Source organism: Larimichthys crocea, chromosome I, assembly GCF_000972845.2.
Source record: "Larimichthys crocea isolate SSNF chromosome I, L_crocea_2.0, whole genome shotgun sequence".
NCBI classification, from domain to species: domain Eukaryota; kingdom Metazoa; phylum Chordata; class Actinopteri; family Sciaenidae; genus Larimichthys; species Larimichthys crocea.
This window is the reverse complement of record NC_040011.1, coordinates 4715464-4823436: the sequence shown is the minus strand read 5'-3', so window position 1 is coordinate 4823436 and position 107973 is coordinate 4715464. Positions and strand designations below refer to the sequence as shown.

Genomic DNA, 107973 nt, shown 5'->3' with positions numbered 1-107973 from the left:
GAGGGGAGAGAACGATCAGTGAAAAAATAAAACGGATTCGACTACCGTTGCCCTTTAATGCCATACTACAGACATAATTATACCCTCAAAACGTAGGAAAATTCGAGGTGATAACACTGTTGAAGCTGTCACTTTTATAGTTTTGACCCCGTACACACTAATTGACCGACTACTCCCTTCTGTATCTCAGTGGGACAGACAGCATGCAGCACCTGTGCCTAATTACTCTGGCCTGCAGCTCACCCTGGTTGCTTGGCAACCTCAAGCCTGCCTTTGACTAACTTTATTGAAGTCTCTGTATGATATCAGACTATCAAGACTACATTTTTAATGTCGGCCATTTTATCCTTGTCTCTCGCAGACACAAACACAGACACATAGAGAGACAGACAGACAGGGCAGACACACAAGCACACACACAGAGACAGACAAGACAAAGACAACATGCACACACGCACACACACACACACACGACAAATGTCTTTCAAAATAAGAGTTCCTTCAAAATAAAAGACTTTGTAAAACTCTCATTAACAGACACAGACAAGACAAAACAATGGCAATGATGACACAGCGTGTTGTATAAATACTGAATTTGCTGAGCAGTGTCAGTAATAATGTATGGGGGCTATGTTAATTGCAGAAGCCAGCAGGCAGAAGCCGAGCGGCGGCCATTTTAGCAGTTATTGGCTCTTAATTTGAACTTGAGACAGCAGAGCACCTAGCGCGTCAGTGCTAGCTGTAAAGACCTGCTATTTGTTAACATTAGCGACCAATGTTAAAATTAGTGGCTAATTAACATTAGCCACTAGGAATTAAATACATGTTAATCTTAACATGCTAATGCTAACATGTTAATGTTAATTGCTAGTGCATCAGCGTTAACATGCTAATGTTAACATGCTAATTGTAACATGTTAATGCTAACATGTTAATGTTAATTGCTAGCGCATCAGCGTTAACATGTTAATGTTAACATGCTAATGTTAACAGGCTAATGATAACATGCTATACTAAATGCTAGCGCGTTAGCGGATCAGCGTTAACATGCTAATGTTAATTAGCATTGGGCACTAAGAAATAAATTCATGTTAATGTTAATATGCTAATGTTATCATGCTAATGTTAACATGCTAATGGTAATTGCTAGCGCGTAAGCTAGCTATTTGAGGTGTGCTTTTTGAATACAGACCCCCGGCAACAGCCCACTCGTCACTCTCAAAATTTCTGCAGGAATTTTCTAGTACTGAATTTGCAGAGCAGTGTCAGTAATAATGTATGGGGGCGACGGGGCCAGAGTCAGGCACACTCAAAATTTCTTTAGAAATGTTCTAGTTGAATAAAGACATGCTGTGCAGACTTGTACTAAAACTATCTGGATATGTATAAAAAAAGAAAAGCCATGAAAAGATGAGTGAGATTTTACAAAGTATACAGCAGGAGATAATTGCACATTTAGGTTTGTTTTTGTTCATCATTCCAGTGCCAGTTACCGTTTATCAGTACTGTATACTGTGAGACAATATGATTTATAACTTGTGATAATAAATGAGTTGTAACTACCACAGGTGTAACTACTAATCGTAAACTAGCAACTATATTCTCACTGGTGTAAGCCCTCTGGCCAACTCCTATCCATCCTCTGGAGACTGACAATCAATCAAAATGATTAATGACAACCAACCGCATCAGCATGTTCAGTACTAAAGCCCTGGGACTATCACATTTTGTCAACAGAATAACATTGTCATTTATGATCACAAAGGTCTATAGCACTCTGCTGAGTTTTTGATGTTAAATGTCTAGTCTTAAATAGGCTCAGCTGGTTGTTTCTACATCAATATATTCATATCTGTTCCTTCTCTTCCAGCCTTAGTGGTCAAGATTTGTGAAAAGTAGGCCTCATGGATGATCAAGAAAAATGAAGGTAAAGCAGAAATGTATTTTATTTTTGTCTTTTATGTGCTAGCAGTACAGTGTCTAGTCCTCTTGTGAATTGCTCATTTTGATTTTTAATTTTTTTCCCCGTAGTAATCCCTACGTTTGCAAAGAAGGAACCAATGCTGTAATGGCAGATCAAGGCGAAATGAAGGTAAATAATAACTGAAATAATTCATATTTTAGGGTAAGATGATACCATACTATAATCCATTAAGCCAGCAGCTACAATAAGATATTTTACCTTAGATACAAATGCACTTAAAGGTCCAGTGAGTAATATTTAGAAGGATTTATTGGCAGAAATTGAATATAGAAAGAATTGTTTTTTTAATTTTTATTTATTTTTTGGGCCTTTTATTTCTACAAAGAGAGTCAAGCGTCTGTCACTGGCGACTTTGAATTGACCGTATTACAAGGAGGGAGATACACAAACAATCCCCGTCCATCTATTTGTTTTGTACTGTTTAGGCAGAGATTTCCATTGCTTCATGCTTCAACTGTTTCAACCATTCAACCGTGTGATGATGCAGCAGGCTAACAATAGATATTCACTAGAAAATTTCTAAAGAAATTTTAAGTGTGCCTGACTCTGGTCCTGTTGTGCCCATACATTATTATTGACGCTGCAGTAGCACAGAGACTTAACTTTGGGGGTGTTCTGTCTGTGTGTGAGTGACTGCTGAGAGACACAGAAAATCTCAAAATGAACCTCCTCAAACTAATGGCCACTAAGGCCAAAATGTAGGTGGTACCTAAAAGCCAAAATAACGTGAGCATCCTCATCTTGTCGACCATGTGAATACTGAATTTCAGTGGCTAAAGTTAAAAAATGTGACCCGGGAAGAAAGAGAAAGAACAGGTGCCCCATGGTCATTTGGGAAATATCTCCTCTCCAATTTACAGAGGCGTAGATGGGGCTGTCGGTAGGTGATCCTGGCGCATCAGTGCATCTCCCACCAACTAAACTATAAGTCTGTTAGCTTCAGCAGTGATATCACTGCATAGCCCACAAATTTTCCTACATTTCTATGTGTAAATTATTTCTGTGGGAGGAGTAGCATAAGAATAATAAGTATAGGGAATAGTAAGTAGTGTGCCTTATAAATAATCTATTGTCTGTTTGAGAATCTAAAGAAAGAACTGAGCAGAAGAGAGGTCATGTTATAATCACAGAGTTGATAAGCAGACAAAGTTGGCTAACATAGTGCTTTTAGTGGGGAAGTTGTATACTTCCACAACCGGCACACCAATTGCAATAATGATCTCATGAATATTTGATACAATAAATACATAGGATTATAATTTAAAAGAATCAACATCATGCTGTATAATACTTGAAGCTAGCAATTGTCTATAAACTCATGTTTACTGAGGTAATAAATCAAGTGAGAAGTAGGCTTATTTCCCCATTAGACATTACACCAGGACCATATTTGGCACATTTGACTTTATCCAGTTCAAGTTCTTTTTACAGCCAATGATGCTGCCTCCTGCTGGTTATTAGGAAGAATGAAGGTTTAAGCCACTTCAGCATTAGCTTCTCTTCACAGACTTGGAAACTATGTTGGAAACAAACAGCCCACAATGTTGCACTTACAAATTTCTACAGTAGCCTAGAATGGACAAACCAAACAAGCAACAAAGACTGGCTCTAGATAGGACCTTTTAACTTTTTAGTGACTTTCTTGACCACCGTAGGTTCTGCTACATCAGAATCAGAATCACTTTATCAGTTCACTTTGCTCTCCTTTGTACATACAGGACACACACACACACACGCACGCACGCACGCACGCACGCACACACACACACGCACACACACACACACACACCGAGTAAATGACTGATGATAGTGCAATGTTGCAGGTGATGGAATAAATATGGTTTCTACTACATGCCTGGAGGTAAGGTGAGGGTGAGGCAAGCAGGATTCAGTTGCAGCCTCACCAATAATGCCACCAAATCCTTCACACTGGACCTTATAAAGATGAAGTTATTAAACACAATTTTTTAAAAACCATTTCAAGTTGTGTGTGTGCAGTAATTCAAGTTGAAAATTAGGGAGAAAATAACAGCACTCTTTGTTTTAGAATCAGGAGGAGGAGCTGCCACCTGACATCAAGGACTGGAGTAAAGATCAAGTGAAGGAATGGGCTCTCAAGTTGGATGGTGTGGATGACCACATTGCAGAAATACTGTTTCAGCAGGACATTAATGGGCCTAGTCTTTTGCTTTTAGAGATAGAAGACTTCAGAGGTATGGGTGTGACCTTTGGACCAGCAAAACTTATCAAACATGCCAGAGATGAGAAAGTGAAATTTAAGAAAGAGGAACCAACAAGCTCTACAAATCAACCTGTATGCCGCAAGCCGTATCCATTTTGTAGGTATCATGATACATATAGATACATGGAGAACAGCATTCTTGATATTACAGAATCTGGTGCCTCAGACCTAATTGAACCCTGCCACGAGTATAAAGCTTTCATCAATACAACAGATGAAACAAAAATGAGCAAGTTCACTGCGGAGGTTATTCGATTTGCAGCTGCCTGCATGAACAGCCGCACCAATGGCACCATACATTTTGGAATAGGGGACACGCCAGACTTCATCCATGGTGAAGTGTTGGGAGTGGCTGTTGGGGACAAAGAGGCTTATGCAAAAGAACTAAAATCTGCCATTGATAGTCATTTTGAGCATAAACACAAACAGGCTGCTCAGATCTGCATCAAACCGCCTCGATTTGTTGAGGTTCTAAAAAAGATTATGACATCAACTGACAAATGTGTGATAGAAGTGGACATAGTTCCTGACTCTTCGATCTGTGAAGAAAACGTTTACCACACTTTAAACACAAAGAAAAACAAGAAAAAAAACAAAGGTCAAGAAGAAACTGAAACCCAACCATTGAAACAATTCTTTGTCCGAGATGGCGGTAGCACCAGGGATCTCCTTAAACTGACCACATCAGCCAAACCTATGGAAGAGTACAATCAGTTTGTTGAGTGTATGGCAAAGCGATCACAACTCCGAAAACAAGCTGAAGAGAAGCACCTCAGTGTTATAAAAAGCAGCACTCAAGGCTCTAGATTAAGTGAGATGATAACTGGTGGTTCACTTTCTTTAGATAAGTCACACTTTGAGCAGTATGTGATAGTAACTAACAAATCACATGCAATCCAATTTGAATCACTAGGATTTCTTGTGGAACTTAATCCCACAGCTGTTTTAGATTTTGATCCAGAATCAGCTACACACGGATTAGAGCATAACTTCGAACAGCAGAGTACAGTGAGTGTCCATTTACCAGCAAACTATAAAATCACAGAAGGAGTTGAGGACATTGCAAATAAGTTGAAATTAACCCGAAACACCAGCTGGGTATTCTGCAATGGAGGTATCAAGGATGAGACACCCTCAGACATAGATGAGTGGTTGATGGACAAGGGAGCCTCCGTTCGAGATGTGATTTCCTTCTTGTGTCGTAAAGATGTGCTTCCAAATAAGAGATTCCTTGTCATTTTCTTACTTTTGTCAAGAGTGAGTGAGAAGATGGACCCTCTTGTTGAGACTTTCAGTACATTCTGGCAAGAGCTTAAAGGCACAAAGCAAATCCTATGTATATGTGACAATGAAAATGCATTTACCTCCTGGAGGGACCTGATCATCGCTCGGTGCGGAATTGACATCTCTAGTAGATGCATATATGAGCTCAGTTTTGCTGAAGTCAATGGGACTGTTCTTAGTCTTCTGTCAAAAAACCGCAAATCGAGCCGTTTCTTACCCTGTCGTGGAAAAGGCAAAATCCTTCTTGAAAAGAAAGTGGAGCGTAGCTGGAACACCTTGGAGGTTCTGTGCGTGAACCAATGTGAAGGGGGAAATGAGGATAAAATTGTCATAGAGGAGAACTTCTACAAAGGAGGAAAAGTGTCATGGTGGAATTTCTATATCTCAGAGCAGCCTGGATCCACAGCATTTATCGAACGAGACAAGTTTGACTTCATCATGAATACAGTCATACCAGATTTGTGCTCCCTGAGAAAAGCCTGTGTGTTGTTTAATCTTATGCATGTACCTGGATGTGGTGGGACAACTTTGGCCATGCATACTTTATGGGCTCTCCGGGACAGATTCCGTTGTGCTGTCCTCAGAGACAGTACCACAGACTTTGCTGAAGTAGCTGATCAAGTTGTCAAACTCTTAAAGCATGACAATGAGGAGCACTTACCACGTGTCCCTGTTTTGCTGATGATTGATGACTTTGATGACAAGGAAAAAGTATTTGACTTGCAGCAGCTCATTGAAACAGAATGTGCAAAGAAAGACATTCAGTCTAAGTCTGCACAGGTTATTCTCCTGAACTGTATGAGGTCAGAGTCCCATGAAGAGAATGAAGCAACTGGAGACACAGTATTCATTGGAAATAAGCTCTCTGAGAAGGAGCAGAAGCTATTTGAGGAAAAATACGTAGAAATAGAGAAAACCCACAAGAATTTTCAAACGTTCTATGGATTCATGATCATGAAGAAGAACTTTGACTCAAAGTATATTGAGGGTGTGGCCCGCAACACCCTGAAGAGCTTCAATATGAATCAGAAACATGCACAACTTCTGGCTGTTTTAGTTCTGCTGCATGTGTACTGCAAGGATGCCTCTCTCTCCGTCTCACTTTGTGAGGAATTTCTTGATCTGCAACCAAAACCATTTTGTGGAAACATCAAAGTTGAAGAAGAATTTGGGAAATTTTCCACTTTAATTACCAGCTGCACCGTTGAGAGTAAGGTAGTATTCAAAGCTGTGAAAATGATCCATTCAAGTATTGCAAAGCATTGCTTGCAGGAACTTGAAACAACACACAATGTGAGCAAAGCTGATATTGCTGATCTTCTGCTGACCACAAACAAGCTTTATGAGAGCACACAAGGCAAAGACAAACTCCTGCAAAATGTTCACCACATTTTGGTGAAGAGATATCATTCAGAGAAGGAGGACTCGAAGTTCTCTCCACTCATTCAAGATATTATGAGTCAAACCCCAGGCATGGAAGAGATGGTTCTACAGAATGCATCAAAAATATTTGAAAAGGATGCAGCTGTCTCTCAATTACTAGCTAGGTACTATTACCTAAAAAAGAAAGATTTCTCAGAAGCAAAAGTTTGGGCAAAGAGAGCAAGAGATCTTTCCAAAGACAGCTCATATATGGCAGACACATCAGCACAGGTTATCAAACACGAGCTAAAGAATGCCCTTGAAAACTGCAAGGAAGGGCTTATTAGTCCTGAACAATTGAAGACTTATCTCCAAATGGCGCAGTCAGCAATAGTCTCTTTCAAGGAAGCTCAGAGTCTTGCAAAGAAGGAGTCAATGCAGCGATTACAAATCAAGACAGACAACTGCCCTTTAAATACATCAGGGTGCCTGGGAGAAATTCAGGTCGGAGTACTTGTCATTGAAGTAATGGCAAAGACCCCTGTATTTTCTGATGACAATGTCCGCCATGACATAATGAGTCAGGTTCTCTCTGGAAACCTTAAACTTCAGAATGCTGAGGAACGTGATCCACGGAAGAACAAACACAGACAGTACTACATGATTCTCAGACAGTTTGAGGATGTACTTTACGACCTCAAATACAGGATGAAGAAGAACTTTGATTTCCTTGATGATTTCTACGTGAACTTGGGCTCCAGATTTGGAGTGAAAGACAGTCGTGACGAAGTAGCCCAACATGAGCTTTTCAGATGTTTCCGGGAGTATGCAAAGCTTTTCTGCAAGACAGATTCTGCAGCTCTTTTGAAGAATAAAGCCATGCAAAACATGTTGAAACTACACCAAGCAAGACAATACCTGGAGATGAGAAAAGCTGATACCTATTCTGGGATTCTGAGTTGTCTCTCAAATGGCATCTCACCTGAAAATATGGAGAAGATTGTTCGATATTATAGTTGCATTTGTGAAACTGGTCATAAGCCATCTGTGAATGAGAGAATCAACTTCATCTATGTCAATGTTGTGTTGAGTTGTATCAAATTAGAATCAGTACACATTAAGCCATACCACAAACTAATGGATCACCTTTGCCAAGTTCTTTGCGAGCCAATCTCATCAAGTGGCAATTTGCCACTGCTCTTCATTGCAGTTGTGCTGTTGTGGCCACAGCAGTCTGTCTCCAGACCAGAATATCAAAGTCTGAAGAAGTACGTCTCACAGATGAGGACCTTTTATCACACAATGATGAAGGAAGTGTACAATGGCAAGTGGCCGATTGTCCATTTCTTCCTAGGGAAGAAGCAGGGATATGAACGACTGGTACCCTCTGGGAAAATCAAAAACTGCATCACAGATGGGCAGTTTTTCTCCATGTGGGACAATGGAAAAATCTGGAAAGAGAAGAAGGTGGAGGAGCTTCTTTGCAGGGTCACTGGCAAGGTTAAGGGTGACTTGATACTGGCAGATACTTGTATCCCAAATGTGAAGGTCGAAGTCACTCCAGTGTTTCGAAGTCAGCTTAGTGGGCATGGCCAGGAGTCAAATGTGTCATTCATTATCGGTTTCTCAATGAAAGGCCCTCTTGCACTCGACATTAACTAAACCAGGGATGTCCAAAATATGGCCCGGGGGCCAATCACGGACCGTGGTCAGATTTCATGCGGGCCAAAGCTTCATTTTTATAATACATGGTTTATGGCCTGCCTAGGATTTTCAGATACTGTATGGCTGCAAGATTAGGCTTTTTTTGGTTGACATAAGAAGTATTTTAACCTCTAAGAACATAGCTGCTGGTGTTCTATATCTGTAGACAGATCTGTGACACAAAATATTACTTTCTCAATAATCTTGTTAAAGACAAGAGCAAGAGTGATACGTTGTACACTTAAATGTTAACAGACTTTGCATTACTCATGTTTAAATGTCATGTCATGTTTAAAATGAACATAATTTTGAGATTTGTATCAACTTCCATACAATTTATTCTTTGTTATCTGACTCCAGATGTGAAAGAAAGGAAGAACTGTTTTTTAGATTTGTTCACGTCTGATTGGCTTAGATATGGTTATTTTCATTTTTTAAATGTTTGTATTAGCCCCTGGGCATCTTCACATTGTCAAATCTGGACCTATGTAAAAAATGAGATGAAAGCAGTCTGTTCCAACACACTTAATTTTTTCAGCTACTCATTGTGTATCTATTTGTTTTATTCATCTTTGTATTTTGTAAAGGGACTGAGGTGCTTGGAATTAATTGTAATGCTGTGTTACATTTTTGTGTATCTTTTGCTGCACAGATAACATTAGTGATACCATTGTTTTGTAAAGGAATGCTAATGTCTAGTATAACCTTAAACTCAAACCTCTTGTCTCAATATTTTAAAATATGTACTGTAGCTAATAAGTCATTGTAAATATGATCTTTAAGGATAAAAATTGAAATATTTTTTTCTTAATGAAATTATTTGTGATTTGAAATGTAATACAACTATTACCTTTTGTCATGTTCTGCACTGACCGAATACATTTAATAATGTTGTTCCATAATAAATAATGTAAATGATCTGCATCTTACATTTTAAAATACATCTTTAGTAGTACTTTCTCAAACATGTATGAAATTGTTTTGTTTTGAATGGTTTTACATATCTTCAATTCTGCTGGATCCATTATTGATATAACTTTGAATGATGTTTGGCTTATGTAAAATGTCTTATTTGTAATAACAAGTCATTTATTTTTACATATTAAAAATTGAATTGATTTTCTTTTTTTTTTCTTTTTTTTCTTTTTTTTGTTGTTTGTTCTGATCCTGATTGTGTTCCTACTGATCTGATGTTTGAAATACAATAGTTTTCACCTTTTGTCATTACATTTTAGATGACCTTCTTGTTGCATTCCATGAAAAATTATGATGTATATTGAGATTCACAATACCTTTCTAATAAAGATGTACTGTACCATTATTCTGTAAGAATTTCTTTTTTTTTTTTTAAAGAAATTTGACATGGTATAGTTACTAATATACTTAATTACTTATTTATAATTAATGATACTTTTACACACTGTACTGCAGTTACTTTGTCCACTTAACAATGTTCTTACTTGTATTACACATTGGAGGGCGCCATAAGCTCAAAAATGACTCTTTGATTACACATTACACAGGGTCTGTAATTACTCATAATATAATTTAAGAGATACAATATTTAGTTGTGTTTTGTACTCCAGTGTGCCAGACAAGGTAATTTTACATTTCAGAAAAAAATCATGTTAAAGCAAATTTGAATTTGGATTTCATGCCATTACACACTCATTTTATGAAACATATTACTGCACTGAAAGTGAACAAAATAGGGAACCAGTTTTTTTTTTATTTGTATATTTGCATGTATGACAAATGACCATTATATGATGATTCTTGTTATTTACAGGCCTAAGGCCAAGATGCAAAAAACAGTTCAGAAGGTGATGTGCAGTGTTAGAAACTACTCGTTAAGGGAGCTTGATATCTAAAGAGGGGGGGTGATGGTATGCCATTGTGGCAAATGATAGACAATTGCAGGGTCACCAAACAGAAGAACTACATGAATGAAGTACAGTTGAAGAGGTTTCAATGATCAACAGAGCAATGCTGCCCCCTTCTCTGTTTCTCAATTAACTTTGTATTGTATATAGACTTGCACACACCAGCTCCTGCAGGTACTGCAGATACTGTGTTACCATGTGGGTCATTACGATTAGGGAGGGGTGGATCCTGTTACTAAATATGTATGTTTTTGCTTCTGGCCTGTCTAAGTGCAGGTTCTCAGCCTTAGGAGACACACTTTTGTCTGAAGATGGTTCAACGGTGAGAGTAAGTGACAAACATCTATTGTAGATTGTATTTCTAAATTTGAGGAGAAATGGCATAAAAACACCAAAATCATAACATCTCTTCAGTTTTAATCGTGAAAAGATCACATTGAATGCCATAATATACATCACAGGACATTATTTTTAAGGCAGTGCTGATATGTTTACACCTGCAAGCAGTAGTCAACCAAGTATCTCTGTTATTTCATTGAGTTATTACATTGAGTAGGTTTAGAAAATGGTAGTTGATGGAATAAGTGCTCAGATCTAGTCTCAATTTTATGCTGATGCTTTTATATGACCTACATAAACACTTTAACGTTGCAGCTGGTAATTGTGGGGCAGTTTTTATTTTTTTATTATTTTTTTATATACCATATTTACAGCCGGGTATCCTGTGAATTGTAGCATTGTATTATTATAGCTACATAAAATGGAAATGCTTAAGTACAAGTGCCTTGTACTTAAATACAGTACGTAAGTGAATGTACTTAGTTACTTCCCACCACTGCAAAATGGCAAATAAGCTAATTTTGTCATTAGTATGCAGTGTTTTTGTCGCGTCGGTCAAGATGGATTGAGTCAGATGTTAGCCCTATGTGGCACATGGCTGAAAGGAATCTTCAGAGGGTCATCTTTAAGGGGTCAAAGGTCATTGTGCTGATGAAGTGTGTCCCAGCTAGAGCATATTGTCATGAAAAGGTGCTGTGGATACCAAACATAGTTGTAGATTCAGGAGAAGATGGGGATACGTGTCTCTTTCCTGTGTTACTGTGATTTGCTGCCATGCACATAAAAGTGAAACCTACACCTTTTGGCATCAACAAGGTCCAAATGAATAAAAACATAATGCGTTTGCTCATCACTGTAAGGGAAAAACTGGGCTACTACATCTTTAAAATATGCAGGTTGGAAAGTGAAACCAAGCATGTTACTGTGTCATCCTGCTGTATCTCTTCATTAGAGAACATCATTGAAGAACATGTAAAAGAAAGAAGAAAAAAAGAAAAATTGGGAATCTAAATCTTGTCAGTTTGTAGATTACAGTGAAATTAGCATATGATGTAGGATTGCACTCCAATAACTTTCAGACTCATGATGGACAGTTTTAAAAAGTGGGATCAAAATCAATGCAGCAGAACTAGATCTATCGTCTTTTTTTCTTCTTCCTTGGAGCTTACATTACTCACAATTCAACTCAACCACTGACAGTTAAGGATGGAGGTCAAGGACAGAGAACTCTACACCACCACCTTCTTTACATTTTTTAAATTGTAGTCTTCAGCTCAAACTGATGCAGACTCAAGTGACATCTATCAGACTTCACACAGTTTCCTTTGGAAACTTTTTTTTAGATATGCAGTCCGCCCCAGGACACATAACAAAAAGGTGAAGTGATTGAGTTGTAATACACAGAAGCGTATTGCTGCCATAGCAAAAAAAAAGAAAAGAAAAACAGGAAGTCTGTTATTAATATACAAAATATTTTCCTGTTATTACAACATAAAAACGTAAAATAAGAAACCTGTTAACAATATACTGTTTATCTTCTTTTTCATTATATGATTATATAATTATAAATTCAATGTCAATATAATGTGTGAAACTTATTTTGTATGACATATAACATGACTAACATCTTGTTATAACAATAAATGTTTCATGTTATAACATGATACTGATCTGATTTTCTTTTCTCTGGTATGGCAGCAATGCCTTGCCATAACAATACTCCAGGTTGACATCTTATCAGTAAATTGCTTAATAAAGGAATCCAGAGGAGGAGTGACAAGTTTTTAATTCAGTAGCAATCCTCCAATTAAAAAGTAGCCAAAGACATATATATTTGTTTCCGCTGAGCTTCGATGTTGCTCCAGTGACTTGTTCCTTCATTAACGGGAACAAACACACAAACTGTGTTTTGAGTTAATCCCACATTCAAGGGCCATGTTTCCAAAAAAACAGCACACTAGCACACCAAGTGTGTATTAATCCACCAGTGAAAGTAGTCCCCAGCAAATGCACTATCTTCTCCTGTTCATCTACCTTAGGAACAAATGGGTTTGGAGCAGAGTACCACAGAGACATTTGGAAAGTTTCATGGAATTTATTGATAGTAACATAAATATCAAGTATTGTCGGCCTTAGTTGTACATGAAAGAATGGTTGCATAGTCATTAATAATTTATACTGAGGCTGATTTTCATATCACGGTGAGATTAGAATTAGAGTAATCAACAATATGCAGATAGTTCTATCAGGTACATATTATTCATATGGTAAATGCACTTTTAGAAAGAGTTTTGAACTTAAACATAAGCTTAGGTGAAGCTTCAGTCAAGATATATTTTCAGTTGTACATAAAAATTGTACTCTGTACAAAATGTGGCCTGTGTGTGCGTCAGAGTGGTTTTGACATTGCTTCCTCCCCTGTAGAGAGCGTATCAGAGCTGTGTAACACTGATCTCAGCTCACAGTCAAGTCTGACTAAGCCCTTTGTTGCGGGAAAAGAAATAAAAATTCTCTCTCTGCCTCTTTCTTTGGCAGCCCGATGAAGTTTTTTTTTTATTTTTGACGAACTGAAAAGCACGTGTGTTCCTGCAGTGGTCAGCGGGGATGAAAATGATCCTGATCATCTTGCGCCATTCTGCCATAAAGTGCAGCTGCTGTACACCCCACATTACCACATCTGTGAAAAGCTGAGCTGGCTGAAAATTGGAAGAAAAACTCAGGGTCAGCTATGCCATCAGAGAGTTTGCCTTCACAAATGTTGTTCCCACTGCAATAATGCATCCCATTCATGATACATTATAGCTGTAATTGAGAGCTGGGTTTAGAGGATTGGAATAAACATTTATATGACTTTGGAAAAAAATTAATTTGTTCATTTTCATGAATCATGTCACGTTCTTTCAGCTAATCACAGATTTTAATATCTGGACCTGTAGGACAGTTTCCCACAACCCCTTGAGTGGTGGTTCTCATTGAGCCTAAAATACACGACCCTGTTGACCTTCCTCCCCAAAAGTCCTCTACCACCCAACCCAACCTCCCAGCTCTGTCTGCTAGCTTTGAATTATAACCTTTGCACACAGGCGGGAGTACAATGTGACGATTGTGATTGTATTTTAATTCTGATGGCAAGTGAAAAAAGATAGCTTCCTCTGAGAATGGGCTAGATTTATGGGCCCTGTCCTGGCTGCCGGCCCCACATCCTCTCTGATCTGCTTTTACTCCGACGACCCCTCGACCCTTGGGGGTCATTAGAGAGCCCCCGAATGGTCCGGTTGGCTGCCAGCCCATCTCACACTGCTTGTTTTCCAATCAAATCACTATATTTAACGGGGACACGAGCCCAGGGCCAAGTCCAAACAGACATCTGTTTGAAATTGTTCCTCGCAATTATTTCACACAGAAGTTCTCCCTCTACACCCCCGTACGCACTCCTCGCCCCACTTTGGTCTTTTGTTTGTTGTTGTTTGTTTTCAGCAAATCCTCCCCCTCTGGACTGCTAATGGACAGAACTGAGAGGGGGAAGTGGTGGTAGTGGTGGGGTTGGGAAGTGTGGTCGTGGCGAGGGTCTGGCTCCTGGAACCGCTGTCACAGAGATACGCAGCCAGAGGAGAATAGGAAAACCAGCAAGGGCTTTTTGATTGAGCACAAAGCAGGTTTTTCACTCTGAACACAGGGAACAGCTTTTACAATCAGAGCCCCTGTACTGCTGCCAGCTCACATGACGTCTCCATCAAGACTGTCAGTCAGTGGCTTTCATACCCTGGTGACAGCATGAATTTATCAATAGTCCTAATCTGACAGAGTAAAATACACTTATTATTATAAATATTGGTTAGATGGGTTTAACTTTTTGGGAAAGAATAATAAGAATGCCAACGCCAAGTTTTTATATTTTAGATTTGTCACTGCAGGGAACTAAAATGTCTAGTGCATTTTCTAGAAAATTAAGTCCAAAATATTGTTTGTGTGTGTGTGTGCATGTGCACTTATCATCATTAAGCAACCGTTCATTTTTCCCCCAGCATAACTGCCTAAAAGCCTTCCCTCCTCTGAGACATTGTTCAAACAGTGGACTTAGAGGAAAAGGTCAGACCGAGATCTTCCTATCATCCACTTATAAGGCTGCTTTGTGGCTGAAGATCAACATGAGGTCACGTTTAATGTTTAAAAAGACTAAGAATCTACAGCCATGCAGCTCTGTGAGGCTATACAATACTGATGTTTAGCAGGTATATTGTTTGACATTCTAACTATCCTTGTATTAGTGTGTTATGCATCCTGCATGCACAAAGTACAGCTGAGGATGATGTGGATGTTTTTTAATTGGTTTTGAAATCTGACTCCTTGTTGAAGAGTTAAAGGTCCAGTGTGTAGCCTGTACCGGGGAGGTGCTTGGGTCAATGTGGTCCGAAGAAAATGTGAGTAAGCCAAACCAAAGGAACTGCCCATACTCCCTGTAGTCTTTACCCAGAACATTTTTCTTTGCCACAAAACAGATGTATCTTTAACTTTTGAACACATTGTGGAATATTAAAGAATTTTTTGTGTAGTGAGTAGTAACATCTAGTGGAGAGGGTGCAGATTACAACCAACTGAATACTACTGGCCTCACCCTCTCCTTCCATGGAGCGTGTAGAAGAAACTACATGCCATTTCATGGTAATCAGTCCGATTGTTGTTGAGATATTTCACTCAAAACCAAAGCTATCATGTTAGAAACGTTATGGGAGCTCCAAAGTCAATAAGTTTCATCCTCTTGGATGAATGTCTCCATAGATGGAAATCCATCTAATAGTTGAGATATTTCAGTCTGGAAAGACAAACATTGCCAGAGTCAGACAAACCGATATTTGTTAAAGTTGTGTGCTGTCACTTCCTGTGATAGCTCCAAAGTCTGACTCTTTATTTTTAACAAAAGTAAAAGCTTCTTTCTGGCTGGCAAGATGTGAAAAACCACATATGTGTTGACATAAATAGCAAAACGAAGGTAGTGAGACCAGGGTGGGAAAATGTTTTCATCAAAATGTTGTACTTTAAAAATCAATGTTTCACTCATGTTTTTCCCAGCCATTGAATTGAATAGACCCTCACAGTTCTGGTGTGGCTGTCTGATACAGTATATAATAGTAAAGTAAATGCTTACACTTTACACATGCAGTATTAAAATAAATTTTAATGTCCGGTTTCCTGGATCTATATTGATTATGCATAAGTGCAGAACCATGCATTAATGAGTCCTACTCAAATCACTGTACTCTGATCTTCATTTGAGTCTCTTGAGGGCTCTGAATAGCTGCAGAGATGAATGGCATTTAGCAGGAGTATTTTGTTGTCAGTCAAAATGATGCTCTTAGTCACCCCCACCCATGTAGCCAAAGATTAGATGTGTGATAATGCATTGTCACCTAAAATGGAACGTTTTGACACTTTGGAGTGCTAAAAGCAGAGATATCTAGCACTGTACCTGAGTTAGACTAAAAGCCAAGTAGTGAGTGGTTTTCCTTTGGCCATTTGGTAAAGATGCAACTGAGGACAAAAACCCATGCATGGTAGTCATCCTACATCCTACATATGTTTTTTTAGTTGATGTAATGATTGAATATTCGGTGGCGTGAAGTTTTACATTAGTTGTATCAACATACATACAGTGTTAGTAACAGGATACTCATGTACAGGTGATGGGTACAATAATGTTGCCATGCTGTATGTGCATAAAAATTTAAATCAGCAACAGAAAGGCATCACATTGTTAGACTTTCAGATAATCCCTCACAGAATTTCAATTCAAAATTAATACTTTATTTGCAGTGTGGAACATAACAAAGAAAAATTGTGAGTGTAATGCTATAACAGGAGACAAATGGATTAAACTGTCAGACTGTTGCATGTGGACCAGCTAGTGTATTAATGTCATTATATTGGATTACTGTTGAATCTGATTCCAAGACTGTGGCAGAAGGAGGGAACCTCCAGTGTCCCCCATAATGCCAAGAAGGAGTTTAATGTTTTATTTATATATATTATTATATATAATAGTTTAGCATGTTTAAAAATGAAAAGGAAAAAAAGAAATAAAGCTCTGATATTAATAAATAGTTCTCAAAAGAATCAAACAAAAAGATCCAGACCAATACTCAGCCTCAAACAGCTGGGCACTGTAGATTTCTTTTAGCAAATGTTCCAGTACAACAGCATTTGATGGGGACTGTTTTCAGTTGGAGATTAAAACACTTCTAGTGCTCTAGTGAGTATTTACACCAACACGACATTGTGAGATTAAGTCAAAATAAACGGTGTGTTCATGGTAATGAAGGCATATATGTGACTCACTGTGACCATTTCCCCAACAATGGAGCTCTGTTGCACAGAAGTAAGATATATCATGTTTTGGCTACACACACAAAACTTTGTCTTAGTTTATACATGAATGCATTGATTGTTTTTTGTCTTTTCGTGGAATTTGTTTCCAGTAAGAAAAATGTAATACATTGACAGCCTTATCAACAAACACAATCAACACAATTCATTGACTAGACGGAGGACACTGACTGATGATGACTTCATGTCAAAACGCCTGTTTCTAATCTGCTGACACATGCATCACTTTTAGATGTAGTTTAACCCCAGTATTTTTGAAATGATACAAGAAGATGACAGAGAATGAGAGAAGCAGCAGTTCCTCAAAATAGACATCAACATCCCACGTGTTGGCAGTATGTCCAGGATATATGCAACACTTGTTCCTTCCTTCTAACAGTGCCACAGTGGTTTACCATTCTACACAGACCTGCTGTGTGAGCTAAAAGAGGAACTTTTTTTGGCAAGTGGATCATTGTGCATTGTATGGAAGGAAACAATCTGTGTTTTGTCTGGGCTGATTTTTTTTTTTTTTGTTGCTGCATCAGTCCCCCTTTTCCTGCCTTCAACCCTGGGGAAAAGGAGGTTGAATATATGATACTTGTGAGATGGTCAGACCTTGTGTTAAACTCAAGTCACCAGCTGGGACTCTTACAGCAGTTAAAACTAACTGACCCCAGAGCCTTATGTGCTATGGTTGGCCTCTCTAAAATGCCTTATGACACTAACATCCACTGATTTATGATAGTATGAAGACCATCTCAGTGCTGAGCTCTTTTAAGGGATTCCAGGCCTATGCACTTAAGGACAACAAACATGCTAAAATATCTGTTTGCAAGGTTGTACAGGTAAATTGTACTTGAGAGGGCTCCTTTTTGAAGCCCAGTCATTCCACTCTCTCTCAGCTGTATTTAGCTATTCAAACTGTAGTTCTAGTTGGCATTTCCACTACATAATTACAGTGTTGTGGATGTGAAAATACTAGTCCATCCACAACAGCTTTTATGTAGCAACATCAGCTACAGCCCAGGTCTCCCAACCCCTAAACAAGGTCAAGAGTTCAGGTTTAGGGTGGGAAACCTCCTTTGGCCTATTAGTGTTTGTTCCAGAAGAAGAAAAATGCTACGATGAGAGGGTTTTCACAGTGCCGGCGAGGTGCTTGGGTCAATGTGGTCCGAAGAAAATGTGAGTAAGCCAAACCGAAGGAACTGCCCATACCTCCCTTTACCCAGAACATTTTTCTTTGCCACAAAACAGATGTATCTTTAACTTTTTAATGCGTTGTGGAATATTAAAGACTTTTTAGTGTTTTATTCCCATGGCATGGTTTCCAGTGAAGTGAAATGTGAATGTACAATTAATGACTTGTGAGTACTGTTACACCATTCATTTCAAAGGGAAAGTGCAGTGGGTGAGAGAGATGAGTGGGTGTACATTCTTCGTGCCAGTTACAACAGGAAAAGGAAAAGTCGAAAAAGCATAAAAGAGGAGCTGACCAAGACGAGGTCATCCACTCCCTACTCTAACTCACATAAGCCTTTAATCAGAAGATCCCCCAGACTTCAATCAAACGATGGCTTTTCTCAACGGCCTACTCATGACGACACTCTCAGAGCATCTGACCTCCAGTCTGACTGGCAAAAGAGGATAGCCTAAGAGAGGTCATGATCTGGGTTAGAGACTGACCCTGGACCCCTACACCCCCAAGGAAGGCCACAATGCTGGCCTTCATCACAGACATCCCCTAGGCTCTGTGCGAGTTGATCATAATTCTTGCACTTCCAGAGTTTAGCAGGGCACGTTCTGCCCTTGGGCCAGCAGCAGCAGGATGGGCCAAAGCTCTGTTGGAGCTGTAGGTAACCCTGACTCCGACACGGGTCACGTCCCTCTGATCTCAGTAGGCACAGAGCTCAATGCAGGAAGCCTTTGATGAGAAACTGAGCCAGGCCTGGGGAGAAAGGCACAACAGCCCCAGCTAGTGAATCGCTTTATTATGATGACCCGACCTCAAAGGCCAAAGAGCAAAATGTGACACACTCCGATACTTCTTCAAATACCCTCAAATACATTCGGGACTAATTTCAAACAGAGTTCTGGACCATTTTATTACAGTTTCACAAAAGCAATACATTCGTAGCAGCAACAGCAAAAATCACAAATTCAGATTTATGGATTTAGCAGTGGCCTAAGTGGTGATCAACTTATTATTAGACAAGATATAGATGCTGGTAAGAAACTGAATGATTTCCACAAGAGGAACGGTTTGAGAAGTGCATGTAACCGTTTGTCTAATCAAACAATGAACTACTGTTCACACAGGGAACTGGTGAACTGCAAAGTAACTAAATTCTCCCTGGAGGAAAGAAGGGTAGGAAAGAAGACTTAGGGGACCTGATTGATGTGGGTAACTAAAAAAAACAAATGAATGACTGAAGATACAAAAAAAAAGATTAAATAAGTAAACAAGAAATAAAATAAAAAATTCTCTCTATACTAACTCTAACTCTGAAGTAAATAAAGTTATTACAATTCATCCTTCAGTGAACATGAATGACTAATCTACTGGGTCTTACCTAAAGATAGAACATCAGCAAAGCAGTTAGGATTCATCCTCTGGGAACCATGAATGTCTGTACAGAAATGTGCCACTCTATCCAGTAGATGTTAAGATATTTCACTGGATATGGGAAAACTGTACCACGCTTCATGGCAATCTATCCAGTATATGTTGAGACATTTCACTACAACCAAAGGTGTCAATCTGAGGGTGGGGCTTGAGGAAAAGGGGTCAGTAGGATCCAACTAACATCCCTAGGGTCATGTTAGCATAGCTAAAGTCAGACAAATAAGCAAGGGATCAAAACAGAGCTCCACTACATGTCTGCAGTACTGAGGAGGTAATATTGCACAACAGTGTAATATTACTACTTTTTCAAGAACTTGACTTCCAGGACTGTTAGATTTAAAATCAATTTAGATTTAGATCAGTGCAGATTCTCTGGTGTTGTGCATTTTAAAGCTATGAGCTATGAGCGCTTCACTGTATATCTATTTTCAAGCTTTACAGTTTGCATCTGTTCCATTGTGGGTCAGCTGAGGATAGCAATCTTTCATTCACTTGACCCTCTGCCCCACTGATGTGTGTTGTTTTGTCTGGTAGCAGTCACAGCGTAGGGTGCGAATGTCACCATCCAACAGCTGACTTCCTCCTTCTTCCTTCTTCTTAACAGGCAGCAGCACTTTTTAGAGCCTTACGGTGAGACAGGGACAGCTGAGCCGTCAGGAAGGGGATTCCACAGATAGACATCGAACACTGCCCCTTCCTCTCCTTACTACATCTCTCAGATTGTGGATTACAACAAGACTTAAACGACTGTGCAGCTTTGAATGGGAAGTAGGGACAATTGCAGCTGCATATTTTTTAAAAATCTCAAAGTAGGTTTGACGAGGTCAGATTATGGTCACCAGTAAATGAAAAATAAATCAACTTTTGATATGTGTAGTATAACCTCCTGTACACGCAAGCACCAAACAGCAGAACGTCAAAGTGAGTCATTTTTTTAAAATCTTGCTGTGCAGGTCTGCCTCCAAGTGGCAAAAGTTTAAGGCAGCTTAAAAGTAAGATTGCATAACTTGTTTACTGTAAAATAACAGATCATAAATGATACGATAAATCATTTTGATGCTACACTGATTTGTAAATCAGGTCAATGGTAAATGGTGCCTGGCTGCTGCACATCAACCCTCCGTGATTTCATGAGGTTTCCTGATGGACAGTAAAACAAACTGTTGCAAACTTTAGCTGCTGTTAGCTAATGTTAGCTCAATTTGTTAGCTAGGTTGCCCGGACTGTGAGCTCAGAGCACCGGGGGATACAATGCAGCCACTGGAGCTGATAGCGGTAGACGATACTTGAGATCCCACCAGAAGTGCCACAGATCCCACCTTTCAATCAGCTCATTTCCCTCACCTGGTTTTCCCGGCCCATCTCCTCACCTGCAGTCCATTTGCTCATTAGCCCTCAGCATATATATATATCTCCACTTCCACTTCATCCCTGCCAGATTGTCTTGCGTTGTTTTTGCCAAGCTCTCCAGCGATTCCAGTTTTGTCTTTTTCTGTTTTGTCTCGTTCTGCACTTCGGATACCTGCCTGCCCCTTGTCATATTTGTTTGCCTTTTTGATCTCCTGGTTTTGACCCTGCCTGTACCTTGGACTGACTAAACTGATTTTTCCCTTAAACTTGTCTGCCTCTGAGTCGTGCTTTTGGGTTCTCCTTGCCAGTACCAGCTCCGTGACAGTTTCAAAAGCATCCCAGAAGCGGCTCTTGGTTGACATGTAAAAAAGCACATCGCAGATTGAGATGGCAAGAAATAAGACACAGAAGCGGCATAGAGACTGATCAATTTTCAAAATAAAACTGCACAGACTCCCGATTGCAAACAAAGACGGAAAAAAATATATAATGTAACTATGTAGCAGTGAATTAAGAGAACAGGCAAAACTGTGTCACAGAAGCAACGTCACAGAACTATGCTTGGTGGAATCAAGATGTAAGATCAGGTGTCTTGAACAGAATCTGTCAGAACTTTACAATCTAAATTTTGTGCCAAGGAAACAGGTTTATTTTTCTTTTTACCTTTTTACACATGGATGCCCGTCTTCAGTATGAAGCTGTGTGCTTCAGAGCACACCATCTTTCCTCATCTGTGTGCTTTGTCTAATCATCCATTTCTGCCTCACTAACCTCTTGTTCTCCTCTCTGGTGAGACTCCTTACCCTGGGGCTATTTTTCTCCCATCCTCTCTCTAAGAGAATAAGGAATTCCAGTGGCAAAAGCAATCAGTGGGATCCACTTCTAACCAGTCCTCAGCTGAATCTGCTGTCAAATTAAAAGTGATTTGCTCTCCTTCTTTTAACACTGCATCTTTTCTTATAACCCCTTCCCCCTGCTTTAGTCTCTCTCCTGCTTCACACACCTCTTACTATCTTTACTCTCTTCAACTTCTCAGTTTTTCTCTCTTTATCATCCTCTGCTTTTTTCGCACTACCCTTTATCCTCGCCCTTCTTTTCTGTTTTATGTTGCTCTCAGACCCGTTTCTTTAGGGCCGGCTTGCCACTGTTCATTTTGGACAACATGCCATCTAAGTTTAGAAACTGCCCTGTATGCGTTTTGTGCGTATGGAGTATCCTTTTTCACCTGGGTTTTCAGCTTAGAGCTGGTTTCTTCTCCTTTTGCTCTAGTATGCAGAGTGAAGAATCATGAATAAAAAGCACAGCTACTGAAAGTAACACATTATATTTTCATTAGCAGAGCATCAAGGAAGATATACAAATGTATGCAGAGAAGAGACAGGGCTTCAAAGCAAAGCAAACATTGCTTCTCTATTATTGAAACATATGCATTGCAGTTATAATAGAGCAATCTAAAGGAACCTGACTCAATGACAAGAGAAAGTAGTGTGCAAAAGATCGGTTTAATTTAAAACCATGTCAATGATGTGTTATATCTCTGTTAAAGCAACTGTAAACTGACACTGAACTGTGAAAGCTGAACCAAGACATAGCTCTGCAAAAGGTACTTACAACAGACCTTTTGGGGGGTATTCATTTATCCTATAAAAAATGGTTTGGATAATCTTTCTGATGCTGCTTTTTTGCACCCTGCAAATACTGATTCTAAGGACCTGTCAACAAAGCCTGAAATTAACAAAGGCATGACTAAGAAAATAAGATGCTTAATTTCAGTGACCCTGACATTAAATGTCATTATAAGAAATAAAGACGTGTGGCAGTTTAAACAAAAATGAAAAGGATAAGTGACACAACCTCATTGACGCTGTGATTGATCAAAGTTCTGGACACTGAACTCCAGATGAAATATAAAGAGATTCATGAAAAACTTGCGTTTTTTCAAAACCGTTTCCATCTTCAGATAGTGATTTAAATAAATCACTGAAATCAAGACACAGAACTCCAAAAGAAATGCTAAAATTCCTTTGTCATCATAATGTAAATAATGTTATATATATGTGAAGAGGGGTGGAACACCAGAAGGGTCAATTGTGTAGGCACATTGGAAGTGCAGTATAAGTATCATGTTTTCATTAATATCTGATGCTGAGAATTAGCTTTGTAAGTGTGCACCTTTCATACGTCTGGCTGATGGAGTAAGTGCACTGGCGTTTGCCCTTGAGAACATGCCAAAAATGATTTCACTTGTAGCATACTAGGCCTACTTTCATGTGGCCTCCAGGGACCCCAGACCATGTTATATCAAAGATGACACAGCACAGGGATTTAAACAGAAAAAAAAGGAGATAGTTTATTTGAAATGTACAAAAGCTATATACACACACTCACACAAACCCACACACACTGAGCATAGTAAAAGTGAATGGTAGCATACACACAAACATTTTTAAAGGCTACTTAGAAATTCAGCAAACATAATAAAACTGAGAATTTTCAGGGCTAGTTCGCCATTCCTGTCCAAAACAAGATTCATTATCAAAGTCTGTGTCCCTTCCTGGACTCTCTGCAGTTCATCCAGAGCCCAAGGGAAATATGGGGTGTAGCGAGGAGGGGTTGGTATGAATGTGTTAATTAGGATTGGATCTCTACTGAGAACACACAGAGGTACTTGTATATTCTTTTAGAGAATGCTCCTTATCAGCACAGGGGTTCATGTGCACTGATAGACTAACACAGAGGCATATCCTTGTCCTTTTCAATCATTTGCCCTTGTGAGATGGAACCATGGAGAGTTAATGCCTCTGATCCAGAGGGCAAAGAAGGAAATCTGATTTTACAGTGCCATCCCCAAGAGCTCAGACCATGATCAAAAAGCACTTAATATCTGTGGATCATAATGTTGTACAACCATATGTTTAAACTAGGGCTGTCAAATTCTTGAATTTGGAAATTACAATTAGCCAAACATTTCTGGTTGAACAGCATTAATTTCATATTAAAGTATGAAAGTTTTATTGTCTCTAATGAAGAAATTGTTTTCTTAGATTCACAATAACCTTAATGACATAAAGGGGTCATTGAAAGAAGTACAAAACAAGTTATGCACAAGATAAGCTGCTACAATAGCAGTTCTTTTCTTAGTCCTTTTGCTGCAAGGTAGTTGAAGTAAGTGCATACACTGTATAAACTGCAATAGCAGTTAATGTTTTTGTCATAACAGGCATGTATCATTTTTTACATGCGTCATTTGTTGTTCAACCTCAGTGCTTTAAGCACCTGCATGTTTGGCAGTTTTGTCTCTCCTTCTAAGCTATGTGTCCATTAGACAAAATTAAAGTATCATTCTTTTTGAATTAATAGTAATATACGTTACTGTATCTTTGACAGCCCTAGTTTAAGCATCAAACATCTTCTATAGCATAACTTAAAGCAAGTACCATACAGTATAATCTATACACATAAAGGTCTTCATGAGAAAATATTATTTACATTTCTTGTTCATGTCCTCGTAACTGTTTTAATGTCCAACTCTGACACTTAACCTCAATGTCCTCCGCAAGATACTATGTGAAATGCTTTCAGTGCAGGGTTATTACACCAGCAAATACTGAATGGCAATTGTGTGTAGATGCATTTATATACCCTGGACTATCATATATTTGTAGGTAAAATGTATGGCTTTTTAACAAAAAATGATAGAAAATTGTCCTTGCCCCTAGCTATTTTTACTATAAATCTTTTAAAGTAACATATTATAATCTGAAGCAAATATTACAAGATAAGCGTATCCCTATGGACAATTAAGAAAAACATGTATGAAATAGCCAGTTTTGCATTGTTGAATCAGTGCTTTCTTGTATAGTCCGTATATTCCTGATGTAGAAATGATTAAGACTGGAAGGATGCTAAGATGTTTGATTGCTCTCAGCTTATCAAATTGAGGAACTTGCTTTCTTCAGCCAAAGCTGTGAGCATAGAGTTCATGTCACCAATGGCCATGTTGCCAATCCCTGCCGGTACAGATGCAAGGGTGACAGAGTTGCGGGGGGTGGTGAGACGTGAGGAATTCTGGGACAGACTCTGTAGAAGGCCAGGACTCAGAGTGCCCGACATTAGGCTGGAGTGGTCCCCATCATCTAGCATCGTGTCAAAGTCAATTTGTGCGTGCTCCGTACCACCAGATCCACCAGTGGAAGAATCCACCGTACTGCTGGAGACCAGATTGACTCCTGGTGAGGCCATGTTGGCTGCAGCAGTGGTGTTGCTGGCAGGAGCCTGGCTGGCACAGGGGGACATGGGGGTCTCAAAGTTTACAGAATTTGGCTCAAACATATGAATCTGTCCTGTGTAGAACACAGCAGAGTTTGGATTTTCAGAGTTGCTGTTGTGGGTTGCTGACCCACTGGGCCTCTTTGGACTTGCCTCCGAGGTGTCAGTACCACAAATGGGGCTCAAATCAGATGACTTGGGTATTCGGCTCGGTTGCATCATGATAGATCCTGTGTGTTGTCTGGCAATCAACTTGGGTTCTGTAGGAGGCCTGGGTTGTAACATTCCTCTGCCTCCATTATGAATGTTGTGCTGCTGCTGCTGCTGCTGAGAAACAACACTGTAATTTTGCTGTGGATCCACTTGGTTCACATGAGAATACCCATCAGCCTGTGTCCTTGCTCTGTAACTCTGCAGTTCAGGATCTGCCATACTGTTCCGGGTAGGTCTCACACTAGTGCTCCCAGATATAGAATTTGGGACTGCCTCTTGGCCAAATCCTTGCTGAGGACTCATTTGATCTCCAAAGTTCACATTGTTGCATTGCCTCTGTTGCTGCTGCTGCTGGTGGGAGATGTTCATCAGCCTCTGGCTGTTGTGATTCACGTACCCCTGCACAGACATATTTTGACTCATAGGCACTACCTGCTGGTTGCTTCCCAGGCCCTGACCTTGTCCCTGCAAGGAACCAAAATTGTGCCTCTGCTGAACAACAGCTAGATTCCCTCTGAGAGGGTGCTGCTGTTGTTTGGAGAGCTTAGTTGTGGTGTCCACAGTTCCTGAGCTCACCTCATTCCACTGCACTGGCATGTTGTTCTTGTTCCTGTTGTCTGATGCTGGTGAGAAGGGCTGCTGGGAACCACCGGGACCCATCTGGCAGGATTGCATGTCCTGACCAGACTGAGTCATTGTGGCATCCACCATAGCCATCCTCCTCTGTGTATAAAATGATGCTGGTGGGGCCATGCCTGTTTGGTAGGCCTGAGTCTGATTGCTGGAATGGTAGTCCACTTGTGCCTGATTATGACCTGAGGGGCCAGAATTCTGGGACCTGAGGTACTGCACCACATCATCTGGAAGCACCATATCTTCATCCCCAGTCTGCTCTGCCCCAGTCATCATTCCATCTACTGCCATGTTCTCCATGGCTACATTCTCAGAAATGCTAGGTGGTCTGGGGGCAAATGGGTAGCGTTGCAGGCTGCCATCAGAGCGAGTGTATCCCTGCATAGCTAGTGCCTGGTGGCGTTCAGCTGATGGACCATTCATGGGGTTCATATTGTTCATGCTGTTATAGCGCTGAACTCTTGGAAAGGAGAGAGGGTCCAGTGTAGGACGACGCACTGGGTCACTGGCACGGCGTGGAAGGTTGGTGGGTACCTCATGAGGCATCATGCTCTGTGTGCCATATCCTATATCACTGCATCGCCGAGGCACAGTACCAGAGGGAGGCTGATGGAATGGGTGTGATGAACCTTCCTGGGAGTCATTATAGAGTGCCATGCGGGTCCTCAGGCTCATTCGATCCATATTGGGGAGAGGAGTAGGTGGAGCTCCACCAATGGCAGCAGCGTACTTTGCCTTGAGTCGATAATGCTGAGCTGGTGTCAGACTAAGGAGGCTTGGGAGACCACCTCCACCTCCTCCACTCACACCTCCTCCTCCACAATGGCTGGCCTCGCTGGAGCGGCGAGACAGATCAGTGGAGATTGGGTCATAGGAGTCAGCAGAACTGATATTGTTGTGCCGGTTAGCACCAAACTGGGATGCCTCACTGGACCGGCGGCTGGAATAGCAAGGTGAAATACCGGAGGAGCGCCGACTCATGGTGTAGGCTGAGCTGATAGTGCTGGTGGTGCTGTCACGGCGCTCATTTAGCTGGTTCAGCAGTGTTACTTCACATGAAGACAGGTCACCTATGCGTTGGCTGGGGTACGAACTGCTTAGATTACTCATCACATTGGAGCTTTCCAGCAGGGAACCTGGCAGATGAAAGGAACATTATTATAATGTTACCAACTAATTTACAATTATTTAAATGTACAATTATTTACTGTTATAGAATGAGAAATACAGTATGTGGCTGTTTTGGCTATTGGACTCACATAATTGAGTCATCTTGCAGTGTCATCGCCCAGTAAAGGACTTGGCCTTAAAAAATGACAGCAAACAGATCTCCTCAAACTTTCACACTTACCGACTGCAGGTATGGGAGGCAGCTTCATGCTGTTACGTTGGCCCTGCAGTGGCTGTGGTGCAGAGTTGACCCAAGGGCAGGCGTCCCTCACTGTCTTCAGCCTTTCCTTCTTGATGTTTTCCAGCTTGATGGTGACGCCGCCACCATGACTCACAGCTTTCCTCAACTGAAGCCCCATCCCAGCCTGCTGTCCCGCAGCAGGAACAGTGGAGTCAACCATGGGGCACTCATCCTGTGCACTGAGGTCCCCGAAGCTGCCCCCGCTGTGCATGGCCATTTCTACCCCACTGTCGTTGTTGTTGGCGCTGCTTAGAGGTGATGGCTCGCTGCTACATGACGAGTGGCCACCAGGACTGGACTGATATGTCTGGAGGAGGACAGCAAGAAAGAACTTAATGTAAGTGTAATTAATTAAACTATAAAAGCTTTATTATAAATGATTGTAGATGTTCAATTACTCACTATTAAATGGATATTCTGCCAAACTGGCAAAAAATAGTGGGAAGAATAAGTGAAATTTCAAAATGAAATAAATAAATAAAAGCTATGGTCTCATGCTAAGTTCAGAGAACTATATTATGTATTCCTCAATATTAAATAATTACCACAGTTAAAAAATTCTGATTGTAATGGTGTTTTGTAATAACTAATGTAGGTCTATAGTTCCATAATCTCATTAATTATAGATGAGTCTGATTTATTTACAACAAGAAAACAAGTAGATAATAGATGAGTTCTGTGAGCAACAATCCAGCACAGTGGCAACAGTAATTTAAACTGGCCGAAAATGAACTAAAGTCTTGATCACAGTTTGATGCTGGCACTATTTGTTCAGCACACGCACATGCCCCAGCCTTTAAATATTAATGTGACAATGACTTTTATCATCAGCCGACCACAGAGGCTACTGCCAGTGATATTGTGGACAGAAAAATTCAGCTAAATGATAATGTGTGTGTGCGTGTGTCTCCATGCATGTGTATGTGTGTTTCACATATACAGAGGAAAATGTCCTGAATTTGTGAAAATGGATAATCATGCAAAAAGCATATTTTACATCATGCAAGAATGCAACGATGTAGCGTGAAACACGAGGACACATTTGCACATCTCCCATGCTGAGTTGCGAGAAGACGCAGAGACAGTTTGAGTGCTCACCTCAGTGAAGTCTGTCCATTAGGAAGGTTAACTTGAGAGAAGCAAGTTCAAGCAACAACCAGAAAGGTAAGTTAGGAAGGACGCAGGCAATACCAGCAGTGAGCATTGAACCTCAGAGCAATGTTAGTAAAGTGGAAAATAGGAAGAAAATTAGTGTGTCCTTCTCTTTGTTGTTTCCCAAACATACAAAGCCATGCAACTGTATTAACTTCATCTATTAACAGGTGGCCCTGATAATTTAAATTGCTGAAAGTGGTGCATTTTCTTTAAGATGCAGTTAATCAAACCCCCAATTTTTTATGAATTATAAAAAAGATTTGTGTTTGGAATGACTTTTTTTAGTTTATGTAATCAGGACCCACCATAGAATTCTCAGTCTTGATAGATTTGACTTGTAGGCAGTCCTCCACTCCTCTAGAGTTGCTGTTGGCCTCAATCTTGCCGTCCACACCTCTTGCGCTGAGCTTGGAATTCGCCTCATTCTCCCCGTTGCCTTTGGGTGGCTGCAGCCTCGGAGGTGCATCGCTCCGTTGTTTCTTGGTGACGTGGGCTTCGGGGCCGTGGACCGTCTTAACATGCTTCCTGAGAGAGCTGGGGTCTGTGTAGCGTTTGGTACAGCCTGGGATCTTACACACATATGGTTTCTGCCAAGAAGAGGGAAAGTCATCAATGTTTTGGTTACTACAGCATACAGATCTTTTCTGTGAATTCCTTGTCTGTGTCTGTGATAGTGCCCCCATAGTTTTCCATATTTTGACCAATTCAGTATCCATCTATGTAAATTGAGACTTTATTTTGACAGAGCCAATCAGGGACGGACTGGCAATCTGGCATACCATGCATTTGCCCGGTGGGCCGACGTGGTTTTTGGGCCGACAAGTCCCGATATATATATATATTTAACGAGTAGATTACACACCCCAAACACACTCTTGGGCTTAGCTATGGGAAATGGACCAATGGACCCACAACATGGGGGGGTTGTTGTGGTCTGCTCTGGTCCAAAATGCCAGGGCCGATTTTTTTGTCCCAGTCCGCCCATGGAGCCAATGGAATCTTGCATAAAGCAGTACAAGAAACAAACACAAACACATCTTTCCCTGCACCTTAGCTTATTGAAGGAACAAACATTCACCAGAGAAAAGTACGCTGCTACAGGCTACAGTACAGGCTAGATAGTTAATTAGCTGCTGAGCTGCAGAACATTAAACAGCATGTAAAACACATAGGCTCTAATGCAAGTTTGCTTTCTTTGTTGTAAGATTCACATTTGTCATCAAATCACTTGCCACAAGTGCCACAAATATGCTGTCCTTGCATGAGGCCCATTGTAATGATTACATTTCACACTAAACACTGAGCTGATGGTGGCTCAAATGCATGAAACCCAGTTGAGTGTTAGTCAGCTGATTGATGTGTGTGCATGAACATACCTCATTAGAATGTGTGCGGTTCTGGTGCTTGGCCCGGTCTGAGGCATTGGAGAAGGCCTTGTTGCAGCCTTCATGTTCACAAACATACGGCTTCTCACCGGTGTGGGACCTCAGGTGTGTCTTGAGGTTCTCCAGGCGAGAATAAGCCTTTGCGCAGCCCTCAAACTGCAGAGAGACAGACAGAAAGATAGAAAGACCGCCTGAGTTGCTGTGTTGTTGACAGCTGGGTAGAAAAAAGAGCAACAACAACAACAAAAAAAACTTTGTGTGTTTCAGTTTTCAAATGTAATCTACTCTTGGACTCGTGCCCACCTACTGTGGTGTGCCACACAAAAGCAAAGCAGTGCTACACTGGTAAAAAGGGCTTTTATGCAAAACATCTGAACTAAGTGTGAGGTGTGGTGGAGTTCTTTGTCTGGTTTGCTTTGTTGAGACAAAGAGAAGTCTGTGTTTAGCCTTTGTATTCACTTATACTGTACAAGCTGTAATTTAGTATTCCTTCTGAGCAGTCATTGTGAATGTAATTGACTTTGAAATTAAAAGAGAATCAAATTAGACTAGCTCAGGAATTGGATACAGAAGTCCGAAGATTCTCCCTTAAAAGACAAGACTAAAGAGGAGTTAGAGTTTATGAGAAGATGCATGTGGGATTTGTGCAGAGAACATACAGCATGGTCTTAATAAGGACCCAAGGCCCCCTTCTTGTCTGCAGATTTCAATTACACATCCCCGCTGTCAATCAGCTTTCTTAACTATCTATTTCACAAGTCATCTGTTTTAATGCATTCACAAGAGCCTGTGAGCTAGCTTTGAAGCCAAGCGAACAGGCCCTCGATTTGATCTCCACGAAAATGAAGGCTGGAGCAAATGAAGGCTCCAATAAAACCCCCGTGATTTATCATCATGAAAAACATCGCTGGTGCTGAGCACAAAGGAGATCACATGGACATTTTTAAATAATTTTCTTCTGAGGCAAAGGGAAGTATTGTAGGGTAGAGACTGCATGGCTGCTAATGTGGCTAGGTAACATCCAAGTTCCAGTAGTTGGTTAACCAGTTAATACTTGTGGGTGTTTTTTCAAACAGTTCTGCATAACTTGGGTCTTTAGTGCCACCCTGAGACCTTAAAAATAGGGAGGATTTAAAAAACAAAACAAGAGCTCTCAGCATCCTCCCCCAGAATAATTTGAGTTTCAGAGACTTTGTTTTTTGTTTCCTGTATTCTGGTGACTTTTCAAGAAGAATGAAATGAAAATAATGAAATACACTGACAAATAATAAAAAAAAACAAAAAACAGAATGAACCTTTTGAGTTTTCAAGGTTGGCAAGTATGACCTAATTACTTCAGCACTAATTACCCCAGCACTTATAAAACACAGATTATGCTATAATATAACAAGAACAAACACATTTTTTATTTAGAAATCAGAAAGTTGTTGCTATGGTATATAAATAATACGTTATGTCAGTTTGGGCTCTGATATTGAAAAAAAAAAAAAAAAAACCTGGTGGTGTAGCGAAATGGACAGACATAGTTCCTCAGCTTCATGGAAAAGCAAAACTAAATTGGTTGGTCAGTTAACCAGCTAGTTGCTAACAGTTTAATTCATATGGTTCTTACTGTGCATTTATGCGGCTTCTCCCCCGTGTGACGCCTCATGTGGACCACCAGCATGTACTGAGCCTTGAAGGGCTTCTGCTCCCGCGAACACTCATCCCATCGACACACAAACTCCTTCTTCTCACCGTGGATGTGGTCGTTGTTGATGTGCTGAGGAGACATTTCAATTCAAGTCAATCAACATGCATTATAACATACGTCTGTGATAGAGACAACGAGATAAATGCTGAAATGGTAACTAGACCCAAATGTCTGCGTGTGTGTGTGTGTTTGTGTGCGTGTGTGTGTGTGTCAGCAAATTCTTGTCTTTTTCCCACCAGAAGATTCTCTCTCTTTCAAGTGTCTACACACACACACACACACACACACACACTGAGGGGTCATTCATTATGGTTGACAGTACTTCTGTCAACAGAAGACCAAAACTATAAAAGCGCTGTGTTTTTTCAGGTTGTGTGTTTGTTACTTTCTCAAGGAAGAGGAACTTCCTCAGATCTCGGTAAAAGTGATCAGGAAGTATATTTATCTTCCATTCTTCTTGGGTTTGATGCATCAGGAAATCAGTTTCCTGTGTGATGCTCAAACTTAAAACATACATTTTGTATTAGCTCATCTTGTATTTTCAGACAAGTTAAATTGCAAACTTTAAAGTGAAATCTCAGGGGATTCTCTTTTAATTCATCCGTCTACACTGCAAAATTATAGATCTTAGTGTATTTCAAGCATGTATTCAATCTTGGAGGAATTCATTATGTTTAAAGACACAACACATACACACACAAATGTGCGCACACATACAATGTTTCTGAACAGACACACTTAAACTCTCTCATCCTGTGCACCACATGCAAATATCCACACACCCAGAGGAACCACTTCATTTCCTCAGGACATCCAGGCCCACAATGCTCTACTTATGTGGCCACTTCTCCACCAGCAGAAAAGCTCAGTGGTTGACGATTCTGCTGGGATCTATTTTGGGTGACGGAGGAGGAATGGAAACAAGTGGAGGCCTCTATTTTCAGGTTACACACTACAGTGAATCCATAATTTGGGGGCTCTTGAAACAGGATTACTTCGGTTAAGCAAAAGCCAGAAAAAAACCCACAGGTGTGTGTTTTTCTGCTGATATTAAGATAAAACCTAGATGTGCTGAGGGAGATGCTGTCAAGCGTTTTGGCTATTACACTTCTGTATTTCAGGTTGTTGTTTTTTTTATAAACTTGATATAAAGCAGAGACCTTTAAAAACCCACTCAGTCCTGTGAGGATTTAGGAATTTGTTGGCCTCACATTGTCCATCCACACCCGACATCAAACCACCAATCCTCTGCTAGCCTACTCACTAATCCTGGCAAGCTCTTACAGAGTCTGTGGCTTGGGAGCTGGAGTAAGAGCAAAAGTTCTTAAAGGTAACTCTGCTCCTGACATGAAGCAGCCCATCGAAACCTCGTTCACCACCACCTCCAATGAGTCGCTGGCTATGTGGACTTGACAAATGCCGCTTCTACAGCTGCTCTGAGATGACGGACAGTGAGTCAGAAAGGGGAAAGCAAAAAGAGTTGGACTGGAAAAAAGAGGGGAGGGGGTAGCTTGGGCATGAGGTTCTGCAACTCCAGAGCTTCTGGCATGACGATGGATTTATGGTTGGCCCTCTGGGCTTCGGGGGTTGGGGGTGTTGCTGGGAGTGAGAGGTTAGGGGTTAGAGGTCATGGGGCTGAGGGGTTGAGGGGGGCACAGCTGCAGGGATTGGAATTGAATTTGTCGAGAGTCGGCAGGCTCATTAACGTTGCGCGTGTCAGCCCAACAGGAAAAGATCAGTTACTGGACAGCTTTCTGACCAGACTCAATCAGCATGGATCTAATGAGTAGCAGAAGAGTTGTTTGAACTTTTCACTTTTTACACAACAAATGCAGGTGATTCTGGTGGTGTAGTTTATTCTGACTACAAAAAAGTAAACTAATGATGGTGATAATGGCGTCCAGAATAACAAGGTGAAACTTGTCTATGAAAGACTTCACACTGGACATTGTGTTTTCACAGTGGAACTTTTATAGTCTACAGGCTGTAATAAAAAGTGCAACTAAGTCTTCCATTCAATAATCCTCAATAATAAGACTATACGGACACCAAGCCTAATACTCACATGAACAAGTTGGTCCTGGGTGTCATACTCCTTTGTACAGCCCTCCCAGTGGCAGTTGGTTTCATATATGGCCTCAGGCTCCTGTTTGCACTCGTCTTTATCCAGATCCTCGCTCAGGTCCAAGATCCCCCCACCATGGTCCTGGACAACAAGGACAGAACTTTGTCATAAAGGGGCTAAGAAACACTACAGATGTGTGTATCCAATTATAGACTAGACTAAAAACACACATCTTTTACCTGAATCTGTGGATACATTAAAGAAGCATTCTGTACTGTTTTGCATCTCTTATCTTATCTGTTTCTTCATCCTAATGAGTTGTTGCTTGATCTCAGCATGTGACAACACCTCTTGTCATTGATTAAAGCTGCTGCTATTTATTCACTACTAATAATCAATTAGAGCCTAATTAGCAACTGCAGGTTTTCTTCTCATTGTAAATAGCTGAAGCTGTGATAGTGAATGCAAAATTGCACTTGTTTTCAGGTTTTTCTAATGTTTATTCTCTTACCTGAGAGGACGGTGAGATGGGCAGTGGACCTTCTGTTTCCGTTTTAACCTTCGACCTCTTTGTGGTCAGTGGGTTGACTGTGCTACTCACTGCTGGGTCTCCACTGGCATTCTGAGGGATAGATAGGAACAGACAAGCGGTTAAGGGATGTGATTTTTTTTTAACCATGCTCCACAACCACTCCACAACCCACTCATTCATCAGTGAATCATTCTGTTAAAACTAACACATACCAATCTAGCCATCCATCCACCCATGCATCCAGTTTATTAAACCACCAGATTCCACACAGATACCACAAGGAGCAGTGGAGGGGAATCAGATAAGGAAGACACAGAGATAGTAGACAATTGTTTTTGGCTCTGATAGTCCGCTGAAAAGAGATGTGTGGAGTCCTGGTTGTGCCAGGCACCACGGTCCATAAGTCAGACTAGGACCCGCCGCTGAGACTAAACAGTTTAGACTGCTTTATGATTGCCAAAGCCGCAAGGAAATATGAAAGAAGAGGAGTTATTACCCTCGGTATAGAGGGGGAAGGCGGCAGGGTCGGGGGTTGTGGGGGTTGTGGGCTTTGATCTGCAAACAGATTCTGAAGACGACAGAAAGACACAGACACATAAGGCCTGTTAAAGCTCTAAGCCAGACGAAAAGAAAGGAAAGATATAAAATGTAAAGCAGCTGATAAATTATTGTGCATGCGTGTGTAAATTGAGGTTCATTGGAAGGGGTCCAGTGTTGGAGGGGGGTCTCCTAATCCCACCCAGACGCTACAGTGCAGTTTAACATTTCTGGGGGCCTCGATGATTCATTCAGTTGGCTGAAAACCAAGAGGGAAATATGGTTCTGATCACTGTTGTAAAGGAGCTGAATGTGTGTCACTGTATGTGTGTGAATGGGGGTGTGTCTTGTTTTGTATGTGTGCAAAAAGATGCAAACATACTCTTGGATACTTGGATACTCTTGTGGTGTGTCAGTAGAAGCCGTGCTGAAACAGAACTGGAGGCAGCTGATAGGAGTGATTCACTGAGTGGGAAGTTTACATTACGAGTGGCTGTGGTGTATACAGTGGGCTGATAAAGAGAGGCCGAGGAGACAGTAGGAAGTAAGACAGATGGAACAGGGAGGGAGCCTCCTGCATATTTCCAACCTGAGACACTTTACAAAAATACTTCATTCATGACAACTTGTATATTTAGGTTATATTTATAGTACAAGCTGACACAATCAGTCGATTACTTGATTTGAACTGTCAATTTTGATCATTAATTGTAAGTCATTTATGAAGCAAACAATACATTTAATATATTGTTTTTAGGACTATTTGTTAAATGAATCTATAAGCTCATTTTTTGTTTTGGCTGACAGTTGCAGAACAACCATAGTACAAAACATCATTAGTGAATTTTTAGTGAATTTTTGTCCTTGCCAAAATATACTTCAAATGAATTGCTACTTGGTACTGAATTTTTATATTTTTTATGCACCTTGCAGCTCTTTACATTGTTCAAAATCTATTACATGGAAGTGAAAACTCATCCGTTTGGTGGTGTTAAATTATTTGAAAAAAGCCTCAATCTATCCCACACATTACACTTCAATATAAATGGGATCTGAGGTAAAAAAAGATTGAAAGAAAAAAAAAAATCTGAATCTGTGCACATTTAAGGAGAGAAACGCTCCCATTCCTACCTGGTTTGCCTCAGAGTTGGAGCTGTTGTGGGAGGTGGACATAGCTGATGCAGTGAGGGGGTGTTGGCGAGCAGAGAAAGAGGACGGTGATGGTTGAATGAGAGGAGGTGTGTGGCCGAAGGTGTTAAGACCCCTCTGCTGGGACAACAGCTGCTGGTACGCCACAGGGTTGATGTGAGGAGGGAAGCTGAATGAGGGACTGAGCATGAGGGAAAAGGAAAGAAGTTAGATTTTTGTTTTCTAATATTCAGGTTGAACCCACACTAGAGTCCAGATAATTTGAACCAAAACATCCTGTTTTTCGCTGCCAAATGATGGCAGATAAGCTCATAGTGTGCTAGGCTAGTGGATTACTTGTAGTTTTTATACATATCAGTTTTCGTTGTACGTACCTCATCCCTCCGACTGAAAGGTGCCCATAGGAGCTGCTGGCAGCCGAGCTGGAGCGGGAATTGTTGATGTAGGCCACCAGGGAGTTCGGTGAGGTGCGGATCATGGTCTGCAGGTCAATGCTGGCATCTGACAGCGGGGAGATGGACAGAGCCCTCTTTCTGCTCAGTCGCGGTGTCAACCGTGGGCTGGAGAAACGTGATACTGGACACAAAAAGAGACACAATAGAGACAATGTCAGCCATCTTGGCGTTGCTACTCAGATGGATGACTTCAAAAGAAACCAACCACTTGCTATCAAATATGTGTCCGATGTCTAATGTGCATACGCTACTGTCATGGCTCAGACTGGAGAACTAATGTGTAAATGCCTTGTACTTCCATTAAATCTGTGTCTGGCATCAATAGAAACCAGCAGTCACCCTGGACCGTGTTACAAGAAACATTCAGCCCTGAGCATTTTAGTGGAGGTCACAGCCATGCTAAGTTACCCTCTATCGCCTGCATCTCTCTCTCTCACACACACACACACAACTCCCCTATTTAACATTCGCATCCTCCTATGCATAATGAATCACCCCCCAATCATTCTCAGTAATTACCGTGATAGCAATCTCTTTCAGACTGCTGTACTTGGGCAAGTTAAAGAGAGGCAATTTATACAAATTGATCTCAGAATACCATTAAAAAAAAAAGAACAAGGCTGACTCACAAAGGTAGGGTTCATGACCTCCCGCTAGACCTGGTTGTTGCACTATTTTCTTATTCTCACAGAAAAGGAAAGCACAGGAAAACGATGGGGGAGACTACTTTCCCATGAACTTGAAGGAAAGGCTATTTATTTTTCCATACATACTGATGGTCCATCATTCATGTGTATTTATTTTTTTTTTAATTTCTGAGGCATTCAGCACCAAAACACACAGAAACAGATCACTTGCTTGGGACCAACAGGTGCTGCTTCACAGCGTGAGGCGACAGAGAGCAGAGCAGTGGTATCCGTGTCTTTGTGCACATGTATAATTAGGTCTTACAGCAGACATCACCAGAGGCGTGAGAGGCAGGAAACTCATAATAGGCCCATCACAACTCACCTAAGCACACATTTTCTGCATGTCAACTTCACTGCTGTCAATATGAAACCAATCCCCGACTCTTTGCTGGTAGAACTCGCAACGCCTCAAGCCAAATGAATCCAGGCACCGCCATAATCACTGTGCCAGACCTACGGCCATAAACCAGGATCTTACTTCCAAAACTGTTATGTTTGGAGGTGGCGAGTCGTAAAGCAAAGGCATATGCACTTAGTTAAAAGGCCCCCGGGAACTTCAGATGGCAGACGACAGTAGTTGGGGGCCTAAAAAAAAAAAATACTGGCGGAGATGATAGAGATGTGTATAAAAGAGTTGGCAAAAACAACAAACGCTCCTCAGGAATGTGCCTCTTTAGGGCTAATAAATAAAAGTGTCATCACTGGTTAACTACATAGTGGAGTAAGGACGGAGTAAAGGAGGGAGATGGGAGGGGAGGAGTTGAAAAATAAAAGGCAGGCAATCCACTACTTGGAAGCATGGATCATCATGAATGAGGAGTTCATTCTGATAAGCTATAAATTGCTCCATATGGCTCATGTCGCTGCTAGGATTTGCTATTTTTGCAGTGAGGCAAAGTTTTCTGCCTTGCCAACAGATTTTATGTGAGATAAGTGTATTAATATTCCCCTTTATAAAGCAGGAAACAGGCCTCACAGCCTGGTAGCCTGGCGCCTGCCTCACCCTTCTAGGCACTGTGCCCAAAACACCACCCTCTACCTCCATCGTCAAACCACCCGCTCAATCTATACGGAAGAATTCATTACGCCTCCAGCAACAAAGATTAAATGTCTATAATGTTCGGTCTTCTGACGCTAATGCACGGACTAGCTCGTTGGTCTAGCTTAATTTTACCTGGAACAAATTTCACACAAACACACACACACACACACACACACGCACACAACTCTCATCACTTGGTAAAGGAGTGTTTTATAGGTGGCGGTTATAATTGAAAGGGTGAGCAGGTTCCGGCAGGGAGTGAGAAAACAGATGTTGCACAGGCCGTGGCGGCACAGCGGTACGTGGTAATATGCCATGTGTGTGTCTCTGTGGGACTGCATCGTGGGCTGGTTGTAATTGTGGGATCTGGATTTATATAGAGTCATAATTACAGGCGCTCCAGTGCACATCGATACAGTCAAGTAAAAAAAAAAAAAAAATCTATATTAAAAAGGATGGGAGTGAAGTGTGAGTGAGTGCGTGTGTGTGTGTGTGTGTGTGTGTGTGTGTGTCTGTGTGAGATTATTTTAAGCATTTGCCCTGTGCTGTTTTAACTGAAATGGCTTTGTGGCAAATGAAAACACTTTAATTGGAGGGTTGTGCTAATCCCCAGAAGCAGCTAGCTCTCAGTGTCCTCTTGGCCCAGAGCGCATGAAGGGTCACCATAAGGCTCGGCAAAAAAATAAGAAAGGTATTTAGCGTTTTCTCCTATTATAGTCATTCTAAAATTGGGGCTGCTTTTCATATAAAGAAGTTAACATACTAACATAATGGAATTTTTAGAGTTAGGCAATATCTACAACTTTCACCTTCGTATTCCCAGCCTATTTATTTATGAGTGAAATCACTTGCTGTTTCTACTTCTGCTTCTATCCATTGGCCATTTCTTGAGTTCATGTCTGAGACAGTGGAGCTAAAAAAGAATTACACCAACAACTGAACGATGAGCAGTCTAAGTTGGATCGCAGCTGGATAAAGGAACAGCGCCAAGAGCTTAGCTCAATGCCAATACATCCTCAAACAGTAAGAAATGCAAACCATAAGATCCCTGACAATGAAGCCAGAGGATGAGTAACATCTTGCTGTATTTTTTGGGTTCGTGGTATTGTTTCTGAAGTTTGCTGTACAGGAAGCTTTCTCCTTTTTTGACCATCTTGTTTTAGTTTGAATAGTTACGTTTTCCACGCATGCAAGCATTCCATGTATACCCAACTCTGGCTAGGCGGATGTACTTTATATACCTACCTAAAAAGAGCCAGCGATGTGTTATCACTGTCCATCTTGTAAAGCAAGGCTGCAGCCACTTATGTTACAATCTGTCATGCAATCAGTGGTGCACATAAGAGTTTTGTTTTCTATTAACTTTAAGGTAATACATCCTTGCAGGCAAGATAAGCACTTCCTCTAATATGGGGACAACCATAAGACGGCCTTAACATTAGGTGAATACCAGCTGCAGTGGGCATTGTGGGGATTCACAAGAGTTGTTACGACTGTTTCAAGCTTTCTTGACAAGCAGCTGGTCAGTGCTTGTGTTTTTGTGTTTAATTAAATACATAGCTCATGGAGTTCGGTGGAGGTAGGGTTGGTGCATTACTTGGAGTTTTGCAGGCAAGTGCAAGCACAGGTATGTCCGCACCAAGCAGCAACCTCTGTGACTGTGAAATCAAGCCAACGCAGAAGTGTTCCAAAAGGTGCAGTTACTAGAATATCCTGTTAAGGTTGGCTACATTCTGCCCAGTGGAGCCAAATCAGAATGGTTTTACAGGTGATCATCATCTTTAATAAAAGTAGAAATTATATTTGCTTTTGTGTGAACCTTTCGAATGTCCTTCAAAAAAATGGCTTCCAAAAAATTTGAAGTCATTATGCACTGACAATCGCAGTCAGCAAAAACCCAATGTCCCGAGCAGTTAGCCTCAGTGGATAATCTTTGGCTTGTCAACCTTGACCTTGCATGGGGTGAAGCAGGCCTCAGCAAAGTCCCCCTCCATGATCAACAGGAGCTGTTCTACACTGGGCAACCCCCCACCACCACACCGCAGCTTGAGTGTGTGCCAGCAGGGCCCCATGCCTCCAGATCTTCGGCTGGCCCGGGTGGGGGTGGCTAGGCTGGCTGGAGTGAGGAAATGTTTATTTTCCCTGCTAAATCTCACTAATACTAACACTGTGAATTTTATTAGCGAGAAGGCTCGTGCTGAATCCTCTATGAGCCCCCAGTGTCCAGCCCAAAGCCGCCGTTGTGTTTGCCCGTGTGTGTTTATGCACACACTTCCACCCATGTGCTCATGAACCAACATATAGTTAAGTGTTTGTGTATGCAGTCTGAGGGGAATGCGCCCCCCCCCCAAACCCCTCACCCCTCACCACCACATCAGTACACAAATCTATCTCCCTCACTCCCTCTACTGCATCAACACTAAAATCTTTTTCTTCAGGATGGCAGACATTTACTTTGGCCGCTGCCTTTGTCGTGGGAGCTTCAGCGTTTTCCCGCAAGCTCTGATATTTCTCTGCCCACCCACCCCTTACATACCTGCTCACTCATAGACAAACAGTCTTCTGAATGCCTCCCAATGTGAAATACCATAATGTGACTTTATTTATACCTACAGTAGTGGTGGTGTACAAATGTTAATGCTAACCATGATTAAATATCTTCTCACTCATGGTTAGTGTTTCTGAAACGTACTTATTTAGTTGCTTACGTTGTTTCTAGCATTACATTGACTCCTGCATGGACAAGAGCACAGTTCACCTGAGTACACTTTGTTGTTACAGTGTGCACACACCTGCAGGGGACATTGCACATGGGTCCCTGCACAGTACGCCATGAGAGACTTAAGCAACACAGCATCTGGGATGCCTCATGGCATTTCAACAACAAACAAACAAAAAAAAATCAGGTTTTGTTTTTCTTGTCTTCTTTTGCCGAGTTGTAAAACGTGTACGATCTGTTCCATCAAAGAAGTGGTAAAGCGAACGCTAATGATGTTGTGCTGTCACTTTAAACAGTGAAGTGGCTTCCAGCTTCTTTCAGACCACCTAAGTACATTATGCAATTCGTAAAAGATGGTAGGATTGGTTGGGCCCAAACCACTGCAAGAATATATGACTACTCTGACCCAGTAACCATCTCAAATAACAAATATTGTGGTATCTGATCCTAGCATTTGTTACGTCCTCTGTATGGAGAAGATTTCCCATAACTAAGCACATTTAACACGGGAATTTTTCACGTCTGAAGGAAATCAAGCCTGTTTTTAAAATACATGTGCAATTTAAAACAATGCATGTGGGATTCAAGAAGATTTTTATTGTATAGAGACAGCTGAAGAGTGACAGGAATGTGGGGAGAGGGAGAGGGGGAATGGCATGCGGGAAAGAGCCACAGGTCGGATTCGAACCCATGGGCTCTGACGGCCTTTGTACATGGGGCTCTACCAACTGAGCTAAACAACACCCCGATTCAAGAACATTTGAAAGAACTTTTTTCTTTTAGAAAGGACTGAAATGACCCTGAACTTCTGGCCTGTTTTAAAGAAGACAATACTAGATTCAATGGCTTGATATTGATATTTGTTTAAGAGGGTGTCTTTGGAGCCAAATGTATTTTTGTTGTTTTAGCCCAGTCTGTTCCTCTCAGTCTACATGTCACTCTTGTCAGATAAGCACAGTGATTAATGTGTGAAAAACATGCCATAGACATCAACACTGACTTACAGAAGCAGTTAAGTGTTTCAGCAAGGCCTTTAAAGTCTGTTTATCTAGCAGTCCTGTCCATCATACTGTCATGTGGTAATTCTGTGGGAGGAAAACCCAGCACAGTAAAACAAGAGCAAGCCAACAACCATTTTGCTGAAGACATGAAGACCCCCAAAGTCAAACAACCTAATGGCATGATTTTTAAATGTTGTCTTCCTTATATTCGCTAGAGACATGTGCCCAACAGTAAATCCAAAAATTCATAAGTAGAAGATCTGCAGCCCTGTCAAAACCCTTACTGACGCATTTGTCCATAACTTTTCCACCAGCACACATCTTCACAGCAGCAGTGTTTCATCGTTCAACCATAAGCCTCGCAATTCACTTATCCAGAGGGAAAACAGGGGTAGGAGGGGGAGGCGGGTGAGAAGCCATACTATGGGTTCACTGAGGGCTCCCAGTTTTTGCGGTGGGTCTGATGAATATTAATGCATAAATTGATTTTTAATATGGGTTTTATCTGCACAGCTTTCCAAAACTAACGGCATGGGATGAAGCACATATTTGCCACCTCTGCCACTACTCCTCCTCCCACACCCCGGCAATAAATGAGGTCTTTGATTCAGGCCGAGGCTGCCCGCGATGACCATTAGCTGGCCGCCTTGGTCAATATAGTCCCTGTGTCTAGAGGCCGCAATGGAAGAGCCTCCAGACTGGCAGAGTGGCCCGAACCTAACCACATCAGTCCCAGCATGGTAGAACACTAAATAAAAGGTGCTGGGATAGGTGGCAGCAAGTGTGGACGCTGCGTTGAAGCAGGCGGTGGGGGTGAGGGAGGTGGGTGGGGGGTTGTGGCTATCTGAGCAAACAGCCTTGCCAAACAAGTGTGGGTAAGGCAGCACAGCGGCGGTCAGTGAGGTGGTTGGAGGTAGAGAAGTAAAAGGGGGTGGAGGGAGAAGGAGAAAGAGGTGGTCTACAGTTTCTGCAAGGCCCCTAACCCTCTGCACCATTCCCTTTCAGCACCGCTGTGTTTAGCTAAGTGATTGAGGTAATTTAAAAGATTAATTGCCAAGTGATTCTGTGTCCTCTCTCTGTTGTGTTTTCCTACCTGTGCGTGAGGATGCCTGCATTAGTGTCGTGCAGTGACTTCGGAGAGCGTGACACTTTAGTGGTGAAAGCAGTGCGGCAATTTTTTTATTTATTTATTTTTCTGGGTGGGTGGTTGGACAGGATGAAAGAAAGAGCGAGGACTCCTGGAGCAGAGTGGGCCAAAGGGAGTGTTTGATTATCAGGCATCGAAAAGGCTGACTTTCACAGACAGTTTTCCTCTCTGTGCGCTTTCTATTCCCCATTCATAAGGGCTGAAGGTTTCTTGGATGCGTTTCGCTGCTGAAATCAAACGTCTGTTCTGGTGCCTGACCGTCATCTTGATAGAGGGCCGAGGTTCTAAAAAGGCATGAAAGAACAGGCTCTCTCTGTGAGTTTGTGTGCAAACACGTGTACGAGTGTGTGAGCATTTGCCTGGCTGATTTTCTGTGTGCCACTGTGTGTATGTGTCAGTGTAAAGCTGCCTCATCCCTGCCATTAAGTGGACAGCGCATGCAGCCCATGAGGTTAATCCTGCCTTAACTGCCTGACACAGAAAGAGCATACACAGGTCTCACTCGTAGGCCTCACATGGACAAATTCTCTTCATGCTGCCCTTTTACGGTTCCCCTGGATTTGTTTTGTAGGATGTTACTCATAATAACAGTACAAACACACCTGAAACACCATCCGAATGAGAGACTCCAACTCCAACACATGTTTTTATGAGCTCCTGGCCTTGGGGCTTTTTGTGTTAATGCACCCTCAACCCTCAACTAGCCGCGACCCCCATGCTACATTTAAGTCTAAAAAGCTCCACTAGCTTTGATGTGGGGAACTCTTCCATGAAAAAGCCTCAAGAGGAAGAATAAGAGGATGGTATCAACATGCCTGGTGCTGAGAACAAAGGGTGAGATGGCTATAAAGTTTGGCTGTTACTCTTGTAAGGGATGAAAGACATGCATGTGCTTTAGTAACACTGCGATGGAATTTTAAAAGATTTTTTTTTAAATGAAAATATCACACTTGTATTCATATGTTGTCTGTATGTTCGCTATATGTTCCTATAAAATAGGCTCTTGAATTCAAAACGGTTTATTAGAAAAAGAGGCACACTCACAATCTCTCTACAAGTCAGTGTTCATTTCGGGATCACATTTTTAGTTATTTTTCATCCTACATCGTTTCAGTCCAGTTTGAATTGATAAAAAGTCACTACATTCTTTTCAACTTGCTCTTTTTTTCTTTTCAGCACTTGTGTGCACGGTGAGAAAGACAAAGGGATGTGTCTTACTTTTCTGCTCTTTTTAGCTGAGATCTTCCCACTACTGTAGTACTGTGGGTCAGGGAGAAATAGAAAAGAGAGTGCTCTGGGCAGATTCTGAGCTGCTCCCAGTAGCAGGATCAACCCCCTCAGTTCTCACTATTGTGATGCTATAGTGCATAAAGTTAGAGGTTTACAGGTCGGGTTGGATTTGGGTCATTGATCAATGGATATTTTTGCGGGTCGTGCGATGCAGATTGCAGAAAATTATACTTGTTTTTTCTCTTGTCTTATTGTGGGAAGATCATGATCATGCTTTTTTTTTTTGAATGTCCGATAGCCCCCCTAACATTTTAGCAAAACACACATTTTGTCATCATTTTTTATTATCAAAGATCTACTTTTAGCTCTTTTGCAGTGTAGTCTTGTAGTGAAACAGTCTTGCTGATTTTCATGTCAATCACTAGGAGTAAAATGTTGAGAACTAAACTTAAGCCTAGGATTCGGATTAGATAAGCGACATTTAAGACTGGATGGTTTGATAAAATATTAATAAAATCCAACCCTGTATTGTAATTCTCATATTATGAAAAGTGTGTTGTTATGCTGGACTGTAAATTCAGAAATTGTTTTGGTGCGGTAAAACGTTTCAAAATCAACAGAGCAAGATGTCTCGTCCTCACCATCCACGGGACTGATGTAGTCTGGCAGATGAGCTGCCGCTGCCGCTGCTGCTGCCGCCGCCGCCGCCGCTGCTGCTGCACTGCTTTGCATCAGCAGGTCACCGTAGGGGCTTCGCTGGCTGGCGCTGGCCATCAGGTGGTAGTACTCTGTGGGGTTGGCCCCTGGTGGTGGTGGTGGGAGACTGAATAGGGCACGGTCCTTCAGGTGTTCGTGGGTCACTACAGAAGATAGAAATGGGAGGAACAAATTGGAGATGATTTTTTATTATTTTCACTAGATATAAAAAAAATCAAGGAAAAATAGCCCAGTTGTCTACTTGTCCTAAGTTTGTTCTGCTAGGATTGCTGCAATTCCTGCTGGTGCCTCAGTACAGAGGTCATAACCCATGAAGTGATGCTGAACACATTTTGACAAGTTGATAGAGGCTTTTGTAATGTAGTGATATATTCAGGGACATTATTTGACATACCCCTTGACAGAAGAAACAAAGACAATAACATAAAGGTTGCAAGAAGGACTCAACAAATGATACGAGTGCCCTGCTTTACAGATTTGAAGATTTGTGCTTGTATGCATGCCCCGGGGCATGAGGCTTTTGATAAAAAGATGTCTGATGTCTTTGAGGCTTGCTGGGTTATGGGAAAGTATCTCCAGGGAGTAAAGGAAGTAGAGGAAGAGATGGAGCAGGGTAGAGAGGGAGGGGAGGGGGTACAAAGGGAAGGATTACCACATTTCTGCACTTCTCTGGTGTTGTGTATGCATTAAGTTTGACAGGCTGAAGTCTGAACATAGAGTGCAGGTGCACGCAGACACTCATAATGCTGAGAAAGCCTTTAACGCTGCATGTGCAAAGGTAATATTGACGTAAAATGTGTTAACACCTGCACCCAGTAAAGCCACATTTAAAAGTGTCAGAAACTATCAGAGTGAGAGATGGATTGGGTTTTCCTTTTTCCTGCATCTAACTGTGTCTGTGTCCCCCTTTCCTCCATTTCCTGCTCTCTCCCCCTCCCTCCCCCAGTGGGTAAGGCTGAGGGGTGTGGGCCGATGGTGGATTAATATGCATGCCGGTGGAAACAGGGGTAGGGAAGTGGGGGTTGGGATCGCTGGGCAGGGGCCAAGTGGGATATTGGGGGAGCAAAACCACGGCCTCTTTCACCCTCTGCACACACAGACACATACACATAAAACAAAAAAATCTGGATCCATCAGAACCTATTAGGCCGTGGCTGTAGTAACAGTCCACAGGCAGTGTGATCGTGCTCCAGCAGTGACCCAGGCATATTTCTCCATGGCTGCCAGATCACGTTACCACCTCCGCAGAGTTGCATTTTGTGTTAGTGCATGTATGACCTCACTTATGAACACAGAGGGATGAGAGATAGCAGCTACACTTCTACTGGTCCCAGTTAAACCAGATACCATTACACTAGTGAAAAGCAGTTTAACCCACACAAAGTACAGCTTAGGCTGACGGGAAAATGGTCAGATATACAGTTTGTACTACAACCTTTTCATTCTAGTTTAGGCTGTAGAAATACATTAAAGTTGTGCACAACTACCTACCAGACAGTGCAAATCAGATTGATTTAAATTAATTAAATTAGTACAACATCACACCGGTAGTGGTAATTTATATAGTACACCTTAGCAGCTAGTATGCAGTTCTGATTTAACAAACAATCTCCAACACATGTCTGGCATGCAGGTATCTCGATCAAAGGTTTACACATGCTTCACTGAGCTCTGTGGTCCCACAGACTTTATTTATGTTTTGCAGAGCTGCAGAGTGCCCTCCATTTGGTGCCATACTTCCCTGCCACTTTATCAGTAACAACATCTCTTCCGCATTGCTTCTCTTGAAAGGCAGAAGGGGGGCATTACTTGCTGCCAGCAGCGCGTGCTTGATGATTTATTGGTTGAACAGGGGTAGCGAGGACAGGTCTGTCATCGTGTGAACTCAATAGTTCGGGGGCAAAGTATGTTTGTGTCTGTGCTAATTTCCATGGTTCCCTTCTGCCCAAACATACAAACGAGCAGGAAAGTTGTACGCACCGCAAAGAAAGCACGCGCTTGATTACAGCCGCAAATCACCGGCATGCACACACATGCAAAGAACCTTAACATGCTTGATGAAAGGTGTGCTTCAGTACCTTGTGTAGAGGAATGTACAAGGTGCAAGACTAATTATCACCATTGGTTAAAAAACCAACTGTGTAAACTGTGTATGCATCGAGCTGCAGCCAAGCAGACAGAGTTGTTTTATACGCCATTTGAAAGATTTTCCACCTTACTTGCAGTTTACTCCTCATATACATTGCATACATCACAAGAGGACTACAGGTATGAGAGTGTTTATGGATGAACACGTGCTTTGGCATTTGAAGTTATTCACACATTAAGCATATGTGCATATGTGAATGACTGCATGAGAAAAGTATCTGCTTGTCTTTCTCCCATTGGTAAGTAGCCTACTATAAATGCACTTAAGTGCTTGCATATACTATACTATTTATACAATCTACAGCTAAAATATCCTTGCAGACTAGTGGAAATGTACCTTGCCAAATCCCAATATTGTCACTGAAGGATGAATATACTGTCTAACTAAAAGACTAATTAGCTCTATCTTTTATTTTGCTTTCATGTCAGGACATGGACACCGCTCCTGCTATAACTGGAGTGAGTACAATCAAAGTAAATGTAGTTTCTTAAGTTTGCTATATATGAAGTAAGTAATGAGGTGCAAAGCACATTTTTAGTTTTGAAAAGGAAATTATTCTCCAAATTCACTCCACAAAGCAGGGGCTAACTTTAAGCTTTAACAATGGCATATCAACATATAACATATAACATATCACAAGGCCTGTGCAAAAACTACCACATAAGTTTGTGTTATTCAAGTGGGAACGTGACAAGTTTCAAAATATCAAACAGTCTATATATATTACAGTCTATATCCTATGCTGGTACGTGGGGTGAATCTTACCTTCAGCAGGGCTCAGTCCTCGTGCCGCTGAGATCATAGAGAGGGTGGGGCTGCCGTGTACAGAGCGTAGGTAGTGTTCCATGTGGGGGCTGACGTAGGGATGTGGAGGGCTGAAAGGTGATTCACCCGTCCCAGGCGCCGCATGGGGTGATAAACGGATCAAGGAAATATCCGAGATGACTGGACTTCCCGTCAGTCCTGGAGGTCTGTGAAGAGAGAGTAAAAAATAGATGAATTTAGATACAAAGAGGAAGGTTCAGAGATATGGGACAGAGTAAGAAAGAAAGAAAAAAAGAAAAATAAGAGGTCGGGGAAAGAAGGAATGGAAGTTCAGGTTCATGAATAGAAACGAAAGACAAAAAACAGATAGTGAGAGATGGAGGCAGTGGAGACAGTCTGTGTTAATTTGATTACTTGCATTGTGCTCACTTATCATCATGAGTGATCTTCATTGGTATGTTCATAGACAAGCCTTAACTTCTGTTATTCCACAAAAGTGTCTGCAGTCTCAATCCATTTACACCCTTTCCCCTCCCCAGTCCTACATTTAATACATAATAATCCCCTTTTGTTCGCCTTCTTCTATTAAGCCCTGGAGCTACAGACAAGTCGAGACCAAGGGCTTTCGACTGCGAGGCTACCAGGAAGCGTATTTTCTGTCTGTTTGGGTGGGCAAAACAACAGGGTCTCTTACATTAGGTATTACATGGCGTATGATAAAAGAGAGCAACCGGATGCTCAAAACTTTAAGTAGCTGCCTACAGCCACCTTTGGCAAGAAAAGAAAAGGTCTCGTCTGAGGTTCTCTAACAGCCTGCCGGTCACATCAGGCTGTACAGTAAATTTGTCATCTCTGGCAGGTAATTGTCGGCTCTGCTTGCAGAAACACAGACAAGTGGGTGTTGTAATCCTCAATAGCCCTGAGGGGCTGAACTCTAGATAAAAATGTCTGCTGGCCGCTGGCAGTGGCACAACCCTTTGAAGGGGCACTAGTGCTTATGTCAACCTAGTGTTCCTCAGCTGTGATAAGCGGCCTGTCGCTCCCTCAGTGTGTGGTGAAAACACCTAGTAGAAATTTAGCCCTCAGAAAGGCTAGGCTTCCTGACTAGGGAAGATAATGTGAGAGGTAATTTAAGAATTGCAAATACTTATAAATAAGATTATGGAAGAGTACTCTCAAGATGTTAAAAAATGGATGAAACTGCATAAATCAGAAATTGCATCATATAAACATGTGTTAGCTAGAATCAACAAAGACACTTTAGAAGGGCATGGCAGTACCTCTGGGAAATTTTTCTTTTAATATTTATTTCACCAGGATAGGTCACATTGAGATTAAGAATATCTTTTCCCTGGACATATTAACACTAATGTTACAACTGATATTTCAAGTATAAACAAGTATAGTAACTACTGCATAAGTCATCTGCCAGTCTCAAGAAAAAAAGAGGGTTGGTAATAAAGCTTAGGAGGAGACAAATGTGTCCTCCCTTTAGCAGAAATGACCAGACTAATGACTCACTGCAATGCTGTCAGTGGGGGTAGAGGAGGACCTTGCACAACGAACATGAGTTACTGAGTAAACTCATGAGTAACATGAGAAAAACTGAGTAAAATGGTTGGCATTGTAGCCACTTTTTAAACCAGGATTCAGGTTTAAGGTCACTTCAGTGTCTGTTCAACATTTTTATTATAAATGTTTGATTCTTTGGTTGTCACTTTAATTCATCTCATAATCACAAGATTATTTTGTAGAGTATATGACCACAGTGACACTCGCCACAACAATGTAATGAAAACAGAATAGCTGCCTTTACGAGCGTCTGAGAGCAAATGCTGCTAAAGCTGACACTCAAGCAGTTCGATGGCTGCTGCGAACACATGAGTGTTTATATGTGTGGTTTTGATTCTTGGCAGCATCAGCTGCATGCTGGGCACACAGCATGTGTGTGTATGTGTCAGAAAAGGGTGTAAGGAATGGTTAATATACAAGGATGCCAGGATCACATTAGCTGGTAACATGATTCATTGAGGTTATTCAATTAAAAATATGGAGATTACTCTACGAACTTCTGTCGGGCTAAATAATACAGAGGTTAATAATTAACATAAATGCTTCCAGGAATGTGAATAGAATCCTAAATATTGAAATGAGAATACGTTTCCGTGTTGATATATCTGAAATAAATCACTCAGGCGTGTCAAATCATTTGGCTCTGATAAAATGAGTGTGACGGGTCCAGGTTGTAGTTACTGGCTTCGACTATGAAAGGTGGGCCTGAAACCTAGCAAGAATGCTTGGCAGAACTCCTCCCGTCCTCCCTTCAGAGTTTCCTCGCTCAGTCTCTCATTCACTGTCTCTGTGCGGACGCCAACCTGCTCCTGGCCCAGGCCCTGCCCAACTCGGGCCGAGCCAACCAACCCAAAGCCTCGGCCCTCGCTCCATTTCCAGTAAGCGCCTGCAGACTGCTGGCCTTGTCCGAGCGCCAACTTTCTGCCGTCAGGCCCACTCTTCCCCTACAAACAACCATAAAGAGCCCTCTGTTCTGGGCGGGAGGGGAGAAGTGAGAAGAAACAGACGCTCCATACACAAAAACACGCTTCCCTCGGCCCGACTCGAAGCAGCATACAGGGAGCTTGGCAGTGCCTCCTCAGATTAGTGCTTGGGCGCTTCACTGAAGGATACCTGGGTATGCTGGCACTGGTGCTGGCACTCATTCTTATCAGACCGAATGACTCAAAGCTCCTCATAGTAATCACACACTAGGATTCCCAGTGTTTAGCTAAAGCCTGAAGCTATAATGCATTATAGTCTAGTATGTTTCCTGAACGGAAAGAATATTAGAAACACCTGCCTAATGTAATGCAGGAGCCTGTTTAGCATGTTTCATCTTTACCTCCATCTTGGATTGATGCTGATTTAATAATGGATAACAATGGATGGCAGATTTCATTGAAGTAGTGTATGGTTCTAATTTTTACAAAGTCATAAAAATGCTAATTTTTTACCTGATAAGGCTGACTAAAATTTGTATAATCTTATTGTCTGTATAACAAATCCAGCAGACGCCTCTCATGTTTGGGTTCTCTCCTTTGTCTATGGCTGCCTTGGTTCCTACTGAGGAATGTAATTCTTAAACAGCTGGTCACAAATGTATAGTTTCATTTTTAAAAATGTCTCAGTAATTTCCCAACTGGCCACTTGTTTTCTAAGCTTTTCTTTCTTTATAACTCAGACTCGAGTAAATTTGTTTTTTGGGACTGTTTTCACATCCAGATTAAAGCACATAGTAAGTTATGACTTAAGAATTTTGTCAAAATAAACAACAGTGTGTGTGTCCATACTAAAGAAAATAGATAGAATGCTAATACCTGTTAGTATCATATACTCTTTGTGGTATTTGTTGGCAGTAAGAAAAACATGGAACATCACAGGCGTCATCCTTTAAAGCAAATAAAAAAATACCTCATAAATTAGTCTAATTTTATTGAAACGACAATATGAGCCACTCTATTGCATTATAACACAAAGTGTGAACCTGCTTTGGAAATGAATAAATTCCATTTTGTAATTATTAACATGGCTCATCTCCATGCTCCATTTGCCAAAACCATTTTGCAACATTTTACTTTAAACCTGTAACCATCAACAAACCACAGCGTGTTGACACACATCACTCCGGCTGCAGTAAATCACTCAAACGACCATGAGTGTATATGAGGCCTTGAAAATAAGGTGAAATTTACTGCTGTTGCCTGTCAGGAGGTTGCAAATAATAGTTCTGTTTGGCAGGTACCATTATTGAAGCCTTGTCGATCCACCCATTTTCTGACAAGATGTTACTTGAAGCTTTGAAGTGTGTTTTCCAGAGGCCCCATTCACACAGGTTGAATGGGAAGCTCATAGAGGGCCTCAGAGCCCTGGGAGAGCCTTGTCTCTTAATCAGTGGCTGCCATTTAAAGAAACTTCCATCATACCTGAACAGTATGGGTGGCTACCCTGTTGGACAGCTCCTACATGTGTTTGCATATTCTGCATTACTGCCAAATAAAAGTCCCAGGGGTTTGTCCTCGTAAGGATGATACTTGGGGAGGAATAGGAATAGACAGAGGGATGGGAAGCCAATGCAAGTCAGTAGATGACATGCTTCCAACGAGGTAATTGCTATTTGTCTCTGTGTTCTGTACTGTGTGATTACATGCTCTCTGTTGTTCCATTGTTAAAGCTATGCTGTGAGAAAAAGTGATTTGGACATGGTACAGCTTGTTGAGTATATGAGTAACCCTGTGAGTAAGTGCATACCAGAGTACATGTACATTAGATTGCTGGCGGAGGCAGATTGCAGCTATGATTGGTAGTGAGTTGAAGAAAAAGGTTATATGAAATCATCATCTTTCCAAGATTCTTGAAGATTCTAGCTAGTGCAGTTGTAATCAAGATGCTCTGTTGATGATACAACGTCAGAAAATACTGATCACTGTTTCCCAAAGCTCAAGGTCATGTGAAGTTTTGGTGACTTAGAATGCTTCAAACCAAGTGGATCATGAAACTTTTACACATTGGAATCAGGGGGATGTATTTGAACTTTCTGCATCAACAATTCACCAATCAGAACCACTTTTGCCAGCGACTGGCCATGTGTGCTGAGGTGAGAATGTAGGCAGGGTTTGAACTCCTCTTTCAAGCTCTCTTTTTTCATTGTTGCCAGATATTTCCATAATTATTTGTACAACCAAGTGAAACACCATGAATGCCTCTGTGGAGAAACTGTCCAAAAGTGCACGCAATCCTCATTTGTGCAATTTGTCATGCGTCGTCCCTCTTTATTTCCTCTCATTTCAAATGTATCCCGGCTTTAACGGTAAGAGAAAAGGTATTTTGGCAGAGATAAATTCAACCAATCTAATGTGAATTCACAAAGTTCCAATGGGGATTTCTACAAGTGATGACTTTAATAATGATCTATCTTCTTCTTCCACAAGATGCTGCCCATGTAACCTGTTTTCAAGGTGAGGTGTTAAAGCCACAATCCAACTTCAAGTTCCCTTTCTGTCTGTCTGCTTGCCTCCCTGCCCTCCTGGCTGACCAACAAGTTAGAATTTGCCTCTCTGGCATTTTCCCTACTGGCTCAGGGTGGGATGAATTATGATGTGACACACTCCCTTCTGTACTTCTGGGCAGCCAAGGCGATCAAGATAAATCACCATGCTGCCCCACAGGGGACATGCTAAGATCCTGCCTTAGTTGTTTTTGGGGCCCTGATCAGGATGCTGAGAATTTGGACACAACTCGATACTGTACTCCCTGAGAAGTGAGGACTGTGTACAAAGAAGGGGCCCGGTAAAACCATGTCAGATGATGGGATAATACTACTTAAATGAGATTATTCGACTCTGCTGCTGTCACATACCATTTAGCCTTTTTTGAGCGCAAGAAAATGACGTTGAGACCATGCGATTAACCGTGAAAATTTCAGGCTATTGATTTGCAACTTTGCATTCTTTTGATTGATGGCTCCCTTGTCTTTTCAGCAGCACATTCCTGGCTGTAACTCAGGGGAGCATCCAAATTCAAACATTAGCCATGACGAAGAGCCGGGCATGGAGCCAACGAACAACAACATAAGATAACAACATGTCTGTCAAAACCACTGACAACCAATCACCAGACTTTGTCAAAAATCTGTTTCCACCCTCCACTCAGCTCCCCACCCTCTCCCCTTTCCATGTTAACCAAACCAAAACAATGAAGGGAAAAAAACAACATCAACCCAAATGGCTGATCTGTGAATTGTATTTAATCAACACATTCCGTGCTGTGGGGCTGCGGGCCTTGAACAGGCTGATTGCCTGGTGAGTGGGACCACATCTGTTTGTGTACAGGGGCGGTGTAGGCCACAGCTCTGCCACACAAAAACCTTGGGCATATTTCAACTTTTCAGTGCTGCAATTTGCCCCCCGACTGCTTCCCAAAAAGCATAAATACGGGTTGTGGAATGAGCGGGGGATCTGTTTTTCTCATCCGTTGCGTTGTCGTTGAGGTTCTGGGAACGGAAGGCTGGATTTCGGATGCTAATTACCCGGTCAAACATGCTGGCACGGTGGCTGGCTTTCCTGGCTTGTGGGTTCGCACAGAAGATGCCCGACTCCACAATATGCAGCAAACAGCGCATAAGTGCCGCCTCTAAGTCCAAATTCTACTGTCATCCCACAAGAGGCTCTTCCTAATGTGTTCCAGAGACTGTTCGGATATGGCATGTTTCTTCTCTCTGGAATGCTAAGTTCGTGAAAAGCAGGGAGACCACAGCCGGAAGGTTTCTACTTTTAAATCCTGGATCAAGCGTTTAGAAATGTGCTGAAAGATGGCGTATGCAAAGATGCATTATGTCTTCACACTGCAGAGTAATGCGTATAAATTTGATTCATATTGCCCGGGAGGCTCTTCTGTCCAGACACCTGTGTTTGTCACAGCTTTAGAATAGAGGAGGATTGTAAGACAATCCAACTATCACTCAAAGAAACATAGTTTTCTTGCTCAATCAACAAACAGCTCTATCGTAAAAAAAGAAAGAAATTGACAATCACAAGCTGTTTTCACTTTATACGCCTCTTCCTGAATTTTGTGCGAAATATGTGACATTTGTAGATTTTTAAGCCAAGTTTGATTTGGATTATTTACAACAGTTTGTGTTAAATCAAACATGGTTTAAAAAATTAATAGATTAACTTATTTATATGTGGAAAAGTCACCGCGATCCGATCAGCTTCCAAGGGATTGTAAACCCGGGAAGGCTTTATCGGCTGAGCCATTATTAGATTTACACTGGAAATCCACAAACAAACTATTATTTAACTAGGAAAGGTCCCACTGTGGTTTAAAGTCTCTTTTTCAAGGGAGACAAGACAGGAAATAGCACAAACTAAGAACAAAAAACAAAACAGACACATAACATCCCCAAAAAAGTGCTCTCAAAGTCAATATCATATGGAGTACTCTACTCTTTCTATTGTGTGCAAAGGAATAAACCACTAAAGCCAAACAAATCAAACCTTTTTTGTATTTGATGAATTCAACAAAGTCAGGAAATGATGAGGAACAAAGGATGCTCAAAGCTACGGCACACATGGGGCATGTGCATTGGCCCACTGAGTCACAGAAGACTCTACTCTATCCCCAGTCTTTTCTCTTTTATTGTCAACCAGCGAGCAAAGCACATAATAAACCAGTGAGGACGGCAGATCTGCATTATGACAGCTGTGACAGAATGACTTGCAGCGCTCATTATGTTCCATGCAAACAGTGATGACAGGCGCTCCATACGGAGTTAGCACGATCCTTCAGACAGGAAGTACAACCCTGACACAAAGCAACCAGCCACTGACGAAGTGCTGCCACCAAGCGCCCTAGCGCCCGACACCCTGCTCCATTTCGCCGGGACGACACAGGTAATTAGGTGAATTTGGCGCATGCTGGAGAAAAGACAGCTATATCAAGGTCTTGATGAATTAGTGGGAGCACTCTGTCAGAGTCACATCACATTAATCAAAACAAACTGGGTGCACAGCCACACTTCCTCCCCCCCTACTTTCCCTCGCTTTGCAGGTGATGAATAGCTCTGCCTCCACTGTGTATCACCTGATCTTGCTGAATTTAAATGTAACAGCACAGTTCTCACAAAACCTCTATTGATCTTACTCCCAGGTTCCCTTTCTGGATTCCAATATTTTAGATAAGCATAGGAAGGCCTGGCAATGTTAGGAAGGCCAGACTTTTATGGTAATGCCACATTAATAAAGTCAGAAAATAAATTAGTCTTTTCTTTGTAGGTCAGGTTGGGATAAAAGTTTCAAAACTGGACTGCCAACCTATTTATCCAAACCAATACTGTGAGTTCATGTTTAAAATGGAAGGCTTTTTAGAAATGAAATACATAAATGTATAACATATTCCCACTTTAATAGTAATACTAATGATTTTTTTTGTTATGGATATTACTATTTGTGTTAGGGCTGCCAATTTTACTTGAGTGAAACATCTATGCACTTCTTCAAACGTCTTTCATCGGGCTTTCTCTCAGCAAGTCTGTTTTACTAGAGACAGTGTTTCTTGGCAGAGCTCCTCATTTTTGGGTTAGGAGTGGAGATACGAGAGGAAATGTTAACAGTCTGCTGTATTGTGCTAATGCGCCTTGTCTCTCTCCATCTTTGTCTCCCTCTTGCTCTGTGTATCTTGTCTGGCTTTGATGTATTTGAACTTGGCTCCATTACTGAAGGCTCAGAAAGAGGGGCTTTTTTTCCCAGCTCTGACAAGTAGGAAGGAGTTGTGGCAAATTCTCAGAGACAGAAAGCAACCAAAGGTCACAACTGATTATCACAAGTCACTTTTGCTTTTTAGACTTTCTGACATTTCTTAGCCCACTGGTTCTCTTGAACTACGAGATCAGTGAAATGCTATTTTTGCATTTCCTGTAATATTTAGGTTTAACATCAGCCTGTGCATGTGGCGCTCCATCCATAATTAATTACATAATATATAAGCATTGACTAGGACGAATTTTCATATTACTCACCTGTTTAAATGCTATTATAGCTTACAGTGTGACATCACAGAGACTAAGTCCATATTTTATACAGTCTATGGTGGTATCAAATGATACTTACCCATGCATGGCGTGGAGTGGGTGTGGCTCATAATGGTATCGCCCCTCATGGTGTCTCATGTCGATGGGGATGGGCGTGTGAAACGTGGGGAAGAGGTGGTGGGCACCTGTAAGTGCAAAGAAGAGAGAAATAAACAAGACAAACTAATATTAAGGCTGAAATACAGTTCCTGACTAGTGCACGCAACGCAGCATGAGATGCAACTGTACCATTTTACAGTTCCTGTAATCCGGCAGTAATTGAAACCTTCTACACTGTCTGTGGCTTTTGCCCCCGAGAACTCTATGTTCATTAATGGCTCTCTCTCTCTCTATCCAGTGAGACCAAAGCAGGGTTTACACAACAATGAATGTGTTTTTATGTGTCAGACAAAGAATGCACAAATCCACCATTTCCTGCCATAAATGGTCTGATGGCTTGAGGGAAGTCTCATTAAGACAACACAGCCGATCGTCATTAATGGCACAATTACAGCTGCTGAGTAAGAAACATCATTGTCTTGATTGAAGGAGGAGGAGAGCTCTAATCATAGACAGAAAGCCTACTAATTCTCTCTGGTTAGATATGTTATAGTCTTGCATGCTTGATGCAGGAGTAAACCAAAAACAGAAACCCAAAATGACTTCTCAAGAATCCTTGAGTGTGTGTGTGCGCGCACACAGAGACGGAGAACAATACAAATCCCATGGGTTGATCCATGGACGCTATTAGGATTCTTTGGCTGTACGGTCCAGTAAACCTGGGATGACCTGGGAGCAGAGACCACCAAGGGTTAAAGGTGAAAGCTCAGTGAGACCAGATGATTATCTCTATCTGAGAGGACTACTGGGACTGTGTGCGTCCTTTTGCACCCATGTGATGCCAATTTCTTCCCAGAAATACTAGTTTCATTCACTTATATTGAATCGACTTTACTTTGTAGTTTTTCGGTAGCTACTGTTTTTGAAGTACTGTCAATGAAACCCAACACTTCCTGCAAAATTTTCGCATTAAAGTTTTGCCAGGAAAGGGATTGATTATGCCAGTTCAGCCACTGGACGACTTTTAATGTGAAACATCTGTGCAGGAAGTGTTATGTTTCATTGATGGTATCTGAACAGATACAATATTGAAGTGACTGGAAATAATTGATAAGTAATCAAAAACACGTGTTTGTGTTTTGTTTTTAAATATGAAAAGTATCAGCAACAGAGAGTTAATATTGGATGAGAAGACAATATACTAAATTTATCAAGAGAAAATGGAAGCTTTAAGTGCATACTTCGAGATGCCTCGTTATTTTGTCATCTTCTAAATTCATCTTTGGAAAAAAAACAGTCTTCTAACTTTTGATTCAATCCATCTAATATGTGTTTGTCATCCTATAGATTTTATTTTCTTCTCTCTCTTGTTTGCATTTTTTAAACACCTTCCTGTTTGAGCTGTGCCTTAGGCGTCCTAATTTGATCTAGCCAGTGCTGTGAAAACAAGGTGTAACAAGACTATGTGCCTGTGGGCTACGGCAGAATGCTGGTTGTTGTTTTTAGGTGATGCCGAATACAAAGACAGACATTACTGCTGCTTAACCCTGATTGAGCCTTTTGTTATTATGATTGAGGTAATCATCGTGACGTTGTACCATCTTGTTCTTAGTTAATTCTGATGGGATTACACATGACTGGGGAAAGAGAGTTACCCTGAAGGCAGCTCTGAACTGTGAAACATTTGACTGCTTGTGGAATTTAGTTAAGAACAAGAATAACCCAACAATGATTGTTTTCCCTTTTAAAAACTCAGGCTGCACAGGCCTTGGTTTAACAATTTGCTAAAATAAGCTGTGTTACAGTCAATTCTATGGCAGTTGTTTTTACAATATTATTTTATTGGTTAATTCCTCTTTTTGTAATGAAAACGTTTAAGTTTGTGCCAAAACATTTTCCTGAAAAGATTTAGCTAATGTCTGTCAAGCATCTAGAAAAGTAAAGAAGAACAAACTAGCCATAAAACATAGGCTAGGCTGGGGCGGTCGGTGGCGTAGTGGGTTAGGCGGCCGCCTCGTGTGTAGAGGCTACGGTCCTCGCTGCAGCCGGCCCCGGTTCGAATCCCGCATCGGACGGCCATTTGCTGCGTGTCATTCCCCCTCTCTCTGCCCCCTGCTTCCTGTCTATCTTCAGCTGTACTATCAATAAAAAGGCATAAAAAAGGCCAAAAAAATACTTTAAAAAAAAAAAAAAAACATAGGCTAGGCTACCGTATTACAGTTCATCCTATGTTTACTACTGCAAACATTTCTGCAGGAATGTGTATTTCGGAAATGATAGACGTGGCAGATTTGCAGAGCAGTAAAATGAAAAATTCTTAAAAAATCGCTGGATCTTGGATTTAGATCTTCTCACTAGAAATCCTGCAGGTAAAGACAAAATGTTGCACTGCACCAACACGAATAGTCAAAATTGCCTGTGAACCCACAGTTAGTTGTAAAATTCCCTCTGGTGTCTCCTCTTGTCTTTGACCTCAGAAGGCTAAGGGCTTTGTGTTTCTATCAAGATCTATGCCGCTGGATCTCAGCCAGTGACCCTCCCTAGCTTTTGTGTGCCAGACAGGCGGCCAATTCCGAGTCAACTTGTGTGTTACAAAGCCAAAAGAGGCACCCAGTAAATGAGTGAGAGGGAGTGAGAGCTGGGAAAAGGAGTTTGAGCTTTGTTTCACAAGTGGAACCAGAAGTTCGGGCTTTGTCTGAGAGGTGGCCCCTGCTTGTGCTGCCTGGCACATCTCTGGTGGAGAGGGTGGGAAGGGCACGGGACAAGGAGTTGACTATGACAAAGACAGCCAGCTTGTGTTGGAAGTCAGGGCAGCACAGTAGCTTCCTTTAGACGCATCAGGCAATTAAACTGTCAAATCTAGATTCTTAGTTTCTTTAGTTTGTTTTTTTCTGGTAAGTGTTCATTACTTTGCACTGCACTTTTGTATTTTCTCAGATTTTCTTTTGTTAAAGTTTTGGTTTCCACAGGTCATGCTCTTAATTCTTCAAACTTTTACAGCAGAGGTAGCTTATATTAATGTCCATTTCTTTCCATTAAGAAATGATGTTCAGTCGATTCATGAAAACATTTACACAAACAAAATAAATAAAATAAACAGAACTAAGCAGAAGCCCCAGAGACTGATCCCCTCCCTCCGCCCCGTTCCACCCCTTCTAAGCTTGCTGCTGCTAGATGTGGGGGCGATAAGGGCTGAACAGGCCCTTCCATCACCCAGACAGCTGCATTGTTTCTTGGGCTGCAGGGACAACTACAGACAGGTACATGGTTAGGACGATTCACACGCCGCAGTTTCTTGATTTACCGCCCTACTGTCTCCTTTGGGTGTGTTGGCATGCAGGGTTACTCCACCCGGGGCCTCACACTCTATATCCAAAACAGAGTGGAGGACTGTTCAGACCAACATTAGAACAATTTGCCTCAACTTTTACCCCAACACAATGTGACATTGAGATAGAGGATAGAATGGTCAGCGTGGGAACTTTGCAAAGTTGTGAAACGTCTTATAGCACTATGAACTGCCGTGCAGTGTTTTGGTGCCCGATAAGTCACCAGGCAAGAGAGGTAATCATGTAAACTATTACCAGGGGTCCACTGGTTCATTTTGGTTCATCACGGCAAGGTCTCAAAATGCAGTTCAGTGCACCGTGCAAAGTGCACTGAGGGGCTTTTGTGTGGGTGTAATCTTATATCACGAATCAATCCAGCCCACAGGAACCTTTAACTGGTGGTCGTTTTCAGGCACCATATCTGCTCTGATCTCTCATAACGTGTTTGTTTTAAGACTGAACATATCTTTGCCCCCTAGCCCCCATAATGAGGCTCCAGACGTGCCAAACATCCTGCTATGCATCAGGGTTAGAGCCCCACATCTCTCCACCTCCTTTTTTTTAGTTGGCATCTTAGAACCCTGGTTTGATCTCGCTAAAGACAATGCCAGGTGTTCGATGTTAACAAAGGCCCCTTCGAGTCTCATGACTCAGAGAAAGCACTCTCTCATTATGTCCAAATGAAGCCCCCAGATCAGGACCATGCTGAAGTGGAGAGTGGAGTGGGCTCATGTCTTCGAGGAAGTACTCAACGATAATAATAATGCCCTGAGAGGCCAGGCCAGGAATAATTTTGGTAGGAGAAAAAAAGCCTTTGTCGTTCTTTGAGAGAAAGGGGCAGTGAGAGAGAGAGCGAGAGAGAAGCAGAGGAGTAGGAGAGGTGGGGGTGCTCAATTCAGACAGGAAATTCCAGCAGAAAAAGTTGGCCCGCGTCCTAACTACACAGCACTGTGCCAACGGCTATACACAAATGCTCATGTGCATGCATACACACTCACACACTCACAATTACACACACACAGATACTGATTTGTTCTGCAGTTCACTCTCAGTAAGCAACCATCAAGAGTGACTGGGACAAACTTGTTACTTTGAGGTTGAACAGAAATGCCTTGCTTAAAAACACACACACACGCACAAAACACACTGCAGCGAGTGCGATGCCCAAGGTTAATAAAAAGTGTATGTTTAGGCTAATCCGGGAATCCTGCACTACACACACAACATGAGACCTGCAGGTTTAGTGTGCAAGACGTCGCTTCCTCTAGGGCAGTACATGGGCGAGTGATGGCGACAGAGGGATTAGAGGCTTACAGGAGAGCACGGAACCACTGCCATCTATGAAAGGAAGTCTTAACAGAGTGGTTCTTTACTTTTAACAGCCCTCGGGCAGAGTAAAATGATACCTTTTTTATTGATAGGGGGATTTTGGGCAGAAGGTAAGTAGATTAGGCCAATGGTCTCTGTGATGACACAAGATGGTTTGAGTGGAAATTCATTAGTCCCTGTGAACTCGTGCTAAGTCTGTATATGTTATGATGTACACATCAAACACTCACTCCCTGGGAAGACTAACACACACAGAGGTTTTGAGTCAGCGCTGTAAAGAGGGCAGGGTGCATGGAGCTTGTAACTGTTTTATAGCACATTATGAAATTAGATGTTTATATTTAAAATCTAACAATGTCCATTAGTCAGTGGTTGTGGGTAGGGCTGGGTACCGAACCTCAACACTTTTATAGTACGGCCTGAAATGTCTCCACAGTATGTAACACCCAAAACAGTGAGTTTAGATAACATGTACTTGTACAGGTACTTTAACTTTAAGCACTGTTTTGGTCACCAGATGAAAGCAATGTGTGTGAGAAATATTGATCACATAGTCACTAATTTTGTCTGTCTCATGGATTATTAATTATAAATATGGATGCAGTCTCACTGATGTCAGCCACAGGTTTCTAAGGAGTTGTTGTAAAGCTCAGCGTGTGGTGGCTCTGGCTGTCACAATCTTGAGTACCTGACTCTATGGTCTCCCAGTTAATAACACAATAGACAAAGATGGGGAGTGTGGGTGGAGCTGGGACAGGCTGAATGAAGCCTTGTTGCTAAAACCAGCCACCTGCGACGGCACCCACCTGTCACTCAAAGCAGCTATGTTCTTAATTATGCGTAAATTTAAATCTTAATATAAACTGAATGGGTGAGTTATTTACAAATTCACCGCGCACACAGTTATGAACGGGGAAATTAGCTACAGAGACCAAAACCATTTTTCGCACCAGGCTGTAAACATGTTTATTTCTGCTGTGAAGTTGGAAATTATAACATGAAAGCTCATGGAGGTTGACCGCCTTAAGTGACTGCTCAACAAACTGCAGTTTTTAGTATTTCTGCTTGATTTTTTTTTCAGACAGGTTGCTGCTTGGTCTGCATTGTGAGGCCCTCGTGCCTGTGTTTATATCTCATTGCTATGATACCCTCATCCATCCTTCCACACACACCCTCAGATGTGTTGTATCATCTCAGAGGGGTTGTTGTGTAGCTGCTCGGGCCTTTGCTACCTCCGTTCCTGTCCCGGCGTGTTTACAGATCCCACTCAGACCCAGCTGGCCTCACTCCTCCGCGATCAGTCTCTGTCAAATCTGTAAGCCTACCTCAGCCAATCACTCCTTACTCTGGGCGTCAACCCCACGAACTCACCACCAGCATGATCCATCACCTGGGTTACAAGGTGCTGCACCGCCTCTCCTAATTGTTCTAAAGGCTGAGTGCTACCAAGACCTTATCTCACCTGAGTTGCCATTAGCTGGCGGTACTAACGTCCATTCAGTGTTAAACAGGTACCAAGGGATGTAGCAAAGTGTGAGGAGGCTCTTGATTTTGTCAGATGCTTACACTTCCAATATGTCAATAACTTTCCTATAAAAAATATTGCATTCATGATTTTTTTTATTTTTTATCTCAGCCCACTGAGATGCCTTACTCAACTAAAATGACAAAAATCAGACTCACAAGGTTTTCATCCTGGAAGTAGTGGTATAATCACTGGTGTCCAGCAGCAGCACCTGGGGATCTTTGCCTAACGACTGCCATGCATCACCCGCTCTGAGTGTTAGGCGTTTAGCAGAGCTGGGTATATCCTTCATGTGTGAGGGCGTGATGTTAGCATACAGGTAGCTTGGCTTAGCAAGCCTCTCCTTGTGGCAGGCAGTGGGCCTCTCTGTGAAGACTGATGAGGTGTCAGGATAATCAGCTTCCCGTGCAGACTTCTGATTTATCGCCTGGCCCCTTTAGAGCACAGGTGTAGGCCTGATCAAGTAATTAATGCACTGGTTTTGTTATTGTTGCGGCGGTGGTAAGAATAAACTGAAGGGCCAATTTTGTAGGATGCAAAGAAAAATGAGATAAAACTTTTTAGTCCCAGTTGGGGTTACTAAACCTTCAGTGATATGTGGGGTATTGAGTCGTCATGTTTTCTGCTATTCCCACATAAAAACTTTAGTTCATGTGTGACTTCATCAATCTGTTCCTCATTCTTGCCCCTTTCTGGCAATTGTAAATGCACCAATCAAGCCAAATCACTTCAAACGGCGGGAACTCAGAGCTTTCCTCTGTCTTCCATGAGCCCTTTAACCTCTCAGACACAGCTGACGGAATAGCTGCCAGTTCACACAAAGAGCGTCCTCAGCGCCCTATGACGGCATCCTCAGCGCAAGCTCAGCACTCTCCCCCCTTCCCGACTTGTAAACAGGGCTTTTTTCTTTAAAGGAAAGAAGGGGAAAGGCAGAGGAAATACCCAAAACAGCACACAATGTGTGGGAGAAGAAGGCAGTGCACATCAATCTAAAGCCATCTCAGCTGGGGGTCACCCCGAGGTGAGCCCCCCCAACCCCCTCCCGCCCCACCACCAAGGGGAGACTGCTTTCTAAACCAGAGCAGGAGGCTGGAGAATATGTCCTGGACGAACCTGGCCTGTTCTCCATCAAACTGAATCCGTTAGATGTGTCTGCGGTCTTACGGAATGATACACAACATTTTCTCTTTTGAACAGTGAAGACATTGATGTTATTTAAGACAGAGGTAGGCTTAAAAAAGGCCAGAGGTAAATTCTTCCTGAGGGACCTTTAAAAATAATTCATGTTTGAAACAATTCACATCCCTAAAAGTGTTTCTAAGAGTCAGCATGGAGGTTTTATTAAATAAACAACTGATATCCATTAGTTTCATAGCGACATTAACAGCAGCAACGTTTACAGCAGCTCTAAAAACTAACTGCAGGACACGACAAACATCCCCCTACTTTTCTTTTCCACGTGTTTGCATTACAAAGCAGACCGATTCTTAATATTTTAACAGTCTGATGACAGGTGAGAATAAACTGTCAGAAACATCTGGTTCACTACACTGTGGCATTGAGACGTGAATCTATGACTGAGTGTATTCAGGTTTTTTTTCCCCCTACTCTGTATACTGTACCATCTAAGATAAGGCTTACTTCCATTTGTTTATATTCAACAGTTGAATCAAAGGTCGACTCTCGCTAAATTACTGTAAACATCCTCTGAGTGTTATTAAGGCTCAGTTGAGGGTTGATACTTTTAAAGCTGGAGACAGATTTTTGAAGAAATCCAACTCAGCTGACTGTTGGTGGCATTCATAACACAGGACAGAGCATCTTAAGTGCCGGCCCCTGTGCTCTTGGGTCATCTATCCTGATAAGATAAAACGTTAAGACCGCGCTGTTTATACACACACACTCACACACACACAGCAGCAGGGTCTTATAAACCCCCTTCTTGTCTGGCCTCTTTCTTCGGGCAGGTTTCAGCGTGGAAACCAACTCACTCTGGGAATTTGTTTTAAAGCACTAACAAGAAGCAGCTGTGAAGCAGGTCAGAGGGCCTCCGACCAACTGCCCCCCCTCCTCCAAGTCTGATAATGCTTCCCTGCTCTTTCTCTTTCTGTGAAGTGACCCTCATTTTAGGGTCTTTGTTTTACAAGAAAAAGATTGAGTCAGGAGCAGTTGTTACGTGTGATATTTAATATTTTTTAAAATATATAATGCAAACTCTGTGTAGGATCGTCAGCTAAACACAGACAAAGTATGTTGTAAAAAACTGAATTAGCAGTTTCTTGACACAGTTTGTCTTGACATTGTCAGTTTTAGAAAACCAGAAATGATGTAAACCAACCTTTTATTTTAAGGAGACAAAGGTGTTAAGACTAATTTGTCCTGCAATAAAATTATGAAGTGACATGCATCAGGAAACCCACTGAAACGACACTGACTTGACCAAAACACTCCAGAAACTTTCAATCCTGAATACATTTCTTCACTGAATCTCCACAGGGAAAATAAAGCTTTCCAATGTAGTGAGCTTCCTAATGGTCAGTTAGCAAACCCTTTAGCTTGTTAATTTGACGGCGAAGACAACAAGATAAATATTACGTAATCCAATCAATCACTTCAAATCCTTTATCTATTGTATAATTACAAATATATCTGTGTTTTGTATACATTTGTGGACCATGACAAACATATCAAATCCAGTAAGATGCATACATACCCCTAATTTTTCAGATGATTTTTATTTTTTATTATTATTGTGAATTAAATATATGGTTAAAGTACACAAAGTGCACACTGACATTATCAAATCTCTTTATTGCTGCTGCCAGGAGAAGTGAACTATGATGCAGGCTTGATTTCCATCTCTTGTTGTTTCAGAACCGATCCGTCTTTGCTCCCTGAAAAAGACGACTCACAGTAACAACCGGATCCACACACCCACGCAACATATGACTGATTCATTAACAGTGCAGTTGTGTGTGGCTCCGTTCAAATCCTACCTGGCTAAACCTGGAATCAGCTGCATCTCTCTCTCTCTCTGTTTTGATAGATATGTCTGTGAAGAGTAGGACCGTGTTAAGGTTGGAATAACTTGAGTGTAGCCTTTGTTGAGCACCCAGGGAGTGCTACTGGTTATTGGTAAATTTAAACGGCATCAGTTTTCCAACCTGTCTCCTGTGGTTCAGATAGAAAGACAATCAACAAGACTTCCTGGCTTCAGGCTATAGTGAAGGAAGAAGTGAAGAGAGTCGGTTCATACAGTGATAAGCAAGGAGGAAAGGAAAGAGGAAGAAGAGGACGGCATGGATTAGTGGGGCCACAACCTCTGGAATCTGTGAGGACACAAAACATGTGATTTTAATGTTTCTCTACCGTGGGGTGCCAGGATTACTAAAGGGCCCACAAACATCTTCTTTACTTGGACAATCTATTTCAGAGTCTAATTTTCACCAGATGCAAAGACTTATTATTCTGACATATCAGTACTAAATGATTTCAGAGGTTCATTCATTGGCAGGGAAATCTCTCTCTCTCTCTCTGCTCCCTGCAGCTATATTTTGGCAGTTAGGGTGGCGCTGTGAAAGCAGCCTGAAGGGCAGTTGATATGTTTACTTGGCCTTAATGCAAGTATGGAAATCAAATAAACAAGGGGCCCTATGAGTAACACATGTCGCTTTCATCAGTCCCTCACTGGCAATAGGGTCGAACCGTTTATAAAGAGAGATTCGCGACATTGAAAGGGAAAGGGAGCTCGCTCTGTGTTGGTCTACATGTCTGTCTTCATTAGTTTTTTTACAAAAGGTCATCAGGCTGAGCGGTGGGAGACGACAAACACAGACAAAACAGTTAGTCTATGGGGTAGTTTGTGAACAAATAAAAGAAAGCTTGTTTTCTTTGCAAAGCGCATTTGAAATCATGCACATCTTCGATTGTGTGTGCTCAGTGTACACACACACACACGACTGCCATGTGAATGCGGTTCCTGACAGTTGACAGCAAAGCAGCCGAAGCCTCTGAAGGCTCCAGAGACGAGAGCGAGTGGCCAGGACATTACTCAGCAACAACAAACAACAGCCCTCAAGATAAGGAATCGTTTGTCACTTGGAGCTGCACTGACAAACAGCATGCATTGTGTGATAAAATTAACCAATGCGCTGCTTCCCTTGTGTGACACAGAGAGAGTTGAGTCACCTCGGGGTAAGCCAGTGGGGGAATCTCCTTTATCTGACAAACACTATTATGGACATGGTCAGGAAAGACTTTCAATCATGAGGATGTTGCTCTGCAGTTTTATAGTATAACTTTAATTCAGAAGTGTTTTACGAGAGATATATAACTTAGTTTGTTATTATGCATCTTAAAGCGATTTTGCTATTATTTATTGTGATGTGCATGCATGTGTGCACCCTGTTTCTCACACTTCCCCACAGTTTCCCGTTTAACATTTACACACATTCACAATGGGAATCTGCCCAGTTTAACCACAGACTTCTATTGTTGACCACTGAGCAACACTGCTGGGGCAGTTGAGCTTTTTTGCTCAAACCACATTTTCCTACAATAACTAAATTAAAAGAATGCACCCCGTCTTGCACATGATGAGGTTTATCTGATGTTTAAAACAGGCAGCAGCATCCAAAGCCAAACTATAATAGGAGTGCACACTGAAGGCCATGTTTGGAGTAAAGCCCAGGAGTAAATTGAGAAGTTTTATTCACACAATTCTCTGAGCAATCCCAACAGCATAGTAAACATTGTCAGAGGATGCAGGTGTACTGGCCTCTATGTGTCCCTTTTGAAATACAGTGCCATGGTGGCACAGTTTAATACTGGTTACATTTACTCAAGTTACTGTGCTTCAGTATAATTTCGAGAGACTCGTTTATGCCCTTACTGCAATACAATTGTCACTTCACTAAGATTTTGGGATTGTTGTTGAATGATCTAGGGTTAGCAAATATGTTTGTTAAGAGGGTATTAGACCTCCAAGCAGAATTACTTTTTGCTGGTTGGATTCCTTTAGATCTTCCACAGAGAGCCGAGCATTTCCTGCCAACTATACGTCTGACAGCACAGATTTAGTAAGACTGCGATCAAACTATTAAACTCAACAGATTTCTGTGGCACATTAGAGCCAAATTAGCTTTGCTATAAAAGTCCTAATTTCTGATAGTTAGTACATTGACTGTGGTGGTAATAACTCTGGTGATCACAAATGATCAGCCTTTTCTTATTTAATTTGATAATTAAACAATTACAGATGACAGGTGAAATTATACCTTTTGAAGATGTCAAAGAGGAAAGAAAGCATAAAGCGCTATTTCATATAAGGGCTCCTAATGTCCATATGGAACAAGTAAAAAGGAGTTGACTCATATTAATCCATTAGATTCTTATTGACTCATAGTATACATTCCCTCTGCATCTGGACTGCATCATGTGTTCATTTTCTTTAAACTACACAGATACACCTTTACAATGTTTCAGCAAAGATGTCAAAACACCCAAAATGTCAGCATAAAAGAATCCAATTCCACATTGAGGCGTATGATCAAACGGTTAAATATTGCTCTGGGGGGGTCAGAGCAAATGAAAAATAGAATGGAAATGGCGATGACAGTGATACAATCAAGTAGTTGAATACGTAGCTAAAGCATGCATGTTTTGATTAAAGCCTGGACTCCATACATCCTCGGTTCCCATGCAACCTGAAACTAAAAGAAAAGCAGGCAACTGGGCTGTGATTGCAAAGATGAGAGGCTCATTTGTAGGAAAGGTAATAGTACAGTTTTGTGCATGTGAAAAGAACATTTTCTGCACTGAAGATTGATCTCAGTGTTAGAGTTTAAAAGAGTTGGCATAGCCAATATAAAGGATTAAAAAAGAGGCTAACGTCTCTACTGCATCGATTTTGCACATTCTTTTTTCTATTTTTTATTTTTCTCTAATCTATGCCATCATACCATAGACAATTTAACTTAAACATTTTTACACTGTAATTATAGAATCCGTACTGTATTATTATAACATACCCATGTCTCGTGACCCATACTTAAGAATTCTGGCCTTAGACCTTTGTACTGTACAAGTGTACTCTGTCATTGAGCCCATTTCTAGACTGAATGACTGCCCAAGAGCTTCCATCAACATACAAAATGAAACATTTGGGAAATAAATTGAAGACGCTGTCAGTGAAGCCTTTCTTACTCAGACAGTGATGATAACAGTGGGATTTTGTAAAATCTTGACGTTCTGGAAGGCTAAAATAAGACGCCTGAAAATGGAAGAGAGTTCCATACATTATCTCAGTTATCTTGGTGACGGCACAATTGAGTGGCGACATGGTGAAGCAATTACAGCGTGGACTCATGCCAAACTCCAGGCTCCAGAGCAAATCCAGGGTAAAGTCTTGTACACTTATCTTGACTTAATTCAAAAAGACTCTTGGTAAATTTTCTTTGCAGTCTGTTTCCAGTGCTGAATTCCATTTATTAAACCTAGAAAATGTTGAATCCCCAAAGGGAATTTCAGCTGAACTTTTATGTACTAAACAAACAAATGACTACAGACAGACTTATCATATAATTTATTCACTATTTAGTTTGGTTTTCCTTTCAATAGAAACAAACAAACAAAAACCATCTGGATTTGTAAGTTGAAGATGGTCTTCTTCGAGTTTAGGCCTTGTGGCTTTTGTTTTTGCAAGGCCTTGATTAGAAAGCATTTTCCCTTTGCCTTGCTTCAAAGGCCCAATCTAAGAGCACATTGGATTTTTAACAATCCCTGCCTGGCTCTTGATAATGATCCACATGTGGCACAGTTGTGATCTTCATCAACCAACTCTTGTTCTTTCTGTGGGGAAAGGGTGCCACATGCTGCCACTGTATTATTCTTAATCGTCTCTTTAAATGCACCACATTAAGCACTCGCAACAAAACACCATGTGAAGTGGCACTGTATGCTGTGGTTTAGAAAAGAGGGGGATGATTCATGACTCCAGTAAAAGCTTTAAAGACAGTTGACATTTTGGTAGTTTCAGTTATCTCCAGCATAGACTTTCAGAGAAAGAATTAACAGTATGCAACCACTAGTTTCCATCAATCTCTCTAAACCCCTCAACACTGTTGTTCACCCTACATGCCTCAGGTAGTCAGCAAGATCTTTTCAGTCATCCAACCCAAGACTGTAGTAGCAAAAAGAGCAGTTTGTGGGTAAAGCAAACTAGATGTATACGACATACTTGTCTATATACTACTGTAATGTAGTAAGCCCACACACAAGCACTGGGGTGCATTTTCATGAGGTGCTCCTGTAACAACACTGTCCTATTTCTCAGCACCGATACCAGTTGACACTCCAGAAAAAAACTGTGAATCTTCCACATTCCCCCATGGGTTTGTGATAGCATATCTTCTTGTGTGGTGTTGGAAGTGTCAAAGTGGCTGTGAAGAAACATTTATTTGAGTTCTGTGAATGCCTGCATGGCACTGTCCCAGTAATATTAAGATAAAAAGACATTTATTGGTGAAAAGGAGAAAAAATGTATAAAAAGACATTGGATCTTTGAGTGACAAAACTATCCTTCCAAGAAAAATGTGTCCTTTGTTCAAATGCCTGATGTAACCCATTTATGTTTACTTGACAAGGACTTCTTATGGCCATGTGAAATATAATTGTTTTCTGGGACAAAGGAAGTAGTAGCGTGACGGTGGTATAGCATGACAAAACCTCAGGTTGGGCTGGATCTGTCAACAAAGTGTTTGACTTTGACACTGGAGACCACTGTGTGGTGTCTTTTAACCATAATTGTCTTTCCATGACCTTAACCACATATAATCGGTGTCTTAAACCTTAACCAGATCATGAAACATGCTTCATTGGAAGATATTGTTAAACAATGTATTCTTATATATGTAGGCAGACATATCTTCCTTTTCATTACACACATCCATCTTTCTTGTCAAAACCTGATGCATGCATTATTCACAATGCAACTCGACTGCTGTCAGTTCAGTTAAAAGTTTTCTCTATGCTATGATAGTAGTGGTTACTGTAGCCTCGAGCAGATATGAGGAGGCTACAGACTTTGATGTGTAAAATTTGTGTTATTTTTTAAAGTAAGCTAAACACTATATGAAACTGTAAAATTGTACTACTCTTTAAAAGGGGCCCTCTGGAGTTTTCTTGTAAACAAACTTTACGTTTACATTATTTCTTACCATAAAATGCCTTGTGTATATCCCTGTCTTACAGATATGTTGAGGGCATTATTCATAAAATAAATTGCGGCACAGTGTTTTAAATACTGTATTGTTTTGCTGGCTTGCAGTCTTGTTGATGCATTTCTGCATATCATATTACTGTCACCTATATGACCTATATCAGTGGAATATTGGGATCTGTCAGGCCACCCATGTGTTCTTTGCACACATGAATGGGGGACACATTCATCGAAAAACAGCTCCATAATGTTACTATGGGTCTAAAACTCCATAGGACCCTTTAATTAAAAGGATTAGTTAAAGACGAGCGACCATATGAATTCCAGCATGTGCGTCTACCAAGCTGGTGTAGGTCTAAAATGATGTCGAGACTAAGCAGGAGGGGAGCCCAGTTGAGTGTTTCTTCTGTACAAAGACTCTATTTAAAGCCAACCACTCAGCAATAGGGACTATAGAAACGGAGCTCTGTTTCTATAGCGATAGGCCAACCCAAGTCATCTGATCTCCCCCTGTCAGACCGCCACTTGTCAGCTCCTATTAGGGCCAGCGGTTGCCTCTGCTTACATGTGGTACCCATCACCCCAGACCATGAGGTAGCAATCCTGTTTGGCTGCCGCAGCGCTTTGGCCCCAGGGACGCTTGGTTCACTCAGTCCTGGAATCACCTCAGGTTATATGTGCCGTGTTATGACAGCCTAATGGTGCTAGTAACTGTGTGGCAGTCGAGTGAAGAGGGCAGGGAGGGATAGAGAAAGTTGGAGAGTGGAAGATAAAGATAAGGTTAATAAGTGTGCAGATGCTTGTCTTTAACAAAGAAAATAATGTCTATATTAAGCATGGATGAGGACAGAGCAAGGAAAGGATAGTGCTGCATTGGCAGCTCTTAAAGAAAATTAATAATTAGCATTAAATTATTTGGAAACAAACCCCTAAAGAAGTTTTAATTAAATCTCCTCTCCAAAGTCACATCAGAATATTATTTGTAACTCTGAATGCTAAAAATCAGTATTGCCTTCAGCATTCATTTTATGAAGGAAAATATTCCTCAGGTAATCTTTGCTGAACATGAGCCTACAGAACCCCCTGTTCCTTCTCCCAGTGCCAACTCTTGAGGGTGGCAAGGGCCAGTGTGTAAAAACTATTGAGTTACCAGTGCATAACAAAGGCAACAGTTAAGGTGAAACACAAGTCTTTTACAAACTCTTTTCCATAAAGAAAAAAAAAATAAAAATACCGCAAGAAATTATGAATAAATATTCATAAGTAGACTAGTTTTGCAAGCTGCTTGTGGTTGGCTGTCCTGGTGTGAGGAGAGGTGAGTCACCCAAAATGAAAACCTTGTATTATTGTTGTTACTCCATGTGCCACACAGCCAAGTTCTGGGGCAATTACACTGTCTCTACAGCTATGACAAGCTGCTGAAGCTAAACACTAACCAGTCAGGACAACACACACACACACATAGACACACACATATATATGCACAAGGCTCATTTCACAAAATCACAAGCTGTCTGGTATTGACTTAACTTAATGCACACCTGCAAAAACAGTTCTATTGCAGCTTTCCTTGCATGACTTAGTCCAGTGTATTCTAACAATGCAATACGATGCCTTACAAGACTAAATAAAGCTTTTCACACAAAAAAATTCTCTCTCTACCTTTTGGCGTGGAAAAAAGAACAACAAATGTATTTTATGGCTTCATGTTCTGAATGATCTGATTCAAGAAAATGCAAGGTCTCTTGGGACATTTGGACTGATGTGCACTTGCACAGAAGGATGATCTGAATTGTTTTTGCTTTGTATTGCTTTTGCAATATTGGTTTTAAGGTTGTAACTACTGATTATTTTCAGAATTGACTAATCTGCAGATTACTACCTTGATAGTCTGCTACACAAAATGTCAGAGTATAGCAGAATGACCATCGCAATTTCATTACGGCCAATGTGACGTCTTCAGATTGCTTGTTTTGTATACCCAGAAGTACAATAATCAATAAAGCACAGTTTCAGATCACATAAGAAAAGCAGGAAATCTTCACAGTGAAATAGCTGGTTTAAGAAGAGGCATTTTTACTCAAAGAAAAGACTTTTAAGCAATTATCAAAAATTACATTTTTAATCTCCTATCAAATGACTAATTAATTCACCTCATATTGTTGAGATCTTTTCACCTCATCACGTCATAAAACTTTTCCCAAATTTTCCCTAAATCGTGTAAAAAATGTCTGAACTTCCATTAAGATTTTTGGCACTTGTCGCTTCAAGTTAAAGTGCATTTACAAGAAGTGAAAAACCCAAGCCCTCTGCACATTTATTCAGACTAAACACACAACTTAATAACTTGCTGATGGATACTTTTGCACTATCCATATATTTCAGTCTGCATACTTCTTGGAACATTTAAAACTTAGGTCAATATTTGCTCATGTCTGTCACTATGGCTTACTGTGAAAATACCCAGTCTGGATTTTAATTACAAAAATTGTTATGAGATGGCCTTTGCATTGAAAGTTCCTAAAGTTGGGATGATTTTATGAAGTGATTTTCAGTCTGTAAAGGGTTAGGGTCCACAGAGTTTTTGCAAATTATGCCAACCCCCAACCTCATCCATCCTTCAGGCCCAGACGCCTATAAGTCTCCACCAGTAGAGCTGGTCTGGCCTCACGGAAGGAAATATTATTTGGAGCGGAGCACTAATTGGCAAGCACCCAGACACCCCACAAGTGCTAATGAACAGACAAAATGGCCTCAGCAAAGAGGGAGTGAGAAATCCAGATTGAGGCTGGTGAAGAGGGGGTCCAAAACTCACTGAGCCTCTCTGTGAGCCTTCACCCTCTGTCCGGGGCTTAGGGCTACTTCCTCCTCTATAATTAAGGGGTTATCCCCCTTGCACAATGGAGAAATTAAACTGTAAAACCTTGCAAGTTAAATTACTGCTTTTCCTGGGAGTTAGAGGAAGTGTCTTGATATGTAAACAATACCCCCTCTTCAGCTGATCTCTCCCACTCTCTCCCTCTCTCTCTCCCTCTCTCTCTCTCTCCATCACCCCCCTCTCTCCGCCTCCATCCCTCTTTGTTCCGTGGGAATTTCAGATGGGCCAGATTCTCTCTAAGACTACAACTCCGCTGAATAAAGAGGATTTACAGTACCTTTATTAGTTAAGCATCTCAAACCTGTTTTGCCAAAGCTAACACTCAGAGAATGTGCTCTGCAGTCATGCAAAAAAAAAAAAAAAAAAAAAAAAAAGCAGATACACACATTGTTGCCTGTACACAAATGTTTTAACTAGTTTCAGCTATGAGCTAAATATGCTAGCACACTTTTTAAATTTTATTTTTTTACATTTATTTTAAAGTCAAGATGTTGACAAGTAAATATGATTGCTTATGAAAAAGCACTGGGGAGGTGTTCATGCTGACTGAAGAGTCACCATGCCACAACATGCTTGACAGTGCAATCTTTTACCATGAGAGTTGATACCAACCTTATAATCTCTGATAAGACAATGATCTGGCAGACTGCGTTAAGCCGCCAGGGTGAAGAGGTGACTGTGCGACTATACATCTAAACTAAGCCGGCTAAATTTGAAGATGCTGCCCACACTGGTATTTTTAGGGTTGTTGTCATAAAGCTGTCTGTCCATACTGAAAGGCCTGACCAATAAGAAGACAATGAAAGCTACTTTTCCTTTCCTTTCTTTCAGCCAGCAAACAACAGAACTGCGCATCAAAGCCAACATCTGCTAAGGAGTGGGACAGGCTGGATATTCCGCTGAGTCTCCGCTGGTTAAATTGGTAAAGAAAAATGTCATCTTAGACCAAAATCTAGAGGAAAGGATGTGTTTTCACATTTGAACCCTCTTAAAATGGATTTACAGTTGTGCATTAAGGGGTTGCGGTGTAGCTATGGCGCAGAGAAAGACAGAACGTAATTATGGCGGCTGCACAGACGAGTTTCACATTTTGTAAGAAACAGACTATCTTTCCACTGTCGCTTGTATCACAAAGTAAATGAAAGAATGTAAACATAGTTACTGTAGAAAATATATGCTATTAAAACCGACACAGTAGGCCATGGTAAACCTCTTGTGTCAAATATAAATACAGCTTTAGTGTGGATGTACTCTTAAGGGGTATTACTGCATACACTGTGAACGTGTGTGACTGTAAGTATAGGGCTGAAACTAATGATAGTTTTCATTATTGAGTAATCTGTTCTGAAAAAATGCCCATCTGAAAATCTAATCTGAAAATTACCAACACAGCTTCCCAGAGCCTGTTACGGTGTCCTCATATTGCCTGCTTTGTTTTGTTTTTGACTAACAATTGAAAAACCACAAGGCGTTCAATTTACAATGACATCAAAACAATGTAAGAAGCAAATTCTCTCATTTGAGCAACCAGAGAATATTTTGCATTTTTGCTTGACAATTCACTTAAAGTTCTGTCACTAGTTGAATCACAGACGGTTTTCATTTCAATTAATTAATTCCACAACTGCAACAAATGAATGGAAAAAAAAGTAGGATGATCGTGGTCAAGCTGACAACCAGTCTGCTTGCAGTGCCGTGCACGTCAGATCCACGTCTGTCGAGAACATGTCTGTATTCGCTGCTGCAAAGGGGGACGACCCCACTGCTCTTTGAAGCCGGAGCCAAAAAATTCTCAAGCTTAGCTAACACCGTTGGGGAAATCACCTGGCAAACAAAACACAACAGGCTTACACGCTATACTAACACACACAGGCTTTCATTCAACAAACCCTTTTCATTCGTAGACTGTTTATTAGACAGCCGGCTCCTTCCACTTACGTAATGAAGCTGAAGCAAAGCGAGTGTAATTATATCTTCATAGAACAAAACTTTAATTCAGCAGTTATGGATGTTTATTTGACAAAAAAAGGGGTTTGAGGGTATTTTCTTTGTTTGTACTTGTGAATGAATGGATGGATGTCTTTGAACACTATAGACTTTAAAGTCACATTTTCTCTGAGCAACATTTATCACTCTTTACCTCAATCTCAAAAAAACAAAGGAGGTCACAATGACACTTTATTCAACTTTGTTCTCACATCTTGTGAGATCTACTTTCAGAAATGTGGACTTGAGTCATTGTGACGTGGACTTGACTTAATTCAGTGATTTGATGAGTTACAACTTGACATGACAGAAAATACTCGATGTAAAAAATGACTTGAGACTCATCTTGGACTTGAAATATAAAATATTAAAAATGTTCAACACTCCCAGTAAAGCGCTATCTGTTTAGTTTTAGGTTAGTTACTTGGAAAAAAATGATGTGAGTCACACGTCTGTCTACTTTGCAGTATTTTTACTACCACCTTCATGAATCTGAATTGTATTTAGGGCATCTGAGCTAAAATGGCACTGTAAAGCACTTTATTGAAAGTATTGGCCAAGGATCAAAAATAATGTTTATGTTAGATAAAATGAGGAGAATTTAAGATTCAGGTCCTGTTTCTAGAAACGTAGTAACTTTTTTCATACCAAAAAATAAAAAAGCTACCCTGCCAGCTCCTGCTAGGGATAGCACTCAATCATCTGTTTCTGCCCAGCTGTTACAGAATGACTGTTTTTATTCCTGTTTCTCTTGGCATATTTCCTGCAGCTGTATGACGAATGACATCACAAATCAGTTTTCCATATGGCAGCATTTTGTTTGCTTTTTTTTGTGTGCTTTTTTCGAGGGACCATGACAACCATACAATGGCCTTATGACAGGATTTGCTGTGATTACAGAGCAGTGTAACTAATAGTAGTGCAGTCCTGAAGCACTTTCTCGCAAAGAATATGGCACTGTAACAAATGGATGTTTATGTCTGGCAGAAAATCCTTTTTAAAGTAAAGAATGGTACAAGAAGAACAGTGGACAGAAAAAACAGCCTCTAATTGGATTTTTTTTCTCTATCCTGTTCTGTTTGAAGAAATAAATTCAACACAAAATCCACTTTTAGCTTATCAGAGCTTTTAACCACATCTCATGGTCTCCATTGGGTGCCATAAATGTAACACATCGGTCAAGTGACAACAACTGTGTGCCAAATACCAAGACAACAGAGATAGCTCCATTTTCTGATGGAAAACAGCTAGTGAGCAGACCTTTCTCACATATTGTTCCCAATATTCTCTTCAATTCTATGCATGAAAGAATAATCTCAACAAAAATGTCTTATTGCGTTTTTGGCAATTTCACCTGCATTTCATGGTCTTCATGAGGTGTAGAGTGCATCTTTGGTCATGTGATGTGATAACGAGTGGTTGAATAAAAGTGATGAGACATTTTAGGAAGCTTGCTTTCTTACTGAGGGTAAGATGAGATGTTTGATACCAATCTCACGTCTGTGCATAAACCACAGCACTGGAGTAAAGACTGGAGGCAAGTGGGAAAGGTAGCTCAATTCTCTCAAACATACACCTACCAGCACCTCTAAAGCTCACTAATAGACATCTATGCCATGACCACTAACAACAGTTTATGTATCCGCCCAGCATTTCTCTGCAGTGTCTCCACTGGTTGCCTGGCAATCTCACAGTGACAACATGAGTCACTGCGCCTCGCTGTTGTTTGCTTGTTTGAAATACTTACAACTCCTCCTAAAACCACAAATTGTTCTACATTTGTGTAGGTGTATTTTTTTAACATCGGACAGAGCTGGGCTGACTGTTTCCCCCTGTTTCCAGTCTTTTTGTTAAGCTACACTAATCACATCCTGGCTCTAGCTCTGTACTTGACACACAGAGATGAGACCGATATTGCGATTTTTTTTTTTCTCATCTGACTCTCACACACAGATTGAATAAGCACATTTCCGAAAATGTTTAAGCATGTCTTTGATGTCAACCAGTATTCTCCAGAGGAAATCTCTGTGTTGACCTTCGAAATAGATTATTTTGTCAGACATTCTGCTTTGACTTTCTAACAGGCTTAAAATGTAGCAAAAAGTGTGCCCGAATATGAAAGAAACTTAATAATAAATGGCAAGAAGAAAAAAAAATGACATCAAGTTTGATGGATGATATTTGTTTTGGAAGTCTTTCAGGTTTTCCTCCTTAATCTGGCTGTTAGGACATCTTCCAAGAGCCAACGGATTGTGGGCAGAGACGGCTTTTGTTTGTTATACCTGCATACACTGTATTTACTTAAGCAACCTCATCTGCTTATTTTGTTGGTCACACAGTTTACTGCGACTCGTCTGCATCCTGTCCTTGGAAGGAGGCCGCTGGGGATGGCCGGTGTCAAGGCCGCACACTCCGTCTGGAGAAAGATTCATCCTCCTGGAGACGTGACCTTGAAACTATATTGTAAAAGTTTATTTCTTCATAAATGTTTATAGAATTCCTCCGCCTCTGCTGCAAACCTTAACCGCTGACTGGGCAGGATAGTGTGGTATTGTTTCTGGATGTGACCATTGTATTTAAAAAGTTCAGTTCATTTCACTTAGTTCATCCCCTTGCTGGCAGATGATATGTATGAATAAGTCTTTCTCTATGTGCCCCAGAGCTCTCAGTGATTAGGCTAATTGCTAAATGCTAGCAGAGGCTTGTGAGCAGCAGCAGTGAAACCTTAGATCTGTAATTACAAGAAACAGCGTTTCCCTCAGGAAGAATTGCACTGATGGCAAAAATCAATTTCCTCATCTTGTTTTCTGGGGAAGCTACAACACAATTACACCAGGCATTAATTGCAAAGACACTCATTGTCCACTGGAACGCTCAGGCTGAGACACAACTGAACGGTGGGCCATTAGAGTTGGCGTCAAAAACATTTAATAAAACACACTTATGTTCTCCCAGGAGGGATTAATGTCGATGCAAACTTTTCAAAGTGTATATTGTTTTAGATATTCTCGGCTGATGCCTGGGTGACTGCAGACATGCACTTCTCATCATGGGTGAGTGGGATTTTTTTGCTCCGTGCAGCGCTTTGATTAATTCTTTTCCTCCAGCAGTGTTTCTACAAGAGCAGACCACAGCTGTGTCTGCAGGCGGGGTGGGGGGTGGCGGGGGGTTGGGGATGGTGGTGTGGGAGGCGATACCAACCGGAAGAGCCTGACCACAAACTGTCCGCCTCTAGACCAACTCAGCCATAGGAACCAGGCCTGTTTACATAAGCGCCTCCCGTCCGTGTTTACAGCTAGCACACATTTTTGTTTTACCACGTCTAAACTCCTCGGACGTTTATTTTGCTTCACTTGAACTGTGAGTGTTAGGGCTACATTAACAGATGAAAGTAGCCGAGGCTGGCAGACTGGTGGCTCAAGTCTGATGGACACTGTAGGTTACACTGGGTCGGGGGGGGAGTCGACAGCATAGAAATGTTCGGCCATGGACTTTCAACAAGTTCTTTAATAACATGCGGCATCTTCCCGTCAAAAGAAAGTGGTTGCCTGAGGCGACACCTTAAAGAAGAGAGGAGAGCGAGGCACCTTATTGGGCTGATTCCCATCAGTCCAACAAACAAAACAGGCAGGAAGTGTCTTAGAGGCAGGGGCATGGATTACACTCTGCATGCTGGGAAAGAGCTTTCTGTTTAAGAGAGGATGAAGCACAAAAAGAAAAAGGGAAGCACAAGCCAGGGAGAAGGGAAAGACTTGAGGGATAGTGAGAGAAAGCTGGCTGACGGGGTGTTAGTTAATCCCCTAAAGCATCCATATATTGCCTCCACCTCTTCTCCCACTGCTTGTAAATGGCGAGGAATGTAACATGTTGTCTTTGGGCCATGTGTGTGTGTAGACGCCTCTGGTACAGAGAGATTTATATTCGCAGACATTGCCCAAAGCATACCACGTTGCTTTTTTAAACTCTGGAGGCTTTGAAGCAAAGGCAGAGCATTCCAAAGAAACAACCAATATCAGAAAATGTCCTCTCATTTGGGACTGATTTATGTTTTATAACCACCACCATCAGTTCTCCATGCAGTCAGCAAACTATAGGCAGAAAGACTACAATCTAAGGACCAAGCTGCTTAATATTTGCCTTTACACACTAAGAAATACTGGGTTAAAATTGACCTAGTGTGGAGCCAATATTGCACTATTCTGTATATGCATTCGAATGAATGAATCCGTCTGAAGGGACCACGTTTTTTGGCATCCCAGTTATGTTGACCAATCATGTTTGAGCAGGCTTTGGTTGTATGCAGGTTAACGGAGATTAAAAGAGGCGAGACGCGTTGGCCAAAATGCAACTTGAAACCCCATCTTTTTATTGGCTTTTTTTAAAACTGTATCTGGGTTCTGAGATTGATATAGCACTGATATAATACTGGGTTAATTTTACCCAGTGCCAATGGGTAGGAAACCACCCAACCGAAGGGTTGTTTTGGTCCAGCAAACCAATAAAACCACAAAAAAACACCAACACTGTGTCAAGTTAACCCGGTTCTGTATCTGTGCTGTTTTGACCCTACACATGAATCAATTTTTAACCCAGTGTTTTTTTTTTTGTTTTTTTTTTTACTGTGTATGACTCTCTTCTAAGCATTCACTAAAATAAACATTTGTCTTGAGAAATTCCTTTTCAAAACTAGGAAGACAAGTCTCTATGGTGCTTTCAACTTGTTAAGAATTCCTCTGAACTCTATGGTTGGATTCAGCCTGGGGTTTCTTTGCTTACTTAATTCAAGTAAATTTAAAAAAAGAATCTAGGGAACTTATGTATAATTCAGCTTTAAATGTAAAAAAATAATAATAATACATGTATATACAGTATATTATGCTTCAAAACCCTTGTGAACAATTGCTACCAATCACTGGAGGAGAACTGCTCTGCTTCCTACTGCAGCTTTTCTTCTCTTAGTATGTAGGCCAGCACTTCTGTGATGAGAACACCCTGTAATGAGTGATGATAAAGGCAGCAACTTCAGGGAGTACTAGTAGGCTCAAAAACCTGTGTTTTTGGCTTTTGCACAGCAATCAGCAAGGCCAAAAAACAATGAAAAAACAAAATGTCCCCCTTCTGCTTTCACTTAGCCTATCTAATCTTTAAATCCAGTCTTGGCCAGACTGTGGACAAAATAAAACTTTAGATAAGACAGAGAGACAGAGATGTAAGGATGGAACCTGGTAGAGAAGTTGAGGGGTTACTTGGAAAGCAACCAAGTTAACTGTTTATAAAGTTGTATGAATTAATGCAAGCACTAATCTATGTAACCCAGATAGCTGTTTTTTTTTCTTTTTTCAAGCAGGCTGACTGGGTATATGTGAATGGAAAAAAATAATTGGTGTAATGTCGCATTAGATGTGTCCAGTCCCGAGTTAGGGCACATACTGGACATATCAGGCACAAAATCTAGGTGTAAACTGACTCCGCAGATGATGAAGCTATAAGTTTGCGAATAGAAGGCCATAAATTGAAAGTCATTCCGGGACAGAAACAATATCGGCCTCTCTTTAAGTCATTCTTGGAGGACAGCAGTGAGTTCCTGATAGTGTGCGGCTATAGACCCTGACAGGAAAATAAACAACATTGGGACTTGGTCAATAGGCCTTCCTGTAAGCTTGTTGCTTGCAGGTCTTCTCAAGTATCAGGAAAGGCATTATTGATATGCTGTTACAAAATGTTACTGTAGCTGACACCTGATAGAGCTGATTCCTTCTCAACACTGGGGATACGAATATGTACTTTGGGCTGTTAAAAATGAAATCTATGACATGTTTGGAGCCAGGGGAGGTGTTTCTTGTATGTACAGCCTCGTAACTGGATCTACGGCATTTCTTTAAATAGGAAAGATGCATAAAGTTGCTTTGCACTGCACACTTAACCCCTCTTTTTGGTTTTACTACTTCAAGCATCAGGAGATAAATTTTCTGATTCTTTCAACTAAGGTGGAGGGCCAAAGAGTTAAACCAAAAGGGGGTACAGGGGTTTGGCATGAATGCGGTCATCTCTGTATAACCCTGGCCACGGAGCCCCCAACCCCCCTCCACCTCTCACCCAGTCTGTGGAACCACAGCAGCGTAAGAGCCTCATTTAGGAACATAGAAAGAAAGGCAGAAATCTCTTTCTCAGGAAGATTAGTGGCTGTCCCTTTGGAGTAGGTCTGTGGACGGGGAGGGAGCAGGGAGAGGCGGGGGTCTATTTTTCTCTAGGACATTTTTCTCTGCCAGGGGGGCCGTGACCCGCTTCAGAGCACCCTCCAGAGAAAGGCGCTGTGGCCAGTGTAGAGACCCCAGTGGAGACCCTTCAGACTCTAGCTCCATCTAAGACTTACCCATGATGGCAATGATTAACACACAGCTCCTTATCGCAAAGCCATGCTCTACTCCCTGCAAGACTAATTATACCTGACTTCTTTTCTTCATCCATCTACGGTACAGTGACCACTCTGAGTCAGACTTGCGCTGATCAATTTTCATGGGTAAAAGCTGGAAGTCAGGTGATTTAATGCTGTATTCTTGTTTGAGTACAATAAGATGGCAAGTGTTGACAAAGGTGAGGACATTTTTTGTAGCGCTTCTCATTGGCATCCCGCTTAGATATATCAAAGCTGTGAATAATTATCTGTGGACAATGTGTTTTTTATGCTGAGGAACATCAATCTCTGTTGGGAGTTCGCAAGCTACGGCCAAACCCTAAGAAAGATGAATATAACACACTGGTTAGGCAGAAATAATCAGAGTGTTACCAAGCTTGTCTGCTCCACTGGCCTCGTACAGTCAACACCAAAGTGAGGGATGATGGAAAAATTCTCTTCGGCAAACTTTCTCAGAATATAATAAGGGCCGTAAAACAAGAAGTTGGCAGATCTGTGTTTGAAACTGTCGCTCTTCCTGAGGAAGGCAGCAAAATACAGAACATCTGAGCATCCATATGCTAGTTTTTGGTGTGAAGTAGGAAGGAGGGGGTGCATCAATCACAGGTATTTCTTTGAAACCGTGAGATGTTTTACAGTCCTGGTAGCGGGCACCTAATCTGAACACATGTTACTCTGACACGGTAAAGCACAAGCCGACACAGACTCGTAAATCCTGGGGCCTGGGAGTCGGGTTGCAAGGGCCAAGCCTGTGGAAGCACGTCCTGTAGCTGTGAGACAGATGCAGGCTGTCACACAAAATGTGGGTGCCCATTTAAAACCATTAACAAGGTCTTGAGAAAGAAGCCTGATTCCTATCATATGGACTCAACCGAAACTTCGCTCCTGTGCCAGTATCCCTGGCCTTTTATCCTGTTTCCTTTACTTCCCCTGAATCACACTCTGCATTAGTGGCCAGACACACTCCCATTATGTGTTCACACCCAGAAACAAAGGCAAGTTCAACAGGGCACGACATGTCTCCATGAAACACAAGCAAAGTGAGCTCTCATGAAACAAGTTATGAGATTCGTGGCCAGCTGACACAAAGGATTAGGGTGAACAAGATGTTCTCAGGATGTTTCTGCTTAAGTTACACTATTATTATTCCATGGTTTCATTTTCAAGCTTAATAAATTATAATGCTTCAGAGTACTTTGCAATTCAATTTCAAATAAATAAAAGAGTACCTTTAAGTCAGCCAGTGTGTGACATTTTACAAAGAATATTTCTAAGCTGCTTGATTTATTCACATTTGCCCCATATTTTTGTTTCCACAAGCATATTAATTTGCGAACCGGTTCAAATAAATAGAAGAAATAATAAAAAGCAGAACTATCTGATGACATACTTAAGTCCTACTTTTACTGTTCCCATGTGACAAAGTAAGCTTTGTGATGGCAGGCCACCAGGCCCTTCATCAAACAGTAAAACAACTTGAATGATATGTTCCTGCACTGGCCCCCCGAATCATGCCAGAATGTCTTCCTGAGGGGTTTCAGTGTCCACCAGCCGGTTCAACCAGCAGGCGTTAGTAATTTATAACACTGGATACCTCAGAGAACTGAACAAGGACCTCAAACCTCGTTATGAGCAGTTTTCATCACATTCACTAATGAAAACATGAGCTCTCATCTTTTAATTATGACCCCTTTATAGTGGGAATCTTGCACCCCCTGTGTTACCTCACAAGCACAAATAACCCCTGATTGGTGCAGACTGTTTTTTCCAGCGGTGCAAGGTTATGAAAATTCATCCCACACAGCCTACGTAACACACAATGGTCATAACTGTGTAAATGACTGAATAATTCATATCATGGCAAGTGCAATATTTTCTTCTATGCCGGTTTGAAAAACTTGTGGCCTCTTTGTGGAGGTGCCAGTGAGGGTGCACTGAAACGTCCTAGTTTCTCACTCTGCATCCCTAAACAATTAATGCTCATGGCTCCTCTCGTGGCAGGCCACCAAGCCCATCATTAAGAAGAAATACCGCCAATGCCACAATGTCATACGACATCTTCTTAGCATTTCAAAAGGTGCTTCCCTCCTCCCAGCCTTTATCCAGGGCCTCTGATACACCATGTTGTCCACTGCTCTGCCAGCCCTTTTTAGTAATTCATGAAATTTACACTCGGGAGGTGAGAACAAGGTCTTTCGCCCTCATTATAACATTTTTTCATCACCCATTCTCTGACATCTCTGAAACATGCGGCCCCCATCTCTTGGTCTAACTCTTTTCATGTGCCACCCAGCTACTTATCTGAGTATCCATAATGTTTCAATACACTGCACTGCGGTGTACATGATCCTACAGAAAAACCAAAGGATACAAGAGTACTATATTCTTCTAGCATATAACGGCAACCTGAAAGGGTTGTCAGTTCCCAACCAAATTACAAAATGACATTATTCTGCATTTGTATGAGTAATACTTTTATGTCAGATATTTAGTATAAAGTTTAAATGAGAAAAGAGCTTTGAAAAAAACAGCTGTACCTCTGGTCAAAGTGGTGGGCGAGGGCTTCTTTGGGATTTCTGAGAAGCTGCTTCCATCCAGACCTGAACCTTTACACTCCTTCTTCTCAGTGGCTGTTGGAGCTGAAGTCTCCATGCTGTGCTCCAATTTCTGTCACAACCTGGAGAGGCAAGAGAGGCAATGATGTTAAGTAAAATAGCCGATGTTTGGCGGCGACCGTGCACAGGACAGCACAAAAAATCCAGCACTGTGAATGAAGTAATGCATTTTTACGGCGTTGCATTTTAATTCGCTTTATTTGAAACAAAAGAGTATGAGAAATGAAAAGTTATCAGCAGCAGTGTTTGCCCACAACTCGTATAAAGAAACAGTGTTTCAGGAGTAAATAAGAATTACAGAAAAAGATGGACATATTTAAAATAACAATCTAACATTGTCGTTTATTTAAATTTAACTTTGACTATCAGACATAATGTAATGAAACAAGTTACCATGACACAAGTATTTGTGCCCTAAGGAGCTGTAGTTTTTTGTATGCTCACAAATTTACTTAGTCTTCATATTCCAGTTACAAGTGTTGTGGTATATCGCAGCAAATAGATATCAAACCCCAGATCCAACTTTATTTTTACTTTATTTTTCCACAAAGACAGATGATAGAAATCTTGATTTATGGAATACTCATGCTCCTTCCATTGGTTAGTTTTTAGCGTGGCATTTTGACAGATATTGTGGAAACATAAAAAAATAGTACACCATTTTGCATCTTCACATATTTTCATTCATTATTTAAACTAAATAGATTAAAAGATTTTAAATTTTGCAGCTTTTTTTTGTCAAATACTGAACCATTAAGGAAGCGAGAGTGATCATTTTTTCAACAAAAAGTCACGAGTAGGTGTGTATGTATTTATTCAGTCAGTGTAACTAATGTCAGGTCAGACCCTGAACACACACACACAGCTTTCTCAGTTTGATGTAATGAGTTCACAGTGCTCTTCTGTTCCAATTGTAAATGTGAGCGGCTCTTCGCGCTGAGGTTTTAGCCGCACACACTGTGTCAATACCTCCTTATGTCTGTGTGAATGGCTCTATGACTTGGCAAAGTGCCACTTGTTTGACTTGGTGGGACCTACAAGATCATCCTTTGGTGAGAACAAACAAGACCCCAGTCCCAGTCTGGAAGGGAGAAGTCACTCTACAGTCTCTCTTTAGCAAGCTTGTGGTCATCGCTTTTCCACCTGCTTTCAGACGCTGGTGAGAAAATGTCTGTGTGCTTTGACAGAACGCTGAGATGACATTATGGCAAGACAGAGCAACTGGATGTAATGAGAGGGGGTGACTTCATATTTCACAGGTGCGGACATCTTTCCATGTTTGGAAAAATGGAAAAATTAAATTTTAGTATGCATCTGAACGCTTTGGGGCATCCTAATAAAGCATTTCAGTTCACTCCTCACACCTGTTGGCACTTTAAGGGAAGTCGTTGATTAAAAGTTTACACAAATGCACCAAATAAAAAACTTTGTAATCTCAAGTCTGATAAAACCAAAGTGTTTATGACTTGGCTTGTGGCCAAAGGACACAAACAACACCCTGAAACAGCAATACAGAAATGAATTCTGACTCAAGTTGGAGGAAACAAATGTGATTTTTGGCTGGGAGAAGGGCAATAAAACAAAATCTAAAGGATGAAAAGAACACATTAAAAACACACTTGCTGTAATTCCGCAGGGTATGAGACGCAAATACATGATTAAGAATGCTGACGATGATATTGTCATTGAAAGAAAAAGGTAATTGGTCAGTGATCTGGTTACAGCAAGCCGAAACGTGTGAAGTGCTGTTTTTGGTTTCATGTGGATATCCAACATGTCATCCTTTATAGCGAGGTGTGTGTACTAGCAGCCGTGTCTGTGACCCTTCGGAGGTGCCAGTCGCCTGTCACCGAGCCAATGTAAGCCGATTAGAGGTGGGTGACTAACAGGTTTAGGCTGCATCTGTTTCTTTTTTTTTCTGGTGCCAAACGTCCTCGAGTCTTGTCTTGGAGAACTCCGTCACTCTGACATCACCTTTGTGATAGAATTTAATGTGCTCTTTCATGGGCCTTTTATCTTATTCAGAGTTGGCCAGAAAACAGGCTCTTTTTTGGTAGTGAACCCTCTTGGCGCAGATAAGATGTGCCAATGAACACACCAGCGCTCACAGCAACAGAGTTTGCCTTCCAAGCAGCCTGCCCCTTAAAAATAACTGAGAATCCTCCCCTTAACATCACCGTCTGATGAACATCTGGCACCACATTAATAGCTGTTTCCATGCTTTTACAGCATGCCAACTATTTGCTTTCCAATTGCCTCTGAACCTCCAGCCAATATTTTGATGAAGAGAGGTTTAGGGTACAAGCACCTGTAAAGGCCATTTACCAAAAAAATAAATAAAATATATCAGCAGGTGCAGTTTAGTGGACGGTTAGATTTATTTTATTTTTCTAAATAAAGCTGCTAGCTTTGAGTTCATTTCTCGAGAAGTGGCCCCAACTTCACCCTGATCCCCCCCACCCACCTCTTTCCTTAATTCTGTGGAGCTGTTACATTACCCCCCTCTACCCAGTGTCTCCCTACAGGCCAGACCCGTGTTGCCCCCGATGACAGGGAAGCCCAGCTCTGACAGCCTGGTACAGGTGTCAGGAACCAAGTGGACAGATGGCAGGGGCCAAAGGCGAACAAACAACAAGGGTGCACTTCTTTTCTCATCTTCTGGTTGGCTGGGCAGCCCGTTGCGGCACGAACAGGATAAGCCCCCCTCCCCTTCCCCTCTCCTTACCCCATCCTCTTGTGCCATGTGACCACAGGCTGGGGACTTCAGATAGCAGTGCAGGTTTACCCCCACTTACAACACACACGGCCACACTCCCAGGAAATGAAATGATGCTTTCCCCATTTTTGCAAATAAAGTCACATAAAGGTCTGATACATCGTGAAGTGATTTTGAACAGACATCCTCAAAACTGAGTTTTAAAAATGTGGGAGACGATGCCACAGGATTCGCTCTAATGATTTTTGGGAAGTGCAGGACAAAAACACCCATGTCTAGCAGCAAAAAACAAAAAACAAGAATCTCACAGATTACTGCTTTAAATGATTTATTTAGTTCATTTCAATGCAAACCTGCTTTTTTTCGTGGGTAAGGCTAGACTAACCATATCCGAAACCAGTTTTACAGCGAGGCTTCTTTGTTCTTGTTCCTTCCTGCCACACTGCCACAAAACTGGATGTTTTTTTCCATTGAGAAATGTGTCTTTGCTTTTAGTGAATTATCTTAGAAACGTTCAAAGCGAGGCTTGGTGAAGAATCTCAGTCCGTGCATTTGTTGTTTTGCAAGACTACCGGTTTGACTGTTGTGAAAGCGAACACAGATGCCAAGAAATATGTCTTGCGTATAATAAATTCAACATGGAAGAATTATTATTATTATTATGAAGATAAGAATTATCTTCAGTGATTCCAAGTTAAAATAGGAAGCAGAAAAGGCTTTTTGTGCTGGGTTAGTGCACAGGATGGCAAATATTAACAGAGGAGAGTACAGTTTATAGCTGAGATTGTACATCTTGATTTTCCTCCAGCAGCCCTCGCTCTGATGAACCATCCAGACATGCCACTTAACCACACGAGGCACAGGAAAAAGACTGAGGTAATGGGGAAAGTCACTGTTATGTTTTCTTCTTCCAAGGTCAGTAAGAAAATCATAAGGAGTTCAGATAATTCCACTTGTTTCCAGGGCAGAATCGCTTCTTGTCTGAGAAAATGCAAATATCTCAAAACAAGAATGTCAGATTAATCACTTGACTGATGAATTTACGTTTCAGGTTAGTAATTATCTATCTCCATTTGCAGATTTTCTTGGATTTAAAGAAGACAGTCCCGCCTGCCTTGTCTTTTTGTTAGTTCTCTTTGAACTCCTCTTCCTCTCTGTGTTAATTTACCTTCAGCCACCCCTCCTCCATCTCAGACTTTTGTTATGAGACCTGGTGTGTGTTTTTCTTAGCGCCTCGATCAGTTTCAAGTGTTCCTCTCCACCACTACCGTTCAACAGCTCTCCTTTCACCAACACTGAAAGGAATGCAAACACACATCAAAAGAGGCCCTCTCATTTTGAAGATTTCCAGGCTTTGCTCTTCTTACTTTCTTCCTTCCTATCTTTCAGTCAATGTGATCCGTATGCTGGTAGGCTCTCTTTCCTGGCAGCACACACACACACGCACACACACACACACACACACTTACATGGGTGCACACAGCGAATTCGCGCACAGGCTCACCAACTGCTGTCCCACACTCTGCTCACTTGGCAAACATAAGAGAGAGAGATAGGTGAGGTCTCCTGCCCCTATGCCACCTGCAGACCTCTCGACTCAGGTTTCTGATAGTGACACTCATGCAGGTCAACATAACAACCATCAAAAGCCAAAATATGGTTTGTTTTACATACTTTTGTCTCTACGTGTTGACGTGTTATTTTTGAAAACTGGTTAAGATATATATATATATTAGAATATTGTTTTTTTTCTCCCTCCGGTGTGTTTCAGAGCTACCAGATATTAATTTGTTTTGTTGTCAGACAGTAACGTGACACCAATACTGCAAAGTACTCTATTATCTACTATTTGCAATTTTGAGGTATCTTGTGCCATTATTTTTGTGTCTGCTTGATTTCAGAGGGAAATATTTTAAATCACTTTACACATTTCATTTACTTGTTGTCTTTAATAACTGGTTACTTTGCAGAGTACAATTTTCACTTTATCATTAATAGATTGTTATAGATAAAACCAAAGCAGTAAATATATAATATAAATTATATTCCAATATTCTCAAAATGTCCCTCTCCAATATATTGATTGATATGGTGTACTGTAGTTCGGCATGTGGTTTGTTCAAGTGGTGTTGCCGTACCCCTACAGAAGCCGTTAACTGACTGCTGTGGACAGGTACAAACAAGGCCAAACACTGTACTGTCTCTATATTTCACAAGTTTCCAATGTAGCCTATTAAAAAGAGGAAAAAAGAATGTAATAATGTTATGTCGGCGATGTTTCTGTTCACTGTGACAATGTGGACTTCATGGCTATGTCCCTGGATATACTACCCAACAGTATAAGTTACTAACTAAGTTAAGTAAAAGGGATTTGTTGTGACAAACCAGCCAATACCACCCAACTCTGTAGTTCCCCTCAGCTCTACAGATTAGCAGAATGGAACACATTAACACAACACTGAGTAACACGTTTGCCATAATTTTACATTTTAAATCATTTTGATGCTGTAATCAGGTGAATGGTGTCTCTGCCATTCCCAGCCCTATACGTTGGCACTAAATCACACACTGATTTTGGTGAAACTGCATCATATTTTATGGAGAAAATGATATCTGGTTTTCTCTCTAATGTCTTCTGGCTTCACTCTTGGTTATTAACAGAGTTTCCCAATGGACAGTAAAATAAATTGTTGCCGACTGTAGCTGATGTTACTTAGCTGCGTTGCCTGGACTATGAGCTCAGAGTACCAGGGGAGTGTTAGTGTCTGAACGACAGCATTTTGCACCACCGGAAAGAGAAAGTTTTAAATATACAGTCTGACACTCTGAAACTGGGAACAGTTTGTACATAATGTGGCTTTAAGCTGTGATACATGCCATTGGGGTCCTGCTCTTAACCCTTCCTCCAGTCGCACCCTAAGTGGGCAAAAGGCTAAACACGATGATACACTCAGGAGGAATGCTGGAGCCGTCAGATCTAATTTACAGGTGGACAGGTGGAGAAGAGAGGGGAGGAGGTGGTGAGGGAGTCCATACACATGCTTCTTCTTTCACTGTGTACCTTCACTACATTCAAATCCATGGAGCTTCTCACATAATTCAGACAAAATACAGCTGTTTTTCCTCTAACATGGTCAGCCCTAACCTCCTTGGCCGGGTTCTCTCCGGTACTCTGTGACAGTTTCATGAGAAACCTTTAATTTAACTTTTACCAAATGTTCTCTCCATGAGAGTTCTTTTCACTAACCGAATGCTTCCTTCCTTAGACAACACAGCTTATTTTTAGTCCTAACGGCTAAAGAAGAAAAATGCAGAAATATATGTGCTTATTCAAATGATATAACTATGTAAGCAAACAGAGATGACCCTTAAAGTGATTGGATTGTGAAGTGTTTACTATCCACTTGACTTGACATTTCTAAGTCCTCAGCACAACACGTGTTATGTACAAACTATTTTTAATTGGAACTCCTATACTGGAACTACAAATTGTTTCATCATGTATTCCTTTGAGTTATAAGCTGGAGTTGCCTCTCATGTTAATCTCTATTATGTGACTAGTCCGAGCCAGGAGTCACTTGGCAGTTAACTGCAGTTGGTGGATTCTTAACTGACAGGACGCAAACACGCACACACACACACACGCACACACACACACACACGCACACGCACACACACACGCACACACACGCAGAAACAGACAAAGTAAGTCATAGAGCTTTGAACAGGAACTTAATTTTGGTTCTTTAAAATCAAAAGCCCCAGACAGTAACAGGAGCTTACTAGGGCCCTTTGGAGTATGCTGGATTTTCAAAATAAAAACTCCTAACAGGAGTCGATGGCAGGCTTCATGAACATTATTTCTTTACACACAGAGACTCAGCTGAGTGATCAGTTTATCTTTATTTCACCTAAGACGCTTGAATGACACCTCAACCTCCATAAGATATATATATATATATATATATATATAATAATATATTATATATATATATAATATATAATAATATATATAAATAATAGAACCTGGTAAGGGAGCCTTGTCTGTGAAACTGTTGACAGGACATGTCGAACTGCTAAGTCAATTATGACTCTTTCTATTACGAATTTTTTCATCCATAGACGTTTTATGTGTGTATTCCTTGCGCAGAGAAACATAGCATCATCACAATGTAATGTAAGTAGGCTGAGTGGGAACTCAGAAGAACCACTACTGTGGGTTGCATAACCGGTAAGTAAGTAAGCGCAATGAGCATTCTCTCAATGGATTGAATTGGCACCATTTTAGTGTTTCTTAACTAGCTCTTATAATATGTTTTTGTTTTGGAAGTCCTTACACTAAAACTCTCATTTTAAATTGCTTACACTATATTGTCCATTTCCTATTATTTAATGTCTTCATACTCCTTCAGCTGCCCCTTCATATAAAGTTAATCCTCCAAATTCAGTTTAGCTCCCAGCTACATGTGAAGCGATACAGTCTGTCCCGTCTGTCCATGAAGCAGCTGTTCAGCAGCCAGAAACCCTACCACAATTTCTTCAGAGGTTGCATTCTCTAGTTTTTAAAGCATTCTAAAACTTTCACCTTTGGTTTACCACATATGGAACTGTATTCCTGCCAACTTCCATCATTTAAATGTTCTAACCCTTTTTTTCTGCATTTTTTGGGCTGTGATGAAGAGAACTGAGAAATAACCAGGCCCTGGGGTCATTGTGAGGTGAAAGAAAGCTCAGGGGATCTCTGCTCTAACAATTCTGAAATCATTCAAAGCTGGTTACAAACCAAAACCCTATATTTGACCACTTAATCCTCAAATGTTTTGCACTGCTTTACAGTTCATAAGACAAGGTTGGTCTTATGAACTATAACAATAATTTTAATAACACTAGATCAAATAACTATATGTAAGGTGTAAGAATTATCAACTTTGCAGTTCCTATGAGCATTTTAGCGTCTTTAAGCTACTTGTTTTGGTTTTACAGCCTGCAACTTAACTGTTTGAGTTCACTCTCAGAGCAGGCGGCTGTTATCGGCGAAAACTAAGTGCACAGAACCAAATAGAAAACAACCAAAATGCTATTAGGTTCCTAAAACAGTTAAAAGTGGATAAAATAAAATGTCTGTGTCGTTTTTACAACTCGTTTCTACTGCCCACAAGTAGCAAAAAAACAACAACATATAAACAAGCAAACAAAAAAAAACCATTTTGCAGCATTAAAGAGGATGAGGAGAAGGAATGATACCCAAGACTGTGTCAGAGTAATTAGAATTCCAGCAATATAAAACAGAATGAGATCATCACAAAACAATTCATGTAAGACTGATTATGTTTTGTTGACGGATGATACACTACAACGGATGGCAAGTTTCAGAGACCTCTGGGAGAAGACAAGTATAGACTGGGACAGGACACATTCTCTATGGGTGAATCACTTGTCTTGTGGAGAAATCGTTCCCTGTGAGGATTTGAAACGCAGGTCTAAAAGGTCATGAAGTAGACTGTAAGAGGTCTGACAGCAACACATAAGCCATTAGTCTGATTCAGAGGTTGAAACAACATCACTACAGGCTGTCACACATGTATAGATTCAGGTCACTCAAGCGGGAAGGTGAGTATTGCCATAATATGCTTTCTAAAACCAGGGCTCCGGTTTTCCCTAGACACGGTTTTAAAGTGTTTCACTTAGCACAGAAACTAAATAAAGGATATTTAACCTGTAGGTGATTCAAATTCCAATTCAAAATGATTTATCATATTGACCCAGAGCAAGACTGTTCATATCAATTCTGTTTTTAATCATGTAGTCTTGTAAATTAGGGGTTTTTAGCAAAGATTTTTTCCGCCACATTCCAGGCTTTTATTAATCTCTTGTCCATTCCAAACCTTTACAATCTGCAGACTACACATGGGGAATCAAATCCCTTCCCAAAACCCAACCAACCAGTGGATTGCAGAAGATACAGAGTAATGAGCAGCTAACAACTGATGTAATATAAAAGGCATCTAAAACAGCAGAAAAAAGCTCTGTGGATGAGTTCTTACCCCACCCCTGAACCTGACCTTTCCTGCAAGTAAAGGCAATATCCTGTGGTTGATCTCTTCGTCTCCCTCAACCAACAGAAAACAGATGTGGAGCTCATGGCCTACACACAGTCCCAGTCAGGGAGGAATCTACATGGATGCGATTTAGGGTTTGTTTTGTGAATCAAAAAGCTACGGTGAATGAACAGACACATACATGATACAAGGGTAAAGAATAAACTTACAAATTAACAGATATAAATGGAATAATTAACCAGAAAATTGACATAAAATGAATGGATAAGTTCATTTTTTCAGTAAGTTATTAAGCAACAAGGCTATTCCGCAATGCAAGCGTCTCTATGAGGCTACGCTTACGCATATCGATGGGTTAAAGGACCACTGTGTAGGAATTAGTGACATCTCACGGTGTACTTCCTGTGTTGAACCTCTTGAATAAACCACAGTGGCCGTGAAATGCATTGAAAACTCAAAAATTCCTATGTATGTGTTTAGTTTGTTCATCCTGGGCTACTGTAGAAACATGGCTAGACCTTACGTTCAATGTGAGCATTTGCTTATCATCTCAGATTTATGCATTGCAGGTGAAAGACAAGAAATTTTGAAAATAAAGTGCATTTTAACTGTCACTGTGAACTATTATCAAAATAATTCAGTCAGATTCATTGATAATAAAAACAGCCCGGAGTCGAAAAACTGTAATGTTTTTATTGCTGACATATCACAGCTGAATTAACACTAAACTGACCCTGGAACCATGTCACCGAGGTGTGTGTTTATGTGTAACAGTCACAGCTGTCACTCGTGCCACATTACACACCGCTGACTAGGTCATTCATCCTAAATGTGTTGTTAGCACTCACTCTCGACTGCTTCAGCTGTCAATAACCTCAACAACTACTTAAGCAAGGCTGTCTTTGTGTTCCTGTGCATGTGTGTGTGTGTGTGTTCCTGTACAGAACCACAGCGGATGTGCCTACAAGCCAGTGAGTGAAGATTTGGCCAAATCAAAGTTGGCACTTGCTATGCTCAGGTTTCACTGTGGTGCAACTTCCACATTGTTGCGGTGAATTCGCCACTCCAGTAGAAGTGCTTGTGATAGTTGACAGTCTGCGTCTGCGGTTGTTGCATTGCTGGCCCACACAAGCCAGCTGCTACGTCAAAGTCTGATCTCAGGCCTTTGGTGACAGGAAGGGGACTCCCCTTGAAGTTTGGGGGGATGTCATGTGTGTTTGTGTTGGCCAGTAGCAGCTGTCAGACTAGTAACCAGGTGAGATCTTGTGGTAATTATAACTGTCCACACAGAGTCAGCTAAATTTGAAAATTCTTCATTTTTTCCACCATTTTAGCCTTCATGAACTGTAATTCTTTCACCCTGAAATAGACCTTTTTGGCCTCTGTGGTGGTGTTTTAATGTGGATTTTTGGAAAAGTATGACATAAACCTGCTACATGGTAAAGTTAGGAAGACTGTTGTTGACTGTCGGTTAGTTTTAAGGTTATATGCAACAAAAAACTAATTAATGCCAGTATAACCGATCACACTAAGTGTGTGCATTAACATTTTTTGTGATAAATATCACATTGTGGTCGGAAAATAGAGATCCTGATCAACATCTGAGTGCAGCAGCGTGATAAATACCCTTCATCTGGTTAACAGATTCAATTTATCTGCTGCAAAATAAAATAAAATACTTTATAGGTGATCATGGAAAGCAGGCAGGGACAAAAGGGAGGTTCAACCAGCTGAGATTCAACAGAGTACAACTGGGTTGTGTCTGTCCCACTCTTTGCTAGATGTCGCCAACTGTCACAGACAATTTACTATTGCACTTCTGAAAACTCCTCCAGAGCCACAAAAGATGTTGTTTGCTGAGTAGTCCTCCCCTTAATCTGTAAAATCAGTTGTGTGTAGCTGCTTTAGTGTAGTCTGTGGTAAATCAGACTCTAGTGGTAATAAACATGTTGCTCAAGGTGACATTAATGTATCAAGGGCCGTACTGCAACCTAAACACAAAGATCAAATATTTTAACATTGCTCTCTCCTTTAACATGCCACTTTTAAACTATCAATTCTGTTTTAACAGTAATGTTTAATATTGAATTGCTAAATAAAAACACACCCACAGCTTCCTACACTGAGAATAAGATGTCATGTATGTGGATTTTCTTTCCTAGAATGCTTTGCAACACTACGACCACCTGTTGACACAATGCTGAGCTCACTCCCCGAGAGCAGCCTGACATTACAAAGTCTCGCAAAGATGGCTCTGCACGTAACCAGCACGGTTTCCATCCTACTTTCTCTCTGATGAGCTGATTACAAAACATGAGCAAACCTCATTTTTGGCCCAGAGCCAGGGTGAGAGACCAAGAGAGAAAAGAGAGAGAGGGGATGATGGCGGCGACAGACATGTTGTGAGGGAGGAGGGGAAGGTTTTGCGGAGCTTGTTGCTAAAGACAACCACATGTCTCTATATCCAAGCTCAACTCAGACTCTCTCTGTCTCTCCGTCTCTTGTCTCCAGCTTCTATCTGAGAGGAGACTGTGGCCTGGCGCGGAGTCAGCACAGTTTGGAATCTAATATCTCCCATCATATGGAAACGTAAGAAAAGGAGCCCAACCGCCCTGCCCTTGAGGCTGTGTCGACTTTATAGCTATGGGAGGGCCTATAGCGTAAATCATAACTTACAAACCCCTTGCCCTCTCCCCTCCCAAACACAAACCCCAAAGTCAGAAATACAAACAGATTCCACTTCTCTCTCTCCTTTCTTTCTCTGTATATCGGCTCCATTTTGATGTCAGTGGCCTCTTGTAGACCCCAATCTCTGCCTCTGCATCAGATTAGGACCCACTGCAAACATTGAAGACAATATGCCATTGTCTGTGAGCTTGTGTTTGTCTATCTCAATAGCTGGAAGTTACATAGAAAAGCCTGTTAGGTGTCTGATGCGGAAGTGATAATGATACAGTGAAGGAAAATCATGACCTTTCTCTTTCTCACAGTCTGATGGCACTAACAGCTGGTCATTTTCTTACAACTGCCAGCCTGGAGTTAATTTGTATGTAGCGAGGAAAGCTCTCATATTCAGCCATATGACTCCATATAGTTTCATATTATTTAAAATAATGCCAAAGGCTCTCAAAATAAGCTGTGTTGTCAACTTGATCCAGGACATTCATGCTTCAGTTCACAGTCTGGGATCATCATATCCTGGAACCTGAACTTTTGAGTCACTGACTGATTCATTGCATTTGTCATGAGAAGAATGTGAACAATCTTAACTCACAGGATGCTAGGCAGTCTTTGTGACTTTTAGGTTGGAAAAAACGTCTGGCGGCACAAATTATGGAAACCTAAAGTATTATTAAGCCTGAAATCCTGCACAACCTTTAATTTTACAAAGTTTGTAATGGCTTTTTTTTCTTAGTCAATGTGTTTCATTTTATTTTAGTCCTCTGAATTACCCAAAATATGACACCAACCTGTAAGAAAAGCAAACTATAATCAGAATAGTGTTTTTAAAACTTAACCTAAACCTTATTTGACACATTTTTTCTTCTTTTGCTAGAGTAACTGCTTTTTCAATTAACAGATTAATTAGCTGGTGCTTTCTTTTGTTATCTCTCTCCTTCCCTTTCTTCTCCAGCCCAGATTTTTCATTTAGTCATACAACCAAAAGAATAAATTGTGCATGGTTACACTTAACAATTGTTTTGACTGTTGAATAGTCTGTCAGATATTTTCTTAATCAAGTCAAGTTGTTTGCTCTAAAAAGTGTGAACAAAAACATGGTGAAAAATTCCCACGATGACTTTCCAAAGTCCATCTTCAGATGTCTTATTTTGTCTGACCAACCGTTTTGAAAGATTTTAAGTTTTTAAAAAATCATTGAATATAAAGTAAAAATACTCAAAATGATGAACTGATCAACAGAAATGTTGCCGATTAAATTCCTGCCAATTGGCTAATCAATTAATCGAACATAAAGTTGTGATTTATTTGCATTTTCAATTCCAGCCAGCTCAGTCAAATGGGAAGATACTTTGCAACAAAGAAAGTCAGAAGAAGTCAGTTAACCATCACCTGAAGACTGACTGTGCTGTGAAAAGTGGAGGCAAAAACACCACTCTCCATTGTCCGGAGAGTTTATCTTGTGTGGAGATAATGAAATTATCTTCACCATCCCCCTCACTACAAATTAACTGACCTCCTCTGACCTGGGCAGGGCTTCCCCAGAAGACCCCAAAGCTACAACCACCATTGTTCCTTTGTAAGCCGATAGACAATGATGATGTTACTGCTAAAATGCTTTTGGGAAATTGGGTTTCCGATGAGTCAGTATGTGAGTTAAGGAGTGTGTGAAGAGTTCGGCCAGGATGTGATGGGAAGATCTCTGCTGGTGCTGACACATCATGCATCACACAGAGTACACTGTATACAAAACCCTATCTGTTTAAGTTTTTCCTCCCTTTTGGAGATATTGGAGCTGGCTATGGTCTTCTTCTTCTTCTGTAGTTGACAGAGGCGCAGACAGAGGAAGAGGGTTGTTAGCCCTTGTTGCATGACTTGGAAATACAGTTTTCCTGAGACAACCTATTTCCTCTTCAATTGTGCATTCCTGTTTCAGACGAAGGCGAGCGCCTCCAGTGATTGATGAGGTCAATCTGCCTGTAATGAGCTTGTCAGTTATTTTACCGTGCAGCCCTTAAAATGGCTTGTTAAATGCACATCAGGCTCTGCTGCGCCATTTCTCAACGACATGTGTGTTTTTAGAGGCCCTACGGTGTGAACGTGTTCTTTTGAAGGCAGCGGTACAATCCAGCGTGACCTCAGTTTCTGTTCTGGGATTCGAGTGCCCACTCATAGCTGCTCTAGTGTAAAGAGGGAGGAGGGGGTAAAATGTGCAACCCCTTCTTCCCCACACCCAACTCAAACCCAGATATGATGTGAGCCTATTTAACCCCGCACACTTGAGAAAGAATGAACAGGACGCCTCGAGGGGAGTGAAACAACCGGCGTTAAAACAAGCTCGGATTGTCCTGTGCCGTCCTCATGCCAAAAGCAAAGGAGGCGGGATTCAGTGAAGGGCTCTACAGATGAATGTAAGCGGCCATCTCTCTCCCGCTCACCCACTTTTCCCTCCATCTGAAGTGCAGGCTGACTGTGAGGGATCGCCGTGGCATCGCTCAACACATAGCTGCCTTTTACAGCCCCCTAAAAGGCCATTAAAGTCTCATCAATTCATCCGTGCACGAAGGGTAGTTTCAGACCACAACAACACCCGTCCCTCTGAGGGCTCACAGAGTAGAGAGGACACCGTGACAGCCAAAGTCCCGCTCGGATCACAGATGATAGAATGTTTATCACCATGAATTATTATTGATTAAAGTCAGTTATTAAGTAAAAGTGCCAAAACAATTTCTGCTTACAGATTCTCAGTTGTGGTCATTCTGCTGCTTTTCTCAGTTTCATAATATTTTAATTTGCTGGTCGGACAAAATGAACTAATTTAAAGGATCGCTTCATGGATTACAACAATTAGTCAATTAATGGATTAGTCATTCAACAGAAAATGAATTAACAAATACTATTTTACATAATTTCTGGGGGTTCAGGGTAATTTTGATGTGTATTTTTCACTATTTTCTGACCAAGATTTGAGAAATTGTGATTGTCATTTTATAAACCAAACAATTAATAAAAATAAATAAATAAATAAATACGGAACGCCTTTGTTACCCATACCCTTCTCTCTCCGCTGTTTACTGTCTGCCTCTGTCCCTATTCAATAAAAATGTCCCCAAAAAATATCTAAATAATATTTACAAATTAATTCATTATTACAGTAATCATTAGTTCCTGATATGGGCTAATTATTATTAAAAGGGTCAGAAACCTCTGTGTGTGATCTCACATTTGTTTGAGTGTTTTCAAAGTAAACAGACTGACACACAAAACCTTTCAAGACAGTTTGAGATATTTCCTGGCACTGATGGAGACTGAGGAGAAAATATTTATCCTATTTCCGGTGCCTAAAAATTAAAATTAGCTCAAAAATGCAAGACAGAGAATCTTTATCTCTGACAACTTTGGAATCGAAAAGCAAGATTCATCAGTTAGAACGCTTTTACAGAACAAGCAGAAATACCAATTTCTACATCGTCAGTGCAGCCATCCAAACATCTATTCTCTGGGCTTTGTATACAGTAACTGAAGTGGATGAGGAAAATTGAGAAAGTTGGTACACCAAAACAAACAGAAACAGAAGACACTGAGAAGACTTTACCCTAAGAATAAATGTGCACTCATGACAAGATTTTCTATTAGTCTTATTTCGTAGAAAACACTATGTTTAGCAGCAGGTCAGAGGTTTACACAGTGCTTAAGCAGCATCCCCAGCCACTAAATTCCAGTGTAAACATTTTCATCCGAACCGCCGAGGCCTCAGAAGCACCCCCACCCACCCCGCACACACACACACACATAAACCCCACGTCCACACCCCCGAGCAGACTGCCATCATGAGGTGACAGGCAGCTCAATGGCTTCATCGGTACAGTACAGTGTCTTAGCTCAGTGAAGTGAGGGTCGCAGTGGGATGGGTTGGGGTTCAAGGCATTCTCTCTCTCTCTTTTTTTTCCCCCCTCAACTTTTGAGTTTACTCAGCAGGAGTGGGTGGTTGTGGTAGTGGTGGAGGGTGGTGGCGGGGTGTGCTCCTCCCTCCCCTCCTCTTCAGAGTCACTCAGACTTCACCCTCTTCACCCTCTCCTCCAACCCTCCTCTCTGTCCCTGTACGCTAGACTTCATCGGTATTTGCTTTCAAAAAAAAAAAAAAAAAAAAAAAAAAAAAGCTCAAACCCCCTCCACCCCCTACCCTCCTCCGTCTCCTCTCCCACCCTCCTCCTTCTCCTTCTTGGCCTATACCCCTCCAACACACACACACACACACATACACACACACACACACACACACCACAGTCACTCCTTTTCCAGTATTTGGTTCATTAAATTTTCTGCGGACTTCCAGAAAAGAGGCAAAAAAAGGGACCAGATCAATAAAGTGGGGCCTGTGCACAGAGGCGATGTGTGAAAAACGGGGGGCTATAACAGCGTACATACAAACAGCACACAGGGGCTGGGGCTGTGTGTGGAGATGAAAGTGACATGGCCACTATGGGTCTCTGAACGCTGCAGAGCGGAGCCCCCAAACTGAGGCTGAATGAGCTGAATAGGCTCATCCATTCTTTACTCCTTTCACTCTCCGTAGGCCCTAACTGTTGGAACTCTTCATTCCTCACAATGGCCAAATGCACTAAAACTTTTTCTTTTTTTTTTCTCATGCAAATCACCTCAGCCCTGACCGGGGTTGTCATCATGTGAAGCGGAAAACACACATGCACATAGTCTTACTCGATTAGAGATCACAAGTATTTTTTTTTCTTTGTCTTAAATCTTTTCCTCATCAGTGTGCAAAAAAAAAAAAGAAAAAAAGAAAAAGTCAAATTCAAATGTGAATTATGTTGGAAAATCCTTAAGAAAACCCAAACAACTTATATGTAGGCCAAAACATCTAACACCACAAAAGTGGGACTCATAAGTCCACACATGAGTTTGGAGATCATTAGCAGAGCCTGTTAGATAGAAGTAAAAGCCAACAGCAAATATAGCTGCTTAAGAGCCCCACAAAGGCGTCAAGTGTTTGTTGACTGCTCAGGCTGGAGAGCAAACAGTAAACTTTGAATCTTTCAACAATAAGTACACATCTCCCACAGTCCTGTCACAGGCAGTAATGTGTCCACACTGCTACTGCACTCCTGACACCCTCTGCCTTATGTTTGTTTCTTTGCTTAGTAGCATTAAGAGATTAAAAAGAAGAATAAAGTGCACCAAAAGTGAGAAAGCCTTGGTGCAATGCGTGGCATTTTAATTGTTTTATTATCATTTAAGCTTTACAAAGAGATGGCAATGAAAAGTGTTTTTCTTGGTGTTGGAAAATGCACTTACATTTATTTTGCAGGCTGTTTTATTGCAGTTTTATCTCAGATTTAACCATTAAAACACAGTTTTACTGTGGAGACTTGAGTGGGAAAACACTACAATAGTGTGGGTTGAACTATTAAAAGCTATGTAGAGGGATTGGCGCCGAGCTTTCTGATCGCATCTCTTCCCATATGGATCAAGTTGCAGGACAAAACATTTTTTGGATTCCTGTGTCAGATAAGTTCAAAGTGCAAATGAGATGTGAAGCTGCCCTAAGCCTCATCTGCCGTTGACACGCAAGGCAACAGAAGGGGAAAAAAAGAGGAGAGGAGGCGAAACCCACCAGTAAAAACACTTTTAACAACCCTGAAGTGTGAATATAACAGCTGAAAAAGACGAACACACAGAAACCAAAAGGCAAAAAAAAAAAAAAATCAAAGCGACTTCATCCAAACCCGCTGCTGTCAGCATCCCCACAAAGTTTCCTTACCTTCGCTGCCGTCTCTTTCGACTTCGAAACCGAAGCTCTTCCACTCTCTTTTTGTCCGAGGAAAACTTTGAGCCTGATTCCCGTAAAACTAGCACTGAGCTGGCACCACCATTGAACGCACAACGCGCAAACAAGCCTCTCCGGACTTGACGCGAAACTCCATGAACCGAGTTAAGAAAAGTTTTTTCGAGGCACTCTAAGTTTGCACGGCATTACCACCCCCCCTCTCTCTCTCTATCCCGGAGAGTGATTCAGTGCGGAGCACAAGTTGAGTCTAACTTTTTCTTACAATCCATCTTCTCCAAGAGGTGCGCTCTTGCGTGCGTGCTTTACGCGCATTTCAGCAAACTAACATTATGCGTAAAGGCGTTTGTTGTCTTTGTTTTGTTTTTTCTTGAGTGCGCGTAAAAGTTTGGAACTAAAGGCGGTTTGGCTTCACTCGACAGTTGTAGGAGAGACATGCGGTGGTGTTGAGATCTTCGGGCTGCTGATCTGTTTTCAATCCGCCCCCCCCCTCGCCGCCACCCCCTCCTCCTTTTTTCTCCTTCCCCCCCCTTTTACCATCTCCTCCTCTCTCTCTCACTCCCCTTGCTCCCTGGTGAGTTGGGCCATTTGCTGCACCAGATGGGCCGGGCTAACTCTATCCAGCAGTTGTAGACAGGGGGGGAAAAGTTAGATAAAGTTTCATTTATTGTTCGATTTTTCACGGGCTTTACAGTTCAGAATGTCTATTGGAGCCAGTTTTGACCGGCTTTACAAGTCACAGGAGTTATCACACTTGAAACACAGATATTTGCATCAGTTCCATTTGTAGTCCTCCCAAAAGTTTTGCTGACAGCATTACATCAAGTCTCTCAAATCTGGGGGGGAAAAAAGAGGTCTTTTTCTTCCTTTCTTTGAGTGGGTGGACGGATAATCAAAGCTCTCTAAGATCTTGAACAAACCAAACTGACATTTACCAACACATACATCCAGACCCTATAGTTAAAGCTTGTTGATTTTTAAAAAAGTAGACAGCGAACACTCTTCATAATTCATGTTTCGTTTATTCCCATTCTGGCTTTTTCATCTTAGTTGGAGCCTTTTATTCCGCAGTGCAGCAGCAGAGACAGTGGTGGTGGAGTAGGCAGTGATATGTTGCGGACAAGCAGCATTTATTATGTGATTCATGTAGATTTCACCTAAAGTAACCCTGTTCGTGCCAGGGCATAAAAACTCATTTAATGTGTTTTAAGTAATTGTTGTTTTTAAGGAAAGTGAAGCTGTACAAACCCCAGTGTTCCTTCCATCATCCGTCTATGCTTGAATAAAATGGTGTGATTATATTTTAAACATTAATTTAGCTGATGAAGGTCTTAAAACTAGATTTGGACACAGTGCAGCCCTGTCAAGATTAGATAATAAAGCAGGACTCAAGCATTTATTGTGCTTTTTCTCTATTAAATCAGCACAAAACAGTTGAATCACAGTAAGACTGAAGCTTTCAGGGCTCTGGGGCAGTTGTCTATTTTTTCTGCTTGAGCGTGGGAATATTACAGTGTAAAAAATACTCCACCACAAGTGAAAGTCCTGCATATTACTTAAGAATAGGTATAGGAAATGGATGAATTTTTTTTCATTTCTGTGTCATACCATTGAAATAGTCCATCCCACATGGGATTACAATGCACAGAGTAATCCCAAATATAAATGATCATGTTCAGAAGAAAGACAAATCATTGCTGCATACAAACATACTGTACATGTCCCCGAACCCCGAAGTAAAGAAAGTAAAACATGTTTTACACAGAAAGAGGACAGAAACACAACATGAAAACTACCTGCAGTACACAATGTACAACTGTCCCTTGCATTAAACCTGTATCTTCAAACAAAAGTCATCTTGTTTAGTTCTACTGAATTATTAGACTAAATAGTAGTACCGCCACGCCAGAAAAAGAGAAACAGATCAGTGTCATGTTACAATACGAAAAGTTGTTACAACAAGATGTTTTTCACGTTCTAACAAGATAATTTCACATTACTACGACTATTATCACGTGATGACAACAATAATAAATTGTTGTAACAAGAAAATTCTTGTTCACATTATTATGTTTCACGTTATAATTTATGATGTTTTACTGTTATAACAAGAAACCCTTCTCAGTATAACGATATACTTGTTATATTTGTTGTGTGATAACATACATTATTATAATGTGACATTATGACACATAAATACAACATAAACAGGATATTGTTATAACGACACATTTTTTGTTCATGTTATTATGACATACAGATGTTATAACAATATAAGTTACCATGACATTACATAAAACGTTTCACGTTATGACAAGAATTATTGTTATTGTTATCACATGAAATTACTCATTAAAATGTGATACACTTGCATGTCGCCTCTTTTATATATTATCGTGTGAACACATTTCATTTTGTCTGTCATTTAAGTGACTTCACTGACAAAGCCTACTTTTTGTTTTAAAAATCAAAAGTTCTCATTCCACAGAATGTCCCCTTTTTGGAGTGTAATGTTACACTGTGGGATTATTATAATCAGTTATTACACATATCATCATAGGTAAACAACATTGTAATGTTGTAGCTGATAGCTAGTGGTGCTAATTTTAACCACACAACTACTGTTCATTTATTAGGTTCATCATAATGCATCATATGTTATCAACTGATTATTTTTGTTTGATAAATATAAACAAGACTATGGAGTCTTGTTGGAATTTCAAATAGAATAAAGTAGAAAAACTGAAGTATCTTTAATATTGTAGAGTTTTAAAAAAAAATGCACTTTGTACGGCTGGTGAATAGGGCTGAAATGAAATTATTGTATACAAGTCCTCAGCATGAGGCTACATCCTTTCATGGCCTCCATCCTCATTCATTCAGTCTTTCCCTGAACCTTTCTTGTTCGTCCCTATATTAAGGCTTCCATGCACAAAAAAAAAGTCTTAGAGGCAGTTCGGCATCTGTAAATGAACCTGCCAGGTCTTTTATATGTGTGTAATTTCCTACAAACATTTAAATCACATGTAAACTTTGCACAGATTGCTCCATGGCCCTTGTGAGACAGCAGTTCAAACCACTGAGCCACCGCTGAGCCCAGCAGCAGAGACATAAAGAGGTGGAATAGATGGAGAGGATGAAAAGAAACTGAGTCACAGAGGGATTGTCAGGCCTGGTTGGTTCCAGGGCTAGAGGTGCTGCCACCTATTGTCTCTCTCTGTGCTTGCATCATGCCTGAGTGCCCAATCTCAAAACAATCCTGTGCACATGAGCGACCTCTGTAGCTCCCTGTGCTCTCTGTGTCGTCAAAAGAGGGTGAATGCCAGTGTCAGGCTCACTGGCCCTCTCTCCCGTGCAAGTATGGTCTCACAAGCAGGAATTTTAATGAGCTTCTTGGGCTTCTTCTTTTCTGATTGGAATAGAGGAATGTAACAGCGTAGCTCTGACAGTAAAGCTGTTTGATAGAGTATCACAGAGAGAAGAGAAGTAAGTGAGGAGGTGAAATGCCAATGGTTTGAAGTTTGATAGGGACTCTGTAAGATTACACTTTCATCATATTACCTCATGCATTCTTTTGCAATAACATCTGCAGCCTGTGATGGTGAAACTCATTATTTACCCAAATGTTTATGAGGTACATATTGTTCAAATAAACTCATCACAATGAGTTTGAATCTGATGTTGTAGTCAAGTTTATACAAAATCAACTTGTGTATTTACAGTGATGCATGTAGTTTGTAGCCTGTCGAGGATCATTATATTATATATTGTTGAGTCATCTTGATATGATGCATGCAGTAACACATTTGTAATCAAACTTTGTTTCTCATTTTAAGGGCCTGTGTTCCAATTTCTGTTTGACAATGATGCAAATGCTTCCCCTGAGCATAAACAGAAAATATATACCTTGTGGAGATCTGCGACTGAAATGTTGCTTCTCCTAACCTATGAATGACCAACAACTATATTTTATATGTCAATGAAAAGTCCCACAGATGTTTTCTGTTAGAGGTAGACACATTTACTGTGGAAACTGCCAAGATGTGTGTCTACACATGACAAAATCAGTTTTTGTTTTCACACATGTATTATGCTTTAATTGGTGTTTTGTTTTTTGTTTTGCTTTTAAATCCACCAAAATAAGTTTGACATTCATTTGACATGTTAATTATCAGATTTTTCATAGGTCATATTATTCAAACTTAAGTTGTTTTGAATTCAATGGTACCACGATTTAGATTTGTTTTTGAGTCATATTATTCGTTAGTCACGTGAAAGCTGCACAAAAAATATTTTTAATGTGCACAGATTTAATAAATTTTTCTGAAAATGGTAAATATTTACAGATACTGGATGGGTGAAACTGTCCACATGTCGATGATATTAGGTCAAGCTGAAACATCTATATTATTATTAGATGTAAGATGCTGTATTCTCCTCAACTGTTACTGCAACACTAAAGCGACAATCATAATACATAAAATGTGTGATATGTGGTGCTTATTTTTGTTTTGTTTGACACAAATATAGTTAAAGGGCGTGGGTACTAAATTATTATTACTCAGTTTTAAAGAGAGTTTTATTAATTTAGCTCCAAATCGGCAAATCGGCAAAATCAAATTTGGCCTATACAGTATACACCGCTCTATATCTTTAGACTCAATAAAGCAATGCTGACTTCACTCACATCCACACAGAGTAGATGAGGTAAGTGAGGTAGCCCTCTGCTGGAGTACAGTAGTGACTTTGTCCTCTTATCTGCCGATCACTGGTCTATTCAACCAGACTCTCTGTGGCCTTGACAGCACTGTAGTGTTTTCTCATGGCATGGTAGATTTCAGGTAGAAGGTTTGTTTATACCTGTCTATGAGTATTTAGATAGGAGCTTTGAGTGGAGAAATAAAAGGCAAAATGAATGTATATTAAATCTTTGATTGTAAACTATTAAAAAGCTAAACAATCAAAGTAATACAATATTTAATATTATATTTTTGTCTTGGGACAATGCTTACATGGTTTATCCTCCTTTTATAATACCATAATAAGTAATAGTAATATAATAATAATACTATTATTATACCAGTGGTTGCAACTTTTTAACTAGTACCTTCTCAAAATAAAGTTATGTCGACATGTGACCCCCAGCACAGGTTATTAGTAAGGACATTTAGTTGTGAGCAGTTCAAGAGTAATTCTTCTTCTCAGATTTCTTTCATTTGAAGTATTTTTAGAGGCCTGCAGCGGTGAACGTTTTCCATCTTTCAGCCCCCAAACAGTTAAGATCAGAAAAATATCACTTCGTAATTGCTGACCCATCAACTGGATTTAAAAAATACTTTAAACAAATCATTGATTCAGTTGAAAATGTATACATTCGGTCAGTCCCTGTCAGTCCTGATATGTATTGGAATCATGGATTTCTTAGAAAATGCTGCCCTCTAATGTTTTTTTTAAATATTGCAGCTTGTTTGTCACAAGGTTCAATCATGATGTATTTGAACATAGAAATTATACTCACCTCATTTCATAGAAATATTTATTGTGCTAAAAAAAAAATCCCTACACATTTATGGTCCATACACACAGATGTTTTCACTTATTTTTCTTATCATACAGTGGGTAGGTAAACATGTCGTTTGATTAACATCTAT

The 107973-nt window shown here is 41.0% G+C and overlaps 2 protein-coding genes and 1 long non-coding RNA gene across 5 annotated transcripts in view; 2 read left to right on the top strand and 1 right to left on the bottom strand.

Moving 5' to 3' along the window:
* The window catches only part of LOC104940379 (sterile alpha motif domain-containing protein 9-like), an 18331-nt gene extending 9484 nt beyond the window's left edge, over window positions 1–8847 (top strand). For 2 of the 3 annotated variants that reach the window (XM_019260427.2, XM_027277990.1), the window contains exons 2-4: window positions 1871–1927; window positions 2032–2092; window positions 4032–8847. In XM_019260427.2, coding sequence (XP_019115972.2) covers window positions 2069–2092; window positions 4032–8534 — 4527 coding nt within the window. In that variant the 5' untranslated portion in view covers window positions 1871–1927; window positions 2032–2068 and the 3' untranslated portion in view covers window positions 8535–8847. The remainder of the gene's footprint in view (window positions 1–1870; window positions 1928–2031; window positions 2093–4031) is intronic. The other variant, XM_019260428.2, reaches the window with a different exon arrangement.
* Window positions 8848–23537: 14690 nt separating this feature from the next.
* gli2a (GLI family zinc finger 2a) lies at window positions 23538–102786 on the bottom strand. The gene is made up of 14 exons (XM_019260426.2): window positions 102299–102786; window positions 84988–85127; window positions 56751–56856; window positions 48091–48296; window positions 45101–45319; window positions 36551–36752; window positions 36159–36357; window positions 34470–34580; window positions 33959–34099; window positions 31813–31962; window positions 30192–30356; window positions 29121–29402; window positions 27601–27967; window positions 23538–27385 (listed from the first exon to the last, which is right to left on the bottom strand). Exons 2-14 carry the CDS (start codon window positions 85100–85102, stop codon window positions 25059–25061), a joined length of 4590 nt encoding a protein of 1529 aa, XP_019115971.2. The 5' UTR covers window positions 85103–85127; window positions 102299–102786; the 3' UTR covers window positions 23538–25058.
* On the top strand, window positions 27870–79153 carry LOC113745646 (uncharacterized). Its single transcript, XR_003462291.1, has 3 exons — window positions 27870–27997; window positions 74881–74971; window positions 78375–79153. It is a non-coding gene; the product is annotated as an uncharacterized LOC113745646 (long non-coding RNA).
* Window positions 102787–107973: the final 5187 nt, after the last annotated feature.

Bases quoted from the DNA above. Each gene is read 5' to 3' on its own strand.
- gli2a (XM_019260426.2), bottom strand. From the start codon at position 85,102: ATGGAGACTTCAGCTCCAACAGCCACTGAGAAGAAGGAGTGTAAAGGT. The intron at 36,753-45,100 runs GTGAGGACGAGA...TTTTGTGTCCAG, and splicing joins CTACATCAGTCCCGTGGATG to TATCACGTTTCTCCAGCCCA. The intron at 34,100-34,469 runs GTAAGAGAATAA...CTTGTTGTCCAG, and splicing joins CCATCTCACCGTCCTCTCAG to GACCATGGTGGGGGGATCTT.